Source organism: Muntiacus reevesi, chromosome 3, assembly GCF_963930625.1.
Source record: "Muntiacus reevesi chromosome 3, mMunRee1.1, whole genome shotgun sequence".
Taxonomy (NCBI): domain Eukaryota; kingdom Metazoa; phylum Chordata; class Mammalia; order Artiodactyla; family Cervidae; genus Muntiacus; species Muntiacus reevesi.
In genome coordinates this window covers 249714861-249859039 of record NC_089251.1, presented here as the reverse complement: position 1 = coordinate 249859039, position 144179 = coordinate 249714861, and the positions used below count along the sequence as shown (strand labels likewise).

Here is a 144179-nt window from a genome sequence, read left to right as displayed (position 1 = left end):
CTAAGTGCTGTTAACCATTTCAGATGTCCTCGTACACAGCATAGCCCTCATGTCTGCCTCACCCTATCCATGTAGTTGGGTGGAGCCAGTGAGGACTTAGCAAATGCTCTTAAAAAAGATGTTCCTCAATTCAAGGGTATGTCTCTCAATATTTAAGAGAAGTTCACGTATTGTTCATTTTATCCCTTTCAGATGGCTTTTGGGGTTGTGGAAAATTCTGCCTCCTCTTTCTGCCATATAGGAACTGGCAAGATTTCTCAAATCAGCAGGCTCCACCTAGTGCTTAGAGGTATGACCTTAATCTTTAACTGTCTTTCTCCCATAGAAAATGGTAAACAAATCTTTGTTGGAAAAATGAATGAATATTCACTTCTTATCTTTCAGTAAGAATATGATAACTTTTGGTTATTTATATTTACACTTTCAAGTACATCTACTCATGTTATTTCCACCACATTCCTCAAATACACCTATCCTCAGTACTAAGTGTTCCAAACATATAAACACTATCATAAGTATGGAAACCATTCACTGATTACTTTTCACATTTCCTTGCTGGATGTATGCTTTAGAAGGCTTAAAAAGATGATCTGTCTGGTTGAGAGGCTGTTGGTCCTCAAAATGTTCTCATCTTTTAGCATTGAAACAACAGTAATGATTTGCTTCATTTGTGCACTGCACAGCAACGACATGAGCTAATTGCATATCTACTATGAAGTAATGTCTATTATCACATGCATAACTACACATTAATTCCATTGGAAGCACTGGTAATTACACAGTATGTTACATTAATGCCCCTGTGTTATCATCTGATTGCCGTATCATTCATTCAAGTGACCTCTGTAAATCTGTTTCCACCATCACTTCCTCATTCTGGGCCTCTTTATGGCACTTTATAGATTATTAAGAAAACAATCAATTAATCAATTAAACTATATGGTTAAAACTATTTCTGGAAAGGAAGATCTGAGATGTGATCTATTGCATTTCTTTGATCTGTTTTTCATGACTTCTCCTTTACTTGATATACACACACAACTGTAAATAGAGCTATGTTCCATTTCTTTTTGTGTGAGATTAGAACTGCTTTAATTTTGGATAGAGACACAGAGAGCTTTTGATTAAAAATTCCTTTTAAATTGTTCTGGGTCACAAACAGAATCACAGCCTAAACATGTTTAAGTTCACCCTGAAAAGTGTCAATCAGATTTTCACACCAACATGCTTAAGAGAGGCAAGTTCACATTTGCAGCTGAAACCTGAGTTTTCTCCTAGTCAGTTTGCATCTATCTGGTTACACCGACCTGGAATTTTCTACTATCAGCCTAATCAGACCATCTCCTCTTCTTACAAATTCTACTTTCAACTGCAAATTGACTCCAGCCCAAGAGATGAAAAACCATCAGCATTTTCATAGTTAATGACAGGGCTACAAAACAGAAAGTAACAGCAGGAATCTGAAGCCAGTGCTTTTATTGGACTAACTAACGATATAAATAAAATGGTCCCTGACTGAGCTTCAGAGAATCACTGTCTCTTTATCAGGCTATAGAAAACAGATCCAGGAGGGCAATAAATACGGCACATAACAGAGTGGAATTAAATGATTAGGCCTGAATTAACACCCTGTTTCTGAGCCTCACTTAGTGTTCCATGGCCCCAATGAAACACTGCAATTCACAAACGCTCAAGGCCCATTTAATTTTTATTTCAAGCTAGTTCAGAAGAAGGGATTACCTATAACTCCCCCCTATTCCATTGTATAACTCTTGAGGTAACAACACTGATCCTGTCTAGATAACTGTGGGGAAAATAGAATGGGCCATAAGAATCACAGTGTCTATACAGAACCTTGCCTATAAGAAACCACATTCATTAAAAGGGACTAATTTCTTGTCCCTGTGAAAGTGACAAGGCTACCTCTGATGGGAAATTAATGAATTAATTAAATCAAACCTGATTATTTTCCATGGTATGAACAACATAACAATGTCAGTCCACATTCTTTTTGCTTTTTGAAATGTGACTTTAGTATGACAAAGAACCTAAGTCCTGACTACACAATGGAATTTAGTATCACCTTGGAGGCTAATACACCCCATTCCCCATGACGCCATGCAATATAAGGTGAGTTCAACTTAAACCCTCTATGAAGGAGATTCTGTTCTACACTTTTCCATTTATATTAACTCAATGACTCTAGACATTAGAGGACTTCACTACATCAGTGAAGTACTTAGAAGATGAAATATGCACCAGATGAAACTAAGGTATAAAGGCCACTTTGAGGGGCAGCGGGTGGCTCCGGCGGATCCTTGCGCAGCTCGAAGTCCATGGGCACGAGGGGGGCGCGACTCCTTTGTGATGGTTTGAGCGGGACGTTTGCGGTCGGGCTGGCTTTGGACTGGGAGCGGGAGGACCCCGGTGGTGTGGGTGTGACCTCAGTGTCGGAGGAGCAGAGAGAGGTCGGGGCTATGAGCGGTGTGAAGGCTAAGAAAGGAGATGAGTGAGGATGTACTCCGATTTGGACTCACGGGGAGGACCGGTTCCCTGTTGGAGGAAATCCCACTAAGTGGGTACTGGAGGCGGTAGCCCCTGGCTCACGGGAATCGTCATCCCCGCCGGGAAGGAACTTGCGTGCTATTTCTGTGGTCCCCAGAGAATTCGGTGCTGAACGTGCGTTTGTGCGCGCGCTCCAAGACTGGAACTTTCAGTGCCTTCTGAAACGGAAAGGTGATTTCCAGCACTGCGCCTCTCCGCATGGGTTATGGACTCATTATCGCCCAACTTCTCCTCCGCTAGGGCTTGGTGTGTCCCTTGCCTAGTTTCACTTGATACTCTTCAGGAATTATGTAGAAAAGAAAAGCTCACATGCAAATCGATTGGAATCACCAAAAGGAATCTAAACAATTATGAGGTGGAATACTTGTGTGACTACAAGGTAGTAAAGGATATGGAATATTATCTTGTAAAATGGAAAGGATGGCCAGATTCTACAAATACTTGGGAACCTTTGCAAAATCTCAAGTGCCCATTACTACTTCAGCAGTTCTTTAATGACAAGCATAATTATTTATCTCGGATAAAGAAAGGCAAAGCAATAGCTCTAAAAGAAAATCACAGAGCCTTGAAACCTGCTGTTGCTGAATACATTGTAAAGAAGGCTAAACAAAGGATAGCCCTGCAGAGATGGCAGGATGAACTCAACAGAAGGAAGACTCACAAAGGAATGATTTTTGTTGAAAATACTGTGGACTTAGAGGGGCCCCCTTCAGACTTCTACTACATTAATGAATACAAACCAGCTCCTGGAATCAGCTTAGTAAATGAAGCTACCTTTGGTTGTTCATGCAGAGATTGCTTCTTTGAAAAATGTTGTCCTGCTGAAGCTGGAGTTCTTTTGGCTTATAATAAAAATCAACAACTTAAAATCCCGCCTGGTGCCCCCATTTACGAGTGCAACTCAAGGTGTCAATGTGGACCCGATTGTCCCAACAGGATCGTACAGAAAGGTACACAGTATTCACTTTGCATCTTTCGAACTAGCAATGGCTGTGGCTGGGGTGTAAAAACCCTTGTGAAGATTAAAAGAATGAGTTTTGTCATGGAATATGTTGGAGAGGTAATCACCAGTGAGGAAGCTGAGAGACGTGGGCAGTTATATGACAACAAAGGAATCACATATCTCTTTGATCTGGACTATGAATCTGATGAATTCACAGTGGATGCAGCTCGATACGGAAATGTGTCTCATTTTGTGAATCACAGTTGTGACCCAAACCTTCAGGTGTTCAATGTTTTCATTGATAACCTCGATACCCGTCTTCCCCGAATAGCATTATTTTCTACGAGAACTATCAATGCTGGAGAAGAGCTCACTTTTGATTATCAAATGAAAAGTTCTGGAGATGTATCTTCAGATTCTATTGACCACAGCCCAGCCAAAAAGAGAGCCAGAACTGTGTGCAAATGTGGATCTGTGACTTGCAGAGGTTACCTCAACTGAATTTTCAGGAAATAGAACTTATGACGATTATAGTGTTTTTTCTAATGTTAACATTTTAAAAGTATTTCGGACTTTTTTCATATTATCAAGATTACACACTACGATGATTTATAATTCATCTTTCAGACTATTGGCCAAATAAATGCATTACTGATACTTTTGAAGAGAGGCACATAGGGTCACATAACTAATTCTAAATATACATATTCAGTGGTTAGATACCAAACATGAAAGGAAAACTATTTGCAAATCAACAGATATATACTTAAGAGGAAGTCTATGTGAATATAGAGAAATGCCTCCTTCAGTGTTTGTTAAACTGATGATGTAACAGTTGCTAAGACTGAACATTCAATTTGCCATACACCTTGAATTTAGAGAAATAGAGTTAATTCATATTGGGCAAATACACAAGTTCTATTTTTGTTATTGTCATTCCTGTTTACCTACTTACAACTCTTTGTACTTGTATTTCAGACAAATAGGTGATACTGAATTATACTCTATTTTCTACTTTCATTAAAACATTGGTATCTTAATGATATAAAAAAAAAGTAAAAGCCACTTTGAATACCTGTGACTTGAAATGGTGTATGTGTATATTTATAAGGTAAGGTACTCAGGAGTTGAAAGGTAAGTGAGCTTGCAGTATTGAGCACTTATTAGATGCTTAGTGCTCAACTCTTCTCTCATTTGGTCCTTACAACATCCTATAAAGTAGGTATGATAATCCCCATTTTATGATTGAGGAAATTCTGGCTCAAGTAGTAGTGTGTATCTGCCCAAGTTCACAGAGAAGGTGTGACATTCAAATTCAGTTATAGCTGATTCCAAAGCTGTACCTTTCCATCAGTACTATGGTGTCCCTTGCTTAAGACTGCTAGTCTCACTAGAGATTTGACTTAGAATCTTCTAGAATAACCAGAGAGGCCAGCCATCATGCTGGGAGTCCTGAAGGGTAGAGAAAGAATCAAAGGGTTTTTTTTTTAAATGAAGTTCCACGGGATCCAGACATTTAACAAATGGAGGAACTCTCCCCTGCAAAGTCCAGCCCCCATTTCTTCGAGAGAGATAAGCTTCATCTAAATTATTTCATCTGATTGATGACTGTCATTTATAACTATTGCTACTTCTCTCTCGGGTATTCCTTTGGAAAGTGTGTATAAATTCATTACACATTCTAATGTATTGTCTATAGATTATAAGATAAAGTCAAGCATGTATCTGCTGATACTTTTTAAGTTGACCTGTCTTTATGCTTAGAAATGTCTCTTAATAGTAGGCTTCCCTGCTGGCTCAGATGGTAAAGAATCTGCCTACAATGCAGGAGACCTGTGTTCCATCCCTGGCTTGGGAAGATCCCCTGGAGAAGGAAATGGCAAACCACTCCAATATTCTTGCCTGGAGAATTCCACGGAAAAAGATGCCTGGTGGGCTACAGTTCATGGGGTTGCAAAGAGTTAGACATGACTGGGGGACTGTCATTCACTCCCCTGGAAAGTAGTTGAATCTGACTATCCAAGTTTGCTTCAGATTGTGAGTTACTGACTGAATAGAATCCAGGATTTAGCTGTTGTTGTCTCCTCAAGAAGCACCATGACCCTTGACTGGAATAGAGCAGGAGGAATCTTCCACATTCTCAGGAATATGGAGCCTGACCATACCCAAGTTTTCCCTGCGAGTCAGCTCATTATAGCATATGGTGGTGTACCTGCCAGTTCGGGAGGAATCAAACCTTCTCTTCCTTGGTGTTTTTGGACAAAATTACTGTAATCCTAACTCAAGTATATGCTTGAGTACCTTCAATGAAACACACTAACACACACATATTTCTTTCATAAAGGAATTTTCATGGACTGGAATGAGCATTGAAGATTACATTGTGAAGCTGCAATAATGATTTTTTTGTAAAGATGATCACTAGTAATTTACTGATGATAGATTCACTTCAGCTTAAGAATGTTGAACTGTGTCTATCTGTTAAATTATGATTAAATACTTAATAGGCAGAAAAACATCTAATTTCATGTTCTATGCAATATCCTTATACATTATTAGTACCCAATAAAGTAATTAAAATGCTTTTGACACTCAATTAATGTTACATGGTAATAATTACATCTGTTCCTTTATAAGTGATGAATTGCTTGAAATTTTGTTTTGAGAAAAGATCTTTGTTTACCAAAAAGAGTTATTAAAATGGTTTCAGTGAGTTTAAATTATTGATTTTTCATTCCTTGACCAGCAGTTCTTAAGAAGCAAAGGTCTTGATTATAACAGCTCATATCTGTGTCTCAGCTTTCGTGATTGTTCTTGGCTAAAGTTTTTAAAAATAACAAGACCCCTGATATCTTCTGGTCTAGACTTAGACAGAATCCCAGGCTTTCCCTTGACTTTCACTTTTCTATTGTAATTAAAGTGAAGTGAAAATCTGTCTCCACTGTGTCAGCAATAACAGCCAGACTGTCTTTGAACTAGAGTCCTTGTCTGCTTGACACCACAACAGACTATGGCTTCAAATACCTTGTTTGATTGAGCATTTGGTTGAGCAATCTGAGCATTCTCCATCTCCCCTGACCCGATTTGCTTATTTAAGTGGCTATTTGAAGACATAACTTCAGTTTTAAAAATCCATGTAAAAATGAATAAAACTTGGAACAAAGTAATGGACTACCAGTGTGTAAATAATAACAAAGAATGGTTCCTTTAAAATAGTAAAATATCTCCATTTATGAGTGAATGGCTAACCATGGTAGAGACTACAGTGCCATCTTTTTTTAGCTGTCTGACTTTTCTGTGACTTAGCTTCTTCACCTCATGTCAGTATTGTAACACCTATGGGATTGTCATGGAAATCAAAGGACATAAGAAATGTGAATTGTACTCTAGAAAAAACATAAAATGGCATGCAAGTACAAGGTACTTCTACAAAGAGTTCTCAGTAAAAAACTGCCAAGGATTTTAAGTTCATATCCTTAATATCTCATTTTTTATTTCCCATTGATAAAACCCCTGCCCCTCTGGCCTTTTTTTCAGATCTTATAAACTTGGACCTCCTTAAAATAATTAATCACTGATCCCATGAATTTTAAATCTGTGATTTCACACTGCAAAGCTCCCTCTAGAATCATGCTTCCTGACCATCTTCATTTCTTCAAGGTCTAAACCCTTTCATTTGAGTTTGATAACATATTTTTCTTTTGACCTGGATTTTGCAGAAATAGGACTGTCCAGGAAACTATTTTGTCAGACCTTCTACTTTTCTGATCTGACACTAGAGAAGCTATCTTCCCAGGCAAATGTACAAATTCTCTGTACCTCAGGCCAAATCTCAGCTCAAAGTTCCTCTTTATTATATGAGACTTATTATAATCGTGATTTGAACCCATTCTGTTCACCTTCAGTATTTATTTACCTGTTTATCATTTATCTACCTTCTCTGATATGTCTGTTCCACAGGAGAAGAGACAGTGCTTATCTTTTTCACCACAGTCCTCTGGGCATAGAATACTTTCTGGACCACAGTAGAGGCCCAATAAATTGTTGACTGACCAGATGAATGGCTATAAATATAAAAGGTCACATTTGATATCACTAAAGCATTTAGGTCTTAATACCATTTTCTCCTTCCTTAAATAAAAACTTGACATTTTTTCTAATCCCTCACAATAAAAATTTCATCAGTGAAGTCTTTAGCAGTATTAATTCCTTGCCTCTGTCACTGTCTTTCTCAGGGCCTGAGGCTGAATCAAACATGACTGAGGTTTTCAAAAAATATTTTTTTAATATAATGTTAAAATATACTCACTAGGGGAAGGCTCATAAAATTCAACTTCAGCCACAGTCTGGGCTATGGGTTGTCAAGTGCTGCGTAAATAAATCATTAAGTCATTTTGGCATCCTGTGGGCCAGAGGAATAGCTCCCTCAGTATATTTAAAGAGATTATGATTCAGAAAGAAACAACAGCAAAGTGAGTGATTAAATGTGTCTTCTCATATTATTCTTCTAGAGTTTGGACAGGTTCTTTGAAGTGGTAATTGTCCATTTACCAAGGGCAGAACTGTTTTTTTCTCTTTAACTGAAATCCCTTGTGGAGTGAAAGAATCCATTCCAATATCCACGGCAAATGCCTCCACCTACTTTGCAACTATTCGTGCACTTGAAAGAGGAAAATACAACCCAGCAGTCAGAAGAGTGGGTTTCAAGGACAGTTTGTGGCTATGTACATGTAGCACGGATTCAGACAAGTCAGAGCCCAAATGAAAGAATCATGGAGGACAGTGGAGAGATCTATGTGATGCAGGAGTCTGGGGTGGGGGCTGTTTGATGGCTAGATTATGTATCAGCAGCCCAGGGAGGGTATCCAGACTAGAACTCACCTATGTTTTTTTTTTCTCTCTCTTTCACACACACTGTGACCATCTGCTTCCCTGGTCCAGTCTCCCCGGCCAATCCAATCCAGCTTGCTCAACTGCTCAATGCAATGGCCTTCGGAAATTTGCCAGAATGAAGAACACAATAAAAACGATGTGATGTGTTTCTGAATCCTTCCCCTGACCTCAGAAACGAAAAGGAAAACCAGTTCTGAGGTTTGCAGAAAGCTCTTTTTCATAAACATAAACTGTGTAACACTCAGGGCCAGTGGGGGCAAAATTGCTGCCTGTCTTTTCAGAAGAGATGATTAAGATGGTGTCCCTGCTGTAAGAAAGTACGAAGGCCAACTCATTCAGAGGAACACCTCCAGATCTGATGTATGGGCTACCTGTGGGACACAGTCAGACACAGAAACATCAAGCAGACCCGCTTGTACCCCCCTAGATCTGAATGCGTGCATATGTGCACTGCCATACACACACACATACTCAGCAATCTCCTTCTTGACAAACATTCCTTTTTTGCTGCTTTTCTTACGTGTAGAACCATGGCCCCAGATTGAAAAATCATGCTGTGTGTTTACTAAAACCCAGGCCAGTTCAATTGTTACCCTCAGGAAGAAATTTCTTATCTGAGTACTATCTGTATCTGTCTTAGTCAATAGCTGATAGACCCTTCTTGGGTTATTAACCAGTTAGTTTTTCCCAGAAAGGAGGTGATTAGCTTCTAACATTACTCAGGGTGTCAGGATTTGCAGGTACCAGATTCTCTCATTCTAGTTTATTTTTCATTTAATCTTCAGATTTTTCCACTCCAGCTACCAGCCAGCTTCGACTTAGTAACGTATTTTTAACTGTGGCTCCTGGTGGTGGTGGTCTTTGCGGGGGAGGTGGGTAACAACTCAATAACCAACATAATGATGACAGAAGTGACCAATTTTGCATTAACCCGCATCTAGGCGCCAAGCTGCCAAAAGCCAGAAACAGTAAAATAGATTCCAGGCAGTTACAGGTTAAGGATCATTTGCATAAATTAGCAAATTTTGCAAATGAATTCATCTAGTGAGAAGTAAGACACGGGACACTGCATTTTAATAATTGACATTCCACATGAAATGCAATGTTCTTGGGGAGGAAATTGAGCTCCAGGTTGCTATTAGAGCCAGCGGAGCAGCACGAGTGGAAAGAAATGCCATCCCCCATTATGTGAGTTACTGCTTCTGCATAACAACTACCCGCATTCTGATGGACTTCTTTTAATAAAAGTACTAGTGCGCGCTCACCGAGAGGAAGAAGCGCAACGAATCTTCTCATCAGCAGTATCAAACAGGAAATGAGAATAAAGAGTTCTTTAGGATGCGGCCAGTAACTCTTTACATTCTCTTTCCAAAGTCATCTTTCATTTTCCCTTTGGTTTGGCAACCGGTCCCCACCCCCATCCTTTCCAGTTTTATGAAACACTTAGGAGATTATTTAAAATATACAGAGTGTGGGTAAATATTTTTAATTATCCAAGTTGGAAGTTGTCTCTCATCCTGTTGCTTAAATTACAAATAAAGATAAGTGGGCAGTTTTGCTGCCTCCTTCTGGCCTAATTTGTTTAAGAACATGCCACATCACAAATATTGGTGGGAATGCCAAATGAATGCCTTTCCTAAGGTGTTAGCCAGCCAGCCAAAGTCAGGGTATCCAGAATGTCGGAAGTACAAACTGCTCACGTGTGCAGTCCAAGAGCTGGAAACAAGTCTGCCCTTAATAACTGTTTCCAGGCATAATTTATAATTAACATAAAATGAATTAAATCACTCCACTGGATAGACTTTTTTTCAAGTTCATGTAGAGTAAGTGTGTCATATCAATTAATTCTCAATGAACTGCAGCAGCCAATAAAATTTCTCCCAGACACTGGTAATAATCCAAGATATTGATGGAAGAGGTATCATTATTAATATGGGTATGAGCCTCAAATCATCTACAGAGAACAGTGTTCCTTCTGTGGAAAGGGAACACAATTATTGCTGGCTGCTTTGTTGTTCCTTCCAATTTGTTAAGCTTTCTGTCTGTTCTTACTTTTCACACTGATAGGCTTTTAATTTTGTCGGCACAACTAGATTTCCCTAGTGGAGCTGTCTGTTTTCACGGGATAGCTAATCTGAAAAAGTTAATACACATGAACAAATTAAACAGATTCAAATAGAAAGGATGGACTATATTGCCCATATAATTGAGACATTTTCAATGGCTTTTTACATGTTCACAGCCACAAATAATATAATACTATATATATATATATATATATATATATATATATATATATATATATAATAATGAATGCAACCAGATCATCTGGCTGTGGAATTCAAACAGGCACCTTAATTGCTATTTAGGGGGAGGTTTTCTTTTTCTTTTTTTCCTTAATTAACCAATTAACTTTGGTACTATATAGATAAAGCCCCAAAGCCCAACATGTCTTTGTTGATAACATGTAATTATAAAACAAAGGAACCTACGGCCATCTGATTCGTCACTTCTGAGCTGTTTTAAATGACACTTTCCTGATTCACCTTGCTCTTCCTAAACAGTAGCACCTGTTAACCATAAATGTTTATGATTTTATGTGCATCTTTCTTTCACCTAGGGAATACTCCTTGCTCTCAGGTTAAATAAGTTTGATCGCCGTAGAGGACAATCTTTTGTCTGTGTCTTCCTCGGCACGCTCACGGCAATATGAAATGAAGGGATCCTGACGAGCCTGTTGGCATGTGAGATGAGCTGCTGTGGCTCTTCTTCCAATAAAGGGTATGTTCAGACGTGGCTTATTTATAGACCAATAAAGAGAAATTTCCACTGTTCTCTTCGGCAGGCTGAGGATAAATAGCTCTTCTATGTCTAACATTTAATGTTCATAGACAAAAAAATAACTCCTTTGAATATGAAACCCCTTTCCTATGAAGAGGAGAAATCGTTGACTATGAAACAATGGAGGGTTCAGATATAATCTTTCCCATTTTAAAACTGTTTTACTAGATTTTGTTTTCCTAAAAGAGGCATTGTAGACTTAATTTGGTTCCTGGATGAAGCATCAACTCACATGCTCTGAGAATTTTCTGTATAACCTGAGAGCTTAGGGCTCCACAGAATGAAATCGGAATAGCACCAAATGCCCTCTGACGAGGCTGTTACTGCTGGGTTGAGTATAGCAAACGCTTTCTGTTTTCACATTCTAGAGCGAGGAACTGCATAAATTATCCCTAATTCTTGATTTTGTGATGAAGTAGCCATCTGCTCTGATAGTACGGTGACAATGATATAGGAGTGAATACTCTGTGCTTGGTCTACTGCACAGAAAAGGACAATAGGACATATTTTAAAATGTCAGGATCCATCAGAACCATATTCAGGAAAGTTCACATTTATGAAAATAGATAGCATTGAAGATATATCATGATGCAAATCTAATCATGGCTACTGGGCAGCTGAATTAAATTAAGAGCAAATCTGAACGTTTCCAATTAAAAATGTGTTATTCCTTTTCCTGCTGTGTTTGCCATATCTATAAAAAAGATGCCTTATTATACTTTTTTTGGGATATTGTATCACAAAGACTGTTGGCCTGCCTCTCCCTCTGCTTTGACACATGTATGTGGAATTCTTAGACTGTACATGTATGATGAGTTTGGCTAGTTCCAGTCAGTTATCAGTGAAAGCTGTGTTCACTACTACATATGTGGTAAGGAAGATGTATCACTGGTGTAGAGACTATTGAGAAATCACCAGCGTGTGAGCACAAGGTATATCAACAGATTAGTGAGAGGTCTGTTTTCAATGGCCCCCTTTGGATTTATTCATCATCCATTCATTCACTCAATATTGAATTCTAAGATGAAAATCTAATCATGTATTGTCCTGAAATGAAGCCCACAGTGACTTGGCATTGACTCTGGAAGCAAATCAAGCCACTGTCCATTTCCCCAACCTCACATCCCACTCCTCCTACCCCCTGCAGTGTCACGAGAGCCAGGCTCAACCACTTGCACATTGCCTTTGTCTCCCAGAAGATAGCCTTCCACCAGGGGGTCTTCCCACTTCCTTTATTCCAATCTCCATCCAAATTAACAAGATTTTCTGCTTCCTTTCTAAAAGCTGTCTCAAAGGTAAACCAGGCCCTTGTCAAGGAGCCTTGCTCTCCAGTCCTTAGTCTGCTTCTTGTCCTTCCTCCAGACATGCAAGAGATTAGCTCTTGATTTTCTTACCCACTTTGAGAAGAGTATCCTCACTCTCCTGCCTCTCTGAGCAGTGCCTTTCAACCCTGGATTCCCTTTGGAAGGGAGAGCTTTGCTTCTTCCTCAGAATATTCCTAGAGTTTCATGCCTGGCACCAGGAAAAATCTCTTATTCAAGTGAAACCCTGCTTCCTGCCCACATGCTGTATGTCTTTGACCTTTATCACCCAAACAGAAAAATAATACTTTTACCAAAAAATAATCTTCATATCCATACAACAAGAATAACTTATAAAAAGTGAGGGAGAAGGAACTATTTTATGAAACAGTTATATTCTGCTTATATATGTCTAATCATAAGCATGGGTGCTATATATACATTTAAATATGTTTCATTAAACAGGCAGTTTTAAAAAATAGTGACATTGAAAGAGTCTGTATTTTCACAGAATCAGATGCAGTAAGTTTGCATCACTTGCTCAGAATGCTGAAAACTCCCTGAATCAAGCAGGTGCTGTTCACTTTTCACCCATGTGCTCCCATCCCACGTGATGGGATCTGGGCAATGGGCCATGAACAAGAGGCACTCCTGGGCTGAAACATTCAGGAATCGTGGGCAATGCTCTGAGTCTCTTTTCTTCCACCATTATAGAAAGGAAGGCATGTACTGAGGTGGCAGGTCCAAAGGATACAAACAGCCTGAATCTTTGTGTCCCAGTATGGAAGGTGAAAGAGGAGAGCGAAAAAGTTGGCTTAAAGCTCAACATTCAGAAAACTAAGATCATGGCATCCAGTCCCACCACTTCACGGCAAATAGATGGGGAAACAGTGGAAACAGTGGCAGACTTTATTTTGGGGGTTCCAAAATCATTGCAGGTGGTGATTGCAGCAATGAAATTAAAAGCCGCTTACTCCTTGGAAGAAAAGTTATGACCAACTTAGACAGCATATTAAAAAGCAGAGACATTACTTTGCCAACAAAGGTCTGTCTAGTCAAGGCTATGGTTTTTCCAGTAGTCATGTATGGATGGGAGAGTTGGACTATGAAGAAAACTGAGCACTGAAGAATTTATGCCTTTGAACTGTGGTATTGGAGAAGACTCTTGAGCATCCCTTGGACTGCAAGGAGATCCAACCAGTCCATCCGAAAGGAGATCTGTCCTGAGTAGTCATTGGAAGGACTGATGCTGAAGCTGAAGCTCCAATACTTTGGCCACCTGAGGCAAAGAACTGACTTATTTGAGAAGACCCTGATGCTGGGAAAGATTGATGGCAGAAGGAGAAGGGGATGACAGAGGATGAGATGGTTGGATGGCATAACCAACTCAATGGACATGAGTTTGAGTAAACTCTGGGAGTTGGTGATGGACAGGGAGGCCTGGCATGCTGCAGTGCATGGGGTCGCAGAGTCGAACACGAGTGAGTGACTGAACTGAACTGATGGAAGGCAACTCCCTTGAAGAGTTAGATGACTCACATTAGGATTTAGCACGAACAAGAAATAAACCTTTATTATGCTGAGTAACCGGGACTCCAGGATTATATTTCCACCACATCAGAGCCCATGCTACCTTGACATAAACTTTTCATTATCTCAGATGCCAACATACACAGAATATGGAAAGATATTTTAAAATTGATTGAGGTATTGATATAGGGAACCATACCAACTAATGTCAGTTTTTATTAAGATTCAGTTCATCTTATCTGAATATACTAGAGACAAGGAGAACATCAATAACTAGCCTGAAAGCGTTCGATGCAGGCATATTATTTAAATTCATGTGAACTTTTATCACTGGAACTCTAGACAGGTTAAGAAGTTGGACTCACACCAAGAACACGTGCATTGCAGCAAATCATTTTGAAGACTCAATAGAAGCTTTAAATATAGGTTATGTAAAAATGAAACCTTTTATATCTAAATTTGATTTAAGCCCAGCAGTTCAAAGAAGATTTAGGGTACAATTTGTCTGATGGAACTGCTTGAGGCACAGATCTATTCAGTTTTGGAAAATACATTACATATTGAAGAGACTGCTTTCCTTTCTATGGTGGATATATAATCCACATTTAGCTACTCATCATCAAATTCTTCATCTTTGGAAAGTTGAGCTTGAATATCTTCTCTTTGTTGCCCACTACTAACTGCTTATAATTTACCTGCCTCCCCCACATCAGCCTTAAAGTATTGAACCAACAAGACAGAAGTAGTTACAGTTTTCAGGATGTTTCTTTGCCTTCTGTGTTTGCTTTTTTTTTAAACAGAGTATACTCCTAAAAATGTTTTTTTATAAAAATTAAGTAGTTGTGTGTTGGGAAGATGGAATGAAGATGGGATGGGAAAGGAAGAGGGATTGTATCAGAAAATCTAAGATTTGTTATTGTAATTAAACATTAAATTTGACTCTGAGTTTCTTAGTAGTCAAAGTAAGGGGGCAACCTGGTAAGTTTTATAGTTTTGTTTCAATTTTGACAAACATGATATTAACAGCAAGAGTTACTGGTTGGTTATTTTAAAATATATCTTTTTAGCCCTGCTTGCTTCCCTGGTGGTGCTAGTGGTAAAGAACCTGCCTGCCAGTGCAGGAGACATAAGAGACACAGGTTTGATCCCTGGGTCGGGAAGATCCCCTGGAGGAAGGTACGCAACCCAGTCCAGTATTCTTGCTTGGAGAATCCCCAGGGACAGAGGAGCCTGGTGGCAAAGAGTCAGATAGGACTGAAGCAACTTAGCACACATGCACATATCCTACTGAACCAGAGGAGGTTGTTACAAGTTTTATCTCCATGAAACTAAATTAACTTACCAGGTGAGTGAAATTAGCTCTGAAATTCTTTTTGAATGCTAAAATGAGGAAATTCTATCTGAGAAGTAGAGAAACAAATTTAGTAGAATAGGGACTCCACCATTCACAATGATACATAAAGATTTTTTCCTGGACTGTTTTTCCACTGAAGTCAAGCAACCCTTTGCATTTGTGTGAATGGTTGTTGGCAGATTCCATCAAGAGAGAGTTCTCCAGGGTCTACAACTATGTAACAATCATTGTAGTACTGGGAGAAATAGCTCACTCTGATGTTAAAGGGAATGTTTCCCTACACGGGCGATTAAATCCCAAAGTCTTTATTGACCAAGTCAGATGCTGCTGCAAGCTGTTCAAGTATATTTTTCATAAAGAAAGTTGCTGCAGCACATTTCTTTGTGCTGTCTTTGTGGTGTCCGCTGAGGCCATCTTATTTAATTTTGTTGGCTGTTGTGGGCTTCCTGGTAGTATTAGCAAATCCAGGAGAAGAAGCTAAGCTACCCAGTCACCAAACCCAGAGCAGGCAGTGTCTATTTCAACTCTATTATTCCTCATATATAATTAGCAGGGGCACCCAGCCCAAGAGTTGGATCACAGATGATCACCTACAAAGTGGCATCTTTGCCCCATCCTAAACTACAGGCCAAGTTTCCCCACTGCTACTGCAGAACATTCTCAGCTCTGACTGGGCAGTGCACTCCATGGGTCCCAAAGTCCAGGAAGTCAGTACATCTGTCTTTGAGCTTGAGTGACACCAGTGCCAGCTTTATTCACACCCCATAGAGATTGTTGACAGTAAGAAGCTGACTGGATTTAGAGACCCTTTCTGAGCAAACTTGCTTTGTGAGTTTGTGAAAAGTGACCCACCCAGGGATCTGCCTGGTGCCATGACTGTGTGGTCACCTTTGGCTACCCCTCTCTCTATAGCTCACCCAGAGCAGAATGGGGAGTGGAGACTATAGGAAATGTAGGTGAGTCTTAGGTTCAGTTCTCTGAGAAAGAGTTTCAGAAACATCAGTTTTCATGGAGGGGGTTCATGGGTGAGAGTTCCTGAGAGCCATACTCGTAAGGGAGTGGGGGAAGGAGGACTGGGCAGAAGGGGAAGTTGAGTGTGTTGGGGTTGCAACAGGAGTCTCTGATGAGCATACAAGGAGACCTGGAGCTGGGATGGCCATATTGAGGCAAGGATGCTGGACTATGTACCACTTCTGTCCAGACATTGGATGTCAGTTGTCCCCGAGGAACACTGGTAACCTTGGGTGAGGCAAGGTTCCTTTGGTCAGGGCAGTTCCTGAGGAGTCTCAACCATGAGCTGGCAGCAGACAGCATTCCTGGCGACTGTGGGAAATGACATCATGGTCCAAAAGGAGGGATCCAGATGGCACACCACACCATTTACTATACCCTCCTAGCAGATCTATAGTAAAGTATCCTAGTACTTTCTTATGGACAATCAGCTTCAGAAATATTAAATGAAATGATACATGTATGGGAGAAAATGAGCACTTGAATCTTGATCCAAACTTTTACAAGGATATATACAACAAAAGGCTAGTTGTTATTCTTAAGTTTGTTTTACAGAAATATAGTTGATTGACAATGTTGTGTTAATTTCTACTGCACAGCAAAGTGATTCAGTTATACATATATACACATTCTTTTCACATTCTTTCCCAATGTGGTTTATCATAGGGTATTGACTGTAACTCTCTGTGCTATACAATAGGTCCTTGTTGTTTATCCATTCTCTATAAGTGTAGTCCCTCCATTGTGTCCGACTCTTTGCAAACCCGTGGACTGCAGCCCGCCAGATTCTTCTGTCCATGAGGATTCTCTGGGCAAGAAAACTGGAGTGGGTTGTCATGCCATTCTCCAGGGGATCTTCCCATCCCAGGGCCAAACCCAGGTCTCCTGCATTGCAGGCAGATTCTTTACTGACAGCCACCAGGGAAGGGAGGTAAATAAAATGACTCCATGATTCGATAAGCTATTAGAGCAGTTTTTTGTTTTTTTAATGGTGGTGGTGAGGAAGCAGGGGTAGATTTTACTTGTGTAAGCTAGTAATTGTCTAGCCATCTAAGGCCCACCCACTAGAATTGCTCCAGCTCATAGTGGAACACTGAATTGGTCATTTTTCAGACCCAAATTGACCTTTAGCATCTCTGAGGGAGGCACACTCGCAGCCTGTGGTTATCAGATTCCCAGCAATGACTTCATAGCTTGGGCTTTCTTTCAGAAGGCTACCAGACTCAAATTTCCCTTGTAAAGAAATGTTGTAAGGACAGAGTCCAAGGGAACCCTTGCCATTGATAGTCTAAACCTGAATGACTTCTCAAGGTCAATTCAAGTCTTATACTTCATTTAAATAAACAGATATACTTACACACCTTTAGAAATTCAGAAAATATACAATGACAGAAATAAATAATTAAAAATTATCTCTAATCGCACCACTGCTAACATAGTAAAATAAAGTCATCCTTTCCCCCTCCCCATATGCAAGTCCTATTTTTAAAAAGTAATTTTACTATGAAAGCATACAGCTCTGGATTCAAATCCTAGTTCCACCACTTACTCATGGTGTGGCCTCCAGTAATATACTGTTGATTTGTTTGTTCATGTATAAAATGAGAATAATTATACTCACCTCATGGAATTTTGTTAGGCTTTAAAACAAGGTGATATCTAGAACCATCTACTTCCACTGCCTGGTGCAAAACAAACATTCAATAAATGTTATATCCTTAACTTCCCCACCTGAGGGGCTGAATTGGAAAAACCACATAGGAACCAACCTTAAGAACTGAGTTATGATCTGAGAAGAGCCTCCTTAAAAAAAACCTCAAGCTTCATTGCTTAAATTAATTCCAAACTTTTTCACTCTATTAAGAGGCAATGCACAATTTGATTCAGATATGTAACATGAGGCTATGTAATTAAACATATATACCCTGAAATTAATTTTATATTCACTTTTATAATACAGTACACTTATATAGAATAACACATGGCTCTTGATTAAACAGCAGACTGCCGTTCAATCAAACAGCTCAAGATAGACCATAAAACGTGAAAACGCAGCATCAGCACCAAAATATGGTTCTGGGATTTTAATATTCACTTCCACACTCTTACCTAGGTAGCATAAAAATGAATGTTTCAGAGAGAAAATGTTAAGAAAATGTTAAGCACTAAGTGCATTACATTTGTGCTTAAGCGCTATTGGGTCATCTGGATTTATTGTAAATAAGACAGGAGAAGTTTGGAGATTTGTCTTTCAAAGTAAAGTTAATTAGGACCAATATAATTTTGGTTTAAAATTTTCAATTATGGAAATAAAAAACTTTTAAGGCTATTTGAGTTTATTATTTTCTATATTTTTAGTTTATTTTCAAAATAAAATCTACTGAACTGTGCACATACTATGATGGAAATATTTTGTAAATCTCAGCTTTACATAATCCAAACTCTTACATCGTTGAGGGAGGAGGGAAAGGATACATCAGATCCACAGATGATTCCTCAAAATCTTGTTTCACTCTTTAAAGTGATTTGAGCAGTAAAAAAGACAGTAAAATTGGCCATCTGAGTTTCATTTTACTCACCTTCCCATGTTGGAAGACTTTTTAAGTAGGGAAAACCTATACTCACACTCAGCTTCTCTCTGTTCCTTACACAAAACTCACTTACCCTCAATCTGATCCTGCTCAACAAAGACCTAGCTAAAATACTACGGACTTTTAAGTGTAAGCTGCTTGTTGAAGTATGCCATATTGTGAGATAATCCTCTGGTGGGTGAGGGGAGGGTCCTCATATTTCTCCCTGTCTTATGAGTAGAGAGGGACCAGTAACTTTCGTTCCTGACTGTCTTTTCAAGGATGATTATGAAGAGAAGAGTCTTGTGAAACAGTGTCTCCCTCCCAAGTGGAGGACAGGCTTGTGTACTGTCTACTATGATGGAGACACTGTGTCCCTCCATGGCGGGGCAAGTTTGCTGGTCTCCGTTATGGAAGATTTGGGTTTTCTAAGCTCAGGCTTCCTCGGTGGACACAAGCCCATCGCCTGCGCAGCATCCATCTGAGCTTCCCCTGTGGAACTTTGAGGTGGGGAAGCAAACATGGCTCATCCTACTGACCACACTGTGAATCCTCAGTTCTTCTGTCTCTGACCCAAGAGTATCATGTCTCCTGCCAGTATCCCCAAACCATGGCAGGCTTGCAACTAAGGTAAATTCCAGGCTCTTCAGAGTTCTTGACATATGATGCATGAAAAAAGATGCTAAGTCGTTCTCAGTTGTGTTCGACTCTTTGCGACCCCATGGACGTAGCCCGCCAGGCTCCTCTGTTCATGGAATTCTCCAGGCAAGAATACTGGAGTGGGCAGTCATTTTCTTCTCCAAGAAAAAGATGAACAAATCCTAAACGCACAGATGGGTGAGTTTTTACAAAGTGAATACATTTACTACATTCACATAAATAAAACCCAAGAATAAGGTAACCAGAATCCCACAATTCCCCTCATGCTCCTGACCAGTCACAGCCCCTCCACAGGTGACCACTACCCTAACTTCCCACACCAGATGTTAGTTCTGCCTTTCTTGAACTTTGTACAAATGGAGTCATACAGTGTATTCTTCTATGTGGCTTACTCTGCTCAATATTATGTCTGTGAAACTTATTCATGTTTTTGCATATAGTTTTAGGTTATTCATCATCATTACTGAATGGTATTCCATCATGTGACGGTATCAGATTTCCTGAATTCCATATCTTCTTTTGAACTCCCACAATCCTTTATTAGTAATTTTTCTACTCAACTCACCACTTAATACCTTGCATTTTAGTTATTAAAGCATACTTATTATTTCCTGTCCTAGGTTATTCACTCCTTGAAAACTTAAGCCTCAAGAGAACCTGAACATTGCATCCATTCATTCAATTATTCTAGAAACATTCGAGAGAGAGCTGCTATGTGTGAAGTATGTTGGAGCCAGCATTGTTCTCATTCACATAACAAGTGCTAGATAATATTTGGTGAGTGACTGAGTGGGGAACAGCAGAAACCAAAGCGAAAAAAGGCCACAAGGAAATGTTAAAAAGAATTGTCTTGACTAATACAGATTGTATATTACATGAGGAATGAGACTGGTGTTAACAAAAATCCAAGGACTTGTACAGCAAACTGCCTAGTAAAATCTTCACATGATTATCCCATGGGCATCTTAACAAAGAAAACTTGTGATTTACACATCCCCAGATTTGTTCATTCACATATCTTTCCCATCTCATAAAAATGCACCGCAATCCATTCAGTTGCTCAAGCCAAATATGTTAGCAGCTGCATCATTTTCTCTCTTATCCCCCAAATCCAGCAAAATTAATCAGTCCTGTGGACTCCAACTCTAAAGCACATTCCAAATCTGGACTTGTGTCCATCCCTACTAATGTTCAGTACTGAATCATTTCTCTGCTTCTCATTTGCCCGAGCCACATAGATGCCACATCCTCTGGAAACATAAATCAGGTCATATTACACCCTTGCTTAAAACCTTCTGATAGTATCTCATTGCCCTTAGAATAAAATATAAACTCTTTACTTCAGTTTTTAAAGCATATTCTTAACTGTGACTTAATTTGTCCTTATCTGTTCAGTTCCAGCCACCCGGCCTTTTATTCCTAGCTTGTTTTGCCTTATATACTTGGCTGAGGTGAGTTTAAAGGGAATAGGTAAAATAAGCACATTGATGATTTAGGATCTTTCTAAAGAGTGAGACCATATTGGACTCAGGAATGAAATAAAGTTCCTCAGTTTTCATAGTTTCTTTTCCTTCTACTGTAGGCTCCAAGAATACATGAACAATGAGCAAAAGAACCAAGCCCAAATTTAAAGGTGCCTTAGAACATACTAGAGTATACTAGAAATTAAATAGCTGGTTTTCCAGGACCTTCCTTGTCATGTTTGAATCAGTCATTGAGCTGCATTCACAGGTATTATTCATAGCATGTCTAGTACCATGATGACCTTTCAGATCTTATTAGCTTAGTTGAGGTTGGTAGAATCACAATTACATTGATTTCTAAAGGGCGGTGTATTTGAGAGCATGCTTGGATGATGTTTACCAAATGGAGTTGATGGAGTAAACATAGATAAAGAGTTAAGAATGCTTCAGAGTCAGTCAGATGACAAAGGCAAATCTTATTTAAGAAGAATTGCATTTATGTTACCTATAAATCTGAATTGTATCTTGGAAATTCTCCTTTGTATTCTCACTGTATGGATGGGGTTAGAGTAGGAATAACATCTAATCTGTCAAGATCGCTGCTTGACCATGGAGGATATTGCCTATTTTTTTCCCAGAACAGAAACCTGAGAAATTCCAGTGTGTGCCTATAGTGTAACCTCTGCTTAACTCATGATGGATATTCAATAAGTATTAAATGATGTCAGTTGGATAGAAGTCTCTGACAATGTGGGAAGACAACCCATTAATGTTCATTATTACAGGATTTTCATCTGAACATGTGTCATCTTGACTTGGTCAATATATTTTACTTGGTTGGACGTTTGAATTGGTGTTGGCACGTGTGATACACTCTTAGATCTGAGCAGCTTCTGATTTACACATGGCCAGACGACCTCTCTACAGGAAGCCGACAGACCCACGGCTAAGGGTCCAGGTGTTGGAGACAAATATACCTGGGTTTGAATCTTGGCTGCATTCCTTCCTGGTCTCAGGATTTTAGGGAAAGTATTTAACTTGGCTGCAATTCAGAGTCTCCATCTATAACCTGAGAATTAATGATAAGGTCTACTTTGTAGAAGTCTTGTGAGGATTCTGTGAAGGGAAGTCATATAGCGAGGTGAAAGGGTTATTGTTGCAAGTGCTGCCTCTCCCCACTCCACTAGCTAGCCTGACTGACGCAGAGTTTCCTGTTCCCTGGGCATTGCCAACCCACCTGAGCCTCTGCCATTAGCTTCAACACTTGGGGACCTGCCTGGCATCCGTGCTGGCCCACTGGGCACGTTTGAGGTCACGTCCCAGCCAGTCTCACCATGTCTCTGTGAGCAGCTGGCCCTTCCCAGCCTTTCTTCTCTGTACCTTCCTTCCTCCCGTCGCCCCTCCTCCTGAATCAGTGGTGGGGTGCTAGGAAAAGGACATGCAGGCCAGAGGCATTTTTAGGTGAAGCATCATTTCAACTGGACTGTAACAACTGTAGTGGTTCTGATCTCTTGCATCCCTGTTTCTCTTCACCTCCTCCCAGCAGCCTCTGGTTTCATCTCCTTTCACTGCACATTCTCCCATCAATTGCAGAGGCCCAGTGCCACCACTCAAATGAACAAGGCTCTCAAGCAGAAATATTATTAACCAGTGGGACTGAGCAGTCATGGCAGAGGCAGCTCTGCAGAATGTAGAGAGCCCTGTAGGCCCACAGTCAGTCCTTCATTTCTTGGACTCTGGGGAAAATCCCGGAGGGGCCCCAGGAAAGGGACAGAGCATGTAAGTGGCGGGCAGGCAGTCTTCTGACAGTGGCCCACTCAGGGGGTTTTGGCAGTGGGTGTTTACAGAAACACTTTAGCTGTTAGACCGTACCTGTGTGTACCAGTTAAACATCAGGCCCGATCCTCGCCATCTTCATTTTCAAAACAAGTTACCCTTTACTTTTTCTTCGTTCCCCTTTTCTCCCTTTCCCCTCTTGTCTCTTGTCCAATTTTTCTTCTGATAAATGTCAAATAATGCACACCTAGGGGGCAAAATATCCACCTTCTCCTGCAAAGAAGCCAAGTGGAGCCTGGGCTCTGGAGATTTGAGGCAAGTCTGTGTTCATTTCCTAGGGTGGCTGTAACAAAGTACTGCCATGCAGCGACTTAAAACAATAGAAACGATTCTCTCCTGGTTCTGGAGGCTGAAAGTATGAGATCAAAGTACTGGCAGGGCCACATGCCCTCTGAAACTGTGGAGAAGGGACTATTCCTTGCCTCTTCCAGCTTCTGATAGTCTCAGACATTCCTGGGCTCAGAGATTCCAGTGTGATCTCTGCCATGGATGGAGGCATCTTCACACAGTGTTTTCCCTGTGCCTTTTCTCATGTCTTCTCTCTGTTTCTGTCTGTGTCCAAATTTCTCCATGTCATAGGGACACCAGTCTTAAACTATGTTAGGGCATACCCTCATGACCTCATCTTAAGTCGCTTAGATCTGCAAAGACCCTATTTCCAGAATATGGTGACCTTTCTCACACTGAAGTTTAGCACTTCAACATCTTCTTTTGAGGGCATATAATTCAGCCCATAGGAGGTAGTCCCCACTAGGTAGTTCTTTGGTAAAAATTCATGAGATTCTCTCTCCTTGTGCAAACACCTTGATTTGAAAACTAAGCGCCTTAACTCTCCTCTCAAACGCAGATCAGGCTGGGCCAAGGACATTTGCTTAATTTCTGAGAGCAGTGATCCTCACTGAGCTTCAGTGCTAGAAGGCGCTTCAGAGATCTCTGTGGGTGACCTACCCACTTTACAGATGAGAAAGCTGAGAACTAGACACACGATTTACCTGAAATCTCAGTGCTTGTAAGAGCCACAGCCCCAAAGCAGAACACATGTCTCTCTATTCTCCTTCCCCTATTCCTATGAGTAATATGAAGTAAGGTGTTGACTTAACAAACATGATTGCATTTACTTGAGTCAGAAGCCTGCTTTAATCTTCACCTTAACTACTTTGTGTGGACATAGCATCTGAGAGAATTCCTGAGGAAACATTTCTCAGAGACATCAGTGCATCCAGTGAGTCTCTAAGAGGAATAATGAGAATCAGTGGGTAAGGCATTCTAACAATCCCCAAATGTGTTTTTAACACTGTTATTGTTGTTTTAGCATTGAATACACTTAAGCAGGAAATCCAGACTTCTTTCTGAGGCATTCCAACTGTTGTGTTTATACCCAGTTGCTGCACAACATTTGCTCCTACTGTGTTTTAGTTGGCAAGGGCTGGAGGAAGGGTTTTAGGAGCCAAGTAGCCTCAGATAGGGAATCTTTCCAATCCCCAGGGGCCTGGCATAGCCCCAGAATCAATAGTCACAGGGACAGATGCCAGCACTCAGCTCATCCAGGGTCTTAGCTAACCTTGGGCTAGCCCCCTATTTAGATGCTAAATCTGAATAGGAAGAACCAGCTGAAAAAATAGAGCCCTGCAAATGCTATAGATAAATAAGTAAAAGCTGCATTTTTTTTTCCATCAGGGAAAAAAAGGGGAATACTGCAGAGGATGTATTACATTTTCACTTCCTCCCTCTAAAAATCTCAGCTACAGCCATGTTGCCAATCTCCTGAATTAAAAATGGATAAACATGGCAATGTTTTACTATCATTGCATATTTTCCAGACACAGAGTATTTCCTACTTTCATTACACAATTTGGAGACTGTGAAATGAAAATATACATGATTTAAATGACAGTGTATAAATCTGACATCTTTCTCCATTAGACATACCATTTATTTATTTAACACACTTTGACTGAGCACCTACTATTATGTACCAGCACTGTGATCTGCCCTGGGATTCTTAGAGGAATGAATCTGGACCCCAGAAGTGCTTCAAAATTGTCAAGGAAGATGTTGTCCACCAACTGTAGTTCACTGTGTCAGTTACTATAGTGAAGTATATGGACAGTGAGGTACAGTGAGGTATATGGACAGTGCTGCAGGCGTGTGCATGAATGACTCATTCTGCCTTAGAAGAAGTAGATGATGGGAGATATGTGCCAGGAAAGGTTTGGTCTCACTGATGCTTTTGAGAGACGATCACAGCAGCAGTGCAGGTAGGCAGGCAGCACATGGTGCGGGCTTACTCTAGGCCCCAGCATTCTGTGTGCATATTTTGAAAATCCTGCAGCTGTGTCTTTCTCAGAAGTAGACGGGTGTGGGAGGTTCTTGGCGACCATTCTAATGTCCCCTGCTATGAGGAGGGTAGAGCTCTGTGGGACAAGCTTCATCTTTCTACAGATGGACCTGGGCAGGGTGGCCTGCAGCCTTTCTGAAGACGTAATACCCTGTCCAGGGGAAAGGTGTATTTTTTATTTGTTCACTTTTCTGACTGAGGACCAGATTATAGCCTCCGACTGAGGATGTCCCCGAAACTGTATTGTCCTAGAGGAGGTGGGGGTATGGTGTGGGTAGCACAGAGGTGAGGAGGTAAAGAAGGGGGCAGGGAGGAGAGTGGGACCAAGAGAAGGGGTGACTGCGGGAGGGGAAGTCCTCCAGCTTCATTTGGATATGATTCTCCCAGACTCCAAATGGAAAATAGAACTGAACACCCATGATTAAGAAATGCAATACATGCTAAGAAAGTGGAAAGCAATTTACACCAGGCATTAAAGTGCTTTGCATGAGAGTATAGTATGATGTAGAGAACCCAAGAATTATGTCTTTCATTAAAAGGTTTGCAACTCAGTGTGCCGTGATATAACTATAGCAGTTTTTCTGTCTTGGTGATGGTTTTTTATTTTAAACACAGTCTTACAAACCAAGGAATGCAAAGGCATTGGGAACACTCAGCCCCAGGGTTTAAACTTATTGTCATATCTTCCTTTCAGCACTCCACCTGCTTGTGCCAAGGTGAAAGGTGAGCAGTTATACCTCCATTGCCCCTCAACCCCATGTCTCCTGAACCCAGTTATAAGGAAAACTGTCATTTATTTCTTCATTATTTAAAGTTAGCACTCACTAGTTCAAAGTCCATTAGAGATTATGCATCAAGAATGATCTACATTAAGGTTGGGATTAAAGGAAAATCAGTTACATGAAAGAAAGGTGTTTTTGCCACAAATCTTGTGTGTGCATGTCAAGAAGCATATTCATTGCCTAATTTGAAAAGAAACCAGGACAACTCCCAGAGATATATACCTGCATCTGGCCAGTCTTTCCATAAAGAGATTTTCTGTTTGAAGTTTGCCTGTGAAGTTAGAGGAAAACCTCTCTCCCTGGCAAGCACATGTAGCTTATTCAAATAGATAAATAAATGAACAAATAATAGGTGTAATTCTGATTTTAGGCACTAAAGAAGAGTACTATCAAAAGTTGATTCATACTGAGCATGTTTAGACTAGGCAAAAAAAAAACTGGGTTTATGAATAAGGCTGACAGAGTTCAGTTGGCTCTAAGGAGAGACTGGATGAACTTTCAAAACGCCTTCCAACCCAATGATTGAATAAATTTATCAATTATTATCTAACCATATTCGTAATCTTCTGGGTGAGTTTGGAGCAACCATTTGCTGATTTGATAAAAACCTTGATGATGCTAGATGTGGATCAAGGGACCTCCAATGGTCTGGGCACTAAATCAAGTGTTTTTCGTGAATTGTACCATTTACTCCTCAAATCAGCCCCTCGATTCAGATATTACAAGTTTCTACTATGCATCATCATCTGTAACATAATTTATCACATACCTTAGGCTATTTTTAAACTAGGCAACTGAGGTCTCAGATATGATGCAATATTGAATTTGAAAGCACCAGGATTATGTTCTGTGCAATGTCTAGAACACTGTGAGCCCACACACAGAAAACCACAAAAATTAATAATGCCTGTAGTGTTGCTGCATCAGTTTTGCAACATATAGAGAGAACATACCCTGCAAATCAAATGTGTCTGGATGTGAATTTGCCAAGGTGTGGGTACACCGTAGCAATTCTGGCTGCAGAGGCTAAGTGCCTTCTGGTCTCTGTGATGTTCCTAATTTCACCCTGGCTCCTGCCACGTCTGGCGTTAGTGATGGGTTTGATAAATGTGTGTGGAACTAAACTACGGCACTCTAACCACTCTTCAAGCCGCTCCTAAAGTGCTCTGAGTCCTTTTGTTTCCAAATGTTATGGTGGGAAGGTCAGAGGGGCAAGACCTTTCCATGTGTTTCTGGCATCCTTTCTGATCAAGGCTTGATAAGCAAGGGTGTTATCTGAGGCCTCCAAAGCAGATGCTCAGAATCCATTTCTACTTTTAACTCAAAGTCAGATTATGCTCAAGGCCTTTTGGGGTCTGGCCAAGGGCTCTGTGATCTGTAGACTTTGAGTAGAAGCACTCTTCTGTAACTTGGGGAGGGTGAAGAATATTTCAGTGGGGGAAAACATACCTCTGTCTCATATTTTTGCACCCAGCTTAGCCATTTTATCACTTCCATCTGGCTTTGCTCTTTTATAACAAAAACATCAAAGTGGACTTGGCAAGGATCATCCCCCAAACGTGCTTTCATTGTCTATGTTAGTGAATCTCGGTCCAGTCAATAAAGAAAAGCATTTTGCTGTGGTTAATGTCACTTGCTTCATGGAAAGAACTAACTTAGCAACTGTTCCTAACCTTGACTAAATCTAATGGTTTTATAATTAAGAGAAAGTGAACATTCGTTGAGTCCCTTCACTTGAGCTAGGTCTTGTATGTAATACCACCCTGTTTCTGATTATCTAGCTCACTGGTGAACCAGTGAAATGTCAGTAGATAGAGATGTAAAAATGACAGGGCAGCAGTACAAAGGTTTTCTGAGATGTCATGCCTATTCTCAGATGAATTCTTGAAATCAGATTTTGGAACAAAACATAAAATCTGACAAATCTATGCTATACACACTCCTTAATTTGCACTTATTTTCATTGGAAGGACTGATGCTGAAGCTCCAATACTTTGGCCACCTGATGCGAAAGGCTGACTCATTAGAAAAGACCCTGATGCTGGGAAAGACTGAAGGCAGGAGAAGAAGGGGACGATAGAGGATGAGATGGTTGGATGGCATCACTGACTCAATGGACATGAGTTTGAGCAAGCTCTGGGAGCTGGGGATAGACAGGGAGGCCTGGGGTGCTACAGTCCATGGGGTCGCATAAAAGGCACAGATGACTGAGTGACTGAAGTGAACTGAACAGCATCTTGATGAAGGCTTTTGCCTGTGAAAAAATATTTCAACTTGGTAGGTACAGATAGTCTTCTTTTCTTTCAGTGTGAACACTTACTAAACATCTTCCTATATGACCTCTGCTTAAGTTTTCTTGGAGCCTGTAAGAATTTAAACAGAATTCAGGAGATTAAGTGGCTTGGCTAAAGCCCTAGAGTCAGTAAGTGGTAGAAGCAGCACTGGGGATTCAAGCACATGCTCTTGCAAAAACCCTTCCCCGAGCCTGCTCAGTTAGGCTTTCTAGAAGGGCTCCTTACTCATATGAATTAGATAGGACAATGGAGACCATGAAGAAGACCCAAGCCAGACACTCACAGAACCTCTAACAGGACCAAGGTTGACCCACAGTAAAATGGTGAAGTATGTTTTAGGTGGGTTCACTGATGGGGTGACCTTCCCCATCTCTAGGGTCATTCATAACTATCACTGGCAGCCCTGGAATCTCAACCTGCCTTGTTGGATTTTTTGATCCAGATAGTTTCTAACTTTCTCCATCATCAAAATCTTCCCCTTCAAAAATACCTGTAGGTTCCAATAGATAAGTAACTAGTGAACTGGATTATCCTAGACTGTTTTTGACACTGGCCCTGTACAGACATTCTTATTCATAGGCGTGACTTCTAGAGTGGACGTTTCAGACACATCAGCAGAGGAGTGGAGAAATCTAACAGAAGGATTGAGGATCTGATGGTAACCCTACAACCACGTCACCAGCCTGGATCAGATGTGGCTGGACCTAAACCAGCTACAAGTAGGTGTGTGTCATTGTCTCAGACTCAGCAAGTGCTGTATCAGGGAATAGCCTGGATAATACATTTTTGGTTGTACATAATGGAACCTGACAATCTAGCCTAAGGAAAAACTTTATGTTCCAAGTATATGGCAGCAAGAACTCAAGGAGAACCAAGGACAAGTTGAACAGTCAGGTATCAGAAAGGAGAACAGAGACCATTTTGGGGCACGAGTAGGATTTCAGAATGTTCCTTTTGCTGTTAATGTGACTTGGTTCCCAATACCTAGATGGACTCTCAGCCCAAAGTTTTGAAGAAAGGAGCTGGACTGATCCAGTCAGAGTCAGGCAATCACTTTGATCCACTCTGCTCTAGTCTGTGGTTCAAACACAGTGAGGGGAGGGGAAGAGAGAGTTTCAGAGAAAGATGTCTTATAGGAGGCATACAGTAACCACCCCTGAGTCAACTCTCTTCATTTTACAGAGGTAGAACCAGGGACCCAGAAAGGTGAAGTGACCACCCCAAGGCCAAGGAGTGGAAAAGCAGGACTAAAATACAGCCCCCCAACCCCCGGCTCCTGGAACAGGGCTCTTTGATCTCCCCTTCTGCTTTTGTTCCTTGCATATTTTATGGCCTCAATCTATCCCCCACCCCCATGTGCCCTTCCCACTGCAGACACAGCAGTCTTCCAAAAGTCCAAATCTGATCATGACATTGCTCTGCTAAGTAGCCATCTATCACCTCTAGTCCAAGCTCCTCAGCACTGCAAGCAAAGCCCTTTTAATCCCACCTCACAGAGTGTACAAGTCTGTTCAGGCTACCATAAGAAAATACCATAGACTGGGTAACTTAAGCAACAAAAATTAATTTTCTCACTATTCTGAACATAGGGACATCCAAGATCAAGGTGATGGCAAGGTTGGGTCTATTCAGAGGCATCTCCCCTTAGCTTGCAGATGGCTGTCATCTCACTGTGTGCTCATGTGCCCTCTCCTCCGTGTATTCATGGAGAGAGCCCGCTGGTGCTTCCTCCTCTTCTTATAAGGATACCAGCCCTAGTGGGTGAAAGCTTCATCTTTATGACGTCATTTAACTTTAATTACCTACATAAAAGCCTTTTCTCCAAATTCAACCACATTGAGGGTTGGGGTATCAGCATATGAATTTGGGGGAACACAATTCAATTCATAACGTGGGGCTTTCCCCAGTCCTCAGCATGGTCTCTCTCTCCTCCATCCCCCTTACATTCAGCCACTGGACCTACCTTAGCCCGACCTCATCAGCCGTGCGCTTTCAAATCCCCTCTCCTTGGAATGTACTCTATTCTTTATTTTCTGCTACTACTTCAAGTCCCACTGCAATGGCTGTTACACTATGAAGCGTTAGGGATGGAAATGATGCTCCCCCACCCCTACCGAGCAACTTTAGGACAGTCACATCTGTCTGTCATCAGGTGTGTCCTATGTATGGGCCATGTGTGTATATCATTGCCTGTGACACATTCTATTTTAATAAATTTGTGTATGTGTTGGTCTTTTAAGTAGGCTATGAATTCCTAGAGGGTGGGAACTATCTTACTGCTTTTAATCGTCTCCCCCCTATTGTCTACCCAGCATTTGGCACATGGTAGAAACTCATTAAATGCTGGTTGAATAAACAGGAAGCACAATTATAGAAAGGAAAGAATACCTACCATATTCTTTGCCTTCATTTCATCACCATCTCTTTCAGGAAAAACTTTCATGAATGATGGAGTGATATTTGTGCAACAAAAATTGAAGGAAAACGCAAAGAGTAGAAATTAGAACATTTTTTCCAAGGTGATAAGGAAAGCAGAACTCTGCTTGTTCACTAAAGACAATGAAGAGACCCACCTCAGATTATGAGATTTTGCACAGAGGGTCCCTGGTGCATAAACAAGGGATGAATTTATCATACTCTTTCATGTTCCTCTCTAATACTGCTACCAGGTTATGTAGAAACTGCAGTGGGAGACCCCATGAAACGTACCGATAAGCAGATGAGAAACAAACATGATAAAATACAAGAGCACCACACCATAAGACTCACTTTTTCATTCATTTTGACAAGGGTAATGAAGTTTTAATTGCTAATGATAATATGTATTGCCTCCTAGTAAATGTCTTGTGGTATATTTTGTAAACCTTTCATCTTCAAATAGCACAGTCCTCCCAAATTTGTTCATTAAACCTTTGTTAGAAACTGAGAGGTTATTGACTATCAGGGGAAAATGAGCAAGTTCATTATGAACTGGCAAAGAGGCATTAATAACCATCTCCTGTAGCAATTGTACACTATGAAAATTAAAGAGCAAGATCTTTTAATAGATTTTTATTTAAAATTGATATTTTATATATTTTTATTTAACAGCATTATAATTTTTAAAATATTTTTATTTAATTGGTCCTTTAAAATATTTTTATTTAATTGGCACTATCATTTCAAAACTAATAAATTGAAGAAAGCCCACATTCAAATATGTCTCAAAATGACTGAATAATTGATTAAAACCTAGTTTCATTTTCAAAGTTGAAGAAGTGATATATAAAATGTGTTTGCCAGATAAGGCAGCAGAGATAGACAATTGTTTTATTTTATTTGTATTTATAATTTGTAAAACTCAATATTCCTATTGATGTATCTCTGTAACAAGTCACACACAATTATCAATAAGAATTCAAAGAGTGCCACTAAGGTGTGAAATTATACAATCATTCTACTGCAAAGAAAAAGCCTTAGAGGTGAACTATATATTGAATTTTTCAAAGGAAAATTATGTGTCTGAATGTGTCATTTGATGAAATGATTGTCATGGGAAATTAAATCTCACTCTGCAAGAAATGAGTAAGAATGAGAAAATCATCATAAATTCTCTCTGTATAAAGGAATTGTACTTTTTTACAAAAGAATTTTTTTCTCTAAGTTTCTAATCGTATTAATAGTGTATGATACATATACTATTCACATATGGGATCTTCACATATGGGATGATATAAACACATACTTTTATCCACTCTACATTCTTTGGACCTAATTCATACTCATGTCAAAGGGAAATCAAGAACTTTGATATTATCCAATTCCATGTTTTTCAAAGGATAGCCCTTGGGCCATCTATATTAGAATCCCCTGGGACATCTGTTGAAAATTCAGCTTCTAATCAAGACTTGCTGAATCAGAATCTCAGAGGTAAATCTCACAATAAAGCAAGTTAGAGAAACGCTTGTCTAGCTAATTTAGCCAAGACTTATTTCCAAACCATCCAATTTGTTTCAATACATCAGTAACATAGTGTGAAACCTGGCAGATTCAGTGATGGTGGAAAGGTTTTTGTGACTTAGAGAAAGCCTTCAATTACAGAGTGCTTTTTGAGAAAATGGAGTTTTATATTTTTAAGAGTTGTCTATATTATAAAGGAAGACATAAGTACTAATAGATTAAATGAGGAGCATTCATGAAAAAGTTATCATTCACAAGCCTCTACTATATATGAATGCCTCCTAAACATAAAACTTATCTAATATTCAAGACTTGGTTACTGGATGTGGTGGTGAAAGTGTCATGAAGAAATTTATTGTTTCTGAATCACTTTGTAAAAGCTATACTTTTTAGACTACATTCTCCACTTGAGAGCAAGATCCAGGAATTGATAAAATAAGAAATTTAAAACTTTTTGCTAAATAAACATTACATAGGCATTGTTTGAATTATAGGAAGAGCTCAAATTAGTAGAGCATGAATTAACCATGTTTGAGTGAAAGAGTTCTGTAGCGTCTCTAGACCATAGATGTGGGGACATCTTGGTAATGAACAACAAAATGATGAAATCCATCATTTCACCTCTGGATGAACTGCTCAAAAGAATATAAATGTAAATTTCAATGTAAATATAACTTCAATAAGTCACTATATGCTTTACTCTAATATTCTTCAGGGTTAACCCTGGATTCCTAGGTTTTATGACTTTTGAGAAATGTAACTGGATCCCTCAAAATAGTTCTTGGATCACTGGAGGGGTCCCAGACCTTGGTCTCTGGTATAATTCTTAACAAAACTGTAAAATGAAATTTTCTATCCTTATCACCATAACTCACCCCTTCCTCTGTTGTGGTCTCTGCTTTTGGGACCAGTCACATATAAGGCAGTGGTTAAGTGCACACCACTTACAACCATGTTTGAGTCATGGCTTTGCCACTGACTAGTTGTGTGACCTTGGGAAATGCACTTAACATCTCTGTACCTAATGTTTCATCTATCATGTTCTCAGCATTACCAACCATGTCAGACTAAATGGAATAAAGCATGTTACACATCTCGCAGGACACCTGGAACATAGAAAGCATTCACTGTGGCTTATTTACCTTCTATCCCACCACCATCCCACTCCCCAGAAGCCTCTGCGCAAACAAGGGTTCCTGCTGCAAATGCTCCTCAGGCCTGACCATGGGCTCTTCTAGCTACTCTGCCCTTGAAAGTTAAGTTGTTAGGATCAGGTCCATGTATTCTGCTTCCCATGGTATTTGCATTTAAAGGGAGCATTAGACAGGACTCATCTGATTGCAAGTGGCAGCAACCTAACTTGAATTAGCTAAAGAAAGTGGGGATAGAACCTAGCTGCGAATGCAGGAGATGCAAGAGATGTGGATTCTATCCCTGGGTCTGAAAGATCTCCTGGAGAAAGAAATGGCAACCCACTTCCAGTATTCTTGCCTCGAAAATTCCATGGACAGAGGAGCCTGGTGGGCTACAGTCCATGGGGTTGCAAAGAGTCAGACACGACTGAGCGCTCATGAACAATGTAATCAGGAAGGGCAAGAATATAGCTAATGATGACTGCCTCTAACTGTATTTCTCTCTATCAATTGGTCTCATCTCCTCCCTCTGCTCATAGGCTTATCCACTGCACAAAAGCCATGGTCACCGGTACCTCCAGGCTCATATCCCCATTTCGAGAGAAGAAGGGGGCTCTTCTCTCTCAGCCCCAAATGGAATTCCTGGAGAAGGACTCAGAAGGATCCAGTGTGGCCCCAAGTTTACCATTCAACCAGCTGTGGTGGTCAGAGCTTAGCGAGGGCTTGATCCCTCTGAACTGGATCACATGATGACAGGAAGGTAAGAGGAGTAGATCTCTAGAAAAATGGATGCAGGTAACATAAGCACAGCCGTGGGGGGAAATCTTGTAAGATAGGCAGCTAGATTCTGTCTCTTCTTGAAGTAGAGGAATGAACTGCTAACGACAACTTCAAATAGCAGCTGCTGGTCCATATAGAATGGCAATAATGTTTGACATGGCGACCGAGAGTCCTCCAAATACACACCTAGTTGCAAAGAACTTTCTCTTTTTGGTCGCCAAACTGTCATTTACAGGAGTAGAAAACTGAGATCTTACAGATAATCAAAGCTGCCTGATTCAGCATTGAAATGTGCCCACTTGAAGGGCTGTTTGCTACACGTTTTGAAAGTGTTGATGAGCTATCCATGCCAGAGCAGGTTTCCTGAATGTCTGAAGTAGTGCAGCAGTTCTCAAGGTGGGGTTTCCAGGCCAGCACTGCCTGGGAACTCGCTAGAAATACAAATGATTGGGCCCTACTCAAGTCTTAATTGATCAGAAGCTAAAGATGGAGCCCAGGAATCTGCATTTTAACATGCCCTCCAGAGGACTCTGATGTGCCATGTCCTAGTTCAAGAACCCCTGGTGCAGTGTATGCCATGGTAGTTGGCCCAAATGTCCCCTTCAGACTAGCAGTACTTCAGGACTCATTCCTCCAGACTCTGGGAGTTTGGCAACTGTCAGCTCTCGGCTGAGTCCCTCTGGTGAAGACAGCCGCCTTATCCAAGGTCAGGCTTCCTTTCTGGGGTATCCTATATCCCTGATTCATCTATGGAGGTAGGAGTCCTTAACTTGGGACAACTTTGAAGGTCCATCCCAGTCCAGAGCACCCCATGGGAACTGCTGAAGTCTCTGTCATGACTAAATCGCTGGTTAACCCCTCCCTCCACCCAAGCCTGCATTCTTTCTCCTTCACAGGCATCTATCTAAGTACACTCTCAATTTCCTGCATGCAAGTCACCATTTCCAAGTCTGTTTCCAGGACAATTAAACTAAGACACCTGGCTCCTCCCAATAAGAGATAGGTCCCCAATGGCTCATCAGTAAAGAATCTGCGATGCAAGAGATGCAGGTTCAATCCCTGAATCAGGAAGATCCCCTGGAGTAGGAAATGGAAACCCACTCCAGGATTCTTGCCTGGAAAATCCCGAGGACAGAGGAGCCGGGTGGGCTACAGTTCATTGGGTTGCAAAGAGTAGGACACAACAGAAGCAACTGATCAGAGCCGGTCCCGGAAGACAGAGGGCACCGTGGCTGCCATTCTGGAATAGCCCAAAGCAACAGGGTGTCCTCCGGTTTCTTTCAGATGAAAAGATCCACCCTTCTTGCAATTCAGTTTCCAAGGGGACCCTATTGGGAATATTCTGCTCATGGTCCTCCTCTGCCAATATTATGTGCTAATTCCTATGCTGGTGGAGAGAAATTGTAAGCCATGACCACTCACTCTCCCCTCAGGTTAGAATCTCCCCTTCTTCTCCACTTGGTCTTTGAAGGATCCAAAAGCATCAAAAGACTTTCTTGTATTTTTTTCCAGTCCTTATGTTTTTCCCATTCCTTCTGTAAAAGCCAACAGGATCTGCTTTTAAAGTCATATCTAGACTGGAAATTAGTCTTCAGAGCTACAAGGATGAAAGTGAAAGTCTCTCAGTCATGTCGATCTCTTTGTGACCCCATGGATGAAGATGAGTACTCTCCTAAAAACATGGCCACATAGTCTGCTTGGGCATGAAACCTTCCCCGGCCATGCAGCAGAACTTTCCTCACCCCGCTTCTGAGGTTGCAAGTCAGGAAGCAATCCAAATCTTCCACATGCAAAGCTGTAGCATTCACGGCTCTCCACCATCTACACGCTAGGTCACTTCAGTCATGTCTGACTCTTTGCAACCATATGGATTGTAGCCTTCCAGGCTCTTCTATCCATGAGATTCTCCAGGCAAGAATACTGGAGTGGGTTGCCATGCCCTCCTCCAGGGAATCTTTCCAACCCAAGGACTGAACCTACCTCTCTTGTGTCTCCTGCATTGGCAGGCTGGTTCTTTACCACTAGGGACACTTGGGAAGCCCCTATGTCATCTGGCCCAACCCATATCTCCACCTTCATGCTCAGCCACAAACGTTTGCATCCAACAACACTCAGCTGCTCATCATTCCCTAATCCCAGTAGGGTTTTTTGTCTACGAGCCTTTGTCCGAGTTGTCTGGCTTCTCTCTTCTGCTAAATCATAAGTTCCTTGAGGCCAGGGGTCATGTCTCGGACACCTTTGTAGCCCCTTTAAAGCCTGAAACAAGTGCTTTCACATAATGCAGAGAAGACCTAAAATATTTGGTATACTGCTGTCACTGTTACAGAAAAATACTACCCTGTTGTTACTTCTGAGACATTTTTATAAACAGGACTGTCCTCCAAAAGAATCATGAGCACTAAAAATAAATAAAAACAACATTCCTAACAATCTGTGCCCAGGGTGAACATGTGTAGAATTTTGCCCTCTAGAACAGTCCTGATTTCCTACTGTTGTTCTGCTTATAATTATTAATACTGTCCCCTTTTACTCTCAAAAGTGACCCAGATTAGATGATAAATTTTATGGTCACCCTACTTATGCAACTCAAACCATTAGCTGAAGTGTGCTCTGCTGACCTGCTTGTAGGAAAATAGCACAGCAAGAATTTTTAAAAAGATTGTGTGCCTTGCCCACATTTTTACCTGCATGTTCTCTTTCTATACACATTTCAAATGAATTTTTACTCAGGGTCAGTGCACAGACTTTTTCCACACCAAGGTTTTGAGAAAAACTCTCCAACAGATGGGACACTCATACAAGCCAGAGCCTCTGCTTAGGGTCCAGGGACTGTCCTCCTTTTTGCCAATGACAGAATGTGGATGTCATTTGAGGGCCCCTGGTTTCTCTCATTCAACTTAACCGAAGCTAAAGGTTTCTGCTTGAGGGAAGATACATCCCTTTCAAAGCTTTGCAGCGAGATTACTCAAATTGGAATGGGATGATTGGGTTGAATAGTAACTGGTTTCTCTGTTCTCAAGAGGTAATAGCTTCTGCCAACAGAAAATGTCCCAACCTCACTGAAACGGGGAGGAGGAATTTAACGCATTCTTCTTTGCATTTGCTTCAATTAATCATCAGGTAATTAGATAATAAATAGCTCATAAATACATGTTTCACCTAATCCTCACACTAGCCCTACTGGATGCTATTGCAATTACTATAATAATGCATTTTCATATTTACATGAAATAATATTATATTTATATTGGGTTCTTTGGTAGCTCAGGCAGTATAGGACCTACCTGCAATGCAGGAGACCCAGGTTTGATCCCTGGGTCAGGAAGATCCCCTGGAGAAGAGAATGGCAACCCACTCCAGTATTCTTGCCTGGAGAATTCCATGGACAGCGGGGCCTGGAGGGCTACACTCCATAGGGTCTCAAAGAATTAATAATACTTCCCATTTCTTAATGTTTACTATGTATCAGGCACTGCCAAAGCAGTTTATAGATATTAGCTTGTTTCTTCCTCACCACAGCAGCTGAGTAGAGGTCTATTTATTGTTTACTACCCTCCATGTCCACTCAATACAAACCTTGTCTTGCTCAGAGTTTTCTCTCCTGTAAACACACTGAGTTGTGTTTGGCACAGAGCAGGTTCTTAGTAAATACTTTTTAAATGAATGAGTGAATGAATGAATGAGTCAACAAACCTACTCTATGTTTTGCAGATGAGAAAACCAAGGTGTGCAAAGGGCAAGGAATTTGTCAAGATCTTATAAATCACCAATTGGAGACTGAGATTCCAAATTCTTAAACATGACAACATACACCCCTGTTCCATCTCCCTGATCAGAAAGTTAAGTGACACTCACAGGACCAGCTAAGAACTAAATTATTAGAACTCAGACCCAGAAACTGTAACTCCAACCAGCACTAATTTCTCCTTGTCATGCTAGTGGGTAGGGCCAACCCCATCTGATCATGCCAGGCACACGGTGTCCTTTCTGGGGAAGAAGTGTGGGCAGTTGCCTCAAGTAACATACAAATCCTTCTTGTGGGAGGAAGGTTGATCACAATCTCCTGATTTACCTCTGGGCATTACTCAGCCAACTGAGAGTGAGCCAGGGACCAGAGTTTATTATCCAGGCTAGCGTAATGCGTTCCATTCAGACAAACTATAAGATGTCAGTGATTCAAGATAATAGCTGTTTATTTCTTAATCATGTAATATATAGGATAGGCATCTTGGAGTGGATGTCCTTACTCCAGTGGGACTCCAGAGACTCAGGCTCCTTCCATCTGTGGCTCTAGCATCCTAAAGGCTGAAGTAAGTCCTCTGCATTCAGTGAGAAAGAGTCTTAAACACTCTGGCCAATTACACATATTCTATTCTTTTTTGTATTCTTTTCTCATATGGATTATCACAGAATATTGGGTAGAGTTCTCTCTACTATACAGTCCTTGTTGGGTATCTATCTTATATACAGTACTATGCCTATGTTCATCCCAAGCTCCTGATTTATCCCTCTCTGCCAACATTCCACTTTGGTAAACATAAGCTTGTTTTCAATATCTATAAGTCTACTTCTGTTTTGTAAATAAGTTCATTTGTATCTTTTTTTGAAATTATAATCCACATATGAGTGATATCATAGGACATCTGTCTTTTCTGACAACACAGCATTGTAAATCCAACTATACTCCAATAAAATGAAAATATTGAAAAACTCAAAAATTAAAATGCATCACTGTAAATAAGGTGGCTGCAGAGGACTCTGGATGCTAGAGCCGCAGGATAATAAGATGATAATAAAGCAAAAAAGACTGGCTTGGATTTGTAACCAGTGATAAGTTGTACATTGAATAAATATTTGTTAATGAATAAAAAAAAAAAAAACTCTAGCCAAGTAATAGACATACGTACTACAAACAGATCATTGGTAAGAACTAGACTCTGCCCAGATGCAAGTGGAGCTGGGGAATGTAGACAGTGGGCAGCATTTCCCAGGGCACTGTGAGAGGGGCAGCACGAACTTCTGGTGGGTGGCGAGACATCACAGCCATTATGAGAAAAGAAAGGGCCAAGGAGGAGGTGGGAGCCGGATTCTGGGCTGTCATGTAGGGAAGGGTGGGAATTAACAGGAAGCAGTGGGGAGACGGTGGCAAATGCCAACTTTGCCGGCCTTGGCGGGGTTTGTAGGCTTTTTCTCTTTGGTAGTCATGGAGGTGGAGCAAACTCGTCTTTCTGCCAGTTTGATGCACACTTGGGGAAAAGCTTGGAATCTCTCATTTTAATTATTATCAAGTCTCTGCACTCAAAAGTACTACCCAACAGATTTGCAATTTCCATGCATGCCCACCCCTGCCTTCTCCATTTGAGTTGTAAATTATGAATCATGTGAAAATTGGACAATATCATAAAAGCCACAAGATGTATCGAGTGCTGTAGCCTTCAGTTATCTTAGTTCATTAAACAGAAAAATAGGTGTACTTTTTCTTGATAGGAAAACAGTGCCGACTAATGTCACACAATATTTCAAAACAGAATTTGTCTTTGTCAACCAAGTAGTGAATAACAAGGAAGCATTGAATGTTCTTTTTAAGAAATGATTTGAAATTAATTTCAATCCCTTCTGATGGTTCAATAAAAAGAGAAATATAGGCTTCGGTAGGTTTCTTAATGTAGATTGCTATAGTAATTTAAAAACAACAAATAACAATAAAGTAATGATTCTATCATGCTGCCAGTGGGCTTGACAGCAAATAGTATATTTGAAAAAAATAAATTTGCCACAGCAGTATATGCCAATGACTAGACTCTCAGCATTGCTTTCAGATTAGAAAGATTCATAGGATCATATTCATGTATTTTAGAAAGTTATTTACTCTGATGTAGATAAAAAAAATTAAAAGAATGATTATCCACAGTCTTTCTCCTCCTCTTACTTCCCAAGGAGGCTCCTCTTGTCCCAGGAGTAATGGATAAGATGGGATGATCAGTAGAGATGCAGACTGGGGACCCAAGAGGCTGACAGGCTCTCCAAATGTGTGAACATGAAAGTGCTGGCAGAAAACCAAGAGAGCAGAGAGAGGGGAGGAGGTGAGAGGATCTTGGCCAGATAGGAAAGAACTGAGAACTGTTTGGAAGCTGAACTGAGCTGCTCCAGTGAGAAGGGGACTGTGAGGAGAGAATTCAAGTCAAGAGGAGAATCCAGCCGTCTCATAACCTATCATAACCATGCTATCATAACCATGGTTGCTGAAGAGACCCTCTCCTGAACTCCACCTACAGCAGGCCTTAGTTTCAGAGCCCAGCAGACTGAGACCGTGATAATAACAGTGAATGCTTATATAAACACACTTCATATGTGCCAAATAAGCTAAACTCATGATCTGCATTCATTAACTCTTTTCATCTTTATAACAACTTAATGTGCTAACACTATTATTAATCCTCTTCAATAGATGAGAAAACTGAAGCATAGAAAGTTACAGAGCTTTCCAAGGATACACCACCTAATAAACAGTAGACCTGGGACTCGGGCCTAGGCCATCCAACTCCAGGGTCTGTGGGCTGGAGTACTATACTCTGTCACCTCTCAGGCTCTTGAAAAGTCAATCAAGTTGACACATAAACCTTATGTCGCAGGGACAATCGAAGATTTCAGCTAAATTCTGAGTCAAACTACACCCTTTCACACACGCTACTTCATGTGTAAACATCCCTTTAAGAGAACAGCATGTAATTGTTAAGCACCAAAATGTCACATTGTTCATGTGCTCACATTTTGAGTTCATTATCTGCTAAATTTTAGAAAGTACTATTAAGAAGGGGAATTCCCTGGCAGTCTAGTGGTTTGGACTCTGGGTTTGCACTGCCAAGGGCCTGGGTTCAGTCTCTATCAGGAAACTAAGATCCTGCAACCTGCGAGGCACGGTCAGAAAAAAAGAGAAGTTTTAAGAAAATGAAAGTATAAGCAATTATTCTTTTTCCAGATTTTAGTTGAATCTGGCCTATTTTATATGATTATATGCATTTAACTAAGTAATACTGTAAAAGAGCTCTGCAGCAACTAGGCGGGCTGTTCACTCAAAAGGCTTCATTTTGACTGGAAATGAAACAAATTCATAGGAAAACAAGGAAGCTCATTTGTCTAGTTCTTGATCTCTTCAGGTCTTTTCTTTTTTTTTTTTTTTTTCTTTTTAAGTAACTTTACCCCCCAGTCTTGATGGGTTTACACTAGGACAAATATCAGTGAGAAAGGTACATCCCATAGATGGTCTGGGGTACTTACTGAAGTTAAGACCACAGACTCCTGTGAAAGTGAAAGTGTTACTTGCTCAGTCATGTCTGACTCTTTGTGACTCCATGAACTGTAGCCCACCAGGCTCCTCTGCCCATGGAATCCTTCAGGTTGGAATTCTGGAGTGGGTTGCCATTCCCTTCTCCAGGGGATCTTCCTGACTCAGAGATCAAACCCAGATCTCCTGCACGGCAGGCAGGTTCTTTACCATCTGAACCATGAGGGAAGTACATAGTCTGGAAACTGATCATATGTTAAGTCATTCTCCCAGAATTCATAAGGGAATAAGGAAAAGAACACGGAACCAAAATGAAAACAAATGAGTATCTGGGGAATCAAATGAATTGGTGAGTTACTTCAATCCAAAGAGACTGGGGTGCTCTGAGAAATACTAATTTACTTGATGATGAGCTCCAGGAAGATAAACTGACTTTAAAAATCAAAGTAATCCTTTACTCTATCCTAGGCTGAATCTGTGATTATAAAATGACCTGTATGTTTCAGGTTTATTTTTTCACAACATGTATCATCACCAAGAAGTAAAGTGCAATTTATTCACTAGCTAAACTCCATGAGTGGTCATGGACCTCCAGGATATATCCTTCACAGATTTAGACAGGAATAAGGACTCTACACTTGCTCTCTTCCAAAAGTGAGAAGAGGACAGAATTCTACCTTTCATAGTTTGAGAGACAGTGATGATTTGTTCTGCAAAACTAAGTTAGAAACTTGGGTTTCATCAAGGGGTATCCACTAGGCTACCTTCTCTGGGCTGACAGTAAATGTTGTGGACTGAATCATACTGAGAGTTAGTTTACCAGTGAGATGTTAGCTTAAAGACTGATCTTTAGTCCTGAGAGCAAAGAGACCTAGACCAATAGCAGCAAACTAACATAGCTTCATGTTTGTCCATCTGCTCCAGAGTCAGGACTGCTACTATCTTATGATAAATTGAATGGTTCATGTAAGTTACGGAACTCCCATCACTATCAAACAAAAGATATTATGTTTTGACTCTGCCGGTTTCTGGAAATGTTACGAAGTTCTACAAAGAACGGCTCCTTTAATTTCAGCTTGTAAATTAAACAAAGCAGAAAACCAAAAGAGGATAAATCCAAAATATTCCAAATATTTAAACTTGGAATATATCAACTTCATAGAACTGGGGACAGAATTTATGTTACCAAAAGTTCACACCAAGACCACCTTCAGAATAAAAGGAGTCAGAAAGTTTGTCCTGTTTGCCAGTGAGGAAGAAAGAATTGTCTCTCTCCCTCTTGATGGTAGAAGTACAATTACAGGAGATGAGTCTTCATTATTTTAGCTTATTTTGTCCTACCAAAGCTTTTAACTTCATTTTCAGCTCTTCATTTTGTCACTAATATCTTCTTTTCAAAAAGTCAGAAGTAAGTTTAACCTTTTGGAACTACCAAGGTCTTCAGGCCTTTTGGATGATAAGCCAGGAGGAGCCTGCAGAAACAGTGCTCTGGGTGTCTTCGGCTATTTTTACAAGGCAGGTGGCACGTCTGTGCGTCCACATGCAGCCTGGGGTCTCCGCTCGGGGCTCTCCTCACAGCAGCCTCGTGGAGCTTCATTTGTCTTAGGAGGGGAAGTGATGGCGTGGAGCCTGCCGGATTCTGAACCTGCGATTCCAAGGTGGAGAGAGTCCAAGATTGTTGTTCAGTCCATTAAGCAATCCTTTTTGGCTGAAGGGGTTCATCTATCAATCTCACTTTTCAGTCAGTAATCTGCTTATTTAGGTTTAATTACATTTTCAGATCACCTGAGCACTTTTCCTAGATCTTTAATAAAATGACTCCTTATTTTATTTATCTCACAGTTGATTTTACATGAGTTGTCTGGGGCTGGGGTGGAATAGGTGGGGGTGGGGGGCAAGTAGAACTATTTCCTAAAAAGATAAACAAGTGAGATTTCCACCTTTGGAGTGTCCAGAGTTAACAGAGGAATTATTTGGGTCTCAGGGCAGCATGACTATAGCAGATTGATCTAAAACTGCATGTAGCAGCCACCATTCCTGAAACAGAAAGTCAAATATTGATTTCCCAGGGCCTTTATGACCCATTTAACAACAGGCATTTTGGATTGGTTATTTCTTAGGGCTAGAGAGAATTTTCCAGCCAGCCTCCTTTTGAGCATCCTCTTAATTATCTTCTCTGTGAGATGGGTAAAAACTGATGCTCAGCTCTGGCCCTGAACACACACACACACACACACACACACACACACACACACACACACACACTGATGCTCAGCTCTGGCCCTGAACACACACACACACACACACACACACACACACACAGATGCTCAGCTCTGGCCCTGAACACACACACACACACACACACACACACACACACACACCCCATAAAGGAGGCTGGCACAACTTGTGCTGTCTAACACTCAGTTAGCTTGGATGAAAGGTATTTCAATATTTTCTTACAGAAACTACCAAACTGGGTGAGAAAGAGGTCCCGTTGGGTATGTCTGCTAACAAATTCTCTCTAATTGACATCGAGCCAGTTAATTTCTATGTAATAAGTGTTGAGTGATTCAAGGGCCAGTCTGGACCAGCCAAACCGGGTCCCTACACACACCTCTACCCTATTTGGCTCTCAGAAGGGAGCATCTAATGTTTTGCCAAATTTCCAAAAAGCTGGGGGAGCATTTTTATTTAATCTTTTGCTCTTTGGGCTACTAATTATGTATCAAAGGGTGTAAAGAGGGCTTTGCAAATCATTATTTCCATTAGGAAGGTGTTAGAACCAGTTCCACCCAGGGCTCCCCTCCTACGTGCTCAGCAGCTATTCCCACGGGAGGCGGCCGCTGTGGTGCCGCTGGAAGCGGGGCTTCTGTTCTGTTTCCCCAGCACTTGGAAGAAAAACAAAACAGGCCTGATGAAAAACACACACGGGAAATGCTTTATTATTTCATCATCCTCACCTACTGCGCTCTGGCACGGCTCTGTGATTAGGAAGGACTTCTCCCCTCTCGGAGGCTCGCTCCCTCTGCGAGGGGAGGCGAGTGGGGTGGTAGGAGGCCGATGCTCTGTCATTTCCTGTCAGATCGTTTCGGAGGAATTTGCTCTTATTTCCTCCTGGCCACATCCCCACGATCCCACCCCTCCCTCCCCAGCCCCGCATTGGCCACATGCCCCGCAATGAAGTTGTATTACTTACTCAGAGTTTGGGGGTGTGGTGGTGGGGAGGGGGCTGGAAACTCTGGACACCAAGCTGTCGCAACCTTCAAAAGCTGAGAAATGGGTCAAAACCCCTGAGTGGATCCTGACCTCCGAAGAGGGCTGGCAGGGGCATGCCATTTCCCGTTTGGCTGAACGACTAGTGGGCTCTTAGAGCAGGGCGATTGGAGCGGGGCCGAATGGGAAGAGGGCCCTGAAGTGCGTCTGAATATTAAGTCAAACTGTAATCTTCCCACATACATTTTCTTGACTTTCCACCAGAAGGGAATCAGAAAGTAGACATTCCCCAAATCTCATTGGACCATTAGTAAGTGAATAACTCCTTTCATAAAAAAAATGCCTCCATTTCTTTATTCTACACAGGGTGAAACCTGGATATAATAAACAATGCATTTATTCACAGGGAACTCAGCACCCCTGCCCCCCACCAAATCATCCAGGCATGGTCAAGGCAGGTATGGCTTCCCAGGAAATTGGAATGCTTTAGCTCAGCCCTCGGTGGTCTGACCAGTTTATTACAGACCAAAACTTGTCTGTAGTAAAACATCAGTAACAGTTCTTTCCTGTGGCAACTTGGAAAGGTATCATGCCTTCTACTCAGAAGATGCTTAATAAATATTTGGTAGATTTTCAATAAATATCTGATAAACTGAGCTGGGGTTATTTGTCACTAAACAATATGCCCAGTTTTGTGGCAATAGAAAGTAGCTACTTTCAGGCTGTAACCCCATGCATTGTCACTCTTTCAGGGACCAACACCACATACTAACATCACTAAAAGTAGTAAGTCTTTTTCTTTTCTTTTTAGATTTATTTGGCTGCACTAGGTCTCAGTTGCAGCACGTAGGATCTTTGCTGTGGCATGCAGGATCTAGTTTCCTGACCAGGGATCAAACCTGGGCCCCCTGCATTGGGAGTTCAGAGTCTCAACCACTGAAGTGCCAGGGAAGTCCTAGTAGTAAAAGTCTTATGAGCAACTCTTCATTGGTGAAACTTTCCAGCAGACTGGCTTATTGTGGGTAACTGTTTTCTAATATCTGTTAAACAAGTTAGTGGCATGAAAAATACACTACCATACTTAAATATTTAATTCAGTGCATGGTACCTTCTCAGTGAATATCTGTTAAATAGATCAATAAATAAGTGTGATGTTGGTATAAGTACAAAATGAGTTGAGGCAAGGAGCTTTATGGTGAGAACTGGTCTGTCTGGGTAGATCTGCCTAAATGTAAGGTGCATGCATGCATGCAAAGTCACTTCAGTCCTGTCCAATTCCTTGCAACCCCATAACCCACTAGGCTCCTCTGTCCATGGGAATCTCCAGGCAAGAATACTGGAGTGGGTTGCCATGCCTTCCTCTAGGGGATCTTCCCAACCCAGGGCTTGAACCTGTGTCTCATGTCTCCTGCATTACAGGCAGATTCTTTACCACTAGCACCACCTGGGAAGTCGTAAATGTATGGTGAAAGTGAAAGTTGCTCAGTCATGTGCAACTTTTTGCAACTCCTTTAGTCCATGGAATTCTCCAGACCAGAATACTGGAGTGGGTAGCCCTTCCCTTCTCCAGGGGATCTTCCCAACCCAGGGATCGAACCCAGGTCTCCTGCATTGCAGGCAGATTCTTTACCAGCTGGGCCACAAGGGAAGCCCTAAATGTATGGTTGCTGCTGCTGCTAAGTCGCTTCAGTCGTGTCCAACTCTATGTGACCCCATGGATGGCAGCCCACCAGGCTCCCCGTCCCTGGGATTCTCCAGGCAAGAACACTGGAGTGGGTTGCCATTTCCTTCTCCAATGCATGCATGCATGCTAAGTCGCTTCAGTCGTGTCCGACTCTATGTGACCCCACAGACGGCAGCCCGCCAGGCTCCCCCGTCCCTGGGATTCTCCAGGCAAGAACACTGGAGTGGGCTGCCATTTCCTTCTCTGGTAGTCTTGCGTAAATATAATTCACAATGAAGATGTAGAAATAAATCACGTAAAGCAGCATGTCAAATGGAAAATTTTAGAGAGGAGAGCAAAATGATCCTCCAAAGCAGAAGTGGGTCAATATGCCCGCCACCGATAGTTGGCAGGAAGAGTTCTGTCTGGCACGTCTGTACCTTGTTTTGAGACATTTGGTAATCGTTAATCGAACATTATTAATCCCTCACAGTTGATAACCACAAAAGCACTGAGAATCTTAAAGCCACTAAGTGTATGATTACAATGGAAACAATAAACTTTTTTTAAAGTGAAATGGTTAACACAAAGTCAAAATGCTGAGAAAAAAAAAAAAAACCTTGTTCATAGGTAGGGAACGAAACTTTGACAGGAAGGATAATTCAGAAGGACAGCTTGTGGAGAGGTATGTGCCTCAGTGTAGATGAGTGCTGCCAAGAGATCAATGGAACAGGAGACATGTTTTGTCTGGTCTGTTATAGTGATTTTCAACCCTCACTGCATTTTTGAATCACCCAAGGAACTTTTAGAAAATACAGACTCCAAAGCCACATCCTGATCAACTAAATCAGAAGTTCTAGTGGCACAGACATCAGGAATTTTTAAGCTCCCATTTAATCCCAATGTGTAGTCAAGGTGGGCCATAGCAAAGGGGCTCTGGTTCTAGCATCAGAATCATCTGGAGGGTTTGCTGAACCTAATCCCTCCGGGGTTCCTGGTTCACCAGGTAAGGGGTGAAGGCTAAGAATGTGCATTTCTAGCAATTTTCCAGGTGATGCTGCTGCTGCCGTTTAGGGGTCACACTTTGAGAATCACCACACTATTCTCTTCTTCCAATCTTTTCATTAAAATTGGATCATGTGATGCTTATGTTTTTTTTTATTTAATTTTCAGTGATAAATGATAGGAATACAGAATTTAAATTTTTCTTCAAGACCTTGTGAGACTTACAATCTTTGGATTCATCCTGTATGAAAGTATATTGACTTTCATGTGGAATCTTGTCAAGTAAGCCATAAAGCATTAAAACTCCAATTAAAAGATAAAATGATGGGGTTGTGGCTGCTTGATAGAGGGGAGATTGAACCATATGTGTGAGTGAAGAACACAAAGGAAAATATACATTTTGATAGTTAGCTATCATAGTATATTTTCAGGATATGTACACAGATATGTTTGATCTGATTAAGTAAAGTGGAAGGTTTAGAAATAAGACATTTTGACTAATATTCCAATTAACTGTGTATAGATCAGAATTTGGGAGTGGGGTGAGAGGAGAAATCCTCATTTGGAATTTTCTGAAAGAGAAAAAAAAATGTACTCATCCAGTTTCTTATCTTTGAGATTCATAAAATAAAGTTATTCTTTTAGAACTGTAAAACTTACATTTGGGTTAATTAAGGTCTACTAAATGTGGAGATCAGTTTAGTTGTTACTTAAGTTTTCTTTTCAGCATAAGATTAATCTGCTAATTACCAAATAATGACTTCATTTTGGGGGCATAACAAAGATAAACAGGAAAGATTACAACCATCTTAGTTATATAGAAAAGGCGCGTGGATCCTTTTTATTGTTTAAACAAGTTTTCCTGTTTCATATGTTTAATGTAAAAATATCCTGTTGGTGTCAGTTTTTGCTTGAACACATTTTTCTTTCAAGAGTGTATTTTTCAGAAAAGCTGTGGGAGATTTTTCTTCTCTGGTATTTAAAGTAAGATAAAGTTAAGCTGATTTCTTTCCCTGACTATCCCCTTCCCCCTCCAAAGGCTTAATAAACCGCAATCCTAAGATTTATGGTGAGTGAAAAAGAAAAATAAGTAAATTATCTGACTGAGGAGTCATTCTTCCTCTCTCTGGCCATACAGACTATTTTAAATGCTGCTAGCAGCAGTCTAATTAAAATAATTTCTGTCATAAGTCTGTGAAATATGCAGCCACAGCCCAGCTCAATGTTCTCGAGCAGGAATGACAAATCTCTGCTTAATTGGTACTTAATATGGTAGTGCAGGATTAGTAATTCTCCAGGATAAAAGGAGATAACAAATAGAAATCTCTTGCTTGGGGCAGGGAGCCTTGGAAGATGAACAGACAAAATAGTGCTTCCCCCCAAAACTGTTCCGATCAAGGGTTGTATTTTGCCTATCACTTATGAAATAACACGTAATTAATGCACATTTTACGGCTAACTTTAAGTCCTAATTAAATACAACTATGTACAAAGAATGTGAACAGCCTGACTTCCAAAGACCAAAATAAATACTGGCAGAATTATAGTGACTGCTGTAGCCTTATTATCTTATCTTGAGGATAACCACCTTGGCAGAAGCATAAGCTACTTCTGAGGTACAGTCATTAAGCTGAGATTCATAATGAATTTTAGAAAAATTGGGAAAGATAGAAAAGCAGAAGGAGGAAAACTATTCATATTGTCATTGCTAATAAGTGGGGTAAAAGTGGGGAGCACTCCTAGTAACTTGGAGTATTTCCTCCCTGTGTTTTTTTTTTTTTTCCGGTGCATACTTTTTATGCCTTACTTCTTTAGACTGTTGCAGGCCATCTTATGGTTTGTTTTTTTCACTTAATATTAAATAGAAACATATACATATGTTTTTAATGAATGCTTTTAACATTCGCTTTTAAAGTCTGCACCGTTCTCTACCAAGTAGATGATAGTAGCTATTATCTATCTTGTGTTGACTATCTGCCAGTGCTATCTTAAGGGTTTTATATGTATTGTCATTAAAGCAACAACAGGCCTATGATTCAAGTCCTTTCTTCATCTGCATTTTGTAGATGTGGGTACTGATAAACAGAATACCGTGTTATTTGGTTCAAGGCTACATCAAGTGGTTAGCAGAGGTAGGATTTGAACAAGGGCTATCTGACAACAAAAACTGTTTCTAACCACTCCACTGTACCATCTCTTGATGTGCTACCTGGAATTACCCCAGAAAATGCTCTAGATCAAAGTGAATAAGCTTTCTCTGTAAGGGATAAAACAGTTTAGATTTTGTGGGCTATATATAGTTTTTATGGCATATTCTTCTTTTCCCTCATTTTAAAATGACATTTAAAAAATGTAAAAGCCATTCTTAGCTTACTGACCATAGAAAAACAGGCCATGGGGCAGATTTGGCCCATTAGCCAATTCTATCTCTAGATTAAAAGTGAGTTGAACTTAAGTTTGGATGAGTAGCAATTAAGGTAATTAATTTAAAAAACTTTTTGACATTGGGAGAAACCAAGTAATTGATTTGATTGTAATATTAATATTATAAATAAACTACCTAGACATTTGTGTATGTATTTATTTATAACAGCAATTGAAATGACTGAAATATTTATGTTTTCATCAAAACGGAAAACTGAGTCATTGTGATAAGTCAACGCAAGGCCAAAATGAATTTATTCTTGGTAAATAAAAAAAATTCTTGATAGAAAGTCACAAGTTGCAATTTAATCATCAATTTATGCCTTTTGATGGGCCACATAAAATTCTGCTGTCTTCTTTATGGCAGTGGTTCTCAAAGAGCTGCCCTGAAACCAGTGGCATTGTCCTATTAAAAATGCAAATTCTTGGACTTCATGGCAGAAGTACTAAATCAAAAACTCAGGGTGGAGCATATTCAAGTTTGAGAACCACTGTTTTAGGGAAATCCAGTTGCAAACAGATTCTTTTTGAGAACAAAGCTCTGTGTATATGTGTGTGCGCATGTGTGCTCAGACATTTAGTTGTGTCCGAGTCTTCCCAGTCCTATGAACTGTAGCCTGCCAGGCTCCTTTGTCCATGGATTTTCCAGGCAAGAATACTGGAGTGGGTTGCCATTTCCTCCTCCACAAGATCTTCCTGACCCAGGGATTGAAGTCATGTCTCCTGCATTGGCAGGTGGATTTTTTTTTTTACTACTGTGCTACCTGGGAAGCCCACCCATATGTACACATATGCACGAACAAAAAAATTATCTGTGAGCTAAAAATATCCCATGTTATGATACTATATTGGGGAAGATCCCCTGGAAGAGGGCATAGAAGTCTACACCAGTATTCTTGCCTGGATAGGGGAGCCTGGTGGGCTACATGGGGTCACAGGGAGTCGGACATGACTGAAGTGACTTGCAAGCATGATACTAGATTATGATACGTTATGGAAACACCATGTAGACAAATCACAAAAGTCAAATGAGCAAATTTTAGAGTTGCGTACGTATCTTATGCAGAGATATGAATAAATCTATGCTGTCATGCCTATCTTGTTATATGACACTGTATTGATTTTGTCACAGCTATTTCCTGGTTCATTACCTAAGCATGCTATTCTTTATACTAATAACATTAGGAGATTTAAGACTTAAATGTCTGAAAACTTCCTTTTAAATTGAATGTCCTCAATTATTGAGGATACTACATCTGAAAATTTAATTGACAAGTTTATTATAATAAAATGTGTCATTTTAAAGTGTCATTCTCAAGATTTAGGTTCTGAGTAAGATGGAGAAAGTAGACTCCTCCCTAGCCTCCCTCTGAATGCAGCTATAAAACCTGGACAGAATGTGTGGAGTAGTTATTTGAGGATGCTGAGAAGTAAATAATAGCAAATTGGAGAAGAAAACCAAAATCCAAAGTACAACTGAACTTGTGTTATTTTACCATTAGTTTTTCTCTGTTTTATGGCCCTGGAGGGAGGCACGAAGGACATGGAAGAGCCCAAATTTCTGACTGGGTGCCTTGAAAGGGGAGTCCAGCAAACCAAAAAGCACCAGGGAGATTGTTGAGAGGTAGGGACTTCATAACTGCAACCAAATAAAGTTATTTATTGACTCTGAGACTCTAAAAGTTGAATATAAGTGGATCTCATACTAATCAACATATAAAAGACTTTGAAAAAGTGAATATATAAACTTATATTCGAGTCTCAGACTTCCCACTGGCTGGTGCACACATGGGACAGATCTTAATAGCACTGGGCCTTAAAAACTGAACTGTGAATGGGGAACATAATCCAGAAAAATCACCCTGGAACTTGTAGCCAGAACATAATTTGGTCAATTTGCTTCCTGAAACAAAAATACCAATATTCTCAATAGGTTTTAAACAAGACTCAGAGTCTCATAGTACAATATTAAAAATTTTTCAGAATGCAATCTAAAATTACCATGGAAAGAACAGGAAAACTCGATTCACATGGGAAAAAACAATCAACAAACATTAATGCCAAGATAACACATTCACATTATCTAATTGAATTTAAAGCAGCTATTATTTAAATGTTTCAACAAGCAATGACAAACTCTCTTAAAGCAAATAGAAAAACAGAAAGCTTCAGAAGAAAAACAGATAATTTTAGAAAGAACCCAACGAAAACTTTAGCAGTACAAGTATGGCAACTGAAATTTTAAAAACTCACTGGATGAACTCAATAGCAGAATGGTGTCACAGACAAAGGAAAGGGTCTATGAATGTAAATTTGATCAATAGAAATTATGCAAACCCAACAACAAAGAGAATTTAAGATTTAAAAAATTAACAGAGACATAAGTGTCAGTGAGAAAATAACAAAAGGCCAATATTTATGTCAATTGAGTCTCAGAAGAAGAGGATGGGGGTGGAGGTACTAAAAACAACAATGACAGAAAGAATTGCAAAAATAATGACTGAAAACTCACCATATTTGGTGAAAGATATAAACCTAAAAACTCAAGAAGCTCAGTGAAAAAAAAAAAAAAGAAAAGGAAGTTCAGTGAATTCTCAAAAGGACAAATTCAAAGAAATCCATCCCAAGATATATAATAATCAAACTGCTGAAAACTCAAAGCAAAGAAAAATTCTTGAAAGCAGACAGAAAGACAGCATATCATCTAAAGAAGAATAAGATTCTCATTATTGCAGATTTCTCATCAAAAGTCATGGAGACGAGTGGAAAGTGGCACACCAATTTTCAAGTGCCGAAAGGAAAGAACTATCAACATAAAATTCTACATCTAGAGAAACATTCTTTAGGATGAAGATGAAATAAACATTCTTAGACAAAGGTATGCTAAGATAATTTATTGCCAAAGGAGGTTTCTCAGAAAGAAAGGAAATGATATTAGAGGGAAACTTGAAATACCAGAATGAAAGAAATGTATCAGAAATAGAATGTATCTGGGTACATAAATAAAATAGACTGTTCTCCTCTTGAGTTCTTTAAAAAATATTTGATGGTTGAAAGGAAAAATTATAGCATTGTCTGATAGGCTTGTCAATGTGAGCATATGACAACTATAACACCTCAGGGGGAATATAAAAGGATCAATATGGTGGTAAGTTTTTTACACTCCACTTGAAACAGTAAAGTAGTGAGTCGAAGATTATAAAAAGTTATGCCTATACTATAACTCTTAGAGTAACTAAGTACTAAAGTACTTAGTACTAAAGTACTTAGTACTAAAGTAACTACTTAGTACTAAAGTAACTAAGTACTAAAAACCTATACAAAGAGATATAGTTAAAAACATAATAAAGATGGGATACTAAAAAATGATTCAAGTAATCCAAAAGAAAGCAGAAAAGGGGAAACAGATGAATTAAACACTGATAATAAAAAATAAAATGATAGGCCTAAACCTAACTATATCAATAATTACATTAAATGTAAATGCTCTGCACACACCAATCAAAAAACAGAGATAATCAGAAGGAAGTTTTTTTAAAAAAAATCATGCCCCTCCACTATGTGCTTTCTACAAGAAACTCACTTCACACATAATGATAGAGCTAGATTAAAAGTAAAAAGATATGTCACATATAAATAGTAAATGGAAAAAGTAAAATAAGAAATGGAAAATGCTACAAAAACACAAATTAAAATGCCACTTCCATCTACTTTTCCTGGGAAAATAGCTGCCTTTCAAGAACCCTGACACTACAATATTAAGTAAACTCATTTGATTTACTTAAGTGAAATTGTTTTCAGTGATCATCAGCTCTGCTTAAGCTGTTTCTTATTTTCAAGCAGGCTAATTACAAGCTTAATTAGGAACTAATGAATCTTTCCTCTGTCATTTCAAAGGGAGACTCACACCTTTCATGGATGTTTCCGTGTAGTGAGAAACACCACAAAATACAAAGACTGATTTTAAATTCTAAGGCAAAATCAACCTGAACATTCACGTATAAATGTTTAAATGAGAGAAACGCAGAGTCCTCATACTCACTCTAAGTGGCTCTAAGTGTTTATCGAACATTCGTAAATGCATCAGATTTGCACATGAGCTCCCAGATAGACATGCATATGCAGGCAGGTTATAGCTCCTTGGAAAACCACCCATGTTCTCTTCCTCAGTTATAGTATGTAACACATATGGTTCCTGTCAGTAGCACTCATTTAGAGAGATAAAAATCCTACAACAGCTAAGTTCAGCCTCTCTCCAGTGACCCTTTCCTTTGATTCTCAAAATATCAAGTGACTATTCACTAAACCCTGTAATTGCCAACCTTACCCAGTTCCACCTCTAATAGAAAAAGGAAAGGAATGGCCTGTTTAAAAAAATTTTGTTCCAATACATTGTGTAATTAACCTATCTTAATTCTTTCTAGTAGTAGCCTTCTTGTTAACATTTTGAAGAAAGAAAAGGCAATTGAAAGATACTTGAGTTGATTAACTGCATATAAAAATTGAAAACTAGGGGCATATAACATAATTTTTATTGTTAATATACAGTATTAATATATTTGGTAACTTAGTAATAAATGACTGCAGAAGTTTCTTTCTTGAAAACTTTTGAAGGTATGAAGCTAACATTGTTTTCTTCAAAGCTGGCTTGAATTCAGCTTTAAACATTGTTTTCCTTCTTTTTTGTTCTTCCTGTCCTTAACTTTTCTTCTGCAATGTGAAAATACAAGGCAGATGTCTTCATCTCCCTGGAATGCTTTTAACCTTAATGAAGGGTTGTAATAAATCAGTACTTTTCAACCTGTTTTTTATCATCAACACATACATACTTTTTGAGATATTAGTCTCCACAGAGATTATTAGAAATAATTAGGACAAGTTAGAACTTAGTTATTAGTTCGTTAATGAACATATCATTGCTATTTGTTAACTACCTCTAATATGCAGAAAGTTATCTTGTTCATATGTCTAGAAACTATAGTTATTGGGCAAGATATTTTCTAAGTCATTAATAATTTATTTTTATGCTAGAATATGTGTAGAGTATGTATGCCTATTTATGTGCACACACAGATATACATACTTATAAAAGATTATTAAAGTTTAATTGGGCGATTTTTGAAAGTTACATGTGTAGATCATATCAATTTACAAATAAACTAAGAAATGAAGAACATTTTTTTACTTTAAGACTTTCATGATTAATATAAAATTAGAATTTGCCTTTTCTTGGTCAGATAAGGTATTGCGTTATTTCACGTTTTCTATTTTTCATTTATTCTGGAGTCACAAATGTTAATTTCTTCAATAAATAAAATTCAGTAGTCTGAACTCCTCTCATTAATACACAGAAGAAAAATAACCTGTAAAACTGCAGTTCAAAAAGTGGGAGGTAGTATAAATAACATCATAAAATGTGACATCTTGGTGACCTATTTTAAATGGATGAAATTTGGTGATAGCAAAACAAATCACTACTTTCCAAGATCACATGAATTAAGATGCAGCTAGGATTACTGCTAAAACCCTCAGCTAACAATGACTGAATCTGAAAATGTGATAGATTTGAATAAGCTTCCCAGTGTACTAAGATAAGATAAATTTAACTGATGGTGACATCCATAAGAAAATTTTATAAGGCAAACTAACTACCTATCTTGATTCCCAAATGTTTAAAAAAAGCTGCTCTGACTTCCAATGAATCAAACCGTACTCATTCACCTTTCAAGAGGCTATAAAGTTTCATGCCTGAAACTCTGGTTCAAAAATTATGAGATTTAGGTTATGGGCTTCCTTCTCCATAGAGGAGAAGTAGACCACCCAATTCTGTGCAAAGAATTCACCCAATTTTTCTGCCATTTTATGTTTTCCTCTCACCTGGGTGATCAGATTATACAAGCTTTTTAAAAATATTTGAGTCCACAGGATAATGGAGTCTGAAGACTCAGCTTCCAATGTCAGCTCCACTACTTGGATGACATTAAGAAAATCACTTGCCTTGCCAAATCTCAGTTTTGTCATTTACAAAATGGGGCTCAAAGTATTTTGAGCATGTGTGTGTGACATTGCTTTGAACAGAACGGCAAAGTGATATTCAGCTTTCCAGGCAAGCTGTGCTGGATATTATAGATCCCATTGGTGGCTTGATCTTTATTGACCTGACCCTTAGCATTGCTAACTGCTCTTTCACTTTCCAATTCCTTCCAACACAGCGTAATTCTAGTCATAATTCCAGGTGGAACTGTATGGGACCTCAAAATGAATCAGTTTGAGAAACAGGGGTCCAGAGAGGAAGCCAAGATCCCTCAAGAAATCAGGATTTGAATCTAGGTCTTTAAACCACTGATGCAACCCTATTCCATTCTCTTTTATTCACTAATCCAGTTATTCCACATTTATTGAGCATATATTATGTGCTGGGTATAGGACTAGTCTAATTTCTCTTTCAAATAATAGTTTCTAAAAGCATTAGAACATCTTTCAGTGCTGCTGTCTATGGCTGAGTTAAGATTCTGGTTACAATTTAATCATTATTAAACAATTATTAAATCATAATACTTTTCTGTTGCTGTTATTATTGTCACTGTTACTATTACTAAGGAGGCCTTCCTTTAAGTGTATGCTTAGAAAGCCATCCAGGGTAGAGCTCAGATAAAAGCAGATCTGCTCTGGGTGATGCAAGAGTAAGCAGCCTCAGACCTCCTAAGACACTTCAGTCAAATGCCTGGAGTTTTAATCCTATCGGAGTCTGAGAACCACGGTATTGCACAATACTCTTGCTTGGGTCTGACTGAGAGGTTTCATCTCAAGATAGAGTATGCAAGGATTTACTACTATTTCAAGAAGCCAGAGAAGCTTAGTTCCATCAAAAAAGGTTAAACTGCTTTCTTTTCATCATTCCTTGAATATAGTGAATGAGAATTTTGCATTTCCTTGTTTAAGAAGATGCTTCCTTTGGGTATCCATGTTTAAAAAAAAAATGCTGATTTGGGCATCTCTGGTGGCTCAGCAGTAAAGAATCCACCTGTGATGCAGGAGACGTGGGTTCAATCCCTAGATCAGGAAGATTCACTGGAGAAGGAAATGGCAACCCATTCTAGTTTTCTTGCGTGGAGGATCCCATGGACAGAGGAGTCTGGTGGACCACAGTCCATAGGGTCTCAAACAGTCTGACATGACTGAGTAACTAACATGTTCACACTTTCTTTTGCATATCCATATGTTACATTGGTTCTGACTGGCTACAATTCTCAAATACGGAGGTCTGTTTCCTATTCTAAGCCACTCTTCTTTCCTCTCAGACCAAAATAAATGATTTTCGTCTTAAAAAAAACAAAACTTCTAACTCCAGATGAGAGAGGTTGTTCATTGACCTGGTTACATTCTGTCATACTGTGCCAATGATATTAACAAACTCATCCTCAGTGTATTTTGTAGCTCCAAAGTCTTCTTTTCTCCCAAGAGCATCAGTTTTGATAAAGTTCTCCCATCACTATAAATACACCATCAGTGATGATGTATAAATACATCATCAGTGAAGACTATTGAGTTGGAAACAACAGGGCTAATTATGGTGAGCAAGTCAAAATACTAAAAATACATATTAATAAATCTTCCTATGGAGTCTGAGACAGCTGTATTTGTCTAGATTAAGGAGAGGTATATGACATGCAATAAACTGAGTGTTTTGAATTAAGGAGTTTTGGCAAAAGGTTACATTTAGAACACAGGATAACTTAGTGGCACCAATTTATTTTGTAAAGAATAATGTAACAGAAGAAAACCTTGTTTTGAGTAATTGAGTTTGGAATGCCCATCAAGCCAATCCAATGTTTGTACATTTAAACTCAATCCATAGGTTAAATGGCTTCCAGTTTTCTCTAGGATCAATGCGTGATATCTTCGGTTTATATATGCCTTGGACTAAGCCTATTTCTGTCAACCATTCTGGAGGCATATAGCCAACATCTAGGTTCATGTTTGGGTTATGAAATGTATTTTGCTGGAACCATATCTATTTGCTGGATGTTTCATTATGAGAGCTCCACTTTCTTCTCTGTCATCAGAGGACCACATCAGCTTCAACTGACTTAATCTCCAAGATTTTTCAAACTAAATTACTTACTTTGCTTGTTCATAAGAAGAAAAGAAAGGAAAACAGTATTTCTGCTCCATGTGAGTCTACAGGCAAATCATACAGAATTAAAGCAGTTGTAGACATAACTGGATAAAGAAGAGGTGGTGCTTTAAACCAACAGTATTTTTATCCAAAATAAATTCATCTTATTTGAATAGGTGATTTTTATTTTTACTGTATTTGAGGTAGATCCCTACAAGTTTATGTTTTCCTATTTTGTTCATATACAATATATGTGAGAAAGAAAAATGATTGATCATTTATTTTCTAAAAATAAAAAGCTGGGATTTGATTTTTTTAAAATCTCTGCTTAAAGATGAAGTAGTTCTTTAAAACAGCAGTCCCCAACCTTTTTGGGCCCAGGGACTGGTTTCATGGAAGATAAGTTTTCCACAGACCAGGGGTGGAGGGGATGGTTTCAGGATGACTCAAGGGCATTGCATTGAGTTAATAAATTATTAACATTATTTATTTCATCAGCTCCACCTCAGATCATCAGGCATTAATTAGATCCTGGAGGTTGGAGACCTCCACTTTAAGAGTTAAGGGAAGTTATCATCCTTCCACGAGTCCAACTCAACTTACAAAGTCTTTCTCTGTGGTATTAAGGACTGCAATCATGCTAGCTTACTAGAGCAAGCTACCGTTGACCACAGGTGAGGAACAGAATCTTGCCAAGGGTGAGACCCGAGACCCATGAAAAGGCCACACTGGGGAGGGCAGAACTAAGAGCTCGACAGGGCTCTTTTTACTGGTTAGTTTCCTTTCTTGCTCTAATATAGCATTCCAAATGCTGATAAATAATGAAAACAAAAATAAGCAACATAGTTTTTCCGCCTCTATCCTGAGTCTGTCTGCAGAAGGTACTATAAAGACTTAGGTTTCAGATAGTGTGTTTGCTTTCCCCATCCTGCTCCCTACCATTTCTGTCTCCTTTGTGATAGCCTTACCAAAGTACAATAGAGCAAAATATGCAGCCTGAGGTAGAGATGGAAATGAATGGACAGGTGACTGACCAACTGTCTCAGCTCATCCCCTGTTCACTGGACACGTGGACAAAGAGGGGCCCTGCTTTGCTGGTAAAAAAAAAAAAATAATAAGAGCTCACCAAAACTACACAAAAGAAGGGTCAGAAATGCCATATTGTATGACTGTAAATTGGTGCCTTTCTGGAGGAACAATTAGGCAGTATATTTCCCAAACACTTGGTGTCAATAAGTCCAGTTATAGAAATTTATCCTAAGAAAAATAATCATAAATAAATATATGCTAAGAGTTAGCTACAAATGTGCTCATTGCAGCATTATTTATAATGGTGTAAAACTGGAAACAATTTCAACTTCCAGCATAATGGTTTGGTTAAGATATGACATAATCACTAGTAAAATGATCATATCAAAAATATTTAATAAGATGGAAAGATTCTGTGATATATTAAATGACAAGAGCAGGTTATATTAAAAAGTATGTGTGTATAAAATAAATATTGGAAGAATCTATACTAAAATGTTAACAGCATATATCTCCATATTGTGATATTCTAGGTTATTCATATATTTCCAGATGTTCTATAATAAATATTAATTACTTTACATAATAAGAAAATATTTTTAAATATTGGAAAAAGAGAAGTATCCTGAAGGAGATGAAATGACTTTGTAAAAATTGAATGAATGATTAATTATTTAGAAAGCTGCATTGTACCTTCACATTTTAAGTGCAATCCAAAATAAAACATGATTTCTTTGTAGAAAGCCATAATTGTTTCTTTAGGAAAACTGTCTTCAACTTGGCAATTTAGTAGCCTATCCATGTTTTACTTTTATTCTTCTTTTCCCCCTAAACAAAGTTCAGATTTATAGCACCTGCTGTTGCTTTTAATGTAGTAGTTGTACCTAATTTCTAGAGCACAGTGAAATTCCACCATTCTCCATTCCTCATTTTGCCTTCAGCAATAAGCAGTCTGGGAGACATAAAGCCAAGATATTTTCTAAGGGCAGGTAGCAGACACTTTTACTAAATATGAAATACCAAAGTCACCCTAAGCGAGAAGGGCATTTACTAAAAAGGTTGCAAGTAAGCACCAGATAACTTTAAGTAGCTCAGATCCGGCAACTTTCAAAGTTGGAAATAAGGCCTTAAGTCAAAGAGATCTTTGAAAAGGATCAGGAACCATCCTCCACAAAGAACCACCAAATGTCCATTTGGAAAGATGTGAATTTGACCTTTTTGAATAAACAGCATGAGATTAAAAAAAAAAAAAAAACAAGAATAATACAGAATTTTATTTTCTCTTGCCAAAATCTGGCAGGCATTGTAAAAACTGGTTCAAATCATGAGCTGTGGAGCCCACACCTGAACACTAGCTATGTGAGCTCAGGAAAGCTCTTGATCCTGCTGTGCCTCTGTTTCCTTAGCTGTTGAAGAGACACGCAAGTACTCTAATCTCATAGGGTTAGATAAAGGGGAAATAAAGCAATTTCTGTACTTTGTAAATGTTTGACAGATGGAAAGCTAAATATAAATATTACTTTAAAAAATCATTTCATTTTATAATTTTCATTTAGTTCACTCACATAACCAATAAAGGGAAGCATTTCTTACGACTTCCAAGAATTGCAAGAAATTAAAAAAACAAAAAGAATGGAAAGAAATTCTTTAGAAATGTTTAGAAAACAGAGGCATATTCCAAAAATCTGTCTCAGATTCATAGACATGGACCCAGCTTATTTTTGGCTGCCATCCATAGCTTCCATTCATAATTGCAATTCATAAATTCTCAACTGCTCTTTGCCTCAAATTACATTCCTACATAGCTCTCCATCCTGGAATGCATATATATATATGATACAGACAACTGACTGCCTCTGTAGAGTGGAATAATGTGGGGCAGCCATATATAGTGCTTGAAAAAACTTCTCTTTAAAACAGAAAAGGCTTGGGTTTCCTTTTTTTTTTAAAACCTACTCAATTAGCAATGATTTCTCCATTTCCTGATAATCTCACTGTAGTCACAGGGATGTACGTATCATGAACAGTTCTAAAAAAGTTTCCATGTGGCAGAGAAATCCTACTTCACCTTAATCTCTATGTCTACCTTTCCTAATACTTCATCAAGTTGCCATTACCTAAAGGAATAATTAACATCTTAGGATGTCCTGAGTTCTGCTCCGCTGAGCACAGCATAATAGGTTGCTACCAATGTTAGTGTGCAACTTGAATCACCTACTCTGTTAACCAACCTTGCTGAGAATCAAAAATGTAGCTGTGGTATCGACATTATGCCCATCACTCGTACCTAAAGGTGTAAGTCCATTCTATGACCACTAGACTCCAAATAATATTATTAGCATATATTATAATAGCAAAAAGAAACATTGGTTGGCCAAATAACACAATAAATAAATTTTTGAATGTCAAAAAAGTAAAATGCAATTTACCACAAACAAAATTAGCTTCTGCAAAATATTAATGGGCCCATCAATCCATTAACTAATTGTCCAAGTATTACAGACACTCAGGCACATAAGCTCCATTGAAATAATTCCAATTTTCTTCATAAAAAAGAAAATGCTCCCGTGACAGTTTACTAAGAAAACACCTCCACTGCAAACGTTCTAAAGAAAGAACTGATATCAGACTTTTAAAATTAATTAATATATCTTTGGATTATAGTTTGGGAGTCCCTGGTGGCTCAGATGGTAAAGAATTTGCCTGCAATGCAGAAGACCCAGGTTTGATCTCTGGGTTGCGAAGATCCTCTGGAGAAGGGCATGTCCACCCACTCCAGTATTCTTGCCTGGAGAATCCCACGGAGAGAGGAACCTGGGAGGCTATAGTCTGTGGGGTTGCAAAAAGTCAGACACTTTTGAGCAACTAACGCTTTCACTTTCACACTGCATTTTAAGAACGAGACATGTATATTCAATATAGCATAAAACAAATAATACTGAAATGAAAATCCTTACTGACCACATGAATACAGACAATTGTTTACTACTACTGTCAAAACCTAATGGTGGAACTGAGGCAAAGGAGCAAAGGGGCAAGGTCTGAGAGGTTCAAAGGAGAAGGTCTTAGAATTGGGCTCCATGAGGACAGGAGGGTTTGTGTTTTCTTTCCTGCTGGGTACAGAAGACGTATTCGACTTTTGTTGGATGGATGGTTGGATGAATTAAGAAAAACTAGACAATAATACCACAAGCACCCTGTATATTACTTACAGTCGTGTGAGTGAACTGCAGATGAACACGGGCCCTGTGAGGAAGCCAAGCTCTTTGCCAAGTGTGTCCCAACAAGCCTTGCTCCTGTCAAGCACAATCATTTAGCAACGGACAGTGGAGGAGCGCCTCATTCCCAGGCTTTGTTTCTCCTGGCCCTTAGGATATCGTGGCCGCTACCTAGGAATTACACACAAGGCAAAATTCTGATGCTTAAGTTAGCAATGAAGTTGTCAACAGGAAAAAAAAAAATTATTGTTTACATAAATCACAAAATTGGACCAAGGCCTTGAAAACGTTAAAGTTTCAGGATGAATGGCAACTGTCCAAGCAATTCTACATTCTCAAGTATACTTGAGAAAGATCTTTTGTGAAATTTTTTAAATCATAGCATGAAAAGGGTATGAAAAGATTCTAGTACAATATCACTCTAAAATCCAAGTATTCAGGGTGCTTTCTTGAAAGCTTTTGACAAGGTAGTCTCTATCCCTGAGATCCATAAAAATATATATGTAAATATATAAAATGTCAACCATAAGTTTTATTTTTGTATGATGTTTTTTTTCACTTTTTCAATCTTTCACTTTTATTTTCCTTTACACTACTGCTATAAACATATTTAAACTTTATACATGTTGAATATATCTTATTTTTTGTCCTTTGTATTACTAGTATTACTGTGGTATATTCCTGATAGTTCTGTTATTTCCTAATATTTTAAAAGAATATGGGCATGAGCATGAGGCTGAGCTGGTGATATGGTTTCATTTGTTCTTTGTAGCCTTACATCATTATTTGATACATAAATCAAAAACAGGACTTTGGTCTTCATACTAGATTGCAGGCACTATAACAGAACCAAAAAGGAAACACCAGATTTTCAGAATTTGTGTTATGGCAAATGTCATAATCCCACTGCAGGCAAGGAGTTATTTGTTTTTTGTGTGTTGTTTTTGTTTGTTTGTTTGTTTGTGGCTACAATGCTCCTAGTGCATACAGTTATTTAAAATATTATAAAGTAGATTTTACAGATGATCTCCATTAAAATAGTTCACCAGCCATCATTGGAATCAAGGCTTAATATTTTGAAGGTTTCTATTTTAATTCTTTGATACAATGATTTTTCAAGCGTTTGCTACATGCCCTTCACACTATGCTAGGTCCTGTTAAAGATGCAAAATAAACACATTATACATATCAGATGAAATAATTAAAGTGCATTATAAGACCAAGAGTCAAGTGCTAAAATGTATACTGTGAGCTGTGCATGGGAAATCAGGCAGATCAGGGGTGAGTGTAAGACCAGCTGGGAAATGATGGAGGGAGCTAGAGCTGAGAGGGTCCTGAAAATGGAGGAGAGAATAGAGTACCTGAGGTACTGAACTGTATATGCAAAAAAAGTAGAAGTGGGAAAATCAAACAAAATAAATCAGAGTATATTTCCTTTCTGGAAATTCCAAAATGAGCTATTAGCTAACATTTATTAAATATTTGTTAAGTACCAGGCTGACTTGACTTATACCATCTAATTTAAAACTTAAAAGCATGGCATAAGATTCTATTATTATCCTCATTTGCCAGATTGGGAAGCTGAGATTTGAGTGCAAGTTGGGCTTCCCTGGTGGCTCAGATGGTAAAGAATCTGCCTGTAATGCAGAAAACGCGGGTTCAATCCCTGCTCGGGAAGATGCCCTGGAGAACGGAATGGCAACCCTCTCCAGTATTCTTGCCTGGAGAATTCCATTGACAGAGGAGCCTGGCAGGCTACAGTCCATGGAGTCACCTCAGACACGACTGAGCAACTAACACACTAATCTGCCACGTAGCTCGTAAGTAGTGAAATCAGAAGTGAACTAAGGCAATGCAGCCCCTAAACCAGATTTTATACGTTATATTGATTCACAAGTTTCTAAATGCAATAGTGCAGGTAAGGGAGATAGACAGGCTTAGCCTAATGTTGGTGATAGGAGTTTCACTGTGGGCAAACTAGCGATTGGGAACAGTATTTTCAGGACTATGAAATACTTTACGTTCTGAAGACAATTTCCCATTTCCTAAAATGTGCACATGTTCAACAACGATGCAGCCGTGATATCTCTTTGATCATAGAATCTGCTGTTATCACAAAGTTCAAGGGAAGCATTCCAATTCTACCTAAGAAGTCGGCCAAAACAATCAAACCCTGGGCAAGTCACTTAGCCTTTTCTGATTTCAGTTTCCTCATCATAAATGAGGGAGAAGGACTTGGTGATCTCTAGGGTCCATTTTAAAATTCTGCAAGCGTTTTATACATGTCACTAACAATTTCAGACAAACTTTAAAGTTTCAGAAATGGAAATGTCAGCTGAATAATGAGTAGCAGATGCCATGTGGAAATTCTGTCATGATCATTCTTAGAAAGTAAGTCTTCTTTGTTTCATTAGCAACACAGGAAAGCAAGTACTCCAAAGATTTCCTTTAACAACTTGAAAGTCTTTATGCAAATAAAGACAAATGCAAAATAACTGAGTTATGGTGCATGAAAAAATAGGAAATGTGCATTTAATATTAATTTTTGTCATAAAAACACCATAGCCTCATACCTTAATTAATCTAAATATTCAAGAGGATGAAATACATTTTACTGAAGAATGCTTGAGGCCAATGGCATCATTAGTTAATTGATCTCTTGCTAAGACAAGTGATGAATCAACCTAAAATATCTATTTCCTGACTGGTCATGTTTAAACAACATCATTTCCTAGGGAAAAACATGCAAATGAAACACTTCCTAATTTAACAGGAACATTCTCAAAATAAACCTATAGATGAATTCCTAAGCCTACCATATAATGATTTTAATTTCCTAAACTCCAGCATTTTCATGTCCTATGATAAAAGTGAGAAGTGAAGGGCTCATTTCTTTTTTCATTTGCTCTTTAGATTAACTTTGTGATTTTATCTTTGTCTGTTTGTGATTTTCTTATGAAGTAAGCTTTTCTCTACGTATGTTTTTCAGAGAGCTTTTTAAAATTTTTATTTATTAAGCTATAATTTGCAAACAGTAAACAGCACAAATCTTAAGTACACATACAGCCCAATCATTTTCTAACATATTACATACCATGTTAACCACTGCCTAGATCAGGATATAAAACATTTCCATCACCTAGAGCGTTCTCTTGTGCCCCTTTCTAGTCAATAACCCTCTTCGCACTGAAGTAGCTAGAATTCTGATTTTTATTTCTATAGACTAGCTTTGCCTGTCCTTGAAATTCGTATCAATGGAATCACACATTATGGACTGTTTTGTATCTGGCTTCTTTCACGTAATGTGACATATTTAGATTCATCTTTGCTGTGTGGGTATCAGTATCTCATTCCTTTTTATTGATGAATGTAGGGAAAGAAGGCAGTTTGTTTATCCATTGACCTGTTGATGGACATTAGGCTTGCCTGGGCTGGACTGTCATGAATAAAGCTGTGATGCGCGTCTTTGTGCAAGTCTTCTTGTGGGCATATGCACTCTGAGGGTGTGTTCCTAGGAGTAGAATTGATTTGTCATAGGGCAGCAGGGTAGACAGGTAGATGGGCTTCCCTGGTAGCTCAGATGGTAAAGAATCTGCCTGCAATGCGGGAGACCTGGGTTCGATCCCTGGGTTGGGAAGAACCCTGGAGTAGGGCATGGCAACCCACTCCAGTATTCTTGCTGGAAAATTTCCAGGGACAGAGGAGCCTGAAAGGCTTCAATCCATGAGGTCACAGAGTCAGACGCAACTGAGCAACTGAGCACACAGAGTCGGTGTACGTCCCCGCAGAGAGGCGGCTGTCCCTCTCCCATCCTTCATGGAGCTGGGCAGTCCCGTCACTAGGCAGATTGTTTTCTGGAGTCTAGATGACGGTTCAAAACTCAGATTTCTTAGCAGGGCATGCTTCACAAAACAAATCCTACTTAGGTTTCCCTGTGTCCCTGAATCACATGGTAGACTTCAGCCTCAGGAAGTCTCAGTCATTTTAAAACCCATCTCCTTCTGTTCAGGTAATCATCTTTCCTCTGATTTACAGTGGCTGGCCTGCAGGTGTTGAAAAGGTGGTCTTGATTTAGCCAGAGAGCAATAATCCCAGAAAGTGTATTTCCCTGGCTACCTCCCCCTCCCCACCTACCCACCATCAAAGCCAGCCAGCTCCTCACTTCCTCCAGCTGTGAATCTGTAATGTGCCTTGGGTCATATTCGTGTCATTGGTAGCAAACCCTTATAATTCTGCCCCCCAAATCTGAAAGAAAAAAATACCCACAGGGATCAAGGAGAGTGTCTCCTTACACAAATCTTTTTTCTGATAAGAGGTGACCCATAGCCAGAACCAGAGATTTATATATGCATTTTGACATAAATCTGCATCTGTAATTATGAGTCATAACGATCTTTATAGGCTGCACTAAATTGGTGAAGAAGAGTTACTGTTATTGACAAAGCATTGACCTGAACATTAGTGGAGGAAGAGCTAATCATTTTCCCCCCCCTGAGAAGAGAGACTTCTTTTTTAACTGTGAATTCCTTCCAACCCAGACCGTTGTTAAATATCTTTCCATCTGAAAATAAAGGTAACTGAGCCTCCCAAACATATCCTATACCTTCACATAATTATAGGTCTATAAAAATTTTACAACCCATTCTGGAAGCTTTTTTGATCCTTTCCAAGACAGTGGTCAAGATTTGCAAGGTGACTGAGAGACTGATCTAGATCTTTTGAAAGCAAGTGGTCTGCAAGATACACTCCCGTCTCTCGAAAAGACCAAAGCCTATTTTTAGCCAGGCAGGCAGGCTGCTGTTCCAAGCCTGGCTCCACCATTAGCGTTAATAGAGCTGGGGGCGGCCGACTGCTGTGTAGGCGGCCCAGAAAATGTACTCTTTAGAGCAAGGGAAGGTTAAAGTGAGCTTTAAATCACAGCCTTATCATACTTGCATGTTATTGGCAAGTCTGCCTAAAAATAGAATCTCATTACTTTAATTCTACAGTATTCTTAGGTGTGCCAACCTTTATTATTAATAACAGCTTTTCACATTTATATAGCACTGTCTGCTTAAGGGAACTTCACAAATTATACACATAAAACTTTCCTACCTTAATGTAACCAGCGCCGGGTTAGGAGGGCAGGAGATGGTGGTAAGCAGCGGCTCTCAGACTCTCTCCAGACAGGAGGCATCCAGACAGTGGCACCAGGTGACTCTAAGCAAAGCCGCTCTTTGAAGTTGAGCCGTTTTAATTCTTTGAAAGCAGGCTGTGTCTTTCATCGAGGGTTTGCAGGGGCACTGGAGACTACCGTTGTAACCCTCAGGAATAACAGGCTTCCTGATATATCTAGCCAGTCTTAGCTGGATTTTGGAAAGAACAAGGGTGACAAATATGGATACCTTCTCCCAGACCCCAACCAACCAGGTGCTTCTGAAGAAGTTTTCTGTGGGCTCCCAAACCCAGCTATTTAGATTGGAAGAAGGCTAGAACATTATGACCCAGGAATCGAACCTGGGTCTCCTGCATTGCAGGCAAATTCTTTACTGTCTGAGCCACCAGGTAAGTCCTATCTACATTTAGGCTTGTACCAATTCCTCACCAAAGTTGTGCGAAAGAGTTAATAGAGTAAGAAGAGTATTTTCTGGATAAAAGCAATGTGGATGTGTAAGAATGCTTATGGGCATAAAGCAGTGTTGTAGGCAAGATTCTGGTTCAACCATGTAGCTTAATAACTATAGGAGTGTGTGTGTGTGTGTAAGAAAAAGAGGTGATAGCTGTGTGTTGGCAATAGGTATTCAGACAGCCTGCAATCCAGTGGCTCAAACATAGGAATGGGATGCTAATACCTATACAGTTAGGACATTTTAGTGTCAGCACGTGTCATCTAAAGAAGAAGCCTAAGTCAAGACTTCCAGCATAACAAACATTTATGGAGTGCCTCCTCAGAGTCAAGCACTGTTATATAAAAAAAGAATGGATATGAAAATACCAAATTAGACATAGTCTCTACCCTCCAGCAGCATAGTCGGGGAGCAGATAAGTAAAAGAGAATTTCAATCAGTGGGAAAAGCACTTGGATGAGAACAGAGTATACAGGTATTTATGGGAGCCCAGAGGAAAGGAAAATAATCAGGTCTTGAACAGTCAGGGAGTGCTTCCTGGAAGAAGCACATTTCAGGAGGAGCAAGGAGACAGAGCCAGAGAGGAGGGAGGAGAAAGTTCCTAAAGGCAAAGAGCCCTCCAGACAAGAAAGGGACACAATCCTAGAACTGAAAATGAATCAGTAGGACTGGAGTGTGTCTCATGAGGGGCAAATAGTGGCCACTGCAGGAAAGAGAAGGTTCCTCAAAGGCTGTATGTGCCACACTAGGGAGCTTGGACTTTCTCCTGAGAATAACGAGACTTTACAAAATAGTATTTTAATGGAATAGGACTCCTTCTATTTTGAAATATAGCAGGTAAGATATTTCAGTTCATTCTATGTCTTACCTGTACTTTTTTTTTTTTTTTGAGCTACACCTCATGGTTTGTGGGATCTTAATTCCCCAACCAGGGACTGAACCCACACATTCAGCAGTGATAACACAGAGTCTTAACCCTTGGACCACCAGGAAAAACTCCCCCTCTACCTGCACTTTTGAAGCTAGCCTTCATCCTCTCTAGCCCCTTAACTTCCCTTCTCTTACCTCCATAAAGACTGTCTCAGGATAACTACATCTCAGCATTACATCAAAATAAGCACACTGGGTCTTCCTATGAACTCAGAAGTCCAGGCTCAGAGGTGACTCCTACAAAATGTTACAGAGTTCTGTGCTTTTTAAGTGCTCTTTAAAGCACGGGAAGAGGGACAAAGGGGCGCTGCACACAAAAAAGGCATTTCCCACACATCAGCCTTGATAAATATGCCTGTTCAGGAAAGCAAAGGTGAACTGGAAAGCCGATCTGGAAAAGAATGCACATGTTTATGCTTCCGAGATGGAGAGATGCTACATGAAAGGCTGGCCTCTTGGCACTGGGAACTCCTCTCATGGCACCTCACCGTGTGTACAATGTTTGCAGGCAGTTTCTATCCTGCAAAGCTTCAGGGTGACTTGCTGGCCCCAAGGATCCCAGATTGTGGTGGCAGAAACACCTCTGAAGGCTTCTGGGAAAAGGTCAGTTCAGCTGCCTTTCTTCTCTGTCCCTTCCTTCCTTGCTTGATCCCCGGGAAGACTCTCATCAACCCCCCGCCCCCCCAAGTCCCGTGCTTCTCGTGGATTTTGGAGAACATACTGTGATTGCTAGTGTGGACATAAACAGGAAAAATAAGACTGACTATTATGGGCTGAACCTTCCCCTTGGAAATTTTGCTTTGAGATGCTAGTCAAGTTTTCTCAAGTGTTCGGTTGAGGGGGATTGAGACCTGGGCTCAATCCCTGGGTTGGGAAGATCCTCTGGAGAAGGGGAAGGCTACCCACTCCAGCGTTCTGGCCTGGAGAATTCCATGGACTGTATAGTCTACGGGTTGCAAAGAATTGGATACGGCTGAGCGACTTTCACTTTCACTTGGTAAAATTCTGTTCACATTGACAATGGTGCATTGTCAATGGGAAAGCAATTTGACTATATATATACATACATATATATGTGTGTATATATATATAATATATCAGGATCCATAAAAATGTTCACTTTTTAAAAACCAATCATGTAGTTTCTTTTTGCGAATCTTTTCTGAGGAAATCATCCAGAATGTAGGGAGGAGGGATATGAACATAAATATATTAATCACAGTGCTATTTAAAATATTTTACAATTAACAACAACCTGAATATCTACCCATAGAATTCTGGTTAAATTCATATTAGTATATCTAATCAATGGAATATTGGTAACTCAATTCTGAGGATCCACTGGGAATTTTCAGTAGGATTCTGTAGTGACTTTCGCCCAGGAGGAAGGTTTGAAAGAACAAACTTAATGGACTCTTTCTATTACAGCTTCCTTTTGAAAGGGGTTATTTTCAAAATGACCAGTCAATTCTGCTTTTCCAAAGGTGAGCGTAATAGAAGGGTGGTTCTTTGAGTGCAGCCACCAAACCCCAGCCTCCTGAGAGACCTGCGTGCAGACCAGGGAGCATCAGTCAGAGCTGGACACCGAACAATAGACTGGCTCCAAAAAGGAAAAGGAGTACCTCAAGGCTGTATATTGTCACCCTGCTTGTTTAACTTACGTGCAGAGTACATCATGAGAAACTCTGGGCTGGAAGAAGCACAAGCTGGAATCAAGATTGTGGGAGAAACATCAATAACCTCAGATATGCAGATGACACCACCCTTATGGCAGGAAGTGAAGGAGAACTAACGAGCCTCTTGATGAAAGTGAAAGAGGAGAGTGAGAAAGTTGGCTTAAAGCTCGACATTCAGAAAACTAAGATCATGGCATCCGGCCCCATTATTTTATGGCAAATAGATGGGGAAACAGTGGCTGATTTATTATTTTGGGCTCCAAAATCACTGCAGATGGTGACTGCAGCCATGAAATTAAAAGACACTTACTCCTTGGAAGGAAAGTTATGACCAACCTAGACAGCATATTAAAAAGCAGAGACATTTTTTGCCAACAAAGGTCCATCTAGTCAAGGCTATGATTTTTCCAGTAGTCATGTATGCATGTGAGAGTTGGACTATAAAGAACGCTGAGTGCCAAAGGATTGATGCTTCTGAACTGTGGTGTTGGAGAAGGCTCTTGAGAGTCCCTTGGACTGCAAGGAGATCCAACTAGTCTCTAAAGGAGATCAGTCCTGAGTGTTCATTGAAAGGACTGACATTGAAGCTGAAACTCCAATCCTTTGGCCACCTAATGGGAAGAACTGACTCATTTGAAAAGACCCTGATGCTGGGAAAGACTGAAGGCGGGAGGAGAAGGGGATGACAGAGGATGAGATGGTTGGATGGCATCACCGACTCAATGGACATGAGTTTGAGTAAACTCCAGGAGTTGGAGATGGACAGGGAGGCCTGGCGTGCTGCAGTTCATGGGGTGGCAAAGAGTTGGACATGACTGAACAACTGAACTGAACTGAACACAGCGTTGCCTCTAGCGATAATAATCCAATTAAAAAAATAAACAAAAGCAATTTTACAGAAACTATTGGTGCTATATAGACCAGTTCCAGAAGAATCATTAGCCAGCATAGCCTTTTAGAAATTAAAATTCCTTTTCTGTCTTGTCACTTTAGTGCCATTCCTTGCCAAGCTGAAGACAAAAGTGCACAGTATTTTTGGTTGGTGGGGTTCTTCACTATCAGTCTTCACTCTCCGTCTTCACTATGGGGAGAGCCTTCTGCAGTGATGGACACCAGACAACTCTGCCTTGGGGAGTCATGTTTGACTTTATAGACACAGAGGAAAGGAAGGAGAAGGCTGAATCTATAGAACATGAGTTTATTTGCTATGGGAACATATTCCTCAAAAATGGATCCATTAGCACATCAACTGTCATCTGATGCAATTACATGAGACAAATATTGGTTTCCTTAGAGTAAGAGCATTGTTCTTAAAAATAGTCTTTCACATAACATATGGAGCTCTCCCTTGATGAACATAAGTAGTTAGTCACTCAGTCGTGTCCATCTCTTTGCGACCCCATGAACTATAGCCCACCTGGCTCCTCTGTCCATGGGATTTCCCAGGCAAGACTACTGGAGTGGATTGCCATTTCCTTCTCCAGGGGATCTACCTGACCCAGAGATTGAACCCAGGTCTCCTACCTTGCAGGCAGATTCTTTACCAAATGAGCCACCAGGGAAGCCCTGATAAACATGATGTACATCTTTTATTACATTTAAAGCTTATTTTTTTGAGCCAAGTCCCCTTTTCCTTGCTCACACCCAGCTCCTGCTCCATCATACCTTCAGGCGGGGTCAGACTGGCTTCCCACCAGGTGTTCATACTGCCCCCGGAGAGTTGGAGCCCAGAAAGAGGAGGAAGTGGCCAGGCTGCCCACACTTCTGGAAGCAGCTCCCACTGAGCCAGTCTGAAGCCCTGAGCGAACTGATTCTCTTGTCAAAAGTAAAAACAAGGGTGAGGAAGCCCTTGCTTTGTTCTTGACAATCATAAAGGCTCAACCTGTTAAATGGAGGATGTGCTTATGCCTGTCTGTACCATTTCTCCACCAGGCAGACTCTCTTGAACTGAACTGGAAATAAGCATGTGTTTGCCTCTCCTTGTCATTTCTGCTGTTTCAGAAGAGGTGTTTATAAAACAGGTAAAGTTCAGCTTCTTGGCCTCTCAGCTCTAGAATGTGAAAACTGTGGAAGAAGGCCAACATTCTGAGGCCCAAGGAAAACTGCCTCTCTACCCCGTGCATGGACGAAGAAGCACAGAATGAAAAGCACAAAATCACTGCACCATCTCTCAGAAAGCTTGCTCTGAGATGCTTGATGAGTTATTTGTGTCTCTTCATGGATTTTTTTTTCTTTTTTTTTAGAAAATGAGGTGAGACACTTTTTATTTTTCCCTCCTTAGGAGTCTTAGATGTTGTTTAATCTCAAGTGAACTTAATTCACATTTTCCTGGCAGTGTTAGCAGTATTAGTTATTGGCTCAAACCATTTTACCACTGCATCGTCCCACCAGTCAGCAATCAGGGATCTAATTAGCTCTTTGCTTTAATGACAATAGTTAAATTTGCATTATTAATTTAAATATTACAGACTCTATGGACTTGAGCACATAGCTGACATAAAGATGTAAAATGAATAATATGGTGCCAGAAAACACCAGAGTCATTATTCCCATCATGTTCAAACTTCTAGCTATAATGATATCAATTAAAACTCTAATCCTAGCAAGAAGCTTTGCTGGTTCTCTTTCATTATAAAAACTGTATTTATATTTAAATGCTGGGCTGGAGTATTCAAGTCATACCTTGCAAAATAGACAGGTCACATATATCACGAGACATAATTACAGTTCTAATTATATTTTTTAATTTTTTAAAAACATCCAAATAGTAAAAATGTAGTAAGTTCTTCAACATCCTGTTCCCTATCTGAATCTTGCTCTTCCTTCTTCCTGAAGTGCTGCAATCACTCTGCAGTGTCAAAACCTGTTTGGGTTGCAAGACAGATGGGACTTTCAAAATGAAATGTACCTATGACTGTTTGCTACTATATATATAAAATGTCTCATTTAGTCTCATCTGTGATTTTCCAAGAGGAAAATGTTTCCAGGAGCAATTTATCTCAGTCCTACAGGTTTGTATCACTGAGTGACCATCTGAAAAAAGAGGACCAGCATCTTTTCTTAAAGGGAAACCGCCTAAGTGTGTTACACGGAGATGTTTGGATGCAACAGCTGAACTGCATGAATTTGTTTTTAAATAAATGAAATACAAAATATGAAATAACTGAAAATATGAACTTCAAATTTTTCATTTAGCATGTGAACCTTTCATTTGACTTCATAAAATAGTTCATACCACTGTCCTTAAGAACAACTGGTAGAAAACATAAAATCAATAGACAAAGACATTATTCATTTTTGTGCCAGTCTGAGCTTTCTGGCCTCCCAGTTATCTAACCAGCTCTCTGCTGAGTAAACCAGTTTAGCGCTTCTTTGGCACAAACTCCCTCCCCTGTTAAAGTAGCACCCGTCTTTGTCAATGCTGCAAGCCTCCCCGTCCCCCGCAAAGACTCCTTCAATCTCCTAACTCTAGTGCCTCCTTTGTGGCTATTATTATTATTATTATATCTTTGACTGAAGATTCTAATTTCCCCTCTCAAATAGGTTCCTTGTGGTCAGGCTCTCTGTGGATTATACCGAGTGATTGGGAGGGATTCAGTAATATGACTGAGTCAGAAATAGCTAAGGAGGAAGGATGCAATGGTTCACCCAGCAGGGATAAAATCTCTCCGCCTTTGAGCATGTAAAATGCATCATTTCAATTTTACAAGACTAACGATAATTTCAGTATTCTAATCACAAGACCTAGGTTTAACTCTACACTGATCACTCATCAGTGTGGTGACCAGGGTCTAGTCCTGTCTGCTCTCCGAGGTTCAGCTTTCTGAGCAGCAAACAGTGAGCAAGAGTGAGGATTACATGTGTAATCCGGTGAGGATTACATAAACGAGGCCTTTGCGGTTTTTCTGGTAAAAGAGGAGGTCTGAATAACAAAGCATGCAACACCCCTCGGTCAACTGGAAATTACCAATAAAAGTGTGAAGGATTATGGCTGCTAATAAATGCAATGAAACTGTGTTTGATTCAGTGCAACCTGGTGGCAAGGAATAAGGATTCAGTCTTCAAAGGAGACAGACAGTACTGGACAAACATCTAGACTTTTTGAAAAATGGGTTAGCCATCAGTCCTATCTTAGGATGGCAGTTTAGGGTAATAGCTAGAATTAGACTATTAGCTCTGAATTTGAATCCTTGTGTTCAAAGTTTAGAATAATAAAAATAGTGTCTGCCTTGTGGGATTCTTGTAAGGATAATTTACAGAAGTCCTTAGCCCAGTGATGGCCTTTTGGTAAGTGTTCAGTCGCTCAGTCGTGTCCGACTCTTTGTGACCCATGAACCGCAGCACACCAGGCCATTATCAAAGAATCAAACTGCATGAAATTCAAATCCAGCTCATCCATATGTACAGATATGCTTCATATTGTTTATAAAGTCACTGCATGTATTGACACCAAAAGATAAGAACCGTCTCATCTGTTTTTCAGGGGGCTGATACAAGTTGCCCAAAAAGGCCCTAACATGGCACTGAATGAATGGATAAAAACATTCAGGTTAGTGTCCAGAATAGGAACAAAATTAATGGCTAGGATGTGTTGACAGGAGCCAGGAAAAAAGTCTAAAGTCCTTCATTTACACATTAGATGATCGAACCTGTGTCTACTAGAGTCTTTTAGAATACTAAGGGCATCATCCTAAGCTGAGCAGAAACTTTAGGTCACACATCAGGAAAGTCCATGATAATGGACTAATGATAACAAGAGTAAACCATTTAGAGATGGTTTACAATGGGCTGAGCACCAGCCTAGGAGGCTCACAAGCATTATCACACTTCTCTTCCCATAACACTCTGTGTGTGCATGTGTGCTAAGTCATTTCAGTCATGTCCGACTCTTTGTGACCCCATGGACTGTAGCCCACCAGGCCCCTCTGTCCATGGGATTCTCCAAGCAAGAATACTGGAGTGGGTTGCCATGTCCTCCTCCAGGGGATCTTCCTGACCCAGGGATCAAACTTGAGTCTCTTACATCTCCTGCTTTGGCAGGAAGGTTCTTTAACACTAGCATCACTTGGAAAGCCCACCATAACACTCTATCTTGCTTATATTCTTATTCCCATTTTATGGAGGATGTCACTGAAACTTACTGAGGTGAAATTAACTTCACCAAACAGTGAAACAGTGCTGGCACATTGTTGATCTCAGATCACCGGGCTCGCAAGTATTTATTCCTGACATTATATAATACTGCCCCTGTGGAAATGCTTAGGGACGGGGCATCTCAGCTTTTGGAACTCTGGAGACCATGCTAAGTCGACTAAAATTTTGAGTTGCTCAAATTTCAAGACTTACCTGGAAGTAGATCTCAGCTAAAGTGAGTCTCCAGTTGTTAACTCAGGACCCATTTTGAGCCAAAGTCAGCCCCAAATCCTATGAAGCAAGCTTCCACAGAATTAAAAAGATGACACGGCCCATTGGGACCAAAGGCCCATCTCTGTTCTTTGTCCTTGTCCTCTGTCATTGTCCACGTCTTCATCATGTTAAAACTCATGGGGGCAGGGAATACTTAGCAAATTAATAGAAGAAAAGTCCTTACTTTCCTAGCTCATAAAAGGTTGATGCCTTCCAGCCATGCTACTGAAAAGAATGGGATTTATGCTGCAACTTTCTTCCCAGATGGAAAAGTGCTTTAAAAATAATGGATCTAATGCAATTCATTGGTAGTGAGTAAATTTGTCACCGTGGATGCTGTATTAACTCTCTAAGGCCAATTCAATTGGGGATTCAATAAATCAGCTCTTTCAGGGTATCTCCTGATGTCCCACTGGTTAGAAAGAGTCCTAAATAAATAACAATTTGATCTTTCTGATTCTTTAATCCTTGAAATATGCTTTTAAGAAATGTGGAAAGGCTTTATGCCTCCATTTTCCTTCTAGAGAAGCCGAGGAATCTGTGCAATAAAGAAGGAAGCAGGAGACCTCAGATCATGCCCAATTCTATGACCATTTCAACTCCAGTGACATGAATATCTTCCAACTTATTCTTGGATCGTGTTTTTAAAAGTCATCAGCAAAACCATGCTTGAGACCATTTCCCTGACTCGGTCACCTTAGGTGAAACTGAAACTACCACCTTAAGTATTTTGCTCTCCTGAGCTCGTTTTCATTCTTACCCTTGGCTGTTCTGAAAGGTTTCACTCTTTGAAGGGGCACTGCTTCTCCATGCATTACTTACTGGATATTTCCTTCACACTAAGCTGAAGGTCATTGTTTACTGAGCCAAAGTTGGCACTGAGAATGGAAATGAATGAGAAAGGATGTGTGTTTGAATTCACATCATGTTATTTATGCCCATGGGTCCATGGCATGGAGCACGTATAAAGATTTTTCTATTTATTTATTTGTGTGAACTCCAGGGGTCCTTCAAGAAATGAACCAATAGGCACTTCCCGGGTGGTTCAGTGGCTAAGACTCCACACTCCTAATGCAGGGGGCTGGGGTTCAATCCCTGGTCAGGGAGCTAGATCCCATGTGCTGTAACTGAGAGTTTGCATGCTGCAACTAAAGCTCCCACGTGCTATAAATAGGACCTGGCATAGCCAAATAAATAAATATTTTTTTAAAAAGAAATGAATATAGCACAAAATTGAATTTTGGCAAAGAAAATTGTATTAGAGAGCAATGCGGGATATCATTCTGCAGTGTTGTTCTCTAAACAGAATTCCCTTGGAAAGGTAAAACTGACACATCTGGCCTTACTCAGCTGTTTCGTGGGTTAAACATTGACTGTGGGGGAAAAAATAAATTCTGAACTCGAAGGGAAGCCATTCCTTATAACTCGATGGATAATAATTCTGTAGTTGTGTCGTTTAGAAGTCCATGTAATGCTCTTTAATTCTGGCGTATCTTATGTAGGATTTGAAATGTCTTGAGGGATTTGCTGGAAGCCTTGTTTTATTTTGTTTTAAACAAACAATGTTTTATTTTGTTCTAAATACGGAAGGTGGATCAGAATTGATAGGATATTTTTGTATACCTTAAATAAGAAGGCCCATTTTTAATATGATCATGATTTTGGCAACCATGTCTCTTGACTAGTAGTTAGTATTGTTATAATTCACTGAGTATTTTATTCTGACACTGTCACCATACATCACTCAGTATTTCTGGACTTTTTCAGATTCTCTCCTGTAGGTAATTTGCCTTCTTTGGTTACCTGATGGATGGTCTTGTATGGAAAAAAATACTAAAATCCTTCAAAGAACAATGTATATAACTATTGTGAATTCTGCATTAAAGTGGTCTAGAAGCTTATTACAAGTACAGATATTTGGTTCATTTGCTTTTTCTAACTTGCCTTTTTCCATATTGCAAAGCATGTTAAAATGTTGTTTGTCTTGCTATAGACCGTGTTATTTGTGAAAAGTCTGCACAGAGAAAGAAAACACAGACCGTGTTGTTCGAAGAATCATTAAGGAGATATTATTTCAGATCATAATGTGATTAGAGTCCTTTAAAGGAAATGTGAGTGTTAATATTTTCAGCTTTTACATAGGAATGTAACTGTGACTGATTAAGGGAAAAGTCAGCTAATTTAAAATGTTTAAATTTAGTGTTAAACCAGGTAATATATCTGAAATTACAAAAACTAAAACAACTTCAACTCTGGCTCAAAAGCAATTCAGGGTCAGATAAACACTGTTTATAATAAACAACATTCTAATTTGTAGAATTAAATCTTAAAAGGAGTCGAAGGCAAAAGAAAATTCCTTACAAATCTGCCATGTTCAAAGTATCCACTTCAAAAGAGATCTTTTTTATCTTCAATTTATTCCAACAAAAATTCTCTTGGGCTTTTATTTCAAAAGATGAAAAATGAGCCATGGCAGTCAGTGGTGCATGGCGACTATTTATCTGTTTACACCTATCCATGTGATTGCTAGAAAAAACCAGATTAGACTTTGAATGTGATATGAAGAATGTATGCTGCTTCACAAGCCCATATGCCTCAGAGGAGAAATAGGTTAAAAACTCAAAACTAAGTTTTAGAAACGTATGGTTTTATTTTGAGGAACAATAATTCAAGGCCTGGTTTTTTTTCAGGTAAAATATATACGCTCAATTTTAAAATAAACATATACAGCAAGTCAATTCATGGTTTATAATTTTCCCAAACAAAAACTCATGAAGCTAATTATTTAATAATGTTCATGTTATAGTTTATATGACAGGGGCCTATCTGAAAAATACCTAAACATCTACATTTGATTAATTGAAGAATATTGTAAATGCACTAGAGAAGCCTTTTATAGATTGACTTCTTTGGCAAATACCTTTACAAAGCAAAGGGAGTCTTATGAAATTATTAATAGCTCTGAATCATTCTCGTTCGTAGTTCCTGATTTTCATAGATTGGACTTTCTTTTAAGAGAGTGTGCACCTGTAGGAAATTTTATACGGCAAGCAACCACACTGCCATAATCAGAAACCAAATTCATTTTCGGAGGAAAGTAGGAAATACACAATGGCATACGCGCCTCTTTTACGACCACATCTGCACAGCTCAGGGAAAAGTTTGCAGATACGTCTGCTGATCACATTACAAGGCTGTTATGAGAGAATAAAGTTGCACCTTTGATGGGCTATTGCAGCTGGGTTAGAGGTCCCCAGTCATTAGAAGTTTTGCATGTCATAGAGCAGAGCAGATTGGAGACTCGGAAATACTTTATACAACTAGCTGAATTTTGGTCATTTCCATCAAATATCAGTGGACCCGTTAAACAAAGATGAACAACACACAGACATACACACACCTCAATACACCCCGGCAATAAAGATGACTTTAGGTAATTTCTGATTTTCCCCTCCATGATAGAAAGTCCATTGTACCCATGCAGTGCCTCCAGGACACCAGCTGAGAACAAAGCTGCTTTCAGAGGCAGTAAGTGGTTTCATTCTATTAATGTCCAGGTGATATGTGAAGCCCATTATCACATCACTAATGTGGCAGCAGACATTCCCCGGCCAACCCCAGGTAGCCCCAGTGTTTGAGGATGTGGGACTGGTAAAGGTAGGCCTCAGAAACACTTTTAATTTTCTGCTAGTGTCAATGAATGCTAACCACAACCCCAAAAGTCATCTTTTAAATTTCAAAAGAAGATGAAATTGAATGCCACATAAAAGATCACAGGAAACATTTAAAGAAAACAATTTGCAGGATTTAATTGAAGGGTTTTGGAGAAGTGTTTGTGTTCCAGATGTTAACATGTGGCATGTTATCAGAGAAGGCTTGGAATATGAGGGGGAAGGCTATTGATGTAAAAAATGAATAATTCCAGTTTCCTGTCACAACACATGCAGGGAGTGGGAATCATCCCTAGCGTCCACTGTCTCCTGAGGACCCCTCATAGTACATCGGGGCTACCTTGGTGGTCTCCAGCTGGCACTGTGCCCTGTAAAGTTAATTTAACTTGTGAGCAGTAGAAGTGACTCCTAGACGCACCAAGCTACTAAAATACAGATATAAATAGCCAGGCTGAAACCAGAATCCACAACATGAGGCAAAATAACCACAGCCACCTAATTTTGAAAAGATATTGGACAATGCTGCACATGTTCTTGTTTAATATTTTGTCAATGATTCCAAATCCATTTTCCCCAGAACTGTCATTTCTTTTACGATAAAGAACCTACCTTAAGTAAGAGGAAATTCATAGTTTTCCAGATTGCAATGAATGTCTCCCAGTAAGTCTGATTTCTTAAATGAGCTATGTTACTTTAAAAACAGTTAAGATTTGAATTCTAGGTAAAAATTTTAAAATCCAAAACGAATAAAGTAAAATCAATATTGATTATTAGGAGTAAAAGTGCTAAATGAGACTATAAAACCTTTTAAGAACTAAGAGCAGAAAATTTCCAGTAAAACTACGATAAATTACTACTAAATAACCAGAATATTTGCATGGAATTTAGTGTGAGTACCTCAGCCTCCCCCCCTCGCTTTTTTTTTTAAAGTAGGGTATTATTGGTTCAGTCGGAAAGATTTTCCAGTAATATTACAAGACCAGCATCACTTTGGCAAGTTACCTTCTCAACTTACATTTCATTATGTTCTAAAGAAACCTACTTTTAAAATTTCTAATGCTTTTAAAAATTCATTTTAAAATATCACTTTGTTTTTTGGCCCTCGGGTCTTTCAGAGCTTAATGCATACCATCGTCACACTAAAGTGAAAGCAAAACCATTTTATTAAGAGACTACATTTTAATATTGAACACAATGTTCTGACAGCAGATATTCTTGATGACAAGTTAAAAAGAATAAAAAAGGTTCTATTCTTTACTGTGTTCTTATAAGATCTGACCCAACTTTTCAGTAAATTGTCTTGAATGGGCAAACACTAGCAAGATCCAAATCCCCCATAAAAATTGCTTTAATCAGGGTAGAGCCTGGTGGTGATTTCAGGTCAAAGAACCCCAACATTACATCTGTATGTCAGCATTTAAACATATTTAAGAACTTTTCATTCTAGAACACTCTGAGGGCTTCATCTACACTGAAATCCACTGTCTGGAGCAGCACTGAAATGCCCTGCAGTATACTATTGTTCCCTTTAGCGACAAGAAGAATTCTGGTACTTCTTGACAGCTGCTTCTCTGCCTTTCCCCTTCTTGTTTCGTCCCATCTTTTCTATTTGATCTATCTACTTACTTTTGGGGGGGAAATCTATAGCTAATACAGATTTCTGACTTTCTAGCCATCTTTGAGGTTTTATTCATTCATTCAAAGAAAACAAGAGGGAAATGGAAACATTCTTAACCTGAACAATACTCATGCTCCTCATAATTTTTGTTGACTGGGTCCCCTTTCCCCATCTTAGGGGTGACATGGAGTGACAGCGATGTTCAAAATTCTTGCAGGCACCCAGAAAAATTGTGGGAAGTGCCCTGAACTGACACCAAGCAGGTCTGACTCACCCAGTTGATCTCTCTTTGTGCTTGAAGAGTCTACCCAAACGACAGACTGAGAAAGACTCATGAAAACCGTACCTGGGTATACTTCAAAAGTATTTCTTCCAATGGTTCATTTTTTTTTTAATTGTTAAATTATCAGAGTGGTATTCCCAGGACTCTAACACTGTAAGTTCTCAGTTTAATAGGAATTCCTCCAATGGTTCATTTTGCAAATGAGAAAACTGAAGCCCAGGAACTCGAAGAGTTAATGGAGGATCAGGACTAGAGTTCTGCCCCCTGAGTCCCATCCCATGGGTCTTGGGACACGTGACAATTTCTCTGAGCACCTGCAGTTTTGCTGGTTGGTTACTTCTGAGAAAACTTTTGATGGAAACTCTTTAAATGACCTTAACCATTTAGGCATTCTGGGCAGTGTGCAACCACCCAGAGCTCCCAAGCAGTTTCTGAACACACAGGGAGGTAAACCCCAACAATGTTAGGACTGATGCTTCAGACTTACTAGGATCTGTGTTTGATCCCCCAGATCCCTCAGTCATGTTGTCAGTACATTACAACTCATAATTGTCAAATTTTCTACAACAATCATGCATTACTTTTATAACAAAATAGTTATTATTATAAAAATCTTTTGACATCACTTTATAGTTTATAAAGTACTAACTGCCTTTCATGGAGTTATTCATCGTAACTTCACAAAGACTGTGACATAGCATCAGTGTCCCCATTATACAGATGAGGAAACTGAGACTCAGGGATAAAGTGATTTGCCAATACTCAACTGCTATGAGGTGGCAGAACAGGAACCTGAAACCCAAGTCTTCTGATTCTAAATGTTTCTCCTGTTACATCCCAGTCCTCCCGGATGTGAACTTTCCTCTGTCCATGGAATTCTCCAGGCAAGAATACTAGAGTCGGTTACCATTTCCTTCTCCAGGGGATCCGCCCGACCCAGGGATCAAACCCGAGTCTCTTATGTCTCCTGCATTGGCAAGCGGGTTCCTTACCACTAGCGCCACCTGGGAAGCCCATGAGCTTTCCAATGGCTTTCCTTATAAGTTTTCATGAGCATCTTGATAAACTCAGGTCTCCCAGAAGCCCAGATGTTTTTTTCCAACTACTGCCTGGCTTCTAGTTCTCTTTTTTGCTTCTTCTTTTAATCTCTTTTGCATTTAATTTTGAGAGAACAAGATACTGATGAGATTGATTGTGGCCTGGGGACACTTCAGGGTTGTGAGCTAGGAAGTCCACACTTAGGGAATCTGAGTGAGGTGGTACCAAAAAGGTACATCACACAGCTGGGAACGCATCTTTTCAGAGACTTATGTACTTTAAGTGCACACTTAAAAAAAAAAAAAAAAAAAGCCTCCTGTGAATTAATTATAACTCCACGTTACTATGTGTATTTAATGACTAAAACTGTCCAATAAAAAAATAAGAACATCAACAACGGAGAAACCCAAGGAATTTAGTAGTTTACTTACTACTAACTTAACATTCACCACAATGCAGGTAGCATCCCTCAGCTCATACAGCTGAAATGCCCTTCTCTGGGAGATGTCTTAGAATGCACAGCAGTTTAAGATCAGGACTGATGTCTGAGCTCTTGGGACAAAAATGAGAGCTGGGGTGTCCAGGAACTGAAGTGAGCTTCCTCTCTTTCCTCAAGGAAGGAATTCCTTTCTGTCATCCACAGCCTTAGCAAAGAAAGAGTGTTGCATGATGGGATCTGCTCGGAGGTCCTTAGGTGACTATCTGGTCATCACTATTATTACTGACATTTAGCTAGATCAAGGCCATGGCTCCAACTAGGAAAAAGTAAAAGATTCCATTGTCTGGTTATGTGAATGGCTGCCATCTTGGATGCCTGCAGCGAAGCTCTATTGTAAAAATGTATGATTCTCTAGTTTTCATGGCTAGATTTCTAGGAAGAATAGTGAAGCTGCAGTACGCACGCCTGTGTATGTCTTTGCACATGCACATATTCATACACATAAGAGTAAACCTTCCTTGGATGTGGAATGCTGGCTTAGGGATAAACTCTGTCCTAGATTATATAAAGATAATAATAGGATAATCTTTTAAGCCACAGTTTTCCTTTCTAGTTTAATTTTGTTTATTAAGCTTTTTATGTACATGTTATTGTTTCTGCTTTGTTTTGTTCGTCTAATTATTCACACTTCTTAGCACATTTCTACTATTTTTTTCAGTTCAGGCTGAGGAGAAATTTGGTAACTTCAAAGCTTTAAAGTAGAATCTAGCATACTGAGTTAATTTCTTCTTTAAGAGGATAAATGTGAAAGCACTTTATGGATTGTAAAGCAATATACAAGTACAAGATGATGTGATCACTAATTTAATCCAACTGATTTTCCATATTCATTCATTAAACAAATATTCTTTTAGTATCTGTATGAAGCAGTACAAAGTCAAGGGTTTTGTAGTGTCAGAGTTGCCTGAGACTCGTATATTTTGGTTTGGAATTGTGAACAGAAAGCTATCCAATAAGTAATGTGCCTTTGAAAATTATTCCTAAATAAAAAGGATAACATACAAAGCATTTCCATTTTAAGTTTGCAAACAACTGAATTTAATTGAGTAAGATTTTGCATACACATTATTTTGTTCAAAGCAGAAGTAATTTCTTAGCCTCATGAACCACAAGAAATTTTACCTGGCTATCAAAGGCTGACTGTACACCATGCAAAGTAGTGTAGCTACTTGGTAAGTGTTTACTTAATTTTATCATTGCAGAAAGCAAATGAGAAGATCTTATGCCCTTAAAAGGATTTTTCTTCTTTTCTGCCTTATTTATTGTTGCTGTTAGTGGGTGGGTATTTTGAGAGGAAGGGGAGGATGAATAATTATTTTGGTGAACTAACTACATTGAGCAAATGAACTGATTTCACAGGCTGGAGGTACTCTAAATGTTCTTTGGTTTTTGATGCCCTTAAATTACATTAGATTCTGTTATTTGAATTTCATTGTCAGAAAGATGTTTTATCTAATTTTATTGGATTGAATAACTTCTGCCTAACTTTATCAAACACTGAGTTTCTTTGTATATTAATAGGAAAAAACAGAAGGCAGAGAGATGGTGGGCGAACAGAATTGTTCTCCAATAAGCTTATACTCAGGGACAATATGGAGAAGGAAATGGCAACCCACTCCAGTACTCTTGCCTGGAAAATCTCATGGACGGAGGAGTCTAGTGGGCTGCCGTCTATGGGGTCACACAGAGTCGGACACAACTGAAGCAACTTAGCAGCAGCAGCAACAAGAACAATAGACACAGGCTTATTTCACAATTTTTGCTTGTGTTCTATATAATGTGCTTTTTGTCTCTCATGGCACAAAAAAGAATATGTATCTCTTTTCCTTTTTAATAACAGACTATGGACAGGAGTTTCAAGCTCCTTGAGGGCAGCAAGGTTATTTTATCTCTCCAGCACATGGCCTGGGTCTGTCCATGTTTGTTAATTAAACAAATGAGTGAATGAATGAAGAAATGAACTATCAATACAAATGAGAGAAGCATGACCTTCTAAACATGACCTAAAGAATAAACAGTGCAGGATTTTCCTGTGTTTTGAGATACAGCACAGTGCTTGACCCATACTATACCTTCACTGAATATTTGGTGTGTGCAAATCCTACTCACAAATGCTAACAACCTTTGTAAGCAAAAAAGAAAAAAGATCTTAGTCATCCAGTCACCCACACTCACTCAATTTACAGATTAAGAACACTGAAGCTCAGAGAGTATCCAATAAATTACAGTCTCCAGAGCATGGCTGGTGGTCTTATCTCCACCTTACATACCAGAAAACTGATCCAGAATGTTTAAATGATTTGTTTAGGACCATCTGGCTAGTTAGCATCAGAAGTAAAGGATTTTTGTTGACACCTCAGTATGCCAGGATAACTATGTGCTCTGCTTAGTCGTTCAGTTGTGTCCGACTCTGTGACCCCATGGACTGTAGCCCTCCAGGCTCCTCTGTCCATGGGATTCTCCAGGCAAGAATACTGGAGTGGGTTGCCATACCCGCCTCCAGGGGATCTTCCCAACCTAGGGATCAAACCCGGGTCTCCTGCATTGCAGGTGGATTCTTTAACATCTGAGCCACCAGGGAAACCCAGGCTAACTATAAACTTTTAGAAATTTTTGTGCCCTGGATGGAAGGGGGGAGCTTCTGGAAATAAGGGGAGCCATCCTGGATTCCACCCCTGCAATATGGAATTGGGAATTCAGTCAGAAGCTGGATCTCTGCAAGCGTTACTCTGAATCAGAGCAGTTGTACATATTTGTGAATGAATAAATTATGATAATACCAGCAGCACTCCCAAAACCAGGGAATAAAGCTGCAGCCAGTATGAAGAGACATTCAGCTGGAATTTAAACACAGTGTCAAGCATACAGACAGTCAGCCTGTGCTATGGTCATGAGCAGTGGGAGTCTCCTAACCTCACTCACTGCGCAGCAGTGTTTTCTCAAAGGGAGGTCTGTGCGATGTTTTCAGAGGCAGGCTGCAAAATGAGGGGACTTCTTTTTAAGAGATACAATGTAGGGACTCTTTCCTCAAATTAAATTTATTCGATTTGAAGGACTGCAGCCTTAGATTGTGGTTCTTTCATTTTATAGTTAAAGTTTCCCTTTTTCTGTGAAACAAAGATGCAAGGAAGACTAGGTGTGTTTGTGTCTTTACTGGACTGAGGGTGGAAGGGAATTGGTAATTCTACGTTGGTCCTCAAATTATTTTTGGAGACCTTTTTAGTTCATGAAATGCCAAGGTAGGGTAGCCAGTGGACCACTTAGAACTTGGCCGTGAGCATATACGGAACCTGTAACCACAAATCACAGTGCTTCCACTCTCACACAGAAGAGGTGTTGACACCAGTCCATCCTCTGCTCCCAGTGTCTGCAGCTTTCTGGATATGGCCCTGACCATAGGCGAAGTTTTCATGGTGTGTTTCTAATTCATTCCCACACTCACCTGGGCTACACTGCAAATCAAGTTGTCACTCCTAGATGCCTTGTTGAATTCTCCTTCCTTGGAGAGACCTCAGAATCGCTGGGTCCCCGCATCCACATAGCATCCCAGTGCACTGGGGTTAGGAGAAGCAGAAGTGGCACTTGTTTCAAATGGCAGCAGAAGCTTCTGCCAGCTTCCCTGTACAGTCCTGTTTTTCATGGTGGGATGCTGATTTCAAACCAGAGAGTCTATTTAGTCAAGAAATGAAACTCCTCGTGTGACACCAGGGCTGTTTAAGATCAGAGCGACACAGTCTACTCTGATCACACACACATGGGGCTCTGAAGTCAGTAAAGAAAGAATCATGCCAATTCTGGGCTCCCCAGCTGTCTGAGAGTTCAAAAGCTTAGATCGTCATGTGCTTTTTGCTATTATTTGTGCTGAGAAGATCTTTTCATCTTTTTTTTTTAAGTTAGTCAGAGCAAATGGGTGGTACTTTTCCTTAAAACAACTTGAACAAAAACTAGAAACAAGATAACATCTGCCACAAATGAAAACTCTATTGTATTTGTTAACTAAAAACTCTGCCAGTGACAGAAAAACCAGTCAGCTAAAACCTGTCAGCTTCCCTATTTGGGGAAATACCACAAGGCTAGACAAATGATGACACTGAGTTTTGAGCCAATATTGAGCTAATCCAATGTAACATACTGTCATACAGCAAACTCAGTGAGAACGTTGGTTTAGCGGAGAAATTATGTAATGTCAGAGAGCGCCAGACTTGCTTAGCTACATGTCTAAGAATGCTTCAAATGGCCTTTCCAAACCAGAGGAACAATTCACTGACCTGGTTTTCCCAATTTGGAACAGTAGTGAATGATGAAGACTTATTTCCCAAAACTTCCACTTTGATCTTCTATAAGCAACCAAAAAAACATAGAATTTGGAGGGGGAAAAAAGTCACATGTTCAGAAGAATGCAGAATACCCGGATGTTGTAAATTCAGTTCCAGGGTCACTGGCTGATAACAGAACACATCTGTCGCATCAGACGCTGTGTTCATCAGCTCATGAACACAAAGGAAAAAACAAAAGGCTGGTGCCTCGGACATTTATAAGGATTCATTCATTTTGATGAGCAAACCTAAGGGGGCGGGGTGGGACATGTACATGGATGCTGACACAGACGGCTTGCTGAAAAGAAAGTTCTGGACCCGGAGGCAATGAAATTGGAATTTTGGTCCAAATTCTGTCATTAACTAGCAATAAGTCTTAGGGAAGTGATTTTGTCTCTTTGGGTTTTACTCAGTTTCATTATATATAAAACAGAAATTAGACTAGACCATCTCCAAGTTCCCAGGCATCTCTGAGTTATTCACTCAGTCGTGTCTGAATCTTTGTGACCCCGTGGGCTGTAGCCCACCAGGCTCCTCTGTCCATGGAATTTTCCAGGCAGGAATACTGGAGTGGGTTGCCACTCCCTTCTCCAGTGGATCTTCCCAAGCCAAGGATTGAACCTGGGTCTCCTGCACTAGCAAGCAGATTCTTTGCAGTCTGAGCTACCAGGGAAGCCCACTTTAGGTGGTGGTGGTTTAGTCGCTAAGTCCTATCCGCCTCTTGGGACCCCATGGACTGTAGCCTGCCAGGCTCCTCTGTCCATGGGATTCTCCAGGCAAGAATACTGAAGTGGTTTGCCATCTCCTTCTAACCCTGTCTAATTCAAACTGCTTATCAAATATCAGGAGAGGACTGTTAAGGGCTGGCAGGGGTTTGAAGATAAATTTATATCATTACCCTCAGGGCATCATGATGATCTTCTGTGGTAGGCCACAGTCCCAGGATTTCAGGACATAGACTGAAATGTCTAAACCCAGGTTTTGCCTCGGATGGTGTGACTCTAGTTCAGGAGATAGGACACATGCCTGAACTGTAATACAGGGTAACCCATGCTAAGTACCAAATACCCACCACAGATACAATATAGAATTCAAAGCCAGGAAGACTTTGCCAAGGTTTGGGGCAGAAAGAATCATTTTCAAGGAAGAGGCAGAGCTTTAGCCTTATCTCTGAAGATAAGAGGCTAGATAAGATAACTTCACTTTCAATTTTCACTTTCTTGCATTGGAGAAGGAAATGGCAACCCACTCCAGTGTTCTTGCCTGGAGAATCCCAGGGACGGGGGAGCCTGGTGGGCTGACGTCTATGGGGTCGCACAGAGTCGGACACGACTGAAGCGACTTAGCAGCAGCAGGATCCTTGGAATTCTAAAATAACAATTAATGTTAATATTAAGGAAAGGCTCTCTAATAGGTATAATAAAGGCCTCCAATGGACTTCCCAGGTAGTGCTAGTGGGAAAGAACCCAGTGAAGGAGATGTAAGAGATGCAGGTTCAATCCCTGGATCGGGAAGAGGGCATGGCAACCCACTCCAGTATTCTTGCCTGGAGAATCCCCATGGACAGAGGAGCTTGGCAGGCTACAGTCCATGGGATCACAAAGAGTCAGACACGACTGAAGAGACAGCATGCATGCATGCAGGCCTCTAATAGGTATAACTACTAATACCATGAAAATTAGCAAAATGTATAAGATTTGTTTTTCCAGCACAGACATTTCATGACAGTTAATTAAAAGTCACTTTGTTTAATCATATCATACAAGCTAAGTACCTTATATGTGACTAAACAACTACCTAATTCTGGTTTAAGACATTGCTTCAAAATAAATTGAAGATGACTGTCAAAAATGATTTCTGCCAAACTTCTAGGATTTCCACTAGAACTTCCCATAATCACCTCCTCACCAGTGGTAATCCTACAGTGGCACATAGATAATTAAAAATAATTAAAACCATTACTTGGCAACTGTAAAGAATTCCTCTCTTGCTATACCACTGACCCTTTCATTTTTAAACTGGTGGACAGGGAGAAGAGAGTCAATTTAACTGTTCGGCCCTTATCAAGTGGCTTTTTTATGTTGGGGAACTTTGCTCAAAGCAAGAAGAAACAAAGACACAAACTCAAGCTTCCCCATGGCAAGTGGGGAAGAGATGAGTGTATTGTATTTTTTTTTTTTTGGTGTCCTGCAAACCTTACAGTGCCCAGGAGAGAAGGGCTGGCAATCCTCAGGGTGCAATTCAAAGTATATAAAATTTAGGATCAGAAACATACAAGAGGCTAATTTCACATAATCGGGCCATTCTGGGTTCGCTCTGATAATGGTTGAAATGGGAAAGACTAAAAAAATAAAAAGAAAGCTGAAGCAAAATGGGAAAACACTTATTTAAAATTAATGTCACACCTCATTTTCAATTAGTCTCTTGTGAACTTTGCCTCATTCCTACACCCTTGCTTGTGTATGCTGAAACCTGTAGACAGCCATAAAATTAGTTTACATAAAAGCACTAATTAACATAGGCCACTTGAGGATAACAAACCAATCTTTTCATCTATTTTTAAATTCTTATTGTGAATCCTTAAAATATGCCTCATTTTAAAGCATCACTGACTCAATTTTAAAACATTGCCAGAACCTGCTTTGCTAATCTGCAAACTCGATAATTCTACCCCAAACCTCAGCGCACTCAGCAACAATTTAATAGCAAATATCTCTAGTGGGACCTCATATTACTATGATTCTATTACTTTTTATATTACAAAAAAAAGTGCTAGCACACTCTAAAGTATTATAAATAGTTCAGACCAGGCAATGCTTGTCAAAATATGTGAAAGTTTATTTTTTGCACTCAGTAACCTGGGATTTTTATCTTATATATTTATAATCTATAATGTGCCTCCCCTAATTAGTATAAAATGTAGATTACTAATCAAATTCCTAGTTTCTGGGCATTTTATTTCTGTTAATATGATTACCAAGGGTGATAAGTTGCATGGTTAATAACCCAATCATGCTACTAAATGCAAATTCTAAACATATCTTAAAATAATTGCATAGATGCCAAAAATTGGCCTCTTTAATTGTATTTTTCTTAGACTGCTAAGCAGCCCTTTCTGTGATTGAGGGCATTGGTGTTTATGCTTTTTGAGGATTTTTAGTTTGAGATTTAAAAGACAGATATAAATCTGGATACTTATTTAATAATTGTTGTAATACATTTCAAATGACATAAAAGAAGTATATGTTCCCCTGTTAACCAGTAATACTTCATATCTTGACAGAGGTCCCTGTAAAATTGTTCAACTTTTGAAATGTTCAAGATTTTTTTGACATTATTATTAGTACCACTGGAAGTTTATGGAAGTATATCAATCTGTAAACACAGAGATAATTCCACATAGAAGAGACTTCACAATGCTTGTTGCTTTTCAGCAATTTCATGCTAGCTCAATTTTTAAATTGATACTGCTCATTTATTCTATGACCACTCTGCTATATATTTATTTGTAACAAATGCTATTCACATCAGTAAATAAATGCACATCAGTCCTTAACAAATGATTCCCATTCTTTATGAGAGATGAATTGCAAAGTGCCGTCTTGATTATAAAGCAAATCCACTACTGATATTTGCACCAAACATGTAAATGCCAGCAACACAGACACATCGATATCCTCCAACCTGCATCCCCAGGCTCTACAAAATGTCTCTAAGGGCTACAGGGTGATGATCTTTTAGCCCACCGCCCACCCCTCCTCCACCCTTCACTGTTTCTCTAGCATGTCCTATCCCTTTAAATTCTCTCTCAACATTAATATCATCGGCTCTTGTTTAAGCATTTATAATGAGCTATAACTATCACAGGAACCAAAATATTCCAGCTCATTCTCTCCCTGTAGGCAGATCTGACCAGCCAGCCAAATCTTAAGGAACAGGCTTCTTGATGAAATCTGAGCTGAACAAAGGACATTTTACATTTAACACAATAAGGGCCTCCTGAGCCACGGCTCGGTCTTGCTCTTGGAATGGAATTTTCCACCTTTCCAGCGAGGGAAGCATAAAACTGCCCTGGGTTTCCTTTGGCAAACCTTCCACCCTACTCCCTTACCATTTTCGTGGTAAAATGGGGACCGGGTCCTGGAGTAAGACTGATTTCGCAGCAGAGTCAAGATGCCAAGAGTGTTCCCTGATCCACTACTCAGGTGCCTGGCAGTGACAAAGGTCAACACGCCTTTGGGGAGTTGAAAAGTCGAATCACCATCTCTTACCAATTTCTTATTCAAACAGTTTAAACTCTGAGCCCACTACTGTTCCAAAATGTATTTGTGCCATGGGCATGGTAGTTGATATGCTTAATTCCCAACTGCTTAGAATCATTGAGAGTTCAAGCTCCTTCTTTTACAGACACAGAAAACAAGCTCCAGAAAGGTTAAAAGATTTTTCCAAAATATAGTAGCTGAGCTAGATGCTCTTGCCTTTCTTTATAGGCTTTTTATCTTATTATTCTTTTTGAAATTTTTTGGATGAGCCTTAGCATTCAGCACCAACTTTACTGGGTTCCCAGCAATTACGTAAACTAGACAACAAGTGACCATTGCGATGAGACTGCTGGGGCAGAGAGCAGAGCAGTGTGTCCAGCTCTGACTTCAGAAGCTGCCTTTAGGCTCTTAATGAAAATATCTGCAGCCTGAATAAAACTTCATAATAAAAATAAAACTGTTTCGCTTATGGTTAGCCTTCTCCTAGTGAGGGGCTCTAAATTCTGACTGCAAAACCGAGGACAAGTCATGTCAGTTGAGATCATTATTTGTGGACAATAGTTAAGAGGCTGCAAGTGGAATAACTAACACACAGCCAAGTCCTCTCCAAGCCCGCTCGCTTGTCTACGCCTCAAGGTCTCACAGCCTCGACAGTTTCTCCAGCTTCTCTCCTCCCTGTGAAACTCCTCCGAAACATCTCCCTACTGTTCCAGGTGTGTTCTCCCTCCCCAACCATATTTACTGTATAAAATAAGTATTCTTCTGTGGGCTTCTCACATCTGCATCTCTCCTTTCAGCTTTGTGTGTGAGATATGTAATGCTACCTATGTAATCTCAAGCATAAAGAGTATTTTTAAATATTCTCTAGCTTCTATAACTGAAGCTGATGTCAGTCGTGACAGTAGCTAGAATGCACGCTTGGTTGTGTCATGGACAGATTCAGAACATGACTAGGGGGTTATATTCTACTGTCTTGATCCTCGGTGTCCACCTCCCTTGCCCCCTTCCCACTGCCCAGTTAAACAGAGGACATTAAAAGTCATTTCCTCACACAAGTGACATCAGGAATGGTGGAAGAAAGTCATGTAGTTACCACAGTGAAAGAGATTAGAATCTACTGTTCATGTCAAAGGATATTTATGAACTCAGAGTCTTACTAAATACACCATGTATGTACTTCTACATGAATGAGCTATACTGTCAAAAGCCCAGGATGGCAATATAACGGGACAACAAATGGTTCATCTTTAGGTGCTTCTTCTTAACTGTGACTGCACCTCTCAATTTTCTTGATTGTCGCCAACCTGAAGCCTCACATGGGTCTGCTCCTTTGAATTCCTTGAGGCTGAACCAGCCAAATGTTAGGCTTAGACCAGCCTGTGGGGAAGTTGCTCAGGAGCTAAGTGTCAATGCCAGAAATTTAAAAAAAGAAAGAAAACATTTTGGTTGTAAAAGGCACTTGGCTTTCTGCCTTTGGACAATCTCTCCATTCATTAGTAACCTCTGAGCCTTCTTCATTTCTCTTCCTGTTATTTTTCTGTTTTTCAGAAATGACATCCCTCCTGACAAAAGAACTCAAAACACTGGTGAACTGAAGGTTGTTTTAGGTTCTGAGGACATCGCTGTTGGTGTAACTCAGCCTCATGGATGCTCTCCCACACTGATACGGGCTCACCAAGAGGAGACTCGAAGTGTTCTGTCTACAGTCTACAACAACAGGCAAGGATCATATATTTTAGTAAGGCTTCATTATGAAGTATTTAAAACCAAGATAAAGTCCCCAAATCTTAACTGTGCAGAAAATCAAAATCCAGAGACCCAAGTTATTGAGGTTCTGAAAAGATCTTAGAGACTATCCCATGTTGCTTTATTTTAGGGCTAAGGAAACTGATGAACAAAAGGGCAAGAATCACTAGCTCTCTGAGATTTTTAGAGACTAAAATGAGAAAGACAAAGAATTAATTGGTGTCTTTAAAAAAAAAAGTAACTTCTGTCTGCATAGATCTTTTTACATAAACCTCTGGTTATTGTATCATATGAATGCTATAGATCTATTTAGGAAAATAACCATACTAAGTTACAGAGTATATCTCTGTATTCTAATAATAATGATGTTTCTTAAATACTGATTTGTAGGGACCAGTGGCCCCCCAACGAAGGTTTCTGTGCCCGCGGCAACTCCAGAGTTGGAAGGAACAAGGAAGAGCTGATGAGAACTGAGAGCGGCCCTTGTTGTTTCTGAAGGTGCCTTCTGGAGTAAGCAGCAAAATCCTAGGAAATAAATAACCTGGGTTCTAGTCTTAGATCTGCCACTGGGCAGCCTGGTCTCAGGTAAGATATCTAGCCTTTATTGGTCTTGATTTTTTACCTATAAATTAAAAAATTAAGAAACTCCTTAGCACTTCTTTCTAGCTCTGAAATTCCTGAGTTCTTATGCTGAGCCTGAGAGCCATCACATGGTCTCCACGTGTGTGCTCAGGGCAGATGTGGGTTCAAACACTGCGACCAGCTTAGAGTTAAGTGGGCATAAGAGGGTTAAAGATTTAAACACATTGGAGTAGCAGCTGAACAAAGGAGGAACCCAGCTCCTGCATATTCCATACAGCTGTTGCATAGATAGGAGAGGTAGAGAGAAAGGAGTGTGTTTTTTTCCAGGGGAAATCAAGAGAAACCAGAGTATTTTTCTGACATCAAAGATTAGAGACAGGTGATGGGCAGACTGCCCTGAAAGGAGACCAAATATATAACTTAAGCAGTATGCATGACTAGAAAGTTCCGGTCAGTAAGGTCATGCCTCTGTTCCTGCGACCAGCATGGTCTGCAATTTTCAAACTTCTTTTAGCTCTGGAATCCTGTTGTGGCAGCTTCCACCTCTTAAAGAACCAAATGTCATTTACTCCATCCCCGCTTCCTGCCCCTCCACACCAAATCTCAAGTAAGCATGAACCTTAGATAGTCACGCTGTGTCTTCAGATCCAAAGTTGAAGACTCCTATTCAGATGTTAAACACAAATGCCCGAACCAACATGCAGATGGTCCTTTGAGTGTCTTGCCAGGGCTGCCTACACACAGGCTGGACGACCAGCTTTGGAAAGGAAGCAGCCCTGACTTACGTGTAGGTAAATCAATGGTCCATTCTCTCTCTGCTACAGATGTAGCAGAGAATGGGAAGTGAGACCCGAGTGCAATGAGGAGGAAGGATGAAGATGCAACTCATCCCTGTCTCCTAACTCATTCTTGAAAGACAGACTGGAGGAGCAGATTCCAACCACAGGAACCCAGCTGGAACACCTAGGCGGCAGCCAGGAGCTGGCAGGGCCGTTTTGTGTATGTTTTCTGTTTAGTTGCTCAGGTTTTAGTGAAAGAAATGCATTTTTGTTCTTTGTGTGTTTTTGAAGTGTCTTAGCATTAAAAACATATACTTTTATTGTTAGAAAAATAAACTATGAGTATTTTAATAACAGTTCAAAAATTGAATTTGATATACTACTCCGAAGAATGGTTTCCCTGGTGGCTCAGCTGTAAAGAATCCACCTGCAATGCAGGAAACACAAGAGATGCGGGTTTGATCCCTGGAGAAGGGAATGGCAACCCGCTCCAGTATTCTTGCCTGGAAATTTCCATGGATAGAGGGGCCTAGTGGGCTACAGTCCATGGGGTCACAAAGAGTCAGACACGACTGATCACACACACACACACACACACACTCCTAAGAATATACACATTTCTTTTAAAACATGATATATAAAGTAATACATATACATGTGTGAATATATATTATAAAGTAACCAGGAGAGAAAAAATAGTGAATATTGATTTTTTTCCCCCTAGTGAGCTATTACCTGGGAATCACAGCCAAGGTAGGACTGTTTACACCACTTTATCATTAACCTTCCTCTGTATGTAAATTCACAGAAATCAGACTATAAAATGTGCTTGCTGCATCGCCAAAGGAAACTGAATTCTGATATAAGCCCTATATTTTGAAAATGAATGGTTCTGTCTTCTTTCTAAAGTACTCCAAAACTTCTTGCAACAGCCCGTTCTACAGTTTGGTCATACTTACAGATCATAAAGTCTTCCTGTGTCTGAAAACAGACTCTTTCCTGGTGCTGTCCACTGAAACTCCCTTTCTTCTGTTCCATCCAGGGAGAAGGGAGAAGGTTGGCTTCTGTTCTCTATAGCTCCACCTCGCTGCTCAGAGCTTGTTAATTTTGCCTTTCTTCAGCCTTCTCTTCTCCAGGATAAATATCCCACCTCCTTCCCTGTGTACACAGCCTCCAATCCCAGTCATCATTTCCTTCTTTCTATGCATGAATTCTATGCCATTTTCATACATATGTTTCAAGTTACAGACCTAAAGTGTAATGTTCAAATAAGAGCCTGACCTTCGATGAATTTATACAAAGATTAGTTCCTGGCGACAAATGATGCTCGTCTTAACAGGGCTCAGGATAATACTGCTTTCTTAATGCCATCACTAGGTTAATGGCTTGTGTATTTCTGGAACGCCTGATCTTCTACAGCCAAGTTCATGGCAAAATATATTCTCTATCTAGCCCTTTCTCCCCAAAGGAAGTGAGTGTTAATAAATTTAGATTTTAGTTCTTCTAGCGGTTTCTACATGAGCTGTAAATAAATTATATGTTTACATCTACCTTTTTTGATTTTCAACCTTAAACACTTAGTAGCTATTGACTTCTCTAGATGATGAAAGATTTCACTCATGTATATGTTTTCCTTCTCTATCTTCTCCCCAATTTAATTCACGAATTTTTAGTTCTTCACTTAGGTAGATGGATAACTTATCTGCTTGTATAACATGGTTATCTCTCCATTTCTAGAAGTAGCAGCTTTAGAAAATATTTATTTACATTAGCGCACCTCTCCACCTCCAGACTTCTGTCAGGGTATAGCTTTTATGCTGTTAAGGGTTATAATTTACATTGTTTTATAAATATTATTAATTCTCATCTTATCATAGAAATAGTATTTGTTACAGATGCAAGGAAACAGAAAGTAATCTTATGTCACCAAAATCATGCTATGCAAAATAGAGTATTCTAAGCATCACAGTCAAATGAATTCTCTAATCTTGAACTCCACCAAACCCTCAAAATCATGCCACATCTTAGTTTACTTCTTGTTTGAATCCTGGATTTTGAGGCAGTTCTATACGTGCTATTACTGGTTGCAAGCAGTGGAAGCTGATTAACTTAACAAATGTGTTGGAAGGATATAGCTAGCTCTCAAAACCAAAGGAAAAGCTAGGAGTGAATCAGGTACAGATTTTCAGGGTATTAGACTATAAAACTAGAAGGAGATCCCACTCATTCTTAGAAAAGAGCCCCTAACTGGCCTATTCTGGATCACAAGCTAGGATGGGGAGGGGAGGGAACTTGATTGACACCCCCATCTAGGTTGCATGCAATGGTGAAGGGTAGTTCTCAAAAATAAAATCAAGTTGCTGTCACCAGATCAAGCTGAGTAGACCAAGCAACAGTGTTTATCACATACAATACATACAACAGTGCTTGTCACATTTTAATTAGTAAATAATTGGGGGAGTTATCTGTTTGACATTGTCCTTTCCCACTAGACCTTGTTCCACAAGGAGAAGTTACATATATTATTTATTTTCTTAATCCACATGCCTAGGACAGCACATGGCACACAGAACACTTATTAAATATTTGTTGAGTACTGTTTTTAAAAAAAGAAGTCCCAAGGATCTTTGGGATATACTTCGTAGACTACCTGTATTCGTTTAACTTTACTAGCAAATATTTTCAGATGGCTGAATTACAATATTAAAGAAGGGATTACTCTTTCCAATGGTATAATATCATGGAGGAATACACCTTAAGTTTTCTGTTGCAAGTATTGCCTTTTGAAAGAAAAGGACCTCTCAAAACTTCCCGATAGTGGCAAAATCCCATGATCTTACATGTTGCCCAAACAACTAATGGTTTTAATTGTTCAGTTTCAACTGAAGAACTTATCCAAAGAACTGGTTGGCAATTTGAATGTTAATTTTTCATTCAGGATCTCACAACCTGTGGATCTCTGCAGCCAGGATTTGACACAGTAATATTTAAGACCTGATCTGATATCTCCTTTGTAAAGGTCCCCATTCTCGCAAGGAATGAATCCTTTCCCCCACTCTTCTCTATGCCACTTCACCCACTTCACCCACTTCATCACAACTGAAGGAGAGTTATTTGTGGAGGCACAGTGGTAAAGAATCTGCCTGCTAATGCAAGATTACTAATGTTAGATGCCTGGGTGAGGAAGATCCCTGGGAGGAGGAAAGACAAACCACTCCAACATTCTTGCCTGGAAAGTTCCATGGACAGAGGAGCCTGGCAGGCTACAGTCCGTGTGTCGCAAAGTCAAACACAACTGAACAGGCATGCACATTTGTTTATGTACCTGCCTCTCCATCCAAACTACAAGTCCTATAAAAGAAGAAAACGTGTATGATTCACCTTTGGATCTCCAATGCCTACCAAACAGGAAGCATTTATTAAATATTTATTGAATCTAAGGGCTTCCTCGATAGCTCAGCGGGTAAAGAATCTGCCTGCAATGCAAAAGACACAGGAGATTTGGGTTCCATCCCTGGGTCAGGAGGATCCCCTGGATCCCCTGGCAACCCACTCCAGTATTTTTGCCTGGAAAAATGCCATGGAGCCTGGTGGACTACAGTCCATAAGGGCTGGAAAGAGTTCGACATGACTGAGCAGCTAAGGGCACGGGGAAGCGTCCTGCAGCCTGCACAATTCAGCAAAAACACCCAAAACACTGAATCTCACTAATCAGTCTAAGTACAGTCTTTGACAAAGCAGGATAATGAGTTCAAAGAAATACCAGTCCAGACTCAAAAGACAGAAGATTTTATCTTCATCTAAAATAATAAGAGCAGAAAAAGAAAAGAAGGAATGGAGGGAGAGAAGGAGGGCAGGAAGGAAGGAAGCAGAGTGTTTGTGCTCCAAGCTGTAGAGACATTTTAAGTTATTTTTCAAGTGAACCCATTTATGGCTTGATTATAGGGCTTTAATATCTCTTAATCATACGGTAACAAATGAAGCAATTAAGAATTCAGAAATGATCCTTTCGAGAGTTTTCATTCTTATATATCAATCAAGGAGAATGTTAATGGAGAGGGTTCAGTGGGAGTCAGTAATTCCTTACCAATATCAGAAATTTAGTTTCACTTTCAGAGGCTGTTGGTGGCCACACTTGCGAAATCAAAACTGTAATTCATCTCCAGACAATAACTAATTATTACTAATTACTAAGAAATAAGTCAACAAAGATATTTTCCTGTTTACATTCTTATCGGATTGTATCAGAACCATCTGTTTTCAAGTTCGTTGTTGCCGGGGTTTTTTTAATCCCCAGGGATAAATACTCCACATTGTTCTCAGAATATATGCATGCAAAACTGCCTCTTGCTACACAGCTGCAACATTCACTGAAACATTTGGGGAAGGGAAAAAACACATATTCTTCTGGGAAAGAAAATGAAAAGTAGACGATCTCATTGAATTCACTGTATCTTCAAACAAGGATATGCAGGGGTCTGTGCCATTTCTAACTACCGTGTCCTCATTCGAATGGGTAACGATTGATTTTGCTAAAAGTACATAATGTGGAATTTTAGACACTAGAATAACTCCAACCTAGAAAATACAGCAAAAGTCTCCACTAACACAGAAAGAGTCTACAAATTTAGAACAATATGTGATCCCTTTGTTCTGTTGTTCATCAGTGCCTATCTCCTGTGATGCAAGCAATAAATTTCCCTTCTTTGAAGAGAAGTATAATTTCTCTATTGCCAAGGAAGCAAGAGTGGGAGATTTAAACTGTGGAACTGACAGAGTTGCGGCAAGGCTTTGTGCAAGCAATTAACCTTTGGTGTCTCAGTTACTTCATCTGTAAAATAGGGACAAGGGCTTTGCACAGGTGTGTGATGCCTGGACTAATTAGCATAATTATCATTATTGATGGGAAACTAATGTTGGTCACTGATTTCTCGTCTCATGTTAATACCCGGGAATCACTTTATGTCCTCTACATTGAACCATTTTTTTGAGGAGTCCGTAAAAAAACCAAAAGATAAATGATGACAATAGCCAAAAACAGAGGCTGGCACAACACAGGTAAAATGAACCATCTCCATATAGGTGCAGAGCCTTCATGGATTATCTTTTGGTCTTTTGTATTTATCACTTAGACGTTTTTTTAAACTTAGACTGAGCATGTAAACTATGAAAATATAAGGAAACTTTTCAAGGCCCACACTGAACTGGTAAATTGCACTGCAGCAAAAGGCTTTCCAGTTCATTGGCAGGTAAATTATGACAGTACTCGAGTGGTTTAGGCTTGAGCCATACAAAGTAATCAAAGTCAAGTAAAAGTATGCACTGAAGACATTGCTCATTTAACATCTAATACTGGTAGCTCAGCTGGTAAAGAATCCGCCTGCAATGCAGCAGACCCCAGTTAGATTCCTGGCTCTGGCAGATCCCCAGGAGAAGGGATAGGCTACCCACTCCAGTATTCTTGGGCTTCCCTGGTGGCTCAGATGGTAAAGAATATGCCTGCAATGTGGGAAACCTGGGTTTGATCCCTGGATTGGGAAGATCCCCTAGAGGGGGGCATGGCAACCCACGTCAGTATTCTTGCCTGGAGAATCCCCTTGGAGAGAGGAGCCTGACAGGCTACAGTCCATGGGGGTCGCAAAGAGTCAGATGCGACTGACAGCACAGCACCCTCACTTCCATGGACATATCTGCCCTGCAAGAACCGCAGCTCAAGTAGCCAGGGGACCAGGGCAGACAACAGAAGTACAGGAGATGCCAACTACATCAGCGCTGGGCACAGTAGGGCATCCTTACAGCAGAGCACAGGCAGTGACTCACGAGTCAATGAGAGACAGAGGCCAGAGGATGGGGACTCTCTCCTTGCTCATTTAGGACTCCTAAGTGCTCTATTTCCTAAGTCAGGGTGAAATATCTGCTTTAAAAAAATCATACACGCTGCTATACTTAAAACGGATAACCAACAAGGACCTCCTGAAGAGCGCATGGAACTCTGTTCAACCTTATGCGGCAGACTGGATGGGAGGGAAGTTCGGAGGAGAATGGATACATGTATACGGATGGCTGAGTCCCTTCATTGTTCCCCTGAAACTACCACAACATTATTAATAGGCTATACCCCAATACAAAATAAGTTTGTTTGTTTTTTAAGTTACCTTCACTTGTTAGCAAAAATGGCAATGAACCATAAAGGAAAGCATAAAAGATGGACGTGCTCCTATCATCGGTACTCAGTACTGTAACCTTTGCATCCTTTAGAGGAGACATGTGATACTTGCAGATTCAAAACCTCCCCAGGGCTTCTCACAGTCAGACATTTTTCTCCCAGGAGTTCACTCTTTTCTTGAACTGAGTAAACATCAAGCCTTCATATCTAATGCTTCCCAAGAAATTAGCCTCTTGACAAGTCATCAGCACTAAGGAGTGTCCCTTTCCTCCATACTTCTCTCGAAATTACAGGCAACAACTTCCAAATGGAAACAGAGCTGTTAGCACGTGCGTATGATCCTCACCTATTACACGAAATGCAACAATTAGCATTTCTAGCTGAATTGAAACTGCTAACACAACTTCTCTCTGTCCTACACCATTAAACTTGATTAGAAATCCCTTCACGATTAACATTCATCTCGCTGTATCGTGCTTGAAGGTTAATAATATCCACCGTCTCCTGAGAGAGGGGGAGGGGAGGTATGTGTGCAAAGGAGAAAGGCCGCCGGGAGAGGCAATTCCCGCTTCCGTCCACTAGAGGGGGTGCTCCGCGGGGCCGGCGGGAGGATGGCAGAGGCACCGACGCGCAGCATCCCGTCCCGCTGGCCTGCTCTTTAGTTAGGAAGCAGCAGCATGAGTATTCATCGTTCTCTGCTTCTCACCTCTGTCGATTTTAACTTCTCATAAAGCCCCTTCAGAAATGCCGGGTGGCCGTGCTGGCTTGGGAGCGGGGGGGTGTGGAATCAACCAGCATCTTAAAACAATATCCACTCTAATTCTCCTAAATCAACCCTGCGTGAGATAAATACATAACCTGTATGAACAGATCCTAAGTTTAAAACCCTCGTAGATTCTGTAGCAACATGGGTACACTGCAGATGTAGCTATGGAGGGGGCAGTGGGGGTCAGTTCTCGGGGAGAACACCTCCATTGTATGTAACGCATAAAGAAATGTTCCCAGGCCTCAGCACACCGGCTGTTTCTGCTTACGGGGCTGAGTTATCCATGAAATGCAGTAGGACATTTTGTACTAAATAGAGTACTTGATGGACTTTTTTAGACCCACTCTCCTATACAGGTTTGTATAATTAAGGAAAAAACAGGCATTTTAGCAATGAAAGACAAACCTTCAAGTTTCCCCTCGTCAAAATATGCTATGTGCTAAGAAAGAACGGGTGGGGAAAGGGCCTGTTTGGGGTGGACTCCACCTAGATGGCAAGGCAAAATGTAATACCTTTTTCTATCTATAATAGCGTTCAGCGCAGCGAACTCTTTCTCTTGTTACAGTACAGTAAATGGGGTGTTTAATTTGGGATTCAATGTAGTCCTGTGTCAAGGTGCAGCAGTTTTATTACAGAAATACAATTTTATTGGAGGCTGAAGATTTAATTTCCACCTTACGTCGAGAGCCATAAACGGTGTGCCTATTTTACATTTTGCATAGCATTTGGTATGTGTAATTTCTCGCCTAATTTTAGAGTTTGAAAAGGTGGAAGAGTCACAATATGTAGATTCAAATTCTTCAACATTTCAGCCAGAAATGCCATTTTAAAATGAGCAATTTTCTGTTTTTCAGTCATGGATTTGAAATTACTCCTTTCCTCCCGATTGAATTCTGTGCCACATCCTGTCCAGTCCTTCCTAATGAGGTGAGCCTCGAAGTTACCCAAGGAACACCCTTGGGTTAGAACAAATGCTTTCTTTGTTTAAATTTGTCTGCTGGTTGGTATTGTACTTAAAAGTAAGATGATCGGGTGGTATGGATACTTTGCCTTCTATTCTGCTTCCGTCTGTCAGGGTCACACATTATGTATATTCTGATGGATGCATTTGGAATAAAATAACTTGTAAATATGTTGGAAGGATTGAATTTGAAAGAAATAATAAAATGTTAACTGTAAAGCTATATCGACATTGAAATCCAAATTTGAGGGACTGTGTTCTGCATCAAATATATTTATTGCCACACACACACACACACACACCCCTCACGTAGACACACTCACACACACCCCTCTATTGACACACACATACACACACCCTCCTCATGTACACACACACACCCCTCTATTGACACACACACACACCCCTCTATTGACACACACAGTCACGTACACACACACACCCCTCTATTGACACACACACACACACACCCCCCTCACGTAGACACACTCACACACACCCCTCTATTGACACACACATACACACACACCCCTCACGTACACACACACACCCCACTATTGACACACACACACACACACCCCTCATGTACACACATACACCCCTCTATTGACACACACACACACCCCTCACATACACACACACACACATGCACACCACCCACACACACACCCCTCACACACAGACACACACGCACACGCACGCACACCCCTCACACACACACACACACCCCCCTCACGTAGATGCTGCCTTTCCATCTGTTCGCCCTTTACAGCATTAGTTCTCATCAATGTTTCATACCTTCCCTTTACCACCAGGTGGAGCCCTTTGTTTATGGACATCTGTCCATTTCCTTTTTCTCAAAGATGCTACCAGATAAATAGCTCCGGAGTTAAAATACTGTTGCAAACACGAAAATTTAACACCCACCGATAAAAAAGTAAGGCTTTTTTCAGACATTGGTATAATAAACGTTGCCGTAAGAGTCCTCTTGCTACTAGATTTAATAGCTTTACACACTCCTATTTACAATTTCTCCACACCAAACCAATAATACTGTTGTGTGTGCCATAAGCAGTGTTGCTGCAGGTCTATTTTATGTAGCACCATTGTTTTTATAATCTCAAATGTTTGGAAATTTCAAATGGAAAAAAAAAATATGCTCTACCCTTCTGTTTTTCTCAGTCTTAAAAATATACACCTCATTAAGAAGAAAATGTTTTCCTTCAGACAAAAGAGAGTGGTGGGTGATTCAGCTGTAGGCAATACAGAGCAATGTCAAATTCTTCTCTCAGTCAAATTTATCTCTCTTCGATTTGAGGTCCAGTAAAAGGTAAGTCAAAATCTATCTTACCTTTGGTTCTGTTTAGGAGCTAGTTCATAATGGATACTAGAAGCAAAGCTTAATTATTATATTGTTCAATTATTTGAATATTTTTATTGAATATTTTTATTTTAAGAAATTAATCAAAGATCTTTTCATGAACAAAAGGCAGAAAAAGGTAAGAAAAATTTAGAATGATTTGCATGTGCAAATAACTGTGGAATGAGCTCACCTAAACTTGCTTGCCAATGACCTCAACCTTGATCTGGAAAGATCATTTTATTCACAAGCAAAACATTCACATTCTCTATGCTCACACTGTCTTGGATCTTTTCTCAAGGTAGATTACTAACTGCAACGTTAGTCTATGCATAATATCTGCATTTATCAACACCATGGAGTTGTGTGTTTAACTGAAATATCATTTGTTACATTTTTAAAATTTTAACCAGGATTTACTCTCTTTGTATTATATGTATCTAAAATTTTGCTTGAGCATCTGCAGAGCAGTAAGTAGAGGAAGATCTGTGTATGCTTTATTGAATCCGTGCCTGAGCGTGGGAAATCTGGCTTTTCTCTCTTACACGAACTGGTTCTGCGATCTGAGATGGGAGGCTGTCTGCAAAGAAGCCCTCATGCAACAAAATGCTGGAACCACCATTTTGCTGTCTGCTTGCACACAATGAAATGGTGGCATAGAAAACAGTTAACACATTGTGCCCACGAGATTGTCTGGGAAAGTATTCCACTCTCTGATCCAAATATTGAGCTTTTAAAAATGTCATTACTAAGGGGCTAAAGATATCCATCTTCTTCAAATATATAAAACCTGTGTGGGAGGGTGGGTGCATGTTATACTGGAAGCATCTGCTATGTACATTCAACTGAACGATGGAAAGAACTCATCAAAAATGCACACTTACTATTTAGCAAACTGGAAGAAAAGCCCAGATCCTGAGAACTGCTTCTGACAGCTCACAAAAGCTGTAACGGTGAATTTGGCCTTGATGCCGCCTTTCATTTTAGCGTTACGGCGTGCAAATGACAGTGAGGAGATTTAAAGGAGATTTTTGCCTTTTTTTTTTTTTTTAATGTCCTGTAAAAATGAAAAACAGGCCCACATTTGACTCTCACGTGGAAGACCCCACACTTATTTTTTTAGGGGAGCAAAAAAAAAAAAAAAGACAAGGACCCAGGGACCCTTCCTCTCCCACTTCTGCTCTTATTTTTAATCATTAAAAATGCTGCTTTGGCTGCATTTAAGTGTGGAAATTCTCATTTTTCTGCAATGCTTCAGACTTCCATAGACTCCTTAGAAACACAGTGAGGAGCTAACCACACAGGGGAAATAGGGATTTTCGTGGTTAAAAACACTGCAGTTTTGGTAATTTTCCACAAGGAGTCAAAGTTACGAGTAGCTTTTTCCTTTTAAACATAATAACTTGAGCACTTAGTGTAGAGTTGCAGGTTTGAATTTTTTTAACTCATTGAAAGTTCTTACAAAATTTAACTTGTCTCCTTTTAATAAATATTTCCAGTATTTTCAAGTGTATAATAGGTAGGTCACACACACAGAGACAGAATTATAAAAGGCTACTGTCTATCAATAGAAGATGGCCCTGGAGGACCCACCCCCAGGTTATGTAATATGTGACACAGACCACCAGGGGCTGAACTGAAACCACTAATACTTTTTTCATGGGATCATTAGTTAGAGTGAAACAAGGTACCTAAGTGAAAAGATGAGGAGGTTGACCCAGCTTGTTAATTTGCATGCCTTCACTTTCATTCTTTTTTGCATTGAATTAAATGTGAACATTCAATTTTATTATTTAAACATATTGTCACCCAGATATAGCACGCTGCTTTTCATATTTTTAACAATTCATCATGTAGTATATTGTGATCACTATTTACAGTCGGTTTTCAATAAATACAAAAACTCTTGTGAAAAATGCAATTTAAAGCTAAAGAGAAGTTATTAATTCCCCCCCGCCCCGTACTTTAGGAGGTAAAATCAATTATTTTGTTTTGATATTTAGATCTTAAATTTAAATCTGCCTGCAACCAAGATGAGTGGGTCCGGGGCTCACGGAGCCAGCTTGCCTATGTTCTTGACCTTGCGTTGACAGTCACTGGGAAAAGCATGTTCCCTCTGTAACAGCTACTTTACAGTTTTGGAGATGTGTCTAGACTTTTACGTGCACTACTGTCTGTTGCCCTATGTACCTTAAATCAATCCAATCCAATAAATTTAGGATTGTGGTTGAGAAATAAATGTCATGTCAGTAACCATCAACAAGATATCAGAAGAAAGAGTATGTAATCATTTAGTCCAAAAATTAAGTTTCATGTTTTTAATTGGTGTCATATCCTGTCTTAAGTCTATGGTGCTTAAATCAAAGGCCACCACATTAACCTGGAAAGGAAACATTATAACAACCCCTTTCATCCCCTGACTCGTTTCTTTGCTCAACCCTCATTTTTGTTAAAAACACTTTCAGGCAAAGACAACAGGAAACAGTAAACATGGCAACACCATGAAAATAATTTTCTGATGCACTATTTCTCTTTGTGTTCAAAGAGTGAGTTGTACAGGGTGCAGAGGAAACTGCTGTATCATTAAACCCTATGCCGACGAAAACAGCCACTGTTCCAGCAAAGGGGATACCCCTCCTCATTTCATAAATCTTGTTTCCAACTAGACTGAAGCCAGGACTTGACTCTCGCTCACATCAAGAAATTGGTGAATCATGGTAATACGTTCAAAGGGAATCAGGAGTAGCCAGCGACTACTTCAAGGGCAGGGATGCAGCCAGATGTCTGGCTAATACCCATCATGACTGCAGATGGTCTTGGGTCCTCTCCATCCAAACAGGGAAAGATACACGGATAGACACCAATACCGCCGATCATCAGTGCAAAGCGAAAACCATGATCAAGATTTCAGATGTTGAGTTGGCCAACTTCTCCCCTATCTTCCCTCCCTCCCACCTTTCCTACCCCCTTTCCCAAACAAGAAGCTTGTTAGTGGTTGAGGGCCCAACAGGAAATGTTTACACCCGGTGCCAAATGCTAATCCTTCACTGAGGCCTTTAGTATATTTAAAGGTTTCAGTTATGGAGGCAAAAGGGATTCCAATAGAAATTTCTTAGGGAATATGGAGATTTAATAATTTGGCTAAGTGTTTATTACATTCATTGGATTTCCTGTTTAATAAAGGATTACCTTAAAAGAGCACATTACAAGGAGAGTGGAAGATTTTTTAAATCATCACTTATGTAGTAACCAGCATGAAACTTTAAATATATGTTTGGGATGTGGGAGGGGGGATATAAGTAAATTCTCTTAGTAGGTTATATAACATTCCTTAATCTATCTAGACACATGTATTTCTTCATATCCACATATTCCATATTGTATTGTCCTGTAATATTTTTTAGAACTGGATTTGGCATGCATTTGTGATTCATAAACCACAGATATCAAGCCCTTCTAATCTGAATGTGGATAAAGGATTCTGGGGAAAACTCAGTAAAATTGACTGTTTAAAACCAGCTTGAATTTTAAATTTAATTAATTGAATTAAATTCATGGTATTAAGTATTTGCAAATTTAATAGAACCATATTGAACATATTTATTATTTTAGTATCAGTGGATTTTTCAGTGCCATGAACTATTTTGCAGTTTTCCTAGCATCTCTTAGAGTAACTGAAAATTATATCCTTTCAAGCAAACTCCCCTTTTATGAAATGTTTACAAACATGTTTAGATTTAATATTTTGATTTCCAAATATTAAATATTAAATCTAAACATGTTTGTAAACATTTTGTGACCTTCTTCTCTAGGACTCCTATAGTGGTCCTAAACCCATTTTGAGGTCTCAGCTTTCTCAATAAATATGTCAAAACCAGAGGTCTTTCAAAGAAGCTCCTGGGAACACGGAGGCCCTTGCTGCACGGCCAGTCTGACAAGGTCCTGGGTCTCCATTCCAAACCGGCTTCGTGTGGACACACACAGCTTCCGAACAGAGAAGCATCTCGTGCGCTTTCATGGAAACACTTCCAGAAAATATGCTGACCAAGAAGAATCAGCAGGGGTGACAGAAGTGGTCAGAGCGCTTGCAACATCTTAACAAGCACTAATTAAATGACTTGCTTTTAAAATACGGTTTATGAGAGTCAAATACAATAACTTCTTACATATGGTTTTAGGAACTAACAAGACCTGTAGGAAATGGTGCAGTCATTAGATCAGTGTCTCCAAAGTCTCCTACAGCCATTAGTGACTAGGTGCTGTGCATTTTAAGGAGAAATGATGAGAATCTGTCTGATGTGAAGCTGATTATTTTTTCCCCCCTCATTTGTCTCTGAAGGGGATTTTGCATCTGTTTTAATGCACTATGCAGTCAATTGAATATAAAAAGAGCATTAGCAGCCTTGAAATCTATTTTTTCTGATGAGGTACAAAGCCAGGGTGAAAAAGAATTGTGAATACCAAGAGGTCAGGAACCGTGTTTTATCATATCAGTACCCTCCAGTTTCAATACATAGTGGGCATTTGATGATGATTTGATTATTTCCTGAACAAATATTCTTTCAGTGATTATGCTATTCCAGACATAGGCTAAGTTTTAGAGAAACAGTAGTCAAGAAGACAGACAAGGCATCTTTTGGAATATATAGACTGTGTGAAAATATTTAAGGACTGGATTGGTGGCTAGGCAAATGAATCTAAAAGAAAAGTGTTTCTTGGATACAGATCTGATATTACTTTAGGATGAGACCCATGGGCTGAATTTATGCAAAGAAATGTAAAGCCAGATCCCCAGCTGAGATGACTCAAGACTGACAGTCTGAGCTCCTGAGGATGGAGCAGCCAGAATTAAGTGAGTTAGTTTGCCAGGATCCTAGAACCTGTTCAAGGTCACTATTAGCCACTAGCATTCTTGGGAGAATATGAAGAAGTGCTTCTGCTAATAAAGGAAAATACAGGCCTAATACTTAAAAAAAAAACATTTTTATTTACTTTGAAGTATGACTAAAAGACTAAAGGGTGGGTATGTGTCTGTTTGACTATTAAGAAGAGACCTCTTGTTTCCAGGTATTGGCATAATACCTCTCGGGAAGATACGTCTTACTGGCCCCAAACTGCCTTTCACTCAGGCTGATTTCTTAAAGTTCCTTGCTAGCTTTTTTTTTTAATCCTGTTCCCATTTGCCTTTTACTCAGGTGGTTGATATTGCTGTTCTACCCGTTATCTGTACTCTGATGCAAACTGGGCTTCAGCCGCAAAATGACCGTGAGAACAGGTCACTGAGGCTTGGTGAAGGGGCTGGAGATGGTCAAGCCTGCTCTTTCTAGAGCAGCTGGCTGAGCGCTTTGGGCCTGGAAAGCACAGTGACCTGGGGGCTGTGTCACAGGAGCCTCAGGTAAGGCTGGGGTTGGGACAGGGACTCAATCTAGCCACGCCGCTGCAGAGGCCGATGAGAGGACATCAGAGTGGGGGAAAAAGCTTGCTAACGTGGATGTTTTCCATAAAAGAACTAGTTGACTGAATTTTTCTTTTCCAGTCGGTTGCTTTGCAGTTTAATGAAAGGGAATATCTGAATGGCTGGATTGAGAACCTAGCACCTGGCCCCCCAGAAACCCTTGTCCCAAGTCACTCCTGTTTATCAACACTATTCACCAACCACCATCACAACCCTTCACAAAGGAAGAATGCTCACTGGATGTGATGCAATTCATCTCATACATTTACTCAACAAATGTGTAGTAAGAAGCCCTTCAAGTGGAACAGCTCTAGATAAGCAAGTTGGTGGGGGAGAAAAAGACTGCCAAAGGAGGTGTAAGGGTAAAAATCATTGAAGTTGTAGCATTAGGAATATAACCTTCAGCCTTGGGAGACTCCAGATACTGAAGGAAGCAAGTCTACTTTTCTCTAGTGCCACAGGCAGGACAGATATTTGGTAATGCAGCTGATAAAGATGATGAGCTGATGATGGAGGTGACGGTGGTGACCAGCCAGAAGGTGATCACTGGAACTGCAAACAATTCCTTATATTCAGTTTGGTATTTAATTGGTACACAAACCCGTTAAGTAGGAAACTGAGACTTGAAGAGGTTGAGTAACACCTAGTATTCAATAAATGGTAGAATGTGGATTCCAACTTCAGTCATCTGCTTCCAAAGCCCCAGGGACTATAAGGCCTCTCTCACATGGTCTAATTGCTTATATTTGTGAGGCCATTTAATTTTCAAGTCAAAATCTAGGTGATTTTCATTCACACATGTGAGAGTTGCATGATTATTTTTGAAATCAGATCTGGAAGCCCATTAAGATGGTCTTTTAAATACCTATTTAAATGCAACAGTCACAAGTGCAGTCTTAAATATGAGTAATATTTGACAGACTCCAAATCTCATTCTTTGTATTCTCTTTTATGTCAGACCTCTTCAAGAGGTGCCACAGATATCATGCTTCAGATCCAAAAGGTGTTGCTCTCGAGGGCATTATGCTATGTGAAATAAGTCAGAGAAAGACAATACTGTATGATCTCACTTATACTTGGAATCTAAAAAATAACAAACTCAAAACAGAGATCAAATTTGCACTTGCCAGAGACAGGGGCAGTGGGTGAGGAGATTGGGTGAAAATGGTCAAAAGTTACACTTACTTGCAGTTTTAAGATCCATAAGCTCTAGGGATGCAACATACAGCATGGTGACTATAGTAAACATTGCAGTATTGCATATTCAGACATTGCTAAGAGAGTAGATCTTAAAAGTTCTCATCACAAGGGAAACAAATTGCAATTATATAAGGTGATAAATGTTAACTAACCTTTTTTTGGTAATTGTTTTGTAGTATGCAAATTTGCAAACATGCAATTTGCATTATATTGCATAATTTGAATTTAGACAATGTTATATGTTGATTCTATCTCAATAAACCTGGGGAGGGGGAGGTTGCCCTTTCCTCTCTGGGCAGTACCGTATTGTCCCAAAGCTGGCCCTGTGGCCACTGCGGCAGTCATGGAGTCCACACACGTGATGCTTAGCAAGGAATGTCCTCAGAGGTCCGGTCCCTGGCAGCGATTAGGGAGAATGGGGAGGAAAGGCAAAGTGAGCCAAGCACAGGGCGAGAGAGAGAGAGAGAGAGAGAGAGAGAGAGAGAGAGAGAGAGAAGCTTGCTCTCCTGTCTTCCTCTCCAGTCCCCGGATCCAGCACCAGTCACCTCATAAACAGCCATTTGTCACCGCCTCCCGGCTGGCCTCCTCCACCAGAGGCTAGCCTTGTCCCAAGCCCCTCAGCAGAGAGCTGCTCCCAGAAGGGAGCAAACGAGGTGTGTGGACACAGAAGACCCAGAAGTCTTGGCTTCTGAAACATCTAAACTCGGACCAGCCATGAGCCTCTCTGGGTCCTTCTGTTTCTTCCTCTGTGAAACGAAATAACGAGCAGGTGCCCTGCACCAAGTACCAAATAGCTAATGAGATCATGTATTTTCAGTAGCTTCACTGAGTTGTAATTGGCACGTAAATAAACTGTGTGTATTTGAGAAATAATGCATTTGAAAGAGCACTTGTATGGAATCTAGAAAGATGGTACCGATGATTCTACATGCAGGGCAGCAAAGGAGACACAGACATAAAGAACAGACTTTCGTACTCAGTGGAGAAGGGGCGAGTAGGATGATTTGAGAGAATAGCATTGAATTGTGTACATTACCATATGTAAAACAGATAACCAGTGCGCGTTTGATGTATGAAGCTGGGCACCCAAAGCCAGTGTTCTGTGACAACCTGCAGGGTTAGGGTGGGGAGGGATGTAGGGGGACACATGTATACCTGTGACTGATTCATACTGATGTGTGGCAAAAACCATCACAATATTGTAAAGCAATTATCCTCTAATTCAGATAAATAATTTTTTTAAAAAAAGGAAGAGCACTTAGAAACCACAAAACTTTCTTCTCTACCAGGCTCGGAATCTCCCAGTAGCACGCTAATTTTTTAGCGCCCTTGAGCACTGAGGCTGCACCTTCTACCAATCCAATCACTGACCTAGGCACTAGGGATATTTCTGCGAGCAAGACGGACAAGGTTCACTGTCCTCCACCCCACCTGCCCCCAAGAGAGCTCTCCCAGGTCGATGTTATTCTCCTGTCAGAGTCATCCTTCCCTAAGCAAGCCCCCCAGCCCCAGTTCTCTCTCCCAGGACATTTCTTTCTATTCCCATTAACAAATTGTCCTATCCCTCTTTTCCCCTGCAGCACTTGTAGGCTGTTTCCTGTCATTTTATTTATTTGTATAAGATTTATGTATTTATTTATTGGTTTTGTTTTGACCTCACTGCACAGCATGGCATGCGGGGTCTTAGTTCCCTGACCAAGGATCGAACCCACAACCTCTGCAGTGGAAGCAGAATCTTAACCACTGGACTGCCAGGGAAGTCCCCTATTTCACATAATTTCATGTTGCAGAATTCTTACAGAGTTAAGCATCATACAGGGAACTACCTTTGCCATATCCTCACGGCCAAGAATCTACATATGAGATAGTTCTTGATTTCAAGAGTCTATCAGAAAGGCAGGGCATGTGTGAGAAACTTGCTGAGGTAACAGAGCCCATCATTGCCCCTCCATGTCACCCTCAGCCATGGGCTGGTCAATCCTACTGGGAGGGTAGCACCAGCAAGGACAGACTGATTCACGGCTTGTCCAAAGCCAACCACAGGGGAAGCCACGCTCAAGGACATCTTCCTGCCGCCAGCAAAAGAAAGACGAGTGTCTCCTAGCAACCAGATTCCAGTGGCTTCCGGTCCTCACAGCCTGCCCCAGGGCTCACTGCTTTGTTGCCTTGAGGTTTGCATTTTGGCATTGCTGACCATTGCATTCATTCTCGATTCCAGAACTGTAGGAATAAGATCTGATCTGCCGGCTAGCTGGCTAGTCTAGAGCTGAGAACCATTTCATTCATAACATGCTTTCAGCAATCACATAATTTTCAGGGAACAAAATGTGTGCTCTTAGCTTAAAAAGGGTGCATACATTTTTTTCAAGATTTTATTTATATCAGAGCGGTTGGTTTGAAAGCTACATAAGAAGGAAAAGTGTATATCCTTTCCATCAAATAATCAAAAAGTACTCAGACCTTTTCAAAAAAGATGCACTATCATTCAAAACTGGTTATAGCAATAAACTTTAACATGGCAAATTCACAGATGCAGAAAGAAAGGCAAGTCAAATTTGAAGAAAATGACTCAAGGTCCTTAAAAGTTTTGATGGCTTAAAATCATATCTGCTGCCAAATGGCTTGAGTAGCATCAATTCTTTCTTTCCAGAGATTTTAAAATTCAGTTCTGTTGTCCATGTGCTATGTTTTTATGTCAGTGGGGTTAAATCCAGCAACTGACGTTGCTTTTTTAGTTTTCTCTTGTTCTTATCAAATATTCAGCAAGGCACAATATGGGACTCATCTAATTTTTTTTTAAATTTATTCAGACTTCATGGCGAAGACCTCAAAATGAACTCTAAACACAGTCTGCATTCCCCAAACTCTATAAATGTGAGTTAATATTCTGATTACTTTTATCTTTCAAAACAGAGAAGCCTAAGATAGAACGGTGAGTTGAGTGCTCAGAGGACTGGTCAACCCAGAACCTTACCCAGCACCAACATCAGTGCTTGGTCTTACATCCCCAGCAGCGAATCCGGACTGGTGAGGCTGCAAGCCTCTCCGCTAAGGCAGGGAGCTGGAGCTCTGTGGAGTCATGAGCCCCTTGGAGGCAGCTCATTTCCTCTCCCTTTCCCTCCCCTTCTCCCAGCAGTAAAGTCACAAGTCAAAGTTGAATTCTAATTGTTTTGGTGGTGGTAGAATCTCATCAACCCAAGACTGAGTCTTTTCTTCTCAAGAAAAGTATACTGCTTATCAGCTTTCGTCTTTTCATCATCCACTTTTGAAATCTAGATTTGGATGTAATTTTTACTAAGGGGGTGTTGACTGTTCCCTACAGTATCTCTCTCTCTCGTGGGCTCTCTGATGACCTCTTTTGGGGTTCTGCACATGTGTGTTTAAAGGTGCCATCATGCAGTCATGTAGTTAAAGCAGACCACGCCTGCACCACCTTTGCCTGCCATTAAGTGACCTTGCATGTGGATCAAGGCTTTCCTTATTGTCTCAGTTTGTTCCTTACCCCCCTGAAATGGTCAGGAAACCTGTCAACTGGCTCGGGAGAATGACTATCTTTAAAGTCCGTGAAGAACTCTTGGTGAAAAAGAAAAAGTGCTCTGCCACCCACTTGTCTGAGTTTTGCTTTTTAAGTCTTTAATCACCCGCCAGAAGCCTGGTGGGCTACAGTCAACAGGGTTGCAAAGAGTCAGACACGAATTGAAGCAACTGAACACACACACACACACACACACACACACACACGCAATTCCATTCACCTGTTGTCTTAATACTTCAGGTAAATTCAGCTTAATCATGATTTTCCAATGGGGGGGGGGGCGGGAAATAATCCTGATTTCTCCCTTGGATCTTTTCAAACATCCACTTGTATCCGTGGGAGGAACTGAGGTAGGCAAGGCCCTGGGAGGCAGGCCTGTGTCTCGCCCCCCCTGAGTCTGGCAGGCGTTCAGATCACTGTACAAGACACTGATGACTCAAGACTTAACAGGCCTAGGTCCCAGCCTTCATTATTTCCATTTTCATGATGGTTTACACTATAAATCATAAATGACCACACTGATTAGGAGCTCTATAAAACCAAACAGGTTGGGAGGTAGTGTAGAACAGAGGTTGGTTAACTGCATAAATTTTACATTCCCAGAGGCCTGGGTTAAGCTTCCAGATCTGTCATTTACTAGCTGTGTGACCTTGAGAAAGTCACTTGACTTCTCTGAGCTTCATATTTCTCACCTGTAAAAGATGAATTATGATAACTACCTATTTGAAGGTCAGTGTGAGGATGACATGAGATCATGTATCAAAGACTTTAGCACAGTGTCTGTAACTACAGTTTATTGAATAACAAATGATGATAAGGGTGCTTTGATATGTGTTCCTAAATTAGATTATCTTATTGGTCATCTGTTACTTCTCTACAAAGCACTGCACTGAATATGGGGACCCTTCTCCCCAAATTTGAGCTCCTTCTTTCCTCGGAAACTTTATACCTCAATTGCTAGATGAGAGACTGTATACAAACCCACGCATAACTAAACGAGCAGTTAGACACACCTTTTCCTGGAGTGCTGTCCACTCTCAGTGAAGTCAGGTGCACGTCTGGTGCAGACACTGACTAGTTACTGCCCCGGGTCATACCTGAGCAGCCAGGGCAGTCTGTGAAATAAGATCCGCGCTCACCTGACAAATATCCAGTGACATCTGCTTTGTGCCTGCACGTGCTAGGTGATGGATAAGTTAGTCTTCCTAGGGTTAAAGTAGCATTTGGGTCTTTTTAATGTATTTCATATAAACTAACTCTTTTAACCCTTCAAAAACACTAGGAGGGAGGCACTCTCATTAGTCCCATTTTATGGATGAAGAAACTAAACACCAGGAGGTTAAATCACCTGTCCCTTGCACAGGGAGTATGCAAGAGAGTGAAATCAGACCCAAGCAATGTGGTTCTAGGGTCTGTCCTCTGGACCCCCCACACCTTCCTGCTTTCTGACAGCACTTGTGAGCGGACCATTTCCTGCCTCTAGTGTGGTTTGTTTACTCCTCTTTTCAAAGATGGATTCCCTAGGTGAGAGGATGGGGGCTCTACTCTTTACTTTCAGCTTTGAACACTTCAGTAGGGCTGTAAAATCCCTGTTCACACTAGCTAGGCTCTCCACTGACCAAGACATACGTCATCAGTTATCATATTTAAGGCGATCTCCCGCTCTTTTGAATAAGAATTACAAAACACACTTTGATGCATTCAAAATATCTATCTTAGCAGAGGTTTACTTCATAATCTAATAAAACAGATTTCTAACTTGAAGGCTATTACAGTCTTTCAAATATTATTTAAATTGTCCTAGACAGAAATTACTTATAAAATTGAACTGTCCCTTTATAGCAGAATTAAAATTAATATGCTTTCTTGATTCCCACACTTGGGCATAAATTCCCTTAAGTAAAATGCTCTGAAATTTGGAGGGCTAAAATCTGAATCCTTTTCTCTGTCCAGTCTTATGTCTCTTGCGGTAAAAGGCAAAACATACAAATCATCAGAAACAACCAGGATGAAGGAAGAGTGTTTACTCCCAGCCTAAGATCACTTTCTTTCCAAGTTCTTCAGCTACATTAGAAAAATCATTTGAACAAGAGAAAAAAAGAAAACCCACCTCCTATATGCAAATGGCAAACACTGTAAAAGACAAACATGGCCGCCCAGATAGTCTCAGGACATAAATTTCTCTTAAAGGATGACTGCTGGCCTTCCGTTGCTCTTTCTAGAACCCAGACCATCTTGTACACACAGTAGACAGACCAGGACTGAGTTTTGCCCACAGTTAGCAAATGGCATAGGAAGAACAAAACTGCTCCCTTGGAGTTGAAATCAAAGAGCCCTGCTGAGCAGCCCCTGTGTCCATAGGAGCCCGAGAGCGCACACGTGTGTGGTAGAGGTGATCCAGGGAAAGAGGCACGCTTCCCAGGGGCTGTTTTAAACAATGACAGACTCCAAAATCCAAACGTGATGTGTTGGAACATGCAACACACACACACACACACACACACACTTGTGAAAAATACTGCCAAAGCCCCTCAAAGCCAAAGTTTAGAAGAACACGTGCCCTGGATACAGCAACAGCAATTTCAAAATCACTCCATTTATGACTCCATTCCTCACTCTTTGATCATTTTGGCACACCACTTAGGAAATAACAGAGCAAGAGAAATATGAAGCTGAAGACAGAAAATGTAATTATAAAACAAAGCCACCCACCTTGCTTTCGGGGTCAGGAAGCACAATGGCCTTCTTTTGCAGCAAGAATGAACACCAGTGTGTTAAATGACTACAAGAATATTTAAAAGAAAAGGAAATGGTTCTTTAAAAAAAAAAAAAAAAAGCTGCAGTATCTGTCCTCATAGCAAGTCTTATCCCCCCAAAATCAAAATGAAATAAAAGCAGCATACTGTGGTTCTTTGGTACAAGGCAGGAAGCAGAGTCCTCAAGTGACTATTCCCCTCTTTTGCGAAACAAAACAAAAAGCAACAGTAAAAGGTGCGGTTTGCCAGAAGGGGTGGGGGGAGAGTTCCTTCAAACACCTCGAGGCCTCCTGGGGCTCTGCCCGTGCCTTCTCCCGGCATGGGCTGCAGGAGTCCCACGGATCAACACCAGGGTCACCATCGGCTGCTTACATGCCACAAAAGTACACTTAGAAATGAGAAGAAAGTGACTGACACGGATATGCTGGGCCAGCCTCATTGCCACTAGAACAGCCTTAAATGCCCACACAAGGAGAATAAAAAGAAAAGCTCTATTGCAATAGAATAATTTTTTTTTTTTTTATTGAGACCGCGGAAAGTCACATGACCCTGCATGTAGCCTTTTAGGAAAGCAACCGAAACGGTAAAGACAGACGCGGGGGCTGCCTCTTCCCTCCCGCCGCCTCTTAGCCCGTCCTGCCGCGTGTCCGCATTCTTCTGGGCGCATCTGTGGAGCTATTAAGTGGGATAATCCCTCTGGCCTTTGATACATTTCTGGACATGATTATTTCATTACTCGCAGTATATCAGTAGGATCATAATAAAAAGGACTTCTGACAACCTGCCAAGAGTTTTGTGGCCTTGTAAACACAAAAGTGCTCTAATAAAATTTTATTAAGTGTTAAAAAGTCATAAAAAGTGAAATAACATAAACTACAAAATTTACTGTCCTCAGCAAATGCTGAAAATATCGTCCACAGTAAAATTAAATTAGCATGTAATAGACAGAGAAGCGGTGTGGAGTGGATTTAAAAGAGGATCCAGGGAAAATGACACTGTAACCCAATCTGGGTCACGGGGATTTAATTCGGATTCTTGTCCCTAAATGTGAATAAATGTGCTGATTACAGACAAGAGCTGCGGGGTTACTGGAGTCTCACACATTGTCAATACTTTGGAAGAAATAATATATTGCGGACTGTAATGAGCTCGGGGGAGACGCGGCGAGTGTCGCGGGGACCAGGTGAGGCGCAGGGCGGCCACTAGGGTGCGCTGCGAGACCGGGAATCCCCGCCGGGGCGCCCCCGCCGCCGCGCCGCCCGGAGCCGCAAGCTGGCAGCCCTCGCCCCCCTCGAACTCGAATTTACAGTTCTTTTTTTTTTTTTTTTTTTCCCCTTTCCCCTCTCTCCTTTGACATTTTCTCCAAATCGGAAAATGAAGTGTAAGCCGAGCTTTGCCACAGGCGGCCTTCGGTCTCCGCTTTCAGACTCGAGGTCCGCGAGTGGGATGCGCTGTCCGCCGCGGGGCTAACCCCGGGGGACTGGGTGAGGCCCCCGGCGCCGCGGGCCGGGCTGGGCTGGGCCTCTCCGTCGACCGAGACCGAGCAGCGCGGGAGGCCCGCGTCCGGCTCCGCCCGGGGCGCGTGTGCGCTCGGAGCGGGGCAAGCGGTCGGCCTCGCGGCGGGTTCAAGTGCATCCCCGGGGTTGGAGCCCGCGGCGGTGGGAGCGGGCTCTCCCTCGCGCAGCCCCCTCTCCGGAGTCCAGCGCGGCCCGCCGCCCCGGGGACCCCTCTCCGCGGCCCTCCCCGTCGGGCTGCCCGTCGGCCTGGGACAGGGACTCAGCCCCGGGCTCACGGCCACGGGCTCTCCAAGTCCAACGTGGAGGCTCCGCACTGAAAAGCAGCCCGACTTCCTCTCCACGCTGCTTCGAGTGGACTCTGGAATCAGCAGGAAATTGCTGGAGCACCCAGCCCGCGCCTTTGCAGTCAGCCCTCGCTCTGGTGAAGAGACGCAGCTCCCACCAAAGTCTTGCCTCCCCCTCCCCCCGAAAGCCCCGCGCAGGTTTGGAAAGAGGGGTGCGAGATCTGCAAAGGATTTGTCTTCAGGAGGAAAGATGTCGGTGACGGCGCCCAATGAAAGATGGGTGCTTTTAAGCTAGAGGTAACCAACGGGCCACGTTTCGTAGTCCAAAAAGATGCAAACGCTGCCGTCTGAGGAGTCAGGATCAGGAGTGTATTACTTATAACTTGGCGAAACAGGAAGTAAATGGGCAGTGACACATTTCGGGGCATCATTTTTTCTCAGGGTTGTTCAAGGTTTCAGCTGCATTTAAGAATGAGTTGCCTTTTGCAAGGAAGTAAATACTTTTAAGTAAACCACTTGCTAAAGCCCAGAAGAGGTAAGTTAAAGTTACCGCCTAAGATCCTTTAGTTTCCTGTCGAGGCTTGTGTGGGTTACAAGGAAGAGGATGCCTTGTATTTTTAATTTTCCAGATGGCAAGAGCATTTGATTTTTTGTGTGGCTAGGTAATGTCCAAGGCAAATGGAGGACCCGAGGATCTGTCGCTAAGCAGTGTTCACTTGACACTTCTAGCTTAAAATAACTATAATTAACTTACAGTGGGAATTATAGTCCATGTTTTAGACTTTTTGGTCTTAAGTTATCTGAATGAAGTGTTCTTTAACAATTTTTTAAACAACCCTGGGTTTTTTGTGTCATTTGCAAAGCATTTGAAATCTGGCCTGGAGCTTGGAGTTAAAAATCAAAACAATTTAAATGTGGTTTGACATTTGCTGTCAAAGACTTTGAGAACTAATAAAAACAGAATTAAAAAGAATGGATATAAATAATAAAATTTCCTTTTGACAGCCGTGGCTGCTGGGGAGAAGGGACAGATGACAGGGTGGTGACTTTGAGCCAGTCGCTGCAGGCAGCAGTTGTGAATGTGGTCTGTCAATGCTCCTTCGAAAAATGAAGGACAAGAAGGTTTAAGGAGCAAATATAGAAACAAATATTTTACTGCCTAGGACTTTCTCAAGAGTTCAGACTAAAAGTTTTGCATTTAAAATTTCACGATAAACATTTCTTCGTTGATTTATGAAATTCAAAAGGAAACTTTATACTTGGTTATTTTGTTCTGTGTTCACATTTCAGATTGAAGTTCATCTGTTCCTTAGAAAAAAGTATTTCCATAACTACTAAAAACATCAGGATTAGTATTTTTTTAACTCTCTTCAAGTAGATATCACTGAAGTAATCTTTTTTTAATTTAACCAAGATTAGCACAATCCTATTCAAGAGGTTTGGTTTATTCCAAAACTATAAATGTATTCTAGAAAAAATTGTAATATCAAAGGATTTTGTAAAGAAACTTGGGAATGAATACATTTTATATGACTATTAAAGCATGTTTTAAACCCTAACTATTCCCCCTTCCAAAGAAAAGTCAGAGTTTTCCATTCTATAGAAATACTATAATCAGGTATAAGAAAATTATTACTATAATAACAGTTCTGTCAAGATGATGGATACTTTTGAATGTATTATGAAGAAAAAAATATTTTTGGTTCTTCATGTGTTTGAGGTACTTGAAAAGGCAAGAAGTTTGTAAAAATATTTTACTATCAAAATATACAAGACCATTAAAACATGGAAGTAATTAGACTCTAAGTGACTAAGAAGTATTTTTTTCCAACAGCTTTTTATTCTTTTAAATTTTTATGTATTCTTGAATGATTGCCTTTCAACCATTCCAAGTATTTGTTATATTATCTATATAATAAAAACACAGTTGACATGTGTTGCATTTTACTTTCTGCATGAACAGTTGAGAAATATTTTAATCTTCTTTTATATGTGTATGGGATAAATTTGAACATGTGCCTTGTTGGAGTAAAAAACCATCCCAAGTGCATTTTTCTCTCCAAAACTTGACATTGATCCTGGTCTCTTAGTTTTTATGTACACAAACTGTTATGGAAATCAATTTGGACATGCCGGTTTATAGGGAAATTTTAAGCTAGTGCAAGTTTAATATTGAAGAATATATATTAAGATATGAAATAACTACTAGCCAAAATTAAATCAGGAGGTATATTTGTATCATTTATTCATTTAGATGAGTGAGCATTTGAAAGGTAGTTTTGCACTCAGGAAAGATTTCCTTATGCTCTGTATTTATGAATATCTAAATTATTCTCCCCTGCAACTTAAAAACTCAATAGCCAAATAACAAATTTATGTATTTTAAGGTGACTAACGCTCAGGATATAAGAAGCAGATTGGCTTCATGAAAGAAAGCAAGTATTTAAAATTGTACCTTAAAATACAAACTTGATTTCAGTTTCTGACAGAAATACTGTGGCCAGCTCATCAGTTTTCCAGATCATTTTTAAAGCAGCATGTAAAAACTACCTTTTCCACATTAGAAGTTCATATTTAAGTTTCCTTAACTGCAAAATCACTCTAAAACAGAGTGTTTTACGTTAAGGACCATTTCATGTGTTGGTCCCATTGATTACATATGAATGTATAAAAATCTTGTTTAAGAGACCAGTAAAAGTGAGGAAATTCCAAGTCAAGCTGGCTAATTCCATTCATAATTCATCCTGAGTGCCTGACTTAGGAAACTTGCACACAGTTTATAACTATACATACAAAATAAGTTGACTTGTTTGGTAAACAGGGAAGCAGAGTTAAATTTGACCTCCTTGCTCAGAAAGGCTTAAGTTGATACAACCATGGAATGTAGGTTAAGCTTTTTGTTTCCCGAGGAATTTTCCAATCTCAATCCTTTTTTTGGATTTTCGCTTTTTGAAAACGTAAACACAGGACAACTTTTGTGTTCTGAGATGGGGCTGACTTTCACCCACCCGTTCCCTTCCTGCTCGCATATTTGTTCAAGAATTCTTCTCAGTGCTGGGGGAGCGCAGAGGCCCTGCCGTGAGAAAACCGCGTTCACCGCATCCCTGTCCCCGTTAGCTATTCTAGGCCTTCTTTTTATTCTGAGCAAACTGGGTAAGAATTTAGTACTTATACTCACATGGTTCAAACTCCTAGATCCACAGCCCGAAGTACTTTTGGCAGTTGGCAAGAGGGCCACGTAGACTTTGCATTCTGAGCTGGGAAAACTACTGAAGAATCGCATGCTTTGACATTGAGGAACTTCCAGTCTGTCTGTCAAACCTGAAACAATCCATCTGCTTGTTTTCCGAAGCTGCACTGCAGGGTGATGGCTTCCCTTAGTTTTGACGTTTAGGAAGATGTTAAAACGTTTTCATACAGTTTCTTAAACATGCTGAGCAATTTGTAATTTTAAACCAGGCGAATTTTAAGGGTGAAAACTGGCCCAGAGAGAGTCTTTACACAATAACTTCAAACTGCTGTGAACTTTTAAAGTGACTTTTTAAAATAAGATCCTGGAAATGTGGGTTTCTGGTGGCTACTCAGAATAGGAATCCTCAGAACCAGTTAATATTCACCAAACACGCTTCATTAAACTGGAACAAACATGATGTTGAATTCCTAGCTCCCCATTTTCCTGAATGTAGGTCATTTTCTGTCCTTACAGTTTAACAATTGAAGGGATTTCCTGTCTTTGAAGTACAGCAGTTTGTCACTTGTTTGGATTAGCCTCTTTAAAAGTTGGGGCTCCCGTCCTACGTTGAAAGACTTAACGACTCCATGTTCTCTGGCTAGAGTTTCCCAGCTCACTAAAGGCAGTGATAACCTGCCCATGTGGGACTTCGCTTTACAAGTCGGTGCCTGCAGAGCCCATATTCCAGGTTGGAGCCTTCAAGAAAAGCCCAGAGTCATGCGCTCACCTGGGTGACGCCAAAAAGAGGTAAGCTTTCATAATGAGGGGCCATATATCAAAATTCATAACTTTTGAGAACTGGAGTAACTTGTATTCAGGCATTAGAGTCTCATGCTAAAATGGAACATAACAAGTGAGGCCAAATGTGCCAGGTGGGTGAGACCCACTTAAATGAGCGACATTTAAATGTGCTTTTTAAAAATGTACTGTTTGTATTTGTGTGTTTGGGATTAGTTGCTCAGTTGTGTCTGATTCTTTGCGACCCTATGGACTATAGCCTGCGAGGCTCCTCTGTCCGTAGGATTTCCCAGGCAAGATTACGGGAGTGGGTTGCTATTTCCTTCTCCAGGGAATCTTCCCTACCTAGGGATAGAACCCAGGTCTCCTGTGTCTGCAGCATTGCAGGAAGATTCTTTATGCTGAGCCTTTGGGGAAAGCCGCCCCCCCCTTTTTTTTAAGAATGCCCAATATTTCATCATCTCTTCTGATATGGATCCTAGTAGACTAGATCCAATATTTCTAGTGAAAATGTGCCTATTTTATTAGAAAATGTCATTCATAAATGATCGATGCGTTAGGAGACAGCACTGAATTGCTTCTAGGAGCTGGAGTGATGCTTATTTTTGCCAAATAAGGCAACAGGCTCCAGATCTGTTTGTGAACTACAGCACAGACTAGGAGAAATACAGTGCAGTTTGTTGTTGTTCAGTCACTCAGTTGTGTCCAACTCTTTGTGACCCCCATGGACTGCTGCATGTCAGCCTTCGCTGTCCTTCACTATCTCCTGGAATTTGCTCAGACTCATGTTGATTGAGTCTGTGATGCCAACCAACCATCTTGTCCTCTGTATACAATACAATAGGTGAATGCTATTTGCATATATTTACATGACTCTGCCTACCTTGAGCATATGCAGCAACTCATCATTGCCACGACTCAACTTATCCTTTGTTTGCTAGAGCAGTTCCTTAATTGTTTGAAAGCCTGGGCAAGAATAAGGCACCTTCACAGTATCCCTCTCCCCAAGAGCATTTTCTTCTTTTTTTTAAGTAAACCTTTAGAAGTTTAGGAATTGGAGGGCTTTCTCTTTGGAGAACTGGACTCATGTGTGCGTGAAATTAAGATATTCTGATAAGTGAAGGGAAGGAAGTTAAAAGAGATTTCAATACTGTTCTGGTTTAAGTTTGTGATCAAATAAGGTCATGATCAAACAGAGAAGAAAGGAGGTAGAAACTGAGCAAGTCAAAGAAAGGGGTATGAGGTTAAATTCTGCATGATCGTTTCATAATGAATTGGAATGAAATTCTGATGACTAGGCATTTTCTTTTTGTGGCTATCACTTTGACCCATTTAACTTCTCTGGAAGAAATCATAATCACTGTAACTGAGCTGCCCTGCTGGGCTGTTTTCTGGCTAGTAGCATTGGAACCATCTGGGGAAAAATGTATCATCACCACAGAACATCCATCTGAAGGGCACACCTCTGTGTCTCTCACATAGCAAGTAGCGCTTGGTCCAGCCGAGGAGTTCGATTCATGCATCTATCTGGTTTTTGTGAGTGTTTCACTGACCATCTTCCTGGTCCTTGCCCTAGGCAACTACTAGTATAAGTCGAGGATGTATAGTATCAGAACAGATTCTCTAGCCAGCAAATGAATAGTCCTGTCTTTAAGTCAAACACTTTTGCACCTTTCGTGTGGTTAAAATTAAGAATGTTCCAGTTTTCCCTTGGTTGCATCACAGATGCTGAGAGAACAAGACAGGTGGAACTAGGATACTGAACAGCTGAATATCTCTGCAGACTTGAGCACTTAAAACAGTTTGGAGTCATGCAGTGCTCTTTCTTTTCTTAATTGTCTTCAGTGAAACTCCAAAACCCCATAATGTCTACCTTAAAAGCATCAGGAGTATTTTAATTGGGTAATAACCATCCATATTTTCCTTCTGATAAATTAAAAGGAATTAAGGATGAAATTTTATGATGATTATAAACTATTACTGACCCAAGGGACAAGAACAATTATGAAAAATATGTCCTACATATTTGGCATGAATATGAATTTAGACTTTTAAACCCTTCATCTTAAATGCTCAAGCAACTTATTAAAGCTTATAAAATAATATTCACATAATGATAACAGGGTAACTTATAATCATGATTGATATTATATCATCAATAGTACTGCAGGCTCCATGCCAAATAGTGAAGCTGACTTGGTATTTGCCTGTTGGGCTTATGATAAAAATAGATACACTATAAAAAAGATGAAAGATGATAATGGGTTTTGTGTATCTGAGGTCCCTTTTGGTCAATGATTGTTTTAAAAATGCTTTTCATACAGATCACATCTCCTCTCCTCTTCTCCCTCGTGCTCCCTTTTCTTCTCTTGTTTTTTTTTTTTTTTTCTTTCTCCTTTCTCCTTCACATAAAATGACGAACCATTAGAAGGAAAAGTGCTTTCTGAAAACCATGAAAAAATAGGAATTTGACTTGTGACTACTAAAGTACTGGGAGTGTTTGTTCTTGTTTAGTTGCTCAGTCGTGTCTGACTCTTTGTGACCTCATGGACTGTAGCCCGCCAGGCTCCTCAGTCCATGGGATTTCCCAGGGAAGAATACTGGAGTGGGTTGTCATTTCCTTCTCCAGGGGATCTTCCTGATCCAGGGATCAAATCCACATCTCTTGCATTAGTAGGCAGATTCTTTACCACTGAGCCACCAGAGAAGCCCCAAGTAATGTGAATAGATCTAATCAAATCAAAACTTTATTATCTAGCAGCTGCGTGAGGACAAATTCAGCATACACGAATATGAATCCCCATCTGGGGCTAACCCATCAATGTTTAGACCAGCTTTGACCAAACCCAGGATGGGAGTCTTCTTTGAGAGCAAGAGAGTATCTAACTTTGAGTCAGAGCTACTTACTGCCTTCATGATCAGTTTTGGATCATGACAAACTTTTTTTAACGTATTTAAGATGACTGGGGCAATTGCTGAATTTCCACAACATGAGCAAAAATGGGCATTCTAATTGGAGGGGCTGCTGTGTCCACATGTAACTTAGACCCAGCCCTGCAGAGCCTTAGAAGCTGCCATTCAGACATTTACTATATGTTAGTGTTAAGCCCTTTCAAATGTGTATTTAACTGTAAGTAGTTTGTTCCACTGAAGCATTGGAACTTTCTGGCATGACTTGCCTCTGTTATGACTATATGGAATACCCAAAGACTGAGCCTCTCTATCCATGGGCTAGGGTTTTGCTCCCACTCCACTGTGTGACCTATGGCAAGTTACTTAACTTGTCTGAGCGTTTGATTCCTCTTTTATGGAATGAGGGCAGTCGTGCCTCTTTGCAGCATTAGTTTGAGTATTGACTACTAATGAATACTGAATGGCCTAATATTCATAAAGTATCTGGAACACAGTTTGCAGCAAATATCTGTTACTGAAGTTGCAGGGAAAACAAGATTAAATCTTTTATCTCACAGTTTTTCATTACCTAAAAATTTAGACATCTTTCAAAAAGAGAGAGCTTTGAAATGCACATTTGTAATACTAGTGTCTTGTTTGCACCCAGAAATAGTCCTGAACTCAGATTTGAGATTTAATATCAGCCAAGCTTGCCACCTCCTTTCACAACCTCCAGAACAATATCTTTGCATGATGAAAAAATGAGCTTAGTACTTTTCACTCCAATTGATCTTTACTAGACAAGTCAGGTCAAAAATTCACCAAAAGGCCCTGAAGTCTACACTATTTAAAGAAAATTTTTTAAAAAAATGAAAATGAGGGAAAACAATTTGCTACTTTATTTGACTGGTAGGTAATCTAAGAACAGTAGAACAGGTGGAGCTTTTTTCCTAATTTGTATTTTAAAAAAATATTCTTCTGGGAAGTGACTTTTATGTGCCTAGATTCATTCCATGGTTAGTTTTTATGGCCAAGTTATAAACTCTTGACTGTAAGCACCTAGAATAGAAATGCTGACATACCTGTAACTAGAGCTGTGTGATTGACATCCCCATCATGTTGTAACTGACGCACAAAATAAGCTTAGGATAATTGCAGCATAGTTTGAGCAACAGAGCAATACGTGTGAGCTTATTGTAACAGTTTGACAAACTGCCTGATCTGGATCAGCAATGTGATTCCCATTTATTGCCTGTCTTAACAAAAAGCTCAAGTCTTCACCAAAAGATAGAAAAGATAGTTTATTGCAACATACTATGATTTTTGAACTGGAATCAAGAAACACCACACTATTTTGTGTTGATCCATTCACTGGTCCTTGGGACCTGAGGAAAAGACACTGGGAGAATAAATGAATGAAGTAATCACTGTTGAATCAGTGCAAAACAACAGAAGGAAAGGCTATAATATCTCCACCACCCCCATCCCCTGCCAAAGAACTGTTCCTACATATTTTACTTCATTACCTTGGCTATAAATACCATCTTGAGGGTTTTGGTTGTTTATACAGTTGGCCAAACCACTGAATTTGGTTTTTTAGATCCTACTGTATATCGTGGCAACTGCCTGATTTGCCTTTAAATTTTGGATAGTCTATCCTTTACAAGTGTCTTGTCATATTACTGAACTTTCCAGTCTTTTTTTTTTCTGACTCATTTTCATTCCACTGAATTATAGCTGGATAATCATGCGAAAGCTTACTTCTTCTGCCTGGTTTTTCCTGCTGACCTAGATGTCCTCATGTGTAAAGTGAGACTCTTTAAGTGTCATTCTAAGATGGCAAAATACCAATGTATACTTAATAATCTGGACCTTGATCAGTTGGTTTATATTGGAAGACCCTAGTATGTCTCATCCGTTCTCTTGGGGGGTGGGATGTGGAGGGGGGTGTCCTTGTTTGCAAGGAGAGGGCATTCTCCTCATGGTCATGAGGTACCCATTTATTCAAGAAAGTAGACCATTTGTGTGCGGTGTGTACCTGAGTGTTTCAGGAGATCAAAGGAAAGAAATATCAGTGAGGACAGAACGAGCTCCTAACGTGTTCTCTGGAGAGGTGGACTGCACCTGTGCTCGGAAAGCAGGGTGCAGCTTTGGATGGGTGAAAAGAACATTTCCAGCGAGGAGCACATGGTGGGTGGAAATACCGAGGCGGGAATGAGCTCGTTCTGTTCCTAGAATTTTAAGGACCTGAAGAAATCGTTCCATTTGTACGAACCCTCTGCCCTTACTATTTTTGTTCATTCAGAGTCATCCGTTTTTCCTGGAGACAGATTTGACGATCTGCACACACTGAGGGGTCTGCTTCCTTGAAACTTTTCATCTGACTTCTCTCAAATCTGCTTAAAATGCTACTCTGGACCACGCCATCTCCCTCCTTAGAACCCCTGCCTGACTGCACACTGCCCAGTCTCGGTAACCTCCCCACTCCCACCCCTGCTCACCCTGTGAGCTTCATTGCACCTCCAGATGCATCTCACTTCTCACAACCTGGCTGCAGCCACCTGGAACTGCCCGTATTTTCTCTTGTCTCCTGCCCTTCCTGTGAGCTCAGATCTCAGCTTAAACACCGGGAGACCAGATAAGGCTCCTTGCCTGCTCACCCTTGCAGCTCCCTACAGGAAGCAAGTTTCATTTGAATTTCTTCCTTAAAAACTGTCTTTCCCATGAGACTGGACACTTCTTGCAATGAGAAACCATGTTTGGCTTGATCATGAGTGGCTGGCACAGAGCCTGGCACCATCCATTCATTCAAAAAAAACTTCCTATTAAAGTCCCAGGCCCTAATACAACAGGGAGCAAAATAAAGAAGCACTGTCTGTTCTTAACAGTCTGCTTGGGGACCAAACACAAAACAAGCTAAAAATAAAATTTATAACGTGTATATATTTATAGTATAGCAGTAAATGTTCAGGAGTAAAGCAAAGCCGAGAAGGAAGACAGAATGTGTCTAGTACAGAAGAATCTTTAGGCAGTTGGCCAGGGAAGAGGGCCTTGCTAAGACAGATGGAGACAACTGAACAGAGACCCAGAGGGAATGGAGGAAATGAGGGGCTGAGCCATACAGATGCTGAGGAAGAGCAGGTGGACTGTGGAAACAGCAGGTGCAAAGGCCAGTCTGGGGCACCTTGGGAGTATTCAGAGGTCAGTGGGCTGGAGTGCAGAGAGTGAGGGGGAGAGAGGGAGAGGTGTGGTCAAAACGAGGAGACGGCAAGGGAAGGACGATAGTCATGCACAGGAATAAATGGGTGTAGGACTGTTGTTATGCTATTATTTCCAGTCTTTGGACTAGAAGACCCGAAGAGAACAGGCTATGTCCTTTACTGCCTTAAAGACTATTTTAAATGACTTTTTAATGCTTTAAAGTAATGCCAGTAATTCAACATGGAACAAAGCCTGCTCTCATTATCTTGCTGAATGAAAGGACACCAATGCAATCAAGCCTCCTCTTCCAGCCTCAGGATCTTAATACAAAATGCAGAGGGACCATGTATCACATAGTGAGCCCATGACCCCAACTCCTGTCTTTGCAGGAGATTAACGCATGGAGGTGAAAGAACATGAATGTAGGTAACTTAATGTCCAAGGTTTTCATTTTAGAATCACCTTCAGAGGGGAAGGCAAGAGAGCACACAGTTGTCTCATTGCAACCGTATAGAAGATAGCTGTTGTTTTGTTCTTATTTTGACTCAGTTCTTCAGGGCTTTATTCTCTGGCCACTCCTGGTGTCATTAGTAATTAAAGTAGCCTTTTCTCCAGGTGACGCTTAGCATCTTAACTAATGAAATACTCCATGCACAGGAAAGGGTTCAGCTCTGCCAGAAGTGAATGTAAGCAGAAGGAATTCCTGCTCTGAACCCCACCCCACCCCCAGAGCTACAGACTCCTGAGTTCATGGCTTGTGGGTCACACACATCCCTCTGTCCTGGACACCTGGGCCGGGCCTGCGGTGCAGAGCGTCACTCAACACGGCTGCCGGCCCCGTCAGTACCCACCACACAGCAGCTTTCCTTCTCTCAATGCTTGGCTGCCCGCCACGCCGACCCCAGGAACAGAGCCTCCTAAGAAAAAGGTACGTAAGAAATGAGGGCTGAACACACACCACGTCTTCCTTGAGATCAGCCAACTCTCATGAGAACAGCTTTCCAAGCCTAGGGCTTGGTTCCAGCTCCATTACAACAAAGAAAAACCTTTATAATGTTTGTCCCACAATCTAAGCCACAGAAAAATTCTGACTGCATAGCACATGACATGGCGTGGAGAGGATAAGCACACTAGAGAAAGAAGTATTACTATGCAAAAGCTATGGATGCACAAGACCTTCGTAACAAGCAGGAAATGTGCAAAGACAAAAATACCCCTGCGGGAGATAACAGCTGTCTCTGCTGTGACCCAAGGCTCAAAGAGCAGCTTGTGAGACCCTGGCTGCTTCTCAACACAGCGTTATTTCCTTGGCATGTGATTGAATTTGGGGACCTTCCTTGCTTTTCTCTGGTCTCCTTCTTTTGTGATTGTTCGTGAAGGTAGTTGGGCTCCGGTTTGGCCTGGAATCCCATGGCACTTAGAGCTATAAGATCAAAGTCCATCATAGGCATTTGGGCCGGTGCCAGCAAAGTTCAGGCTGAGCTTCAAATGGGGCTTGAGTGCCTCTTGGCCGCGGTTAAAGGCTGGCTGGGTTTGATCTTGAACTGGGGAGTCTCGGGTCCCTGATTGATAAACCCTGCTCGGCAGAGCTCTGCTTTAATTAACGTGGCCCTTGGGTTGGTTGGATTTCCTGTGTTTCAGCAGCTCCCTAGGTGTAACCTTATCTCTCCATTTTCTACCCATGATGGATCTGAAACACTGCAGGTGAGGTTTCTCTTTGACTCAACAGCTGGATTACTTCCAGGTTTCCCCACCACAGAAGAGAAGTCCCAAACTCTAGTAGTTCTTATCATTTGACATTTTATGGGGCAGCCACCGTGGGTGAGATGCTAATGTGATTAGACACGGTTCCAGTAAAGTGAACTTACTGCTTGAAAGTGTATTCATCTACAATGTGTAAATGTTAGAGACAGTGGAAGTAAACAAATGATAGACAGTGTTTAGAGGGGAGGTGACAGCAAGGTGTCTCTCAGAAGCTTGGAAAGAGGGCAAGTGGTTGACCTCTAAGCATTAAGCTACTTAAATAACTGCATAAGTGAAGGAGGCAAAAGGTTTCATTATCCTTTGAGAAAAGCGATTTAGAGGCAACAGGAGGATAGCCCAGCACCCTGAGGAACACACGCCCTGCAAGGTGCATCTCAGGTCAGTTTGGGACAATCTCTGATAGTCACAATGTGCATTTCACTTTGTTTGCACTTGTATTTCTATCAAACTTAAAAAAAAAAAAAAGAACCTCCATCACCTCCCTAAGTTTCTTGTTTTTCTGGTTTGTTTGTTTCTAAAATCACAGCACACCATGGGAAGAACTGATTTATAAGACATACCTACTGTGGAAGTACAGCAGGACCCAAGCTGAAGAAAGAAGACACCCTCGGATGAGTGAGGTGTTCCAGGCACAACACGTGCCTTGAGAGGCAGTTTTGTGATGTGTCCAGAGCAGCCCCAGGCAAGGGAGGGTGGGGCAAGGAGGAAAATCGCTCTAGTCATCAGAGATTGCGTGTGTGTGTGTGTGTGTGTGTGTGTGTGTGATTGAACAAGAGAGAGACAATTGAAACGTCTTTCAACACTGTTCAGAGTCCCTATGAAGATTTCTGTATAATGACACAGCTTCATAGATATGGTGACACGAGGCAAGTGTCATGGCCAGGAGAAAAGGTATTATGCCCTTTGGGAAGGGGTGTCATCCACAAATAGTTAACATTTTCATTCAGCCATCAGTTTCTCCCGGTTTAAGTAGCATATAACCATCTCTGAATACCCTAAAAAGATTGGCCCTGAAAACTTCAGGAGACAGATGATGGTCAGAGTTCCACAATAATGTGAATGTACTTAGGGCCACTGAACCATACAGTTCAGTATGGTTTTACATTATGTGAGTTTTCCCACAATTAAAAAAAAAACATTAAAAAGATCTGGCCTAAATAACAACTTTGCCACTTACTAGAGTATAGAATACAGAAAATAGAAATAGGCTGGAATCTATGGCTCAATTTCTTCATTTGCATATTGGGGTTACTAAAACATGGGATTACTGTAAGTATTATACAATATACGCTTAGTGGCAGTAACATCATAAGCACCCCATGAAGATATTTAACTTTAAATTTTATTTCTATAATGATTTTTATTTCAGAGATTGACAGACAGCAACATGTTTTCCAATGTGCTAGAGCTCTTTAACATGCTCCTCAAAAGGCTGTTAATGAAACTATGTCACTTTCTTTTACTCACCATTTAACACGATGCCATGAAGTTTTCACGGCAGTCACTTGCAAGTGTCACTCATCTTGCAAAACCCAAAGAGGACATGATTACAGTCTCTGCTTTAAGAATTTTTACTCCCTGGTAGTATCTGTGATATCAACATTATTACACTGGCAATGAAGGACACAGTGGATTTTTTTCCTGAAAGATAAGAACACAGGTAAGGATACGGTTATTTAGGAGTCACATCTTTTCTTTTAGAAGACCAAATATTTGCGAGTGATGTTGAGTTGGGAACATAAGAAATCAGCTCTCTGACCTTGGCCCTCCTGGCCAAATACATACAGTTGGGTTGGAACAAGTAAACACTTTTAAATTTATTTTTATATATTTAAAACTCAGGTTTATTTCTGTATAAATAGACATCATGCTTTCCAATAAACAGGCTCAAAAGGTAAAAAAGCAACATTTGACTTGGTGACCCTGGGCACACAAACATGACGATGCTAGTAAAATGCATTTTCTGGTGCCAGTCATGTGCAATAGAAGAAACCAGGGAGCATACATTAGGGGTGGCTTTCATGCTCCCAAGCTACCCATGAGCTCTGGGGGTTTCTACCCAGGGTTAGGAAGTGACTCGTGCCTGTTAGGTTTCTACCCAGGGTTAGGAAGTGACTCGACTACGACACTGATAACTGCTCTCAGCGGGTCTTTCTGTTTGGTTGACTTAAAGGATTCACCACCGCCTGGTTCCATCTACTTATCACAGTGTCCAGTAGTGATGCTTGTCCTGCCAGGTCCACCACTGCTGGAAGAACCAGATCCTTGGTCTCACGGAAGGCTCAGGACCCCGTGGAATGAGAATTCTGAACAAAACATGCTTGTGTCTTGAAACAGGAGCCATATTCTGTATACCTGCCGCAGACTTGTGTTTAGGAATGGCCACACTTAGAAGCTGCTACCAAATTTAAGTACATATTTTAGAAGTTATCAAGCTTCCTTACAACTAGCAAAGCATCAACGTCTGGGAAAAAAATAATAGACAAGGAACAGTTGGGTAGAGGTTCTTCCATCAGGGCTGACTTGGTAGATGCTACAAAAGATTTGATTTGCAGATTTCTGGGAGAAAAGGAGAAATCTGAAAACAAAACCAAAGCAGTCTCAACTGGTCAGAGGAGATCACGAGCAGGGGTAGGTCGGCTAAAGTCTGATGACACATTCAGAAGTTACTCAGTTTTATTTTTCTTCTGTCTATGACTGGGCGATACCACGTATCTGAGTCAGAGCTTCCTCTTCTTGCAGGTAGGTTTAATAGAACCTGCTCCAGATGCTGGGAAAGATTGGGGACAGGATGATAAGAGGGAGACAGAGGATGAAATGGTTAGATGGCATCACCAACTCAATGGACATGAGTTTGCGCAAACTCCAGGAGATAGTGAAGGACAGGGAAGCCTGGCGTGCTGTGGTTCATGGTCACAAAGAGTCGACTACTGAGTGACTGAACAACAATTCCCTCATATGAGGTGGCTGGGACAAGATGAGTAATGATATATATAAAAAGCAAAATAAAGTCTAAACATGCAAGATTTCTGTCTTCTCCCCTAGAGCGGGAGCTCCTAGATAAGGGGGCCTTTTGTCTCTCTACTCAGGGTGCCTGCTGCAGAGTGGGCTGGCAGTTGTATCAAATTACTGGATACACTGATTATGAATCGACTGGGTCCAAGGAAGAAAGTTGCCGTTGGAGGTGCCGACTAGACCCCTTGTATCAACTGGGTCCTGGAGGGGACACCAGCTTAGAGCATGCAAGTGGGAAGTGGGCCCCTGAAAAGCTGTTGCTGCCTCTGACTAGAGAGAAAGGAAAATAGTTTGGGAGATGGGATAGCCTAAAGGATTCCTGTCCAGGTCTTTATTCAGACAGAAACTTGTGAGAAAAGGTCCCAGTTCTCAGATGCGAGTGAAGCGGGAAGTCAGGTGACATGGGTTAGGGTGTTCTGCTCAGCGTGGCTGAGTGTGATGGATGACTTGTTTCGCTGTTTATCTAGTGCAGGCTGGTATTTCACCTCTGTTTTCATTAGACTGATGGTAAGGTAATAATTCTTTCCTCTGGCTGAAAAATCTGTCTTCAGCCATTTGTTGATCTTCTTGAACGGGCACTTCAGATGTCCAGAAGTTACCCTAAAGGAGGCTTTGAATGAAAACTTAAATAATGCCAGTTGGCATCCACAGAGCTCACAGCAAGGCTTCTGCTAGACTTGCTGTGGTTAGGAGGTGCAGAGTCACATCTGTGCAGAGAGAACCAGCCTCAGAAATGGCTCAAGGAGACCACGCCTGTGGGAAACAAAGAGGAAACGGCATACTTTTTGCATTTGAACATTTTAGGCATATCGGCAAATTAAATGAAGGCAGTGCCATCTTCCTGGGGGTGTTTCCATGAAGCAGTGTTTTATGGTGAGAAGTGCCCAAGACTGGGACTCAGAAATCTCCATGACTCTGCCTACGGGCAGATCTCGTAATATCACTGGGCCTCCATGTCTTCATCTTTCCAGCAAATATAATAATCATATATGTGGTTGTTTGAATGGAAAGCCCTTGTGAAGAGAACTTAGCTTTTAGTTTTTCTCCAAGGCTAGTGGGAACAAGTTGAACACAATGACGGAGGCGTGTGGCATTACTAAGTGGCAGCATGATAGCCCCACCCTCCTTCCAACCCCTTCCATGAAGAGCAGGAAGGTGAGAGGACGGGGTTGGCTCTGTAAGCCCTGGTTAAGGAAACTCTCTTTCCATGACTTACAGGACAATCCTTCTGAGCAGTGCTGTGAGCTGACCAGCCGGCGATAGGACTTCTGCTCACAGAGCCCATGAAGTTGCTTCATCTGGAGTGGACCACAGAAACGTCTCATCCCCTCATGTGTGTATGTGTATGCCATCTACATGCAGATGGTACAGCCAGGCCACGGAGAGAGAGAGAATCATAGACTGCTGCTCTCAACGCTCAGGTCTTCCATTCAGAATGAGGGTCTTTCCTCCCCATCATGAGGGACAGCCTCTTCATCCTCTCTGTAACAGAGGCCACTTGCCTTGAAAAATGGTTCTTATGTGACATAAGTAGGGTGGACATATATCCTGATTTGTCCTTAAAAGCCCACTTTGTGCTTTTTGTGACAGAATACATATAATAGCTCTCCCACCAACTCTTAAAGTGTTTTGAGTTTGGACAATAAATTATATGACACCCCAAATACAACAGATTCATTTTTCTGTTGGCACCTTCTCCACCCTCAACAAATACCTCATATCTATTGCCAATATTCCCTCTGGCCTCAGCTTAGTCGTTTATGCTATACAAATAAAGATAAAGTTTTGCTTTATAATTTTCACACAGAAATGTATATTCATCAATATCATTTTCAGGGCACTCCTGACATGAGGGGAGACTCATTACAAAGAATTGTACTTTATAAAATGTGATCATTCTAATGAGGAAGGATTAGTGGGGATCAACTAACATAATTTTTAATAAAATGCCAATCAAATGGAAGCTACTATTATTAATAATTCTGAAATAATGACAATTAAAGAATTATTTTATTCACCCATTCTTCAATTAAGCAATTATTCAAACATTAAACATTTGTATAATGTTTCCAGGAACTATGCTTGATACTGAAAATATGAAAATAAGAGACAATCTCTTTGAGCTCAAGGAATTCATAGAAAACCAGGTAAAAAGACAAGGCAGTGATGACAGTCTGCTCATGGTAGCATGGAACAGGAGCCTTTAATGCAGTGCCAGGCCGCTAGGCTGGAAGGGAAGGAGGAGGAGGTGGTGAGGGAAGGCATTCAAGAGGCAGTGGTGCAGAGTGGATCTTTTTCTTTTTTTAAAAGATTTTTTAAAAATGTGGACCATTTTTAAAGTCTTTATTGAATTTGTCACAGTATTGTTTCTGTCTTATGGTTTTGTTTTTTTGCTTGTTTGGTTGATTGGATTTTTTAGCCAAGAGGTATGTGGGAGCTTAGCTCCCCAACTGGGGATCAAACCCACATCCTCAGCATTGGAAGGTGAAGTCTTAACAACTGGATCACCAGGGAAGACCCCGGAATGGATCTTAAAGGATGCATAGGAGTTGGCCAAGGGAGGAAGATGTGAAAAGCATTCTCTTTCAGATCTTTTCTAATATTAGAAAATAAGAAAAACAGAGAATTCCCTGGCCAGTTCAGTGGTTAGAATTCTGTTCTCTCACTGCTGGAACCCTGGGTTCAGTTCCTGGTCGGGGAACTAAGCTCCTGAAAACCACGAGACAATGCCAAAAAAATAAAGAAAAGAAAAGAGAAGAAGAAAGACAAATTCAGAAGTCAGGAAATATTCTGATGTGTTCCTGTTGATTTTAAAGGAAGATGTTTCTATTAGTGGAGGCTTCTTGGGGACTCTGTGAATAAACTTTCCTAATTAGGAGACTCTTAAAAAGACAGAATTCCACTGAAGCACTTTCCAATAGAGTTGTCACCCATATGTGAAATTGTAAATTTTCTAGTAACCATGTTATAAACATAAAAAGAAACAGGTGAAATTAACTTTAATAATAAGTTGTTTTCAACCCAGTATACCCAAAATATTATCATTTCCACAGGGAGTCAATATAAAAAATGAGATGTTTTGCTATCTTGTTTTCACATTAAGATTTTAAAAATCTTAGTTCTTAAAGTAAGTGATTGCCTCAGAAATTGTCCGAGGCAGACGTTGTCTGAGTTGGGAGGGTGAGGAGGGAATGGAATGGGGTATACTTTGGGAGTGGTGAACATGTTCTATATCTTGTTTTTTAATTATTTATTTATAAACTCATTGAACTGTGAGTTCAATTAATGCATTTTATTGGGCATATGCTCTATCTCAATAAAGTTGATTAAAAACAAACAAACAAAAAAAAGATGTTAACTTTCAGCCTGGGACTTCCCTGGTGATCCACTGGTTAAGAATCTGCCTGTCAAAGCAGGAGACGCAGCTTCGACCACTGTTCTGGGGCATCGCTGCTATGGGGCAGCTAAGCCCTTGAGCCACAGCTATTGAAGCCTGCACACCTAGAGGCCCTGCTCCGTGACAAGAGAAGCCACTGCAATAAGAAGCCTGCACACGGCAACAAAGAGTAGTCCCTGCTCACCTTAACTGGAGAAAGCCAGCATGCAGCAACAAAGACCCAGTGTAGCCAAAAATAAAATAAATAAAATTTTTTTTTAAATTCCAGTCTGTGTTTTACTCTCAGAGAGCATTTCAGTTTGTAGTAGGCACAAGTGACTGGGGGCTTCCATCCTGAGCAGTGCAGTTTTACGACATCTAATCTCACTGTGGTCACAACTGAAAGTGAAACCAGAGTGTCCTGGCTGGGTTTATTCATGACTGTTTATTCCCTCACCTACATAAATAACGCACACTTCTTGAAGAAGGGAGAAACAGAGTTTCTACAGAGATCTATATTCTGTTCTGGGAATTTCTCTTATACTTGACAGTCTACGGTTTACGACAGGCCTCTATACCTCATAAGCAAACTATCTATACAGTCTTTGAAATATAAGTGTTTTAATTGTGGGGAGAGCCAAAACTCTGGTTATACATTCCAAAACTCTGGTTATACACCACCACGAGGGCTGGTTTGTATCTGTGAGATAATTCAGAACCAATTATTCCATCACAAAATACGTCATCAAGGCAAACCTTCACACTTGCTGTCACTCATGCTAATTTCTTTCTTATTGAAATAGTCTATTTGTATACAGCATGTTATCATTTTGTGAATCAAAACAGAAGAATGATATTAGGAAGAAAATCCTGTTAACAATTCACTGCTGGGCACGTGAGCTGTCTCAGGCTCTGAATTCCTCTGTCTCTGCGGCGGTGATAACAACTTGGGCCTCGAGGTCTTAGTACCTTGAAGACATGAACAAACACTTCTCATCTTTCTGACTCTTGGTTTAACATAGAACTGATAATTACAGAAGATTTCTTCAATCTCTGAAAGTGTTCGTGAGCTATAAGGCCATCCGGTGAGTCACTCTCCTTTCTCTTTAGTGGGTCACTCACAGTTTGTGACAAGAACACTACTAATTGCATAGCCAGTGCCAGGGGCACTGTGGAGTCACTGAGGACGTCGCTGTTAGCTACAACCCATGTAAAAACGGATTGTTCTCCAGAGAGGCCGCATGCCATCTTGCGAGAATGAAGGCCGATGCCTTGAAGTTCTTCCACCGACAAGGTGCACTGCCTGGGGCCAGCTATTTCAACTGCAGCCTTCTCAGCTGTGAAAAATGAGAACAGCGATCCTCACGGCTTTAGAAGAGAGTTGTGTTTATTAATTAGTCTGTATTTCAAAGTGCTTCACAACTGGAAAGTTTCACTATTGAATAAAGGAAGATTCCCTTTCATTTTATCACCCATCACATTAGGATGAAAAGAAACTGTGCTCACTGAGGCTGTGAGAAAAATGGAGGGGATTCAGGCAAAAAAGCTAACAAACCTGACTTCCAAAGGTAGTGGCTCATTTCCCTGACTGTGAGATGACACCCATTAAAGGGAACTTTGGTAAATTAGGTATCTCAAAGGGCAGCCAAACCTGCTATCTGAAGAACTGCTTTTCATTTAGACTTAATTTTTATGATCCCTTCCAGAAAAGAAAAAGAAAATGAGTCAAATCACACAGTGATGGGTATTTGAAAAGCAAAACTTCCCCTTCTTCCTAGAAACTGACATAGACTTTATCATATTTTCTTTCTTAAGAAATACAACCTAGACCTGCTTGTATCTCCACCGTTAGATCCTCAGGCCTCTTTGTCCTTTTCCTAGCTTACAATAGAAAGCAGGCCCACCAGAATTTCCCTAAGTGTTCCATTATCACCAGAATATCAGTTGATTAATAATAATAATAATAATAATAATAATTCATTCCTTGTTCTTCTTGCAGCTAATTGTCCACTCATTTTTTCATCTCCTTCCATACTATAAAAATGTAGTTGCCTGACTGAAACTGGTCTTTCCGGTGTACTTTGCATCTAGCTGGGGTTGCGTGATAAGTTCTCACCAATGGAAGGTGAGAAAAATGGGATTTCTAACATGTGAGTGTGCATCTTTACTCTCTCTGAGGACTGGATGAGATTCTGAAGACCTTGGGCAAGTCTGAACTTCAAGACATAAACCTGAATCCTGTATCCTGCAGCTAAGGGACGTCTGCTTTGGATTGTTATCTGAGTGAGAAATAAACTTCTAGTGTGTTAAGTCAATGTTTTTAAAGTTTATTGTTATAGCAGCTAATAGTACCCTAACACATACATCTGCCAAAGCTGACACTCTTCCCCAAATTTCCCATTATAGTTGTCTTTTCCATGCCAGACCACGAAACTCCTGCAGGACTTTCATGACATTCAGGATAGTATGCTGTAAGATATTTAATAAATGCATGTGGAATAGAGGGAGGGAGGGAAGAAGGAAGAAAAGAAGGGAGGGAGAGAAGGAGGAGCAATTGAACTAATGTGAATGCATTTCAAGTGACTCGGTTATTTTCTTTGAAGCTTTCAAGTTCAGCATGGCCACCACCCCATTAAGTGGTAAAGGTGGGAAATATTTCTCCTTTCTGTATGGTCTTCTAAAGGATGGACACAGAGCCATGAGAGAAATCACTGACCAGAGAAAAGCAATCCCTTAGAGAAAGCAATCCAAATATCATCTCCCTCGAGAGCTGGGCCACCGCCAGTGTCTCCATCAGCAACTTGGAAGAGTTGTCTGTCTTCCCGACACAATAAAACTGGAGACATGAGCACATAGAGCTCTAGCCAACACAATTACGTGAAGCCAGAGCACATTATCACTTTGAGCTTGCAGGATTTATGACCAACTATGATAGAAAATAAAGACAGAGATATTTTACTTGTCTGAATTCATCACTCACAAAAGGCAATACATTTTAATCAGAGAGAATTTGTATAAATGGTACTTTTTCTAATTAAAACCCTCACAAACAGAGCAGAAACAGATGCTGGCATCTTAGAAAGAAAAAGAAAACTGAAAAAGATGGCAACTTTGCTCCTGGCCAGAAAATATGCAGTTGATAGCCTTTATTATTGAAAAATTCCCAAATGCATTGAGGTAAGCAATGCTATTTTGGTGGTTTCCTGGGTTTGGGAAACAGCTTTTAACTTGAGTGGAACAGGGAGCAGGTTTGTATACCCTTTTAGTGTCTGCTGATCCAAGTATTGTGTGTCTGTAAATGCTCAGTCATGTCTGACTCTTTTCGATCCCATGGCCCACCAGGCTCCTCTGTCCATAGGATTTTCCAGGCAAGAATACTGGAGTGAGTTGCCATTTCCTACTTCAGGGGATCTTCATTTCTTGCATCTCCTGCATTGGCAGGCGGATTCTTTACCACTGTGCCACCTGGAAAGCCAAGTACTGAGTAGCGAAGCTAAAATCACTCTACTTGTAAGAAGCTTGTGATTTCTATGTGCTGAGAGGGCGTTACTTCCTGTGGCAGGTCCCCCTGCCATCAACTCCCTTAGAGCCAGGCTCTTCCAGCAGCAGATCATTCCTAGGCTTTATGCTCATTAGTTGCTCATTAGTTGTCTCCACTCTGGGATGCCCACCCTGTGAGCACAGGGCCTGCAGTGTTCCTGGCCCAGTGTTGGTACGTGGTGAAAGCTGAGAAAATATTGAAGAGTTCTGATTAGGTTGTGACTTTACATAATTTAATGGTCTTCTTTACACAGACCATTTGTTTTCACCATCAGTTCTCTCATGTTGTTTTTGTTGTTGTTCAGTCACTCACTTGTGTCCAACTCTTTGCGACCCCATGGACTGCAGCACGCCAGGCTTTCCTGTCCTTCACCATCTCCCGGAACTTGCTCAAACTCATGTCCATTGAGTCGGTGATGCCATCCAACCATCTCATCCTCTCTTGTCCCCTTCTCCTCCTGCCTTCAATCTTTCCCAGCATCAGGGTCTTTTCTAATGAGTCACTCATAGACAACAAAAAGGTAAACCAGGTGGTTTTGTCTAATGTTTTAAAAATTTGCATCATTGAAGCACATGGTGGTGAAACCACTGTTTATGGGAGCCAAAATTATAACCTCTAAATTTCTGAAAGCTGGAGAAGATTGAGGAAAAGTGGAAAGTGTTACATAATCCTTCAAGTGCAGAATATGTCCCTGCATTCTGTTGATGTTTGGTGTGGCACCCGAAACGCTAAAGGCAAGTTTGTTTCCAGAACACCTGAAACAGAGACCACATTTTTATGATGTTTGCCTCTCATGGTCAAGTTTACATTAGGGAGCTATATTTTCCTTATATTTATTTTAAAATTATTTGGGTTTTCCAATAAAATAACATTTTCATTTTTTTCCCCCTCTTCCCAGATGAACACATTTATTGCTTTTATCCAAGAACATGGGGCTGTGGTTGGTTGTTGGGATGCCCTGAAGTGGTATACTTGGAAAAGATGTGTTGTTTGCATTGAACAAATTACTTAGTCAGCTGAATATCTAGTGACTAAAATAATAACAGTTCATCAAAACACAGTTATCCCAGATATCCTTTCAAGAGCGGCAATCAGATGTCCTAAAGACTCCAAGAAAAGGGTGAGAATTGTGAGGAGGGGGAGGCCAGAGGGACAAACTGTGTTTGGAAGCAAGAAGTAAGACAAGTCAAGAAACTAAGGATTTGAAATAAAACAAAGGGGGAACACATGAATCTTCTCCTCTGAAGTCGTCCAATTTGAACCTAACCCAGGTTCAGTTCAGTTCAGTTCAGTTCAGTCCCTCAGTCATGTCCAACTCTTTGCGACCCCATGAATCGCAGCACACCAGGCCTCCCTGTCCATCACCAACTCCTGGAGTTTATTCAAACTCAAGTTCATTGAGTTGGTGATGCCATCCAGGTTAGGGGGAGTAAAATCATTATCTGCTGTTCTGAGGCCACTTCAAAAACGCATTGGTACTTTCAACCAGGCTAGACTCAACATTGAAAAACCACCAGCACCGCTGACTTGGGCTGCAAGGCCCAGCTCTGGGCTCATATCTACCTGGAAGGGCCCAGTGCCACTTACTCAGGATGAGGGTCAGGGCAAGGGCAGAGCGGCCTGCTCACTCAAGCTGGCCTCAAGGGGAGGCTGGTGGTGTCCAACCCTGGGCTACTCATTCAACTCTCTGGAGCGATAAACAGAAAAGTGGCAGGAGGCTAAGCTCCCTTAAGTTAGGTGCTCTTAATCCTCTAAGGTGACTGGAGATTTATTTTTCAATTCACTAATAACCTAGAGTATATATATAGACATACGCATATACATGCACACATATGTATACACACACACAGACACACACACATATATGACTATATAGTTATGGGTATATGTATATACATGCATATGTGTATATATATGGACTTCCCTGGTGGCTCAGATGATGAAGAATTCGCCTGTAATGCAGGTGACCTGGGTTTGATCTCTGGGTCGGGAAGATCCCCTGGAAATGGGAATGGCAACCCACTTCAGTATTCTTGCCTGGAGAATTCCAGGAACAGAGGAGCCTGGTGGGCTACAGTCCATGGGGTCGTACATTCATGATTGGTGTTTACATAAAAGTGAATGTAAAACATTCTAAACTTAGATTGTAAGGCGGTTGTACAACTCTATGAATACACCAAAAACTGCTAAATTGTACATTTTAAATGGGTAAATTTTATATGTGAATTATATCTCAATAAAAATGGCTCTTAAAACTGAATGTATTTATCCCTCTATTTTTCTAAAAACATCATACACTGGGTTTTATTATTGTTGCTGACTTCCTCCTATGCTTTTAACTTCTTCAAGTCTCAGTAGTCCTAGCGTACACTCCAAGATGCCTAAATGTTGATTAATGAATGATCCAGTTTTAGAGTTTCCAGGCCACATTGTCCATGTTATGGGGTCAGTGAGAAAAATTATGCCAAAAATTAAAATTCATCCGAAGTGCTGCTCTTCCTGTGCTCCTGCCCCCTCTCCCCACACCTTCCCGTCATTCTCTGAGGGTGGATGCTTATTGTGGTTTCAGGCATCATCATTTTAAAGATGACACTTTGGATGATACCTTCTACTTCTAATAGTCTATGATATGGATAAGACTGGCAGAAATGGTTGTAAATGTAAGAATTGGTGGTTATTTTTTTAACCTATCTTCAAAGCCAGTTCATATGCAATAATTCAGCCTTACAATGTCTTGTGTGGCATATATAATTGCAGTTGTTTTATAGATGATAAAATCTTATAGGGGTTATATTAGTCAGTTTCATAGAAGACATACATTTCTTTTCTTTTTTTTTTTTCTTTTGGTAAATCAAGTGAATAGCATAGGGCAGTGCTTCCCAAACTATTGTAAAAGATCAAATTTTATAAAATCTCCAAGAGATTAGTAATTTTTGTAAAAAATCAATAAAAATAAATTACCAGCTTAAACTCCAAAATACAAGCCCCCTTTTTGTTTATTTCACTTTGGGAGTTTTAATTGTCAAATTACACCTCTCCCTACTCTCCCTTCTGTGAAATGAAACTGTTAGTCATTCAGTCATGTCTGACTCTTTGTGACTCCATGGACTTGCGACCCCAAGCCCTCCAGACTTGTCTGTCCATGGAATTCTCCAGGCAAGAATACTGGAGTGGGTTGCCATTCCTCTCCCCCAGAGATCTTCCCAACCCAGTGATTGAACCTGTGTCTCCTGCATCGCAGGCAGATTCTTTACCATCTGAGACACCAGGGAAGCCTGCCTTCTCTATCTGCTTGCAAACTCCAGTGGCTCCTCCCACCACCCCCTCACCAGTCCTCTCAGACACTCCCTGCCCGCCTGATCCCCCACCTGCAACTCCTACCAGGTCACTCCCATTCAGAAAAACACTTCTAAGCACCGGCCTTCCAACAACCCTCAAGGCCCCGTCCCTTGCCCTCCATTTTGAATATTAAATTATTTAATAGACATTAAGCTGCATTTCAATAAATAGTATCAAAACAAATATGGCATAGAAAAAAATTGAATTTTTTAAAACTAAATATTATACGTTGTTCACTGAAAATATCTATCTAGGTGAATAATAGAGAAAACTGCTGTTACACTCAAAATTTTTATAATTCTCCTATTGTAACATGAAATAATAAGTAGAATAAATTCCCATGCTAAATACCTATATTCATGCTTTTAATGAACAATTTGTATATCAATATTTAATTTCAATGTGATGGATGAGTTTGTTTCTTGCTGTGTAACTTACCTAATCTAGGATAGATTGATGACAATAATACTCATAAGGAAA

The 144179-nt window shown here is 40.4% G+C and overlaps 1 protein-coding gene, 1 long non-coding RNA gene and 1 pseudogene across 2 annotated transcripts; 2 read left to right on the top strand and 1 right to left on the bottom strand.

The window, feature by feature from the left end:
- The first annotated feature begins 2815 nt into the window (after nucleotides 1-2815).
- On the top strand, nucleotides 2816-4027 carry LOC136163489 (histone-lysine N-methyltransferase SUV39H2 pseudogene; annotated as a pseudogene).
- Nucleotides 4028-41762: 37735 nt separating this feature from the next.
- On the bottom strand, nucleotides 41763-122282 carry LOC136165419 (uncharacterized). Its single transcript, XR_010662507.1, has 4 exons — nucleotides 121780-122282; nucleotides 67284-67534; nucleotides 62184-62360; nucleotides 41763-43163 (listed from the first exon to the last, which is right to left on the bottom strand). It is a non-coding gene; the product is annotated as an uncharacterized lncRNA (long non-coding RNA).
- LOC136162950 (uncharacterized) lies at nucleotides 87501-137065 on the top strand. Its single transcript, XM_065927378.1, has 9 exons — nucleotides 87501-87556; nucleotides 93043-93213; nucleotides 94337-94429; nucleotides 118227-119136; nucleotides 122308-122580; nucleotides 129322-129592; nucleotides 130955-131110; nucleotides 132602-132839; nucleotides 134662-137065. Exons 1-4 carry the CDS (start codon nucleotides 87501-87503, stop codon nucleotides 118894-118896), a joined length of 990 nt encoding a protein of 329 aa, XP_065783450.1. The 3' UTR covers nucleotides 118897-119136; nucleotides 122308-122580; nucleotides 129322-129592; nucleotides 130955-131110; nucleotides 132602-132839; nucleotides 134662-137065.
- Nucleotides 137066-144179: the final 7114 nt, after the last annotated feature.

Coding starts and splice junctions, on each gene's coding strand:
- LOC136162950 (XM_065927378.1), top strand. CDS start 87,501: ATGTACATGGATGCTGACACAGACGGCTTGCTGAAAAGAAAGTTCTGG. Junction 87,557..93,042: donor AGAAAGTTCTGGACCCGGAG/GCAATGAAATTG, acceptor TCTGTTTTTCAG/AAATGACATCCCTCCTGACA. Junction 93,214..94,336: donor TCTACAGTCTACAACAACAG/GCAAGGATCATA, acceptor AACTTCTTTTAG/CTCTGGAATCCTGTTGTGGC.